Below are 132735 nucleotides of genomic sequence, written 5' to 3'. Positions count from 1 at the left end.
GTGTGTGACCGGCCCTGGGCTGCGCTTGCCCCGGGCTTGCCCTGTTGGGGCTCTGGATGCTCTGCTGGGTAACTGCGAGTAAAGTGTGAACAGCCTTGGCTCACGCGGGCTCCATCCTCTACCCAAGGTCTTGTTGCCTTTTGCCCGCGTTGAATTTCCTCAATCCTGGACGCAGGAAGGCTCTGGACGTTCCTGACGTGGCTGGAGCTCGGGCTGCCGGCGGCGCTTTGCTCACCTGGTGCCGCTTGTTCCCATCCCCTGCGAGGGAGCTGGGCTGCTCCTCTGCCCGCGGGGCTCAGGGAGCTCTCGGTGCTCCCAGTGTGGTTTGGACTGGTGCTGCTGGTTTCCCCAGGCAGCAAGAGGCAGCTGTGGGAGAAGGGCTTCCCTAGTCCCCTCTGAACACAACGCGCGCTGCTGTTGCCATCTGCTGGCTCCTCTTACTTGGGTCCTGCTTGACAGGGCTTCGTCTCTGGGTCCTTCCAGACTCTGGATCTCACGGCTGTGAAGGAGCCTGCGCTGCCCTCGGGGGTGTCGTGCTGCTGCCTCGGCATGTGCTGCTCCTCGGGGAGGGACGTGGGACTGGGGTGCAGCCGCCTTCCCCAGAGCCACCGGGCTGCCACGGGCAAGGGCTGTCCGAGCTCCGAGCAGCTTTGGCTCAAATAGGTGTGCCTGCCTGCATACCTGCTGCCTGCCTGGGCCTGAGCGGGGCTGGTTTTGTGGTTACACACAGTGCCTGGAGCTGGGCTTCACCCTCCTGCCTGCTGGGATCTCTGAGGGGCTCCAGCAGCCCCTTTCCAAGCTTTGTGGGGGACAAGTGTGGCTACAACAGGGGCAACCTGCACCCAGCCAGGCCGTTCAGCCTTCCACCTTCCCAGGCAGCAGCACTGGCCGGTAGCAAGGGGCTGTGGAGCTGGAGCAGATGCTGGCAGTAGCACAAGGAGGGAGTGAAGCAGCTGCCTGTTCCCTGGGAGAGCGGCCTCTGCTCTGGCACAGGTGAGGGGAGCTGCCTCCCCCCGCCCTGAGCAGCACCCTGCTCACAGATCCCTTCCCTACCTCTGGGTCTGCCGTCAGCCCCGTTTTGTGCTGCCCTGAGGCACCAAGAGAGGTTCTTCCCTCTCTGGGCATCCAGCTCCTCTGTCACCAAGAGCTGAGATCAGGGCCCAGCCTCCCCATCAATCAACACCAAGAGAACACAAGCAGATTCTATGCAAAAGTATTTTATTGGATACAAAAACATTCCAATATCATGAAAAAAGTGATATTGTCGTTGATGGAGCTTGTCTGGGCTAAAACCCGAGACTTGCTCTCTCTGTTCCGGTCCTGCCGTGGGCCATCGGTTCCCCTCCCGTCACACCTGGGCTTTGCTGGTGGCTCTGTCCTCAGAGGCTGCTCCGGGCTGTGGGGCTGCAGGGTTCACCTGGATGGGCACGTTCCTCTCGGGGGCGGCCGGCAGCGCCAGCCTGGGGGCCTCGATGCGGAGCTGCCCCTCCTTGGACAGGGAGCAGGTCAGCGCCTCGGCGTCCACCTCCTCGGGCACGTCCCACTCCCGCTTCAGCACCTCGTACTTGTAGGAGAAGGAGCCCTTCTCGTCGGTGCTCTGCGTCTCCTTCTGCCCCACCAGCACCACCTTCCTGCCCACCACCTTCACCGACAGCTGCTCGGGGGCAAAGTCCTTCACATTCTGGCAGACGGAGAAGCCCTCGCCGGAGCCCTGGGTCGGGGCTGTGCTGGTGCTCGGGGCTCGCTCCATGGTGGTGGCTCCTTGGCCGCTCAGAAGCTGCTCGAAGCTGTTCATGAACTCCCGAATTTTCTCCATCTGCGGCATCTCGGTGAAGATGGACTCTGAGTATGGCCAGAGGGTCCTCATGGTGCCCAGCCGGCTGGCCAGGGAGCTGGTGGCGGGGGGTGAGAGGTGCAATCGGCAAAGCATCGCTGCTGCTGCTGCTGCTGCTGCTGCTGGTGGCTCTCGGGCTGGGAGCGCTCTGCCCCGGTCCTGCTGCCCGCGGCTTTTATTCCCCTTCCCAGGAGGAGTGGCCTCATCCTGCACATCACGTCATCCTCAGGAGAAGAGCTCAGCTCTTTCCAGCCTGTTCTAGCTCATTCTTGTTACTCATCCATGAGGAGAGGCACCTCTTACGTTGTGCCCAGCATACCTTCGCCCTTAGTCTTGCAGCTCTGCTCTCCTGGCTTATAATTAGCAGCATCACCTCAGCCTCTGAACGGGATGCCTGAGCCGCCCCTGCCAAAAAGCTTTGGCCTTTCTCCTTCCCAGGCAGGGAGCGGGGCTGGGCTCCTCCCCTCCCTGCCTTTCCCCCCTCGCCTGTGGCCTGTTCCCCCGATGCCTGCAGGCAGGACCCCTGCCCCCTTTGCAGGACCCACAGCTGCCCGGGGAGGGGGGGGACGACCCCCAGGTGAGAACACAAACCAGCCCAAGGGCCCCCCCGGGCGGGGTGCACAGGCGGGGTGCTGAGGGGCCAGGACAGGACGATGGGCAGCCCCCGGGGAGGGAGCGGGGGCGCCTAGAAAGTGCGAGAGACGTCTGGCAGCGGGTGACGTCGGAACACGGTACTGTAGGGGTGGGACCAAGGTGACGCGCTCCTGGCACAGCGTAACCCGCGCTCCGCCGAGCCCCCCCCCCCCCCCCCCGGCGCGGGGGCCACGGGAAGGGCTTCGCTCGCCCCCTGGCCGGCGGTCCCACGGGCCTTGCTGCATCACGGTGCCTCTGCAGAAACCCGAGCTCCCCGCGCTGACTGCAGCTCCCTATTTGTGGTGTGTGACTCGTCCCCAGAAGCAGGCGCTGCTATTTCGGCTGGCAGATAATCAGCCTCTCAAAAATAGGCGATGGCTGCAGGAGGGTGCGTGGGGAGAGAGTGTTCTGGAAGGGGCACACCCCCGGGCAGGGAAGGATAAAACCCGCCGCTGCCCGGCCCCAGCCCAGCACCGCGCCAGCCGCCGCACAGAGCCGCGCCAGGAGCAGCACCGCCAGCAGAGATGCTTTGCCGCCTGCACTTCGCGCCGCCTGCGACCAGCTCGCTGTTCCCATGGCTGGGGCCCATCCGCACCCTCTGGCCGCACCCAGGGACCCTCTTCGCTGAGCTGGAGCGAGAGCTGCGGCTGGAGATGGAGAGGGCTCGGGAGTTCATGAGCAGCTTCGAGCAGTTCCTGAGCAGCGGGAGCAGCCCCGGCCGGGTCGGCATCGCCGCGGAGCGAGCCCCGAGCGCCAGCGCAGCCCTGACCCAGGGCTCGGGCGAGGGCTTCTCCGTCTGCCAGGACGTGAAGGACTTTGCCCCCGAGCAGCTGTCGGTGAAGGTGGTGGGCAGGAAGGTGGTGCTGGTGGGGCAGAAGGAGACGCAGAGCACCGACGAGAAGGGCTCCTTCTCCTACAAGTACGAGGTGCTGAAGCGGGAGTGGGACGTGCCCGAGGAGGTGGACGCCGAGGCGCTGACCTGCTCCCTGTCCAAGGAGGGGCAGCTCCGCATCGAGGCCCCCAGGCTGGCGCTGCCGGCCGCCCCCGAGAGGAACGTGCCCATCCAGCTGGGGCCGGCGGCGGCGCAGCCAACGGCCAGCAGTGATGACGGAGCCGAGCGGGCCAAGGCGTGACGGCGAGCGGCACGGGGCCGGGCTGAGCCCGGCTGCCAGGGCAGCCGCGGGCCGCAGAGCGGGACCCCGCCGGGGGCTGTGCAACGGCCGGGAGGTCGGTGGTCTCTGCCCAAAACATGCGGCTTTTTTGATATGTAATAAATATTCGTGACTTTTATTTGTGTGGTCTCTGTGTCTGCTGGCCCTGGGCTTTGCCCACGCAGCCGGACGGTTGCCCGGGGGGTGGGCACGGCCCTGGCACCTCTCCCCAGCCCCACCTCGGCTGGGGGGGGCGTTCGAGGGGCTCCAGCGCTGAGCATCCCCGCGGGGGGCCCTGAGCATCCCCTCCCCGGGCAGCCTTTGGGCACCCGACCCCCATCTTTGGGGTGGTTCTGGGCCACTCCCGGGCGGTGCCCGTCCGTGCCAGCACCCCCCGTCCCCCCCCCGCCGCCATTGCCGGCACCTTCCAGGCGCCGCTCGCTCCTTCCCCGCCTGCCGCCAAGCCACGCCCCTCCGCGACTCAATGGGCGTGGCCTCCCATAAATGGGCAAGCGGGGCGGGACCACACTCCATATTGGGCGGAAAGGGCGGGGCGATACGGCGTGGCCACACCCCCGTATTGAACGGAATGAGGGCGGGGCGCAGAAGGTGGAGGGCGGGGCGTGGAGGCGGGAGGGGCGTGATCTCACCCCATATTTGGTGCGGGAGGCGTGGCCTCGCTCCATATTTGGAGGGGATGCGGGACGCGCCGTGCAGCGCCGAGCGCCGCCGAACCGGTCGCGGTACCGGTTACCGGAGCGGGGGCTCCGGCGGGCAGCGATGGCTCCGCGCCGCCCGCACGGCTCCGGGAGGGGGGTTCGGGGGGGTTGGTCCCCGTCGGGCCCCGACCTCGATCCCCTGGGGCCAGTTGACGCCGCCCGCAGCCCCGGGTGGGAGCGGAGCGCCCGCCCGGGGCTGCGGGCGGCGTCAACCGGCCACGGGAACCCCGGTTCCCCCCTCCCCACCCCAGCGAACTACCGATCCCGGCGTGCCCGGCGCGCAGGCGCAGTGAGCGCAGAGCGCACGCCGGGCCCGGCATGGCGGAGCCGGAGGCCGCGCAGCCCGGGCGGCCCCCGCCGGGCCCGGGGGGGGCGGCGGGGAGCGGCGGACCAGCGGCGGGAGGAGGAGGAGGAGGAGGAGGAGGAGGAGGAGCGGGATCCAGCGACCCGGCGCGGCCCGGGCTGAGCCAGCAGCAGCGGGCGAGCCAGCGCAAGGCGCAGGTGCGGGGGTTCCCCCGCGGCAAGAAGCTGGAGAAGTTGGGGGTCTTCTCGGCCTGCAAGGTGGGCGGGAGCGGTAACGGAGGCGGGGAGGGGGGTGCTGAGCTGGGCAGGGAGTGCAGGAGGGGGGTGCAAGGACGTGTGTGGGCAGGGGGTGCAGGAGGGGGGTGGCTGAGCCGGGCAGGGGGTGCAGGAGGGGATGCAAGGGCATGTAGGGGTGGGGGACGCAGGAGGGGGGGTGTAAGGATGTGCATGGGCAGGGGGTGCGGGAGGGGGGTGTCTGAGCTGGGCAGGGGGTGCAGGAGGGGGATGGAAGGCCATGCACGGGTGGGGGATGCAGGAGGGGGGGGTGCAAGGACGTGCGTGGGCTGGGGGGTGCAGGAGGGGGGTGCTGAGGTGTGTAAGGGAGGTGCCAGGACATCCCCGGGCAGGGGCTGCACACAGGGGGGTGTCGGGGCGCTGGGCCGTGCAGGGTGGGTGCTGCGGGAAGCTGGGTGCACGAACAGGGACGGGTGGGACTGGTGGAGGCGGCTCCGCGGGGGGTTTGTTTGCCCAGGGAAGGTGGCGGGTTTCACCGCGTGACACGTCCCTCGTCCCAGGCCAACGACGCCTGCAAGTGCAACGGCTGGAAGAACCCCAACCCCCCCACCGCCCCCCGCATGGACCTGCAGCAGCCGGTGACCAACCTGAGCGAGCCTTGCCGGAGCTGCGGCCACGCACTGGGTAACCCCCCGTGGGGCGCCGGGGACCCCCCCGGGGAGAGGGAGCCGTGTTGACCCCCCGCCAGTCTCACTGTGGCTCTCTCCGCGCCGCAGCGGACCACGTGTCCCACCTGGAGAACGTCTCGGAGGAGGAGATCAACCGACTGCTGGGCATGGTGGTGGACGTGGAAAACCTCTTCATGTCGGTGCACAAGGAGGAGGACACGGACACCAAGCAGGTGTATTTCTACCTGTTCAAGGTGCGTCTGGGGCTGGGCACGTCTTGCCGCCCCACGGGTGGAGAGGGGGGCTCGCACAGGGTCCCTTGGCTTTGCTGGGAGCTGCGCTCTGTCCATGCCTGCCGGCCCCCTGCCAGCCCCGCTGAGACCCGAAACAGCGGCCCTGCCCCAGGAGCGAGCGCTCTCCCGGCCCGGAATTCCCCCCGGGAGGGAGGTTTCCCGGGAAGACACCCCGGCCCCTTCCTGGCTGCGGGAACCTGCGCAGCCCCGCGGCGGCGTTCTGCCGCTGCCCCCCGGCGCGGGCTGTGCCCGGTTCTCGGGTCAGCGCCTCCCCTGGTGTCTTCGCAGCTCCTGCGGAAGTGCATCCTGCAGATGAGCCAGCCGGTGGTCGAGGGCTCCCTGGGCAGCCCCCCCTTCGAGAAGCCAAACATTGAGCAGGTGAGGCTGCAGGCAGGCTCACCCCCCTGCGCTGGTGGCTTGTCCTGTGTTTTGCTGCGCCTGCACAGTCCCGTTCCTCTTCGGGGGCAGCACCCGCTGCCCCTCCACCGCCCCTTCCTCTCCCCAGGGGGTCCTGAACTTTGTCCAGTACAAGTTCAGCCACTTGCCGCCCAAGGAGCGACAGACCATGTACGAGCTCTCCAAGATGTTCCTGCTCTGCCTCAACTACTGGAAGCTGGAGACGCCGTCCCAGTTCCGGCAGCGCTCCCAGAACGATGATGTGGCCACCTACAAGGTCAACTACACGAGGTGAGGGCGGGAGGGGGGCTGAGCCAGCCAGCCCGGGGGTCTGCCCAGGTCTGAGCCTCCCCGCTGGCCCGTTGGCAGAGCAGGCGCCCCCAGGGGACACCGCTCCCCAGTAACGTCAGCTGCGGCCCCCCGGGCGCTGCTCCGCTCCTCCCGCTTCCAGCGGCGCTGTCCCAGGAGGGTGCGGGCGCTCTGGGGTCTCTGGTCACGGCCCCCTCGCTGCAGCCGCGTCCTTGTCTCCGAAGGTGGTTGTGCTACTGCCACGTGCCGCAGAGCTGCGACAGCCTCCCCCGCTACGAGACCACCCACGTCTTCGGGCGCAGCCTCCTCAAGTCCATCTTCACGGTCACCCGCCGGCAGCTGCTGGAGAAGTTCCGGGTGGAGAAGGACAAGCTGGTGCCGGAGAAGCGGACGCTGATCCTCACCCACTTCCCCAAGTAGGTGCCCAGCGCGGGGGGGTCTCGTCCCTTGGGGCGCTCACGCACCGCGCGTGGCCGACGTCCCGCTCCCGCCCAGGTTCCTGTCCATGCTGGAGGAGGAGATCTACGGCGAGAACTCCCCAATCTGGGAGGCCGATTTCACCGTGCCGGCCGCGGAGGGGGCCCAGCTGGTGTCTCGCCCAGGTATCTCGGGGAGCGGCCCCCCCAGCTTGGGGGCTGCAGGACGAAGGGCCGAGGTGCGGGTGAGCCGTGGTGGAGGCTGGGCTGCCGCGGCGTGACGAGCTGCTTCCTGGCAGTCGTGGGCATCACCGGTCTCTTGCAGCCGCGGTCAGCACCGTCGCCGTGCCCACCGCTCCGCTCTTCAGCAAGAAGCTCAGCAACAGCAGCTCTGCCGCCAGCATGGACGCCAGCACCCCGGAGCCGCTGCCAGGTAGGGCCGGCGCGGCGGGAGCTGGGACCTTCCTGGGTCCCTCCCGGTGCTGGATGTGCCGCTCCGCTCCCCAGGGGAGAAGCGGAAGCTCCCCGAGAGCCTGACGCTGGAAGATGCCAAGCGGATCCGCGTCATGGGAGACATCCCCATGGAGCTGGTGAACGAGGTCATGCTGACCATCACCGACCCCGCTGCCATGCTGGGCCCCGAGGTACGGCCTGGGGGTGCTGGGGCCGCGCCGCCGCTTTCCCGGCGTGCCAGGGCCGGTGAAACCCCCCGCGCCCCCTCCCCAGACCAGCCTGCTGTCGGCGAACGCGGCGCGGGACGAGACGGCTCGGCTGGAGGAGCGCCGCGGCATCATCGAGTTCCACGTCATCGGCAACTCGCTCTCGCAGAAATCCAACAAGAAGATCCTGATGTGGCTGGTGGGCTTGCAGAACGTCTTCTCGCACCAGCTGCCCCGTATGCCCAAGGAGTACATCACCCGCCTCGTCTTCGACCCGTGCGTGGCTCGGGGGGCGCGGGGAGGGGGGCTGGTGTGGGGGGCTCCCGTCTCACCCTGGCTGCCCGCAGGAAGCACAAGACCCTGGCGCTGATCAAGGACGGCCGCGTGATCGGGGGCATCTGCTTCCGCATGTTCCCCACCCAGGGCTTCACGGAGATCGTCTTCTGCGCCGTCACCTCCAACGAACAAGTCAAGGTGCGAGCGGGGAGGCGGGGGGTGGCCACGGCACGGGGGGCCCCAGCAGCCCAGGGCGGTGGCCGCGGTGGGGGGAGGAGCGGGGTGCTCTTGCTGTAGCTGGTAGAGCCCGGGGGGGTCCCAGCCCCTCGGGCCGCCGGACCCACTCAGCGCTGGCCGGCCCCGAGCAGCAGTGCTTGCCCTTGGCCCTCTTCCCGCTGCCCCTGTCTGGGGGTGGGAGGGGGCCGTGTGTCCCCGCTGACTTGGGGGGCACAGGGGGGGTCCCTGTCTCACGGTGGCTCCCCCAGGGCTATGGGACACACCTGATGAACCACCTGAAGGAGTATCACATCAAGCACAACATCCTCTACTTCCTCACCTACGCCGACGAATATGCCATCGGCTACTTCAAGAAGCAGGTGAGCTCCTTCCCCCGGGTCACCCCCCCCTTGTCCCCCCCTGCCCGCCAGCCCCCTCCCACCTGCCCGCTCCCCCCTAGGGCTTTTCCAAGGACATCAAGGTCCCCAAGAGCCGCTACCTGGGCTACATCAAGGACTATGAGGGGGCGACGCTGATGGAGTGTGAGCTGAACCCCCGCATCCCCTACACCGAGCTCTCACACATCATCAAGAAGCAGAAGGAGGTTCGTCCCGCGGGCGGGGCTGCCCGGGAGGGGACACTGCGGTGGCAGTGTGGCCTCCAACCCCCCTTCCCGCCGCAGATCATCAAGAAGCTGATTGAGAGGAAGCAGGCGCAGATCCGCAAGGTCTACCCTGGCCTGACCTGCTTCAAGGAGGGCGTGCGGCAGATCCCCATCGAGAGCGTCCCCGGCATCCGTGAGTCCCACAGGCAGGGGCTGTCGGGCTCTGCCCCCCCCCGCCCCCCCCCCCCCGCCCACAGGGCACTTGGTGACCTTGACACTTGTCTTCCAGGAGAAACGGGATGGAAACCCCTGGGGAAGGAGAAGGGGTGAGTGCTGCTCGGGGGGGTGGGGCTCCCACAGCAGCTCCTCGCTCCCGGCGCTGGGACGGGGCGGGGGGAGCGCTGGGACAGGGTGAGGCACCCCCCCGCTGACGGGCGCTGGCTTTGTCCCGCAGGAAGGAGCTGAAGGATCCAGACCAGCTCTACAACACCCTGAAGAACCTCCTGGCCCAGATCAAGGTGTGGGGTCCCTGCCCTGTCCGTCCCCCCCCTCCCCCAGCCCTTGGAGCTGCCTCCCCTGGGGGCTGGGCTCTGCCCTTGGGGCGTGGGGGGGGACCCTCGTGTGCTGGGGCGAGCAGGGGCTGTGTGTAACCTGCCCCCCGCCCTCTCCCCAGACCCACCCCAGCGCGTGGCCCTTCATGGAGCCGGTGAAGAAGTCGGAGGCGCCGGATTACTATGAAATCATCCGCTTCCCCATCGGTAGGTGGTTGGGCTGGGACCCCCCGGGGCAGGGACCCCCTGAGGCAGGCTGGGGCGGGGGGGTGTGGTTGTGCTGGGGGGTCGGGGTTGGGCTGCTGGGAGCCCTGGGACAGTCCAGAAGGGAGAGGGATGAGCCTGGATGCCGGGGTGGTGCGGAGGCCTGGGGGACCTGACCCCTCCCCACCCCCAGACCTGAAGACCATGACCGAGCGCCTGAAGAACCGCTACTACGTCACCAAGAAGCTCTTCATCGCCGACCTGCAGCGCATCATCACCAACTGCCGCGAGTACAACCCCCCCGACAGCGACTACTGCAAATGTGCCAACACCCTCGAGAAGTTCTTCTACTTCAAGCTCAAGGAGGGGGGGCTCATCGACAAGTAGGGGAGCTGGCCTGGACCCGCCTTGGCCACTGGCCCCCCGTAGGAGGGACCTGGCCCCCCCCCTCCCTGGGCAGGGGCTGCTGGAGGGTTTGCTGCTGCTACTGCGCAGCCAGGGGGAGCTGGGCCTTCCCTGGGGGGGTGATGGGGCAGGGGGTGCTTTTATCCCCCAACAGCTGCCTGCCTCTCCTGGGGGGGAGCAGTGAGGCTGGAGCTGCCTCATCAGGATCGGGCAAGGGCAGCGCTGAGTTTCTTGCCCCTCCTTGGGGGCTGGAAGCCCCCCCCCCGCTGCCGGCGCTTCCCTCCCTCCCAGGGTCGTGCCTTCTGCCCTGGCTCTGCGGCAGGGTGGGGGCACACAAGTGCTTTGGTTTTCTGCTTCCGTCCAGGCAGAGGCAGCCCCTGGCCCCTCTCATTGAATGTAGGGCAGGGCCTGGCCCTGCCCCCCCGGGGCTGCTGGTGCTCCAGGGTCCCGCTGGGAGGGGGGGCTCTGCCCCCGCACCCCCCAGCTCCTGCTGCCTCTGTCAGCTCTTCCCTCCCCGCTGGGGGCAGATTTGCCCCCCTCCTTGCCTGTACAGCCTTCCCTGCCTGCTCCTGCTGCCTGCCCTGCCTGCTGCTCCTCTGGCTCCCGGGGGCTGGGGGGGGCCCAGTGCTGCCCTGGCCTCTGCTCCCCCTGCTCTGCCCCAGCCGGGAGCCAGCCTCAGTCGCTGGGGGGGGGTCAGCTCCTGCTCGCCTCCCCCCTTTCTGCCCCCTCCCTGCACCCCAGGGGCGGTGCTGCCCCCCCCCCCCCCCGTGCCTCTTTGGGTGCTGGGCTGGCGAGTGCCTGACCCCCCAGCTCTGACCTTTCCCCCCACCTCGCTTGCCCACCCCCTGCTGCCTTGTGTCCCCCCCCCGCCGTGCTGTCACCGTTGGGTGGGTGCTGGTGCTGCTCTGCAGCTCGCTGGCCTCGCCGAGATGGGACCACCCCCCCCACTCCTCTCCTGCCACCGATTCCACTTGACTGTTGTTTTGTTTATTTGGATTTTTGGGGTTTTTTTGGTTTTTTTTTTAAATAAACGTCCTCGTGCAGACCCAGCTGCCTCCTTGAGTCTGGCCCGGCAGCACGACCGGGAGTGGGGGCTGCACCCTGGGGGGGGCCTTGGAGTTGGGGAGAGGGCCAGGAGCATCTCGGGGCTGGGGGGGGCTGATCTGGGGGGGCCCGGGCTGGCCGCGGAGCCGGGGCCGGTTGGGGTGCGGGGGGGGGGGGGGGGGGGGGCGGGGCGACTGCGGGAGCTCCACCCGGTTTCGGTTTCTGTTCGTGGCCGGGGCTCCCGGCAGGGGGGTCCGGGGCCGCTGCGGGACCGGGCAGGCACCGGGGGGCGTGGGGGGTGCGGGCAGCCCGGCTTGGCCCCGCTCGGTTCGGCTCGGCTCGGCCCAGCCCGGCCCCGCCGCCCGCACGGTCCCTCCCGGCAGCGCGGCCGGCGGGGCCCCCCCTCGCCGGGGCTCCGGCAGGACGCGCCGCCCCGAGTTTCGTTTCCCGGCTGGGGCCGGGATGGAGCTGCGGGGGTACCAGCGGGAGGTGGCGACCCCGGCGCTGCGCGGCCGCAACAGCATCATCTGGCTGCCCACGGGCGCCGGGAAGACCCGCGCTGCCGTCCACGTCTGCCGGCGGCACCTGGAGAGCCGGCGGGGCGGCCGGGTGGCCGTGCTGGTCAACAAGGTGCCCCTCGCCCCCCATCCCCTGCCCCGGGGCGAGCGGTGGTCCCGGGCCGGGGCTGAGCGGGCTCTGGTGGGCGCAGGTGCACCTGGTGGAGCAGCACGCCGGGAAGGAGTTCCACGCGCTGCAGGACGCGTTCAGGGTGAGGGCCGTCAGCGGCGACAGCAGCCACAAGTCCTTCTTCGCCAGCGTGATGAAGCAGAGCGACGTCGTCATCTGCACGGCCCAGATCCTGCAGAACGCGCTGGTCAGCGGGGACGAGGACACGCGCGTGGAGCTGACGGGTGGGCGCGGGACCCCCTGACGCCTCCCCGGCCGAGCCCCCGCCGCTGCCCGGCGGCTCCCGTGCGGCTCACCCCGCTCCTCTCCCTCGCCCGGCGCAGATTTCTCGCTGCTGGTGATAGACGAGTGCCACCACACGCACAAGGAAGCTGTCTACAACAAGATCATGCTGAATTACCTCCGGCGCAAGCTCAGCGGGCAGCGGGACCTGCCGCAGGTCCTGGGCCTGACGGCGTCCCCGGGCACCGGGGGGGCGACCTCCTTCGAGGGGGCCATGGAGCACATCCTGCAGGTGGGTCCCACGCCCCCCGTCCTGTGCCAAGGCGGGGTGCGACAGCCCCGGGTGTCCCTTGGGGTGGGCGTTGATAACGTGGTGGTGGGCGATGGGCGGCCCCGGGGAGACACCCCTCAAATGCGCCGTGTGGCCCCGGGCGGCCGGCTGAGGGCTGGAAGCGGGGTCCCGCCCTCTCAGATTTGTGCCAACCTGGACGCCGAGGAGATCGTGTCGGCACAGGAGGAGGCGCAGCAGCTGCAGAGCCACGTCCCCCAGCCCAGGAAGCAGTACGACCTGTGCCAGGAGAGGGCCCAGGTGAGGCCGGAGCCGCGGGGCTGGTGGGGCAGCGGGTGAGACCCCCCCGAGCCCTGCTGAGCCGGGGGGCTGTGCCCCCCCCAGCCGCTTCACTCTGGGAACCGGCTGACCCGGCGCTTCGGTGCAGGGGGTCCTGCGCCCTAGGCTGCGCCTCCGAGGCCGTGCACAAAGCGATGTCCCCGCTTCCTCGGGTCCTGAGCCCCTCTCTGCCCCCAGGACCCCTTTGGCGAGCGGCTGAAGAAGGTGATGGAGCAGATCCAGCAGCACATGGAGATGCCCGGCCTGCCGCAGGACTTCGGCACGCAGATTTACGAGCAGCGCGTCGTGGAGCTGGAGAAGAAGGGTGAGGCGGGGGGCGGTGCGGGGGGGCAGAGCTGGCGGCCGTGGGCCCAGGCTGTGACCATGACATGCCCCGTCCCTGGCCAGCGGCAGAGACGTTTTGTCGCAAGACGCGGGTGTGTGCGCTGCACCTGCGCAAGTACAACGACGCTTTGCTGATCAACGACACGGTGCGGATGGTCGACGCCTTCCAGTGCCTCCAGCAGTTCTACGCTGCCGAGCTGGACGAGAAGGACCCCACCGAGCGCTTCCTCGCCGCCACGTTTGAGGGTAACGGAGGGGCCTGGCGGGGGGTCGGCGCTGGCTGCGTTTGGGGGGTGGGGAGCCCCCCTGACACCCCGCTTGCCTGCGCAGAGAACAGGATGAGCCTGCAGGCGCTCGCCGGGGACCGGCGCTATGAGAACCCCAGGTTGGGCAAGCTGGAGGAGATCCTGCGGGAGCACTTCCAGCCCCTGGGAGCCTCTCGTGGCATCGTCTTCACCAAGACCCGGCAGAGCGCCCACGCGCTGCTCAGCTGGCTGCAGGACACGGCCACGCTCTGCGGGCAGCACGTCAGGGCTGCCGTCCTCACCGGCGCCGGCTACAGCAACCAGACCAGGCCCATGACGCAGGTGAGCGGAGGGTGGGAGGGAGCTGGACCTTCCCCCCTCCGCACGCTCGGTGGGTGCTGGCGGGTGCTGCCAGGGGCTCGGAGCCCCACGCCGCTGCATCAGCCACTCTCCCCCCAGAACGAGCAGCAGAACGTGATCAAGCTGTTCCGCGAGGGAGCCCTCAACCTGCTCTTCTCCACCAGCGTGGCCGAGGAGGGCCTGGATATCCCCGAGTGCAACATCGTGGTCCGCTACGGGCTGATGACCAACGAGATCGCCATGATGCAGGTAGCTGCCCGGGCTCCCCCCAGCCCCTTTGCCCGGTCCTGGGGCAGGGGCAGACTGCCAGGATGCCCCAAAGCCACGGGGGTGGGACACGGGGGCTCTTGCATCCTACGGCCTCTGGCAGCTCCCTGGGGATGAGCCCAGCCCCTGGCAGAGCATCTCCTTGGCGAGGTGCAGCAGGGCGCGGAGGGTGGGTCCGTCCTCGCAGGGTGGCCCGGGGAGGTGGGGGGTTGGCCACAACCCTCCTCTGCTGACCGCAGCATCTGGCCCTTCTGCTGCAGGCCCGGGGCCGTGCCCGTGCTGAAAACAGCGTCTACTCCGTCCTCGCCAAAGCCAACAGCAGAGAGGCCTCCCGCGAGCTGCTCAACGAGGACCTCGTGGAGCTGATGGAGAGGGCGGTCAGAGCAGTGCAGGCCCTGCCCGAGCAGGAGTACCGCCTCAGGGTGAGCGCTGCCCCGAGCGCCGGCGGGGTCAGGCAGCTCCTGCCTGCAGCTGCTGCCTGCGCACAGCCCTCTGCCCCCTGCTTTGTGCTGCCTGCTCTCCACTGGGGCGGCACCTGCCACCCCCTGCCCGTCCTGCCCTGCCCGCTCGCGCTCTCCGGGACGGTGCATCTCTCCGCGGCCGTGTGTCTTGCCACGTCTGCCGTCTGTCTGTGCTGTAGCCCTGCACTGACCCCTGCCCTGCCCCTGCCCTCTGCAGATCGAGGAGCTGCAGCGAGTCGCCGTGACCAGCTGGCTCATGAAGGAGGCCAGGATCAGCGAGAGGCGGCGTCTGCACGACCCGGACGCTGTTCTCCTCTACTGCGTCAACTGCAACACGGCGGTGTGCCGCGGCAGCGACCTCCGCACCGTGGAGGGCATGCACCACGTCAACATCAACCCCAACTTCGGGTAGGGGCTGCCGGGGGCGAGCGGGCAGAGCCTGGCTGCCAGCGGGAGCCGCTGCTTGGGACAGGCAGGGGGTGGCAGCAGCCTGCTGCCCGCTCTATCTTGGGGACACCGGCCCAGGGAGCTCGTGGGGGCTTGGTAGGACCCTGTGACTATGGTAGCACCCCCCCCGCCCCGTTTCTGTCCCCCGGACCATCGTCCTTAGTGTCTTTCGGGCTCTTCCTTGCAGGTTGTATTACAGAGTTTCCTCTGGGAAAATAGAGTTCCAGCGGACGTTCAGGGACTGGGAGCCCGGCTGCCGCATCGCGTGCAGCCAGTGCAGCCAGGTGAGCGCGGCGATGCCCCCGCGGCTGCAGCCCCCCCGGAGCTGGAGGGGCAGGAGGGGCCTCGTGCCCCAGCTCCTGGCTGAGGCGCGGAGCTGCAGCAGCCCGTGTCCCTGTGACGTCCGCGGGACACGGGCACGGGCCGCTGGCTCCAAAGGGGGACGTACCCTGGGAGCAAGGAGCTGCCTCCCTCCCAGGTGCGTGTGGCCCCGCAGCCGGGGACGCTGCATGACCGTCCCCTCCCTGCCCACACAGGACTGGGGAATGGAGATGATCTACCGGCAGGTGAAGCTGCCCATCCTCTGCATCAAAAACTTCGTGGTGGAGACGCCGGCTGAGAAGAGGAGGTACAAGAAGTGGAGCGCCGTCACGTTCCCCGTCGAGGAGTTTGACTACCTGGACTACTGCTCCAGCACCCACAGCCGGTCCTTCTAGCACAGGCTCTGCTCAGGAGAGGGCTGTTCCCAGGCCACCCCCTGGGGCAGTGGGACCCTTCCTGTCGCCCTCAGTGTGGGACCCTCCCTCCAGGCCCATGTGGCCAGAGCGCCACGGCTCGCTCCTCTCTTCCTCGCTGGCCCAGGCCACCGCAGCACATCCCTGGCTGGAGCCCGTCCCTGTGGGAGGCGGCGGCTGCGCCCACCCAAAAAGGACGAGGCTCGGGGATGGGAAAGGACCCGAACCCTTCCCTGCCCGCTGCTCCCCGTGCTGCTGCCTTCCCCTGCCGTCCCCCAGCGCTGCCGGGCCGCTGCCGTGCCAGGTGAATCTGCCATTTCCCGTGGCCCAGGACATGTCCCAGCGCTGGGGCAGCCTCCGCTCTGCTTTGCCAAGTCGCTTGTCCTCCATTAAACCCGGGCGTGTGCGCCGCGATCCAGGGACGCGCTGGCGGTTTCATTCACCGCGGGAACTCGCTGCCGTGGGATGTCGCAATCGATGGACGACCGGCCCGTCGCCTGCTGGGGAGCCAGACCCCTCCGGCCCCACGCTGGTATGTGTGGGGCTGCCAGTCCTACCCCTTGCTGCAGACACTGGCCAGAGGGACCCACCTCAGCCCCCCCTGATCCCCTCAAAACCCCCTGTGGCCCAACATGAGCCTCAGCCCCCCCGCGGCAGCACCGCTGGAGCTGCGGGTGGGTTTGACCTTCTGGCAGAAATTCAAGGGCTGCTGAGGCTGAACCGGGGCGCCCAGCACGGTGCGCTCGGGCTCGGGGAAGGGGTTGGGGGTCCCGCCCGGGAGCTCTGCGGGCTCAGCTGGGGCCCCCCCGGGCTCGCCAGGCTCCGTCCTCCCGAGCCGGGGAGGCTGAGGGAGTCGCAGGGCTCGGGCCGGCCTCGGGGGCGGGGGGGGGTGTCGGTGCCGGGGCTCGGGGTCCCCGCGGCCGGGCCGGGATGCGGCAGCCCCGGATCCCGCGTGTCCCCCCGCGACGTGCTTTCCCGCCGACGGTCGCTAGAGGGAAGCCCCGGCCCGGCCCGGCCGTGGGACGCGGGCGGTGCCCGGGGAGCCGGGGGGTGCCCGGGGCAGCGGGCCCGGCCCGGGGCTGCCGCTCAGCCGGTGCCCGGCGGGTGCCGGGGGGCTGCGGCGCTCGCTCCCGCCGCTCCGTGCGTGCCCCTTCCCCGCGGGATCCGGCCACGCGTGTCGGTGGCGGCCCCGGCCCCGCCCGCTCCGGTGAGCAGCGCGGTTCCTCGGCGGGTCACGGGTCGCCCCGGGGGCGGCGGGGGCCACCGTCTGTCCGTGCTCCCAGCCCGGTCCCGCGGGGCACCAGCGGCTCCCCCGGAGGGCGAGGGGCGGCTTTTCCGCCGGCCCCGGGTGGCTGTGGGGGCACCGCGCGTGATCGCCACCCCAAAGCTGTCCCCGCTCCAGGCAGCCCCCCCGGGGGCACCCCAGCACTGCCGCCGTCGGGGCTACTCGCCCCGGGCCGCTGCCGGCGGTTTCCTCCAGCGAGGACGCGGGGTGGGAGCGAGCGGGGGGCTCCTGCCCGACTTTGCTTGTGCCGTGCCGAGGCGTAGCCCAGTTTCAGGTGGAGTTGGCCCCGGGGGAAACCCGAAACCCAACTCTGCATCAGAAACTGGGTAATGAGGCCGTTTGAGTTATTTGTAGCTCTCTCTGGGCTGGGATGGCCTCTCCTACCTCTCCCCAGGCAGAGTCCCCCCTGCAGGGACCCCGATCGTTTTGCTACGCTCCAATTGCCCTGATTTGTGCTCAGAGAATCCAGGCTGTGAGTTAACCTGGTGGGTGCTGCAGCACCCGGTGGTACGAGCTCTCACCAGCCTGGATGGATCTGCTGGTCCACCTCGGTGCCAAAACCAGAATTTCTGCAACACTGATCCAAAATTACCCATTTTTGAGGGGGTCCACCTGACCCCATGGGATACAGGGCCAGGGCAGCTTCGCCCTGTGGGACTCTGTGGGTTTTGCAAGTGGGTTTGCACCCAGCCTCCGCTCGCTCCTCCCTGCACATTTCTGCTTTAACCCCATCTGGCTTCTCCTTCCCAGGGGCTCAGTCACCTTGGGCCCAGCAGCAGGGAGCAGCCGAGCTGCAGCAATCGGTGCTGTGACCTTGGCCGGTGTCCTTCAGAGCCAGTGTCCTTCAGAGCCAATGTCCCTCAGAGCCAGTGTCCCTCAGAGCTGGCCCCGCGTGGCTCAGTCCCCGGGCTGCCCATGGCCTGCGTGAGGCTGTGCGGTCGTGTGCCCCTGCAACCCCCGTTACCCCTCCGCAGCCTCCTCTGCGTGCGCTGCCGCTGCATCCCCCAGCCTGGAGCAGGGGCAGTGGCTGCTCCCCTCTGATCAGCCACCCAGGTCTCTGCCCATCGATCGGGGCTGCAGCGTGCTGATAAACTGGCTTCGGAGCTGCAGGGACTCGGGGAGGCTGCAAGTCCGTGTCTGAGCAGGTCTGTGTGTCGTGGGGCTGCCTGAGCGTGTCCCCAGCCTGCTCCCTGGGCACAGTGTCTTTGTACCACTCGTCCTCCCACCGCGGGTCAGACCCTGGCTGGGGGGTCCCTCTCCTCCCCCCCATCCCCAGCCCAGGGTGCTGCACCCTGCCCTGGGTCACCCTGCTCCCTCCTCCCATGGCACAGCGTGACCGTGCCCCCACCAAGAGTGACAAACATCCCTGGCCCTTTGGGCAGCGCCGGGCAGGTCCATCCTGTGATTAAACCAGCCTGAAGCCCCACTTCATCGCCCCAGCGGGCGTTGGGGAGGGCTGCTGGGCCGGTGCTGGCGCGCTGACACCTCCCCTGTCAATAACCTCTGGATTTAAGGCTGTGGCTTGGAGCATCTCTGCTTATCTCAGCTCCCCGAAGCTCTTATGTTCCTGGCCGTCGTAACTCCCCGCCTGTAAGTGGAGACAGGCACCATTAGCCCACAGCAAACAGCTGCTGCAGCGAGTTTTGCTGGCAGGAGTGCGGTGAAGGTGTTTTCCACCTGCTCTTTTGCAGGTGAGGGCCCCGCGGGCTGCCAGGCCAGGGCTTGGCGTGGGGACGGGCCCAGCCCCAGCGGCGCCCGCGTCCTCCTTCCCCAGCACCCCTCGTGCCTCCGGCAGCCGTCTGCTCGCGGACCAGAGCGAGGGCGATGCAGCAATTTATTTTTATACAGGCCATTTCATTTATCATCAGCACATCAGAAAGCAACAATTCACCTTTCAATGCACCAGCTGAAAAAACTCTGGCTCCGCTCTGCTTGGCAGCGCCTCAGAGCGGCCCTTTCCCGAGGCTGGGTGTTTAGCAGAGACTCGGTGCTCAAGCTGTTTAGCTTATCGAAAAGTAGCCTGAGATGTGACTTGATTACGGTGTGCAAGTACCTTCCCAGGGAGAAAACTGCCGGGTATTAAAGGGCTCTTTAACTTAGCTGAGAGAGGAATAATAAGAACTGAGGGCTTGAAGATAAAGCCAGACAAATTGAAACTCAAACTCGGGTGCCGCTGTGCAGCACGGAGGGCGCAGAGCGCCTGGAGCGGGATCCCCGGGCACCCTTCTCAAAGCGATGCCCTGGCTGGCCCACAGGTGCCCGGGGCCAGCGGTCCTGACCCGGGGATGGCTCCATCCTGCCCTACGGCTCTGGCCCCGCGCAGACCCGGGCTTGGGCAGCAGCAGGATGAGTCCGGTGGCAGCGTGGGCGAATTTTGCTTCCCAGGCGCATTTGAAAATCTCGCTGCCTCATGGTATCGCTGCTCGGGAGAGCATCAGCCCCCGAGGTGACCTTTCCCGGGACAGCTGGAGCCTCCCTTTCTGTACCAGGGGAAATTCCAGCCTGGTGAAAATTTCTCACTGTGGAGGAACTTGATCCTGAAAACAAAAAGCCCTCTCTCCACGCTGCTCGTACCCCCGCTCTGCTCCGCTGCCAAGAGCACGAGGGAGCCTGCAAAGCGCGGGGTCGTTCTCGTCGTGCTCTGCTCCGCCGTCCCCGCGACCAGCGGCTGCACGTCTGATTCCCCGCCGGGAGTTAATCTTGACTGTTAGCATGTCAGGTTGCTGGTGGATTAAACAAGGGGATTAGCATCAAACAATTTCCCTCCCGCCCCAAGCGGGGATGCAGGAAATATAATCACTGCAGTTTTATTCTGCTTCGGCTACAGACGCTCCCTGGCAAGTGGCCGGGTGGTGCCGGCGGCACAGGGAGCCACGTGCCCAGGGCGCTGTGCGGATGGTGCTGCCTCTGCGACAAGTGGGTCCCCACTGGCTCCACGACGGGATGCCGAGACCAGGGGCTGCCAGTGCCGGGGGGCTCAGGGAGGGGTCCCTGCTGGGTGTCACTGGTGTAACCACCGCGGCTGGATCAGCCCGAGCCGTGGCCCGGCTGCGCGGCGTGCAAGTGCCCAGGGGCTGAGCTGCCGGCTCAGGGGAGGGGCTGCAGCCGGTCATCAGATGCCCCTGAGGAGGGCACGAAAGCCGGGGCTGGGGTGGGGGGAAGCTCCCAGCCCCCAGGCAACGCCCAGGTCGCCCCAGCACCTTCCTCCCTGCTGCTCCTGCCAGCCTGGTCTCGGCTGTGGATGGCAGAGGATGGAACAGCCTTTGGGTGTGAAAGCAAATCTGTCCTCCCAGCAGCTCCCAGGTCCCAGAGCCAGGGGACTGACGCAGCTCTGACCCGGTGGGTGCCGTGCTGCAGACTTGCCAGCTCTCATCCCGAGCTTCCTCCCCAGCTGCCGTCCCAGGATCCACTGGCAGTGCCGGGGCACAGCGCTGCCCTCTCAGCCACTATATAAAAAGTAAAACAAATCCTCTAATCCAGGGAGCGTGTTTGATAAAAAGAACTCACGCAGCTCTGGCGGGGCAGGGGCAGAGCAGCCGGCCCCGTGCTCAGCGCAGAGACTCGATGTCTCTTTGGACCAAAGCGCCGCGGGGGAGCCGCCAGCCTCGCGTCCCCACATCCTCTTTGGCCCTTGTCCCCTCGGTCCCTGGAGGTTACTTGGCCACTTTCATCCGAAGAGCATTTCCAGGGCAGCCAAGTCCCTGTCAGCCAAGAGGAGGGGGGGCTCTGCCTGCAGAAGGTGCCCTGGGGAGGGGGGCTGGGCTGGCGTGGGGCTGTGAGTGGGGGGAGCACAGTCATTTGCTTCCTCATCAGAAAGCCAAGAAACCCCGCAGAGATCTTCCCCCCGCGGCGTCTGGGGTTCCAGGTCTGAGCAGTGCGGGGGCTCCTCCTGCCCTGGAGCGGGGATGCTGTGGGGAGTTATTCCCGAGGGGGATTTGCCCTGTGCCTCCTTCTTCTCCAGCAATGGGCTGCCTGCTTCTTCCCCGCTCGAGACGGGACCCCGTGAGCCCATGGGCAACTCCCCAGCAGCAGCGCTGATGAAACACAGCTCCTCTCCCTGCAGCTGCCTCCGTGGGGCCAAACCACCTCATCCCCTCTCCAGAGGGAAAGCTCTCCTGCTCCTCCTGCCCCTCCTGCCCTTCCTGTCCCTCCTGCCCCTCTGGGCTCGCTGCTTTTAGGGAAGCTCATGGGAACCTCCTCGGTCTAAGAGAGGTCAATGGGCTGAAAAGGGCTGAAAGGTCCTGGACAGGCACCAGTGCCCAGGCAGACGCTGCCCCGCACGTGCCCACCTCACTTTTCTAGGAAGTCGGGCTAAAAATACTGTCCTAGGGCTGTGCCACAAAAGACTGGGCAGATCCTCAGCTCCTGGAAGCCCGAGTGATTTACAGCCCGTAGCCTGTGCCTGGTCCCGGCCCCGCTGTCCCTGGGGCTGCACAGGGGCAGGGACGATCCCGGCACATGGCACCCGGGGCCGAGGCCAGGGCACGTCCACGTCGGGCGGAAGAGCAGGGAGGCTGCAGGTATCCCCCTTCTTCAGCTCTGCTGGGGGGGTTGCCTCTCTTGTTCTTGCTATTTTTGAGGTGATTCTGCATTTGGGCTGCGCATCGGCGGGACGCAAGGAAGGGAGGGGATGCAGCACGGTGGGGGCGAGGCCCAGGGACGGCTCGACGGGTGCTGGCACAGCCCGGGGCCTGCAGGGACCCGCAGCACAAGCTGCTATATCGGAAAATTCCCAAACAAAATTTCATGCGCTGTATCTCAGGGCTGGGATTCTGCTGAGACCTGGCTTTATAATTGGATCTGTCAGAAACCCGTCACACTTAATGTGCAGCTGCCGAGGCGCTGAGCAGCTCCTCGCCGTGCTCGGCGCCCAGCGCTGGCTCTGCCCCACTCCCTGCCCCTCGGCGGGCAGAGCCGTGTCCTGATGTGCCCGTGGCTCCAGCCCACTGCAGAAACATCCCAACTGCTGCTACCCACCCGTGCTGGGAGCGGCCGTGACGGGAGCGCAGCTCATCCCACCCAGTCCAGACACCGGCCCCTCGCATCCAGCCTGCCACGAGCTCTCCCCTCCCGCCCGGGAACAGCCGGACTCTGTCCCAGTGCGGCGCCGCCGGCTCCAGTTGCGGGTTCCTGTATGAAGAGGCCGCAGTTTTGCACCCAGGGGACATGGGACACGCTGTCGCCATCGGTCTGGCGGGTGCTCCCGGTCCATCCCGCCTCACGCGCTGCCCAGCTGCTTCTCCCGCTGCAGCCGAGGTTATTTTGGAGGATGGTTTTTGTCTGGTAGTTTGTTTCCCTCCTGCAATTTCTCCGCTATTACCTAACCCGGGGCACGGCGGGGCAGCGCCGGTGGGAGAGAGCAAGGAGCTGCTTTTCCTTCCTGCCCGTGCCGGCCCACACGCGTGTTCGTGGAAGTTCTTTGATTTACCCTCCCCGGCACGGTGCAGAGCCTTGGGCTGCTCAGTGGGATGTTGCAGCCCCTTGGTCAGGTCAGGCTGCGCCTCCCACCCGTCCCCAAACTCCCCGTGGAAGGGCTGGAGCATTCGGGCCTTCTGAGGAGATGTCCAGGGTTTTCCAGGAAAAGGCCAGGATTTCTGGTTTCCCTCTCTGCCCCAGGAAAAGATCCAGCTTGAGCCTGAACCTCCAGCCCTGGGACGGGGCGGTGTGGGCCAGCCCCTGCCTTGGCTTGGTGACTGCTGAGTTGTGCCTCGAGGTGCCTCAGGGGAGGTGGTGGGGCAGTGCTGGTGCCAGCGAGGCCACGGCGGTGTTGGCGAGGGCTGGGAGCCAAGGAGGAGTGTGCCTGTGTGTTCTTCACCTGAGTAATCAAACCCGTTATCCAGTGTTTGATTAAAGGCCACAGAACATATTATCTTTGATTCTTTCACTTCATTTTTGTTCCCTTCATTTGTCCCTTGGAGATGGGGGTTGCTCTGGTACTTATTAGTCACAAAGCCCTAACCTCGCACTGCGTTCCTGCTATCTGAGAAATGAATTATTAATGGTGCATTAAACAGAGACTGGAAAGGGGCCCTGGGACACTGATAATCAGGAGCTAATTGAGGAAGAAATGAGATACCGCTCCCGTTGCAGAACGAGGACTTGTGCAGCACTGTGATACCAAAGGTGACCCTGCTGCAACTCCTGGGCCGCCTGCGCCAGGCTCTGCTGGTCCAACCCTCGCTGGTGGGTCATTGCATGCACGTTCTGCGCTGGCTGGGATGCTCAGTCCTGGTTGGGATGCTCAGCCCTGGCTGGGATGCTCAGCCCTGGTTGGGATGCTCAGTCCTAGTTGGGATGCTCAGTCCTGGTTGGGATGCTCAGCCCTGGTTGGGATGCTCAGCCCTGCTCGGGATGCTCAGTCCTAGTTGGGATGCTCAGCCCTGCTCGGGATGCTCAGCCCTGGCCGGGATGCTCAGTCCTGGCCACGTGCAGTGGATGTTTCTGCTGCTCTGCACGTGGCCAACGTCAGGCTGGTGCAGCCCCAGCGTGTCCCGCTGCCTCCCCTTTCCAAACACGGGTGGGGTTTGGGTTTGAGAGGCGGCTGCCCCGCTCCCCGCTCGGCTCTGCTCCCCCCAGCACCCGGCCGGGGCTCCCCGCTCCGGCTCCGCTCCGACGTCACACCGAGGCAGCCGCAGTTCACCCAGACTCCTCATATAAATATTTATGTGCTGATGCAATGCTCTTCTAAATATAAAGCTTTATCTGGAATTTCATTTAAACATTAAGTGTAGATAATTTATTTATAATTAATGTAGACATCAAGTCCCATCTCTGGAATGCCTGTGAGCTTTCATTTATAATTGGGAGGTAAGTCAGATGCGAGAGGCTGGGCCTCTTATCAGTTTCATTTTAATTTTCCTCCTACAGCAAACGAAGCTGGTGCAATTCATCTCTCATTAGGGGGAAGCACAAAACTCCCCTAAAATAACAGTTTTATAGGGAACATGTAATAAACCCATCTTCGTTCCTCTTCTCGCCTTTGATAATGTTACCAGGGCTCACAGCTCCCTTCAAAGTGTTGTTCTTCCTTAAAAATAAGTCTATTAAAAATTAAAACCACTTTTCTATACAATAAAATTTACTCCCTGCAATTATGCAGAGGGAGTAGTTATCTTCCTTTTGTAGATTTTAATTAAAAGTTACCAAGGGAAGGAAAGAACAACAGCCATAAAATAATAGAAGTCTCTCTGCTAACGCTGGGTCACTGGTGCCTCTTTCACTCGCGCGGCTTTTCTGGGCGCTGGTGCTGCGGCCGAGGAAGAGCTGCCAGCGCCGGCACGGGGCTGCGAGGGCGAGCGGTGGGGGGTTTCCTGCACCCATGGGTGCCCACGGGGCGCTCAGCCTGGCAGAAAGCCCATCTCGTGCCGAGCCCTGGCAGTGCAGGCTCCAACCCATTTGTGCTCTCGCTTCTGCACCCTGGTTAGAAAACGGGGCCCGTTGTGCCCACAGCACCCATGGGTGCAGGGTGCTGGGGTCGGGGTGCTGGTGGCTGTGCAGATCCTGGGGTGCAGACCAGGCTGTCAGCACAGCCTGGCTGTGTTTAATCTCCTGAGGCTGGGGGTTCCCCGACCGCCCCAGACGCCGGGTCCCTCCCCACGGCGCAGCTGTACGACACGACGCGCCCACCTGGTCCGGGCGTTTTACAGAGCTGACGGAGGGACGGGCAAGCAGGAGGTGCCGGGGAACGGAGCGGGGCTGCCGGGGAGTGTGTGGGGCCTTGGGAACCTGCAAACACCGAACGTGGCCCACAGCAGCCTCACTGAGCCCCGACTGTCCCTGTTGGTTGTGCATGAAGCCACGCAGCAGCCCCTGCTCCTCTCCACTGCCACAGGGTGACAGGGCGGGTGCTGGACAGTGTGCAGGGCCACCAGCTCCAGCCTGCCGCGGGCTGGAGCATCCCTGCTGTGGGCTGGAGCATCCCTGCCGTGGCCTGGAGCATCCCTGCCACGGGCTGGAGCATCCCTGCCATGGGCTGGAGCATCCCTGCCACGGGCTGGAGCATCCCTGCCGTGGCCTGGAGCATCCCTGCCATGGCCTGGAGCATCCCTGCCACGGGCTGGAGCATCCCTGCCATGGGCTGGAGCATCCCTGCCACGGGCTGGAGCATCCCTGCCGTGGCCTGGAGCATCCCTGCCATGGGCTGGAGCATCCCTGCTGTGGGCTGGAGCATCCCTACCATGGGCTGGAGCATCCCTGCTGTGGGCTGGAGCATCCCTGCCGCAGGCTGGAGCATCCCTGCCGTGGGCTGGAGCATCCCTGCCGCAGGCTGGAGCATCCCTGCCGTGGGCTGGAGCATCCCTGCCGCGGGCTGGAGCATCCCTGCTGTGGGGCAGCCTCCGGACCGTGCTGCGGGACTGGGGCACCTGCACCCAGCACGGCTGCAGAGCGTCAGCTCCTGCGAACATTCAAAATTGACAAACCAGCTCCCCAGCACCGAGGGACGGACGCTGACTCCCCAGTGTTTCTGTGATGGGTAGCGCACTCCCCTTGTCGCCGTTTGGTTTCCAAAGCTTTTGCCAGCACACGCGTTTGTAGGCTCAAGGCAGGCACCTCTTGTGCCCAAGATTTTGACATGCCCTGAGATGACTTTGAGGTTTTCCTCCTCCCTTCGCTCCCAGCCAAGCCACCGCCGTGGGGCGAGGGCTGCGGAGGAAGGGGCACCCACCACGTGCGCTGCGGCAGCGGTGACGACGCGGGCGTTGGGGTGGCCGACACCCCCTGGCACCTTGTCCCGCTGCCCCGGTGACGTGCTGGTGCAGCCAGGGCTCGGTGGCGGAGGTGCAGCTGTCACCACGGAGAAGTGTCCGTTGGGTGTGGGGACAGACGCACGGACAGGTCACTGTCCCAGCGCTTTTGCCCTGTTCTTAAAAGCAAAAGGAAGGTGCTGCTGGACCACGGGTGGATCTTCAAACCGCAGCCCTGGAGTGCTGCTGGTAATGGCCTAACCTGGGAGAAGTGGGCTGAGATGTAATTAATGAGCTGTTTGCAAAGTGCTCGAGTGGAAAGGGCTGTATAAATGGAAAAGCTTATTCCATTTTTACATTACAGAGTGCAAACCCTTTCCCCTGAGGACACTGTGGGCTCCTCTGAATCCAAACGTGGGTGTTTGCCGGGCCGGGGCCCTCCCTGGCTGCACTGGCGGCGGGTCAGTCACCGCGCCTGGCCGGAGCCAGGGGAGCTGTTAATTCAGGTCGCGGACGCCGTGCAGGCGTGAGAGCCGCGGTGCTGCCGTCCCTCGGGCCCCCACTCACCCCGCGTTGGCTCCTGGCTCTCCAGGAGGCTGGTGGGGCTGCTGTGCCTGCGTCCCAGCACCCCACTGCCTGCATCAGCAGCATCCTCTGTGGAATTTAAGGTGAACAACCTGGAGCCCCCCAAAGATGGGCCCTGGCACCCGGGCTATCGACTGGGGCCAATCCTGCCCGGTGCTGGGGGTGGGCAGGGTCAGTGCGGCCTCGGCACAAAGGCAACGACACCGGCCCGTGGCTGGGGCTGCCCGTCGCTGTCGTTTCTTTCACTGGTTACGGCTGCTGAGACGTTGTGCTGCCCAGTCTCCCCATCTCCTGCCCCTTCTCCTGGCTGTAAAGACACTAACCCCCACTGACCTGGAGCCGAAACTTTTATGAAATCTTTATGGGCTTTTGAAAAGATTTTAATTCCCTGACAGTGCGGCTTTCACCAAAAAAAAAAAATAAATTATGACTCAATGAGCAATTATAGGCTTAACAGCTGCTGAACGGCCGCGGCAGCTGCTGGAGCAGCTTGGCAGGGCTCAGCGCGGCCGTGAGGAGCCAGCGAGGCTTCCTGGAAAGCGACGCCGGGGCCCAGCCGCCCCGCATCGCCCTTCGCGGGCTGCGGGACCCCGGGCTCAGCTCCTGCGGCACGGCCCCTCCTCTGCCCACCCGTCTCCCGCGGGCCTGGGCGCCCAGAAGCCCCTCAGGATCCCTCGGCAGCGATGCTGGGGAAGGGGACGAGCAGCTCTCGCGTTTCGGGGGGATCCATTTTGGGGCCCGTGCCCGGTGTTTGCTGACAGGCTCCGCGCGGGCTCCGGGGGCTCACGGCTCAGGGATGCTCCTGGCCGAGCCGGCCCGCGCAGGGAAGGGCTTTGCGATAATCGGCTACTTAAAATTGCTCTCAAAGCCTCTTGCTTGCTGCCTGTCCTGGCCGGTCGCTGGTGCCTGCAGTGGTGCCTCCAGGCTGAGGGTCTCGACTGGGGGTTTGGGGGGTGGGCTCCTCCTCGTCGTCCCCCCTCCTGCCCGCTGGTGCTCTGGGACCCCGGTGCTGCGCAGGAGCCTGGGGCTCTCTGGGCAGGACACAGGCAGGGCTCATGGGCCCGTGGCTCCACATTTGGGATCGGAAATGTCTCGGTGGCTTCGTGTCCGGGACGGCCTTCGGCTGCTCTGTCACCCCCCGTCAGTACCCGGTTCACCGGCACGGTGTCACCAAGGCGTCCCCGGGCAGCGCCAGCACCTCCCGGCACGGTGAGATGCTCGGAGCTGCGGGGGCCGACAGTGCAGCTCCCGCTGCCAGGAGGAGGTAGACCACTGGATTAATTATAAAACTCCTTATTTACTGAACGCGGAGCTGCGGAACTCCACAAACAAAAGGTGAAGCTTCAGCCCTGACGAGGGCCCGTTCCCTCGTAGGCTCCTTTCTTCTCTTTGAATGCAAAAAGCTGCTGTAAAGAAATGAGCACGGGGGCGGGAGAAACTTTGTGAGCAACTGCAGCGAGATGGAGGATTCGGATGTGCTGTTCCTCCCGCTAATCTGTCCCAGAGCATTTCAGCGTGGTGCAGCTGGAGATGACCTTCTCTTTGTTTAGAGATTTGTCATCATTTTCAGAAATATCTGCAGCAGACTAAGAGGTTTAAGGGCGATGAGTCTCCATTGGCCTCGACACAAACCGTATCTCTGGGAGAAGCTGAACTAAACACAAGCAAAGAGGTGTCTCCGGGAGGATCAGCCAGCATTGCCGAGATGCATATCGCATTGATTGCCTTGCCCTGTCTTTGTGCGCGTTTCTGGAAGGGAAAACAAGTTACTTGCAGCCTGAGAGTTTGTTCTGAGCCAGCTGAGGCTGGGTCCGTGTGGGAAGATGGGAGCAGACAGGGCTGGGCAAGGTTGTATGGGAAATAAAGAGCAGATTGTGAAGTCAGCATCACTGAAAGCATTTTCCTGAGGAATTTGATCAGCAAAGCGTGTTTGCGCGGTGCAGACCCGGGGGGTCCCGCTGAGGACAGTTTGCGAGAGCCGATGGGATCTGACCCTCCGGCTGGGACCGCTCCCTCCTCCCCCCCCGCACCCTCACTCATCTTTTTGACACAGCAAAGTGTCACCGGCTCGGTCCCTTCACAGGGACAGGCTCGGATGGGCATGAAAGTTTAGTTTAATTTAAAAAATCCCTGCATGCGGGCTTGCTAAATATACCATGAAAACTTCAGGAGATGGGAAAGACGGCCAGAGGAATATTGCATTAGACTGAGCGATGTGAGCGGCTGCCTGGGGCGGGGGGGAGCCAGCAGTTGCCGTGGAGTGGGAGCGACTCGTCCGCGCTCCCCAGGGCTGGAACGCCGGGAGATGTGGGGTGGGCGAGAGGCCTCATCCCAGTGCTTCCCTGGTCCCACGCCACGGGGCTGTAAGGGTTAACGTGAAGGAAAAAAATCCGTGGAGGAGCTGCAGCCCCGTCTCTGCTCCTTGGAGAGGGAGGCTACACCATAATCGTCGAGCTCCTGACAGCTAAGGTAATGCGAGGTTTGAGATCCATTAGAGTGCCTGTAATTATTTATAGGGAGGAAAAAAAACACGCTACGTTGTGAAAATCAGATGGCACAGCAAATAGATGCACCGAGCTTTGGAGAAAGGATCCTTAAAAACCAAAGTAATTCGTAACGAGCTCCGTGCCAAGGCTCAGCGGTGCCGCGCTGCTGCTCCCCGGGACCGACCCCGGCTCCGGTGGCAGCGGGGAAAGGGGCTCTGGGCGTGGGCAGGCGCAAGCCCACGCTGCTGGGCCGCCCGCTTGTGTTCCGAGAGCTACAGAGCTGGAGGATGCTGCTGGAGAGGAGCTCAGAGCTCCGTCCCCCTGCTCCTGGCGTCCGCCGGCCCCTCGAGCCCTCCCGCAGCCGCGTATCCCCGCGGGCTTGGGGAGCTCAGAGCAGCGCGGGGTCTGTCCTCGCTCCCAGCGGCCTCCACCCCTGTGCCAGCGCCTTCGCGGGGCTGGTCCCACCTTCTTCATCTTGGCAGCAATTCCACATTTTAGCGGAGCAAAGCAGCAAGTGGGCGAGCGCTGCCGGAGACGGAGCCCCGGAGTGCTCCTGGCCCGAGAGCCCACGAGCGCAGGGCAGGTCCCTCCCAGCCGCGCTGCGAAGCTTCATCAGCAGTTTGCGAAGTGCTTTGAGATCCTCGGCGAGATGTCCTGGAGGAGGGCAAAGTGTGATTATATAACGTGTCTAGACAGAATATTCCTCGGGGTGGGGAGCAGGTCTTTTCTATATCTGCTCTTCCATGTCAAACACTGTGTGGTCCCGCTTAAAGGTTCTGGGAGCTGATAAAATATTAATAACGATGGCAACGATAGGACAACACATGCTTTTGCACTCAAAAAAAAGGTTGATTTTCGCACAAGCCAGCTGTATGTCAGCAAAGAAACCTTTGCCTGGTGGGTGCCCTGTGCTCCAGCATCTCCCTGCAGGCCCCCCCCGTCCCCTCCCGCCGCCCCGATTCGCCCTCCCAGAGCCACTGGGCTCCTCCAGCTCCTTCGAGCGGCCGGGAGGGCACGAGGTGTTACCGGCCACGCTGCCACGCTGCTGCTCTCCGGGCCAGGCCGGGGCTCTGCCACCAGCGAGGCCACCGCGGCCACCCCCTTTGTCCCCCCCCAGAGCTCCTGGGGAGCTGGGCCTGCCTGACCCTGCCTGACCCTGCCTGACCCTGCCTGACCCTGCCTGCTGCCGCTCGGGGTAGGGGACGGGACCCTCGTCGTGGCAGGACTGGGACCTGACCCCGCCATGTCCCGGGGTGCTGGTGGCACCGGGCACCTAATGCCCTGACATTGGGGTGCCTTCCCCGCTGCATCACCCCCCCCCCCTCCCGCATGACCGTCCACGCACCCCACGGACCCCACATGCCCTGGAAGGGGCCCGGGGAACCACCGCACGCCCCCGGGGGTGAGGGGGGGCTGTGGCAGCACAGCCGGGGAGGGGGCCCCGGGGATCCCGCCGCCCCCGCGGGCCCCGCTGCGGGATGCAGCACCGGGATGCGCCGCTGCGGTTCCCCCCTCCCACCCCGTACGGGCTCACGGCGCCGGGGGTTGCGGGGGGGGGGAACGGGGGGACGGACGGCGGCGGCGCGCGCGCTGCCTTCATCCCCCCCTTTCCTCCTCCTCCTCCTCCTCCTCCTCCTCCTCCTCTTCCTCCTCCTCCTCCTCCGGGAGCGCGCTCGCCCAGCCGGGAGCGAGCAGCCGGCGGGAGGATGCTGCAAACGGCGGCGGAGCCGGGCGGCTGGGCAGGTAGGGTGGGCGGGGGGCGGGGGGGGGGCCCGGGCGCCCCCGGCACCGCCGGTCCGCGGGCCCCGGAGAGTTGAGGCCGTAGGAAAGTTGTCGGGGAGGGGGGATGCGGTGGGGAGGCACCGCGGGGCCGGGATGGGTGGATGGATGGAGGGATGGAGGGAGGGAGGGATGGAGGGTTGGAGGGATGGAGGGATGGAGGGTTGTCCGCCCGGGGGGATGCTCCGCTCTCCGCGCTCCCACCGGCGGCACAGGGAAGCGGGAAGCCCGACTGCGCAGCGCCGTGCACCGGGGGGGCGGCAGAGCCCCCGGTCCCGCTGACCTTCCCCGCGGGAGGTGTCAGGTCAGGAGGGAAACTTCCTCAGAGGAACTTTGCCGAGACCCCGTTGCAGCCCCTTGTCCCCTCGCGGGACCGTGGGACCCGTGTGGGTGTGCGGGGGGGGGGGGTGGTGGTGATGGTGGTGCCCCCCGAGCTCGTCTCTGCCAAGGCGTCCGTGCCATTGGGGTGTCCGGCGTGTGACCCCCCCGGGCCTGCGGTGGGCTCGGCTCTGCCGGCAGCGCCTGGGCCCGGGCAGGTTTGTCAGGGTGCCCACGCGCAGCCGGGGTGGGTGGTGGGGCCGTGGCCGTGTTGGTGTCTGTGTCCGTGGGTGGGTGACAGGGCCATGTCCGTGTCCGTGTCTGTGTCTGTGGGTGGGCAGCAGGGCCGTGTCCGTGGGCCCCCCCGTGCTGGTGGGGGTGTCGGGGTGCGCAGCACACCCAGCACACCCCACGGCTCGGCTGCGGGTGGAGGCACGGAGAGGTTTGTGTGGGAAATGGAGCTGTGGCTTCCCCGCCGTCCCCACAAGGGGTTCTCAGCTTTTAAAGAAAAGGACTTTTGCTGAAGCCTGACAAAAGCGCTTTCTCTGAGCGAGGTGGGCAGCGAGCGCAGGGTCTCGGGGCGGCTGGGCCTGGGGCAGAGCGGGGTCCCCTCCCCGGCCGCACAGGAGTGAAGTCGGGAACAGGAGCAGCACCCTCGCCCAGAAGGTCGCCCGCCTGCTCCTCAGCTTTGCCATTGCCTCGGACCAGCAGCGGGTTATTGCCGGAGCCGCGTGTCGGGGGGGTAGGGCTGGAGCTCTGCTCTGCCCCAGAGCAAACCCCGCGGATCCCGGGGCGCGGGACGTGCCTGTGCCTGCCCTCGGCAGCGCGGCGGCGGGGCTGTGGGCGCCGGCACGTGGGATGTGCGTGTGGGAAAACAACTTCTTGTACAGAATGGGAACTCCCAGCTCTCCTTGGTACACGGGGCCACTTTTTGTTGTCAGAGCAAAGCTCGAAAGTGCATCTTAAATACAGGAGATGATTCTGCCTGAAGGTAAGGGGGCTAGGGCCCAGCTCTGCACTCCGGGAGGCTGTAAGGGGTTTCTGGGTTAATTCACTGGCGTGAAGAGGATCAGCACCAGTTCTGTTGCCACCTCGCTGCTCAAGCTGCCCTATCCTGTGAGGGCTGGATGTGTCCCCAGGTCCTGTGCGAGCTGGCAGCACCCTGCCCTGAGAGGAGCGTGGCCGCAGTTTTCAGTGCAAGGGTGAGGCCGGAGCTGGCCTGGTGCTGCTCAGCGCTGCGCAAAGGTCGTCTCCATCCCTGTGATTATCTGGGGCGTCTGAGCGGGGAGCGGAGAGGTTTTGTGTGAGCTGCTGTGTCTGCGTGTGGGGCACGGTGCCTGAAAACAGCCTCAATGGGCAGCGCCGCTCTGTGTGACGGTCTGCGAATAAATGAGGCTCTGTCCCCGGCTGCCAGCCTGGCCAGGAGTTTCTGCAGCCAACACAAGTCAAATCCACCATCATTGGCTTTTTTTTTTTTTTTTAAGTGGCTGCAGGTGTTTTCCAATGGAGCCTCCAGCCCAGTGTCGGCTTCTCCAAGTGGTGTTTGTCACTTGGCTGAAACGGCTCCGTGGGGATGGGAGGGACCGTGCTGGTCCCTCGGTAGCCACCGCTGACGAGAAACTCTCCTGACATATGTAGAGTTCAGAGTCGGGCGGGTGATAACGTGTGCTGTGGGGCTTCTGCAGTCTCCTGTGTGCATTAAAAAATCGACTTGTATAACCTGGATGTGTCTCTTTGTATGTAAAAGTACAGAGCTCTGCCGCGTGTTATCGGGGTGGTGACATCACACCGAGCTGTGACTTCCTACTGCGCGTCTTGTGCACGAGCATCCCCGAGCTCTTGCACCGGTGCTCGGCTCGGCTCGGCTCTGGAGCGGGCTGGCCCTGCTGTCCCACTGTCCCGCTGTCCTGCTGTCCCGCTGTCCCGCTGTCCCGCCGTCCCGCTGTCCCGCTGTCCTGCTGTCCCGCTGTCCCGCTGTCCTGCTGTCCCGCTGTCCTGCTGTCCCGCTGTCCCGCTGTCCCGCTGTCCTGCTGTCCCGCTGTCCCGCTGTCCCGCTGTCCCACTGTCCCGCTGCTGCCGCTCAAGCGGTCGTTGGCTTTGGCAAAACCACCAGCCCCTGGTATGAATCGTTCCAGAGGTTGGTTTAATAGTCCCGAGACTGGTGGCTGGTGTCTTGCTGGCCTGGGGGCCTCATCCCCATCACTGAACCCTGCAGGGACACGTGTCCTGGCCACCACGGGTGAGGGTTGGTGGCTCGGCCACTCGGCAAAGCCCGATGGCGAACCCGTGTGAGGAGATGCCGTCCTGTGCGCTCGGGGCTGCCTCGCCGTCCCCCCCCTCCTGCCTGGCTTCTCCCATCTCCTTCCGCACAGAGGGGAGACACCCGGCTCGGAGGTGCTGAGTCTATTTTTGCTGGCAGGAAGGAGCATGAACACCGCAGAACCTGGGGCGCAAAACTGAACCGGCTGCGCAGCGCCATCGCACCCCGGGCTGCGGGGTCTCCCCTCCCGCCCGCGGCGCTCCCCGCCGGCTTGTGTCTGGGTACACCCGGGACGAGGGTCCCAGCAACGTGCTGCCGGGGCCGGGGCTGGGGCTGGCCGGGGCAGAGCTGCCCCAGCCCGTCCCGCTGCACCCTCCTGCTGCCTGTCCCCACGCGGAGGCCGGTGTCCCAGAGCGGAGCCTGGAGCGATGCTATTTCTGGAGATCTTCCCCTTGCTTTGGCTTTTATCTGGCATTTTTGGGGGGATCTACGTATTTCTACAAGTGCACAGTATAAGTCTGCTATCGAATAAACAAGGACCTTTGCACAGATACGCTCGATCGAGTGCTGAACGTGTTCATCGAGCTGCTTCACACCGCTGGGTTTCCAGGACTGGAAGCAAACCCGTCCTGGGAGCACGGGGCGCTCCCCAAAGCGCCATCGGAACAGAGAGCCCCTCTCGGAGCTCCGCGTCCCTCCAAGCTACTTTTCTTGTTTCTCAGCTCGATCGGGGCTGGTGTTTGAATTTTCCAAACCCAGAGCCCACGGTTCTGCAGCCCTTTAATCATTCCTAGGGAAAATAAAAATGCAAACATGTGCGCCCGGAGCAGAGTAATGAAGCCCATGAGGGTCTATTTGTCAATTTAGAAACAATATTGTGATGTACAAAGGCTGTTTCTTAGTCTGATGTTCTGAGATTGCCTCCAAAATAGTGTCATAATTTATGTGTCAGGAAGCCCCCATCAAGAATTATATCTGTGCTCTCAAGGAAATCCAGTCTGCGGCTGCATGGTAACAAGTGCTCGTTTTTTATTAGAACCACAACAATTTACTTGCAGGTTGTAAAAGGGAACTCGCTCTGCGGGCGAGCTGCCGGCGCCGGACACACCCAGGGAGGGTCCCGGTTCCTCGTGGGACGCTCGCCCGTGGGGAAAACCCCACAGATGCTGGTTTTTGACTTTGGGCAGCATTTCAATGTTCTCCCGTGGCCAAACTGCCGGGTGCCCGCCTGCCCCGAGCACCCCTGGCTTCGCAGGGTCGGAAGGCAGGGAAGGGTCCCCCCGCTGTCACAGGGCCCTTTATGGTTGGTTGGGTTTTTTAAAAAAACCACTACTTTTTTCCCCCTGCAATGTAAACAGGCTTTTCCCCAGAATGAATCCCCGGCGGAGTGCCAGGGAGAGGGGCCGGCGGTCTGAAGCTCTCGGGGCTGCAGGGCCCGGACGGGGCGACTCTGGGCTGAGCCCCCGTGCTGATGGGGGGGGGCAGCCGGGCTCTGGTGGGGGCTCCGAGCCCTCAGCACAGAACAGATCTGTGCTGCCTTGAAATGGGAACGTTCCTGAGTCGTGATTTTCCCTGACCTAATTATGGAAAATTTTTAATTAGTTGATAAGAAAGATCACTTGGAAATTGCAAGGGAAACATTTTGAGGTTAAGTCCTAATCCGTGCCCGTATCTGCCCGAAGACGGGAGCGGCTCCGGCTGCGCGAAACTGCCGCCGCGGGGTGCTGGGGGCCGGGGAGGCCGCGAGGCTCCTTCGGCCAACGGGCCCGATCCTGGGGGATGGAACCAGTCTGGGGGATGCTCGGTTTGGCTCCGAGGCCGGGCTGTCACATCACGCTCCCCAGGCTCCAGGCTCAGCTCAGAGATGCTTTTCCTCCGCAGAGGGGAGGCACCGGCAGGATGGGGGCTGCGGGGCTCCACTCGGCGCGGCCGCGGGCAGAGGAGGGTCTTTTGCCAATGTCCTTCTCGGCTCCCGCTGCCGGCCCAAGCCCCGTCTTGCTCCAGGACTCTGCTCCGTCTGAACGGATCCCCTGCACCTGCGGGTTTTCCTCCCCTCCCAGACCACGCGGACCCGGTGGTCCTGTGGTAGCCTGGGTGGCACGCACGCCCCGCTGACCCCCCAGCCCCGCTCCCAGCCCAGCGCGATGCATCTCTGAGGACGTGGGAGTCACCCGCTATCAGGGGGTCGAGGAGCCCCGGGGACCAGGAAGGATGAGGGGGGGGAGCTGTGGGGTTTATTGGCGACTCCTCCGCCCGCGAGCAGGACCCACCTCGGACCTGCCGTGCAGGGGACGAGCTGGGGCGTCTCGGGGGGACCGGGGGTGACGCAGCGCGGGGGACATGCCCCCGGCCGCCCGCCTGGCAGGGCTGAGCCCGGCGCTTTATTCCCAGTTTGGGTATTTCTGGCTCTGACGTCTGGTCGCTGGCTCTCGCTCCGCACTGGCGGGGGGTGAAGGAGCTGTTGAACGTGGGGTGGGTTCTGCCAGTGTAAGATCAGAGGCTGCTTCTCACCTTCCTTTCACCTCCCAGTTCTTTGAGACCTCTGCTGCCTTTGAACTGGGAAAAGTGCCGCAGCCCGCTGCAGCGGGGAGCAGCAGGTCACGTCTCTGTAAAACTGCGTGGCAAAGGGCCAAGAGCTTTTTGGGGTTATATTTTTCCTTTATCTGTTGGAGCAGGAGAGCGTGGCACCGGTGAGCAGGGCCTTGCAGGTGCCGCGGTGCTGCTGCCCCGGCCGAGCTGTGCCAGAGGGGCCGACGGCCACCAGCATCCAGCACCACCTCATCCAGCACCAGCACCGTCCCCTGCGCCCTCCGCTTTTAATCTGCGAGTCACAGCGATATAAAAAAGAGGATTGGTGGCTGAGAATGAGTATTTTCAAAACCAAGAACTGTGCTCTGGGACAGACAGAGGCCACAGGGCTGGCCCGGAGGACGTGATGTCGTGTCCCGGCCAGGGTCAAGGCCTCGGGCAGGGCCCCCAGCCCAAGTGCTGCTCAGCGCCGAGGCAGGTTTCACCCCTCGACCCGCAGCGGGATCTCACTCACCTCTGGAAGGGAATCGGTTCTCCAGGACCTTCCTGGCTCTTCATCCCTGTGCCGAGCCTGGCAGAGGAGACGCTGATGGGGGCCGGGACGGTCCTGCTGGGGGGAACCTGGTGTCACGTTCCTGGAGAGCGAAGCGGAGCAGCCAGGACCCTCCAGCCTGTCGCTGTGCTCCCACCCCACGCACCCCCGGCCCTCGGGGGGGTTTGCCTGTTTATTGGGAAGATCAACAACCGCAGCCCAGGTGGGGCTGGGCTCCTCCATTTTGGGGGTTTTGGTTTTGAAGTGTCACTTTTGCCGTTCCCGTTTGTCTCTGCTCCCCCGCGCCTGCCCTCGCGCTCCCGGGGAACACGTGCTGCCGCGGCCGCTGTTTGTCTTGGTCCGAGCGCCGCTGCTTTGCATTCGTTTGAAGTGCTGAAGGCGTCTCAGCACAGAGCCCGTCTGTGCGCCGGGGCTGGAGTTTCTTCTGAGGAGCCCTGAAATGTTTTTAGGAAAAAAAAAAAAATCCCAAACAAGGGAAGCTTGTTACCGAGCCGGCGGGAGACGGGGGAGCGGCACCGAGCGGGCTCCCGGCAGGGCTGGGGGGCGAGACCCTGGGGGCCCGGCAGCGGGTCCCCCCCAGCAGCAGAGCCCTCCCGCCCATCGCCGGGTGAGCTTCATCGCACGCAAGGGCAGAGCCTATAAATATCCCAACTCCAAATTTTCAAGAAGTATTAGGAACTCTCCAGGCTTATTTTTGAGCGCTGTTACGAAAGGGCTTTAGCGGATTAAAGGGCACCCAGATTAATCTGTGCTCCGGCAGGCGCGGGGTGCGGGATGGGCAGCTCTGATGCCCCAGGGACGTGGTGTGGGGGGTTCATGGGGCTCCGGGGCCCCCCACTCCCCCGTGGGGCCGCGGCTGGTGGGACAGGGAGGAACACAGCAGCAGCCGCCACCTTTCCAGGCCCCTGCTCGCCCTCCAGCCCAGCTGAGCACCCCAGACCCAGCCGGCATCCGTAGCGTTGCAGATTTTCACAGCTCAATGTCAAATTTCTGTCCTCTCTGGTTTCCAGAGGAGGTAATTAGCCAACAGGCATAATAGCAATTTAATAAGTGTGTCAAATTAGCGAGCCAGTTGTAGTGTAGGACATGCTGTGCCTTCGGAGGAGCCTTCCCCGGGGCGGCGGGCTGTCGGAGGGGAGCGCAGCGATCCCCCGGGCCAGGCTGGGGCTGGGGCTGTTCATCCTGCGGCTGCGCTCCCGGCCGGGAGCTGCTCTGGAGCTCGGGGAGGCACCTGGGACGGGCACCCCGGCGTTTTAATCCGTGCCAGTATTTCACCTCCTCGGCCAGACGTGGCGGGGAAGTGGCTCCGTTAGCACGGGAGGGCACGGGGTGTCGCAGGGCAGGATGAGTGCCAGCTGGGCAGCCGGTGGGTCGAAGGGATTTACCGAAGCCTGGCAGCCACCTGCACCTCTGGGCGCTGCGAGCGCAGCCCAGGGATGGGCTCTGGCTGCAGGAGATCCGGCTCCAGGCGGGTTTGGCCTCTGCTTAGCGGTGGGAAAGCTTTTCAGTTGGTCCTTGGGAGCATTTCCCCTCCTAAGGGCTTGGGCAGATCCCTCCTCGGCGAGGCAGGCGGTGGCACGCACTGGTCAGATGCAGGCAGCAGATCCCCCCAAGTGCCCCGGGGGGGCATTTCCCCCCTGTCCACCCACCCCCAGCTGTCGAAGGAGCTGCTTCTTCTCCTGCCAGTTGCGGGGAACCCGACCCCGCTGCACCGCGGCCGGAGCTAACGCTGGCTGGGACGTGAGAGAGAACAGCAGGCAGGGGAGGACGGAGGCAGCTGCCTGCGCCGAGCCCTGGGGGCTGAGGGCCGGTGTGAAGCCGCGGTCCTGAGCGGGGTCCCCGCTTGGCGTGTCCCCTCCGTGGGGGCGGCGATGGGGAGAGGCGCCGGCTCGTGGCGAAGCGCCGGCTGCATCGCTAATAAACAGCCAGCCCGTTGGAATACTAATGAGCACGCGGCCCGTGAGGCCCGTTCTGGCTGCGGATGGGGCGAAGGGCGGCCGGTCCCGGGGGGCTTGTGGGGCCGAGGGGGACGTGGCCGCGGGACGGTGGTTGCCAGTCCCGGGGGTGCAGAGGGTCGTGCGTGGGGCCGGGCAGCGGCGGTGCCGAGGCAGGCGGGGTGCTGGGCTCTGCCCAGTGCTGAGGCGGCTGCCAAAATTCCTGCCTTTCTTCACCTGCTGACAGGGCGTCGGAAAAGGGAGGATTTTTTAAAACATAAAACAAATAAAATTTGGTCTTCTGGTAAGGGATTAAATCGGGGCCCTCAGCTGTATTTATAGAAGGTTCAAAAGTAAATCTGTTCTCAGACTGAATAAATATTTTGCTCAGGCAGGAGCGATCTTCAGTTCATCTGTCTTGGAAAGACTTGAGTGAGAGGGGAATTGATTTTCTTCAGCTTGAACAAGGCAAGCAACTCTCCAACCCAGACAGATAGTGAAGTCCCATTATCAGCTAAAATGGGGAAGCAGCTGGGAAATCATTAAAGAGAAAGTGAGAACGAAGCCGCTTTTAGGGCAGCAGCAATTGCCGTCCCCCACCCCGCCATGGCTGGGGCTGACACCCCGGGGTGCTGCTCTGGGACCATGAGAGCGTTTGGTGACACCGAGCAACCGTCTGCCGCCAACACCAGCAGCTCCCCAGGGGAGAAGGGAGCAGCTGGCACTGGTTGCACTGGTCGCACTGGTCACACTGGTGCAGGGTCCACCTGCCAATGGCCCTGTGCCAGGGCGGTGGCACTGGGGCCCTGTGGGTGGCTGAGCCAGGATGGAGGGGGATCGGTGCAGGTGCAGTGGCAGCGCCAAGGACACGGACCTCAGCCTCTGCTCCAGCACTGATCACCTGGAGGCCTGGAAACGCCGGCAGCCGGCTCAGCACCGCCGGGCACAGAGCTGCATTGGGCTCCAGCACTTGAGCTGTTCTGCCGCGCTGCGGCTGCCCTGGCTGTAGAGATGAGAAGAAACTCGTGACACGTCCCCGTCACCGTCCGCAGCCTGCCGGGACGCGGCCGTTCGCGCGCTCCTTGGGCCGCCCGCGCAGTCAGGGCAGGTCCGGTGCCCCCGCGCTGCTGCTGCAGATGCCACGGGCAGAGGTTTTCCCCGGCAGCGTTCACCCTGGCGTGGGCTTGTTTTGCAGCAGAATTCCAACTCAAAGAGCTTGTTAATTCAAGCCAGCACCTGGTGTTTCAGACATCGGTCACCGCTAAGACAAGAGCTGAGTGCTTTGCTCTTGACAAAAGCTGCTGCCGGGTCAGCTCCAGCGCGGCGCGAACGGCGCAGCGAGCGCTGCCAGGGCTGCCCGCGCCGCCTGGCTAACCAGGGCTGTAGCGCTCCCCTTCCCTTTTCCTGGGTCATAAAGGAAAAAATAAAAGGGAGAGTTAAGAAAAAGCCAAAGCCCTTGACAGCCTTGTCTGATTTCTTCTCTTTTCCAGAGGAGAACCGCGTCGAGCGGACTCTCGCCTGCAAATGCTCCCCAGCCCCCGGCGGGCAGCGCGGCGCTGGGGCACCGGGGCCGGGGGGTGGGAGCGGTGGCGGTGCCAGGCCGGGGTTTGCTGTGCGAGCTCTGTCCTCCCCGTGCTAAAAAAAGCCACAAGATGAGCAAAATTATCTGCTGAGTCACTAATCATTCACCCGCTGCTTTAGTCACCAGCTTTCCCACGCTGGGGGGACGTTGGCTGCTGGGGGGGCATAAACTGCACTGGAATTGTGTTGAATAGATGTGGCCGAAGGAAATAAAGAGCTGCTGCTGCTCATGGGTGGCTTCTGGCACCAGATGGATCATCAGGTTCTACAGCCACCAGAGATGCTCAATTAATGACGACTCCCTAATGAAGCCACTGATTAGTAGTGCCCGCGTGCTGCAGCCCGAGGTTTGCTCCCGCTACCCCTGTCCTGTGACAGCACAGGTCACCCTGTCCTGGTCCTGCCTGCCCAGCCCCTCCCCGGGCACCGCAGCTCCCGCTTGGGGCCACGAGCCGCTTTCCCACGGGGTGCTGGTGCGATGGGAACACCCCCTGCTTGGGAGGGGTGCTGGGCCTTGGAACCCTGGTTGGGTGACCGCGGTGGAGGCACCTCCGAGGTCCCGGGACTCGGGAGGGCAAAGCTGCCTCCTGCCCCCATCACCTGAGCCGGGCGCTCTTGTCCTTCAAGCAGAAACTCTCGCTGGAGAGCCGGGATCTGCCACGCTGCTTTCTCGTGTGTGACCTGGAAACCCTGAGGAAGGACGGAGTCAGGGCTGCAGAGCTGCTCGCGAAGGCGCACGGGCCGCGGGCTCCCCCCATAACACAGTGACTCCTCCGGCCTGGGCAAGCCCCGCTCCCCTCCTGCTTGCCCCCTACCTGGGTGCCAGCTGACACCTTCCGGGGAACTGCAGCGCTTTGCTCTGCCATTTGCCCCAAAGCATCTCAGATGAGGAAAGAGAGATTATTGCCCAGGTGTCAACACATTTGCAGCTGCAAACGGATGCTGGCAGGGCTGCCACCCCGCGCTGCTGCGGGGGCCGGGGGGTGTCACGTTGCTGGAGCCTCCAGACAGAAATAGCTCCTTGCACAGCCCCATTTCCCGGGAGCCTGCGGGGCCGGGGAGCAGGAGGCAGTGGAGCACGGTGCCGGCACATGGAGCCCGCGGGGAGCTCGGCATCGGCTGCTCCGGCCCTGGAAGAGGCTCGGTCTCACGGGGGGGTGATTGCTGCTGGGGAGAAAGGAGCGGGGTAGCCCTGAGTCTGTGTGCATGGAGCAGGGGCCTCTCCAGGTTTGGTGCAGAACGGTGTGGGATTGGGCTACGGGTGGGCCCTTCATCCGCTGGTGCTGTGCCGCTTGGGCTAGAGGGGACCGGCTGGTGCAGGGGGGGGCCTGTCCCAGAGCCCGTCCTGGCCACGGGTGATGCCGCATGGTGGCAAAGGCGGCTCCTGGCCGGGCACCGCGTGGTGGCCCTGATGCCGTCCCCATGGCTGGGGGGGCTCCAACGTGCCCCAGACCAGCTTTGCCCCTGTCCCGGGCGGGTGCTGGTGTGGGGGGGCTGGGCTGGGCAGTTCTGCTGCGCTGCAGCTCTTGGGCTCCCGGCTGCGGGTGCCTCCCCGTCCCCCCCACGCCCAGCACGAAGAGCTCTTTTAGCAGAGTAACCCCGCCGTGCCAGAGCCAGGCGCGCGTGAAAGGGCCTGTCTCAGAGCAGGAAAGAGCCATAAAGGGCCTATTTATGTAGCTGGCTCCTTGCAATGTTTTCAGACACAGCCCTCGCATGTTTTCATAACAGCAACGCCTCCACCTCTCGCCAGCTGCCAGCAGAGATGAGCCTTTCGCCGCTGTCCTCCGCTCGCGTCCCCCAGGGCCCTGGGTGGCCGCGGTCGGTGCCGGGGTGGTGCTGGGCTCGGTGGGGCAGTTGCAGGATTTGCTGCCCGCTGTGGGGCCGACACGCTGCGCCCCGGCCGCTTGGCGATGCTCCAGCCGCCCTCCCCCGAGAGAAGCGTCGGGGCGAGGCGCCGGGCTGCGGCCAGCGTGGGGGCACGTGTGCTGGGGCCGGAACGAGGAGCCCCTCTCCCGCGCTCCGGCACGTCCCTGGTCGGGGCTCTCCCACCTGCCCAGGAGCGACGCTCGCCCCGGGGAGCCGTGAGCTGCGGCGGCGGGCTGGCCGGCTACTGGGGTTCCCGTCGGGACGCCGGCCCCAGAGGCAGGACCGTGCCTTGGCTGCCTCCCCCGATCCCGTCTGTGCGGGTGGCACCGTGCCCGCTCAGGGACACGCTGGGGCCCTTGGCACGGATGGGCTGCCTCATCGGGAGCTGAACTTGCCAGCACCCCTGCCCGGGCCACCTCGCCACTGTGTTTCCCGTCACCTGGAATTCTCTGGCGGGCGGTGCTGAGCACAGGCTGCGTCCCGCGCCTGGCAGCAGGAACGGCAGCTCCCCACTCCCATCGGCCGGGCGTGGGGCTCGGTGGGAGCTGCCCCCTCTGCGCCCAGCCCTGCCACCCCCCCGCGTCGGGCACCATCCGGTGACAGCGCAGCAGCAATCGTGGCGTCACGCGTGCTGGGGTGTGGGAGGCAGGTGAGCGGCAGAGGAGGGAGGAGGGAGATCTCTCCTGTGGCGTGCCGATGCGTGGGAGGGAGGTGGGCACCCATGGCCTTGGCTTGCACGGGGCTGAGCGAAGCTCCTGCGGGCACCCCAGCACCCTGCGGGGACCCTGTAACAGCCCCCGTGGGGTGACAACAGGCTCCTTGTCCCCTTTGGTGCTGCAGCTCCAGAGCACCCGGGGCTGGAGCAAGAAAGGAAACGGGCAAAATCTTCCTGAGCACGGGGGGTGAGTCCCAGTGCCATCGCCGTCCCTCCCCTGCACCAGCCGAGCCCGAGGAGGGCCCTGGGCGTTGTGCTGGCACAAACCGGCCCGAAGCCCCCCCCTGCCCCACCCCGCAGTGAGCCTGTGGCACGTACCCTGCATGGCTCTGCGCATCCGGGCCGGCTGCTCGCAGCCCCTGTCCACGTGTTTTCCATGGCAGGGAGACAAGTAACTTTTCATGAGTCCATTTACGAATTCCTTTCCAACAGGAAAGCTGACCCACTAGAGCTCATTAAATAACGTTAATGGTGCTGCCCAAATAAATATTAGAGCTGCCACCTGCGCTGCCAGCCAACACTTGCTGCCTTCTGGCCTTCTCGGAGCAAAGGTTTCTCAGTTTAATTGGACACACGTGCTGCTCTCCTGACACCAGCAACCTCTGCTGCAGCAAAGGATGCTCACACGGCAGCGATTGGGTTCCTGCAACTTTATCCTGGTGCTGCAAAAGCGGGGGAGCGAGTCCGGCCGGCTCGCGGGAGCCGTGGGCTGCTGAGCGTGGAGATAACCGAGGGAACGGAAACAGCGTGCGGAGAGCAGGTGACTAATTCAGGCCACGCTTATCACTGAACTGATTAAACCCGAGCTCTAAAAATCTTTTCCTCTTCCTTCTGTCCTCTAGCCAGCGAGTAATGTATAACTTCATTAGTCCATATCCAGGAGACACTGAAAGACATGGACAATTAATTATCATCTGTCCCGTTTAATTTCCCTGCCTGTCAGTGATGGCTTCCCGGCGGCTCACGGACAAGTCGGCGTTTCGAGATGTGAGCTGGGGCTGAAAGCCAGCGCTCCCGCAGCGCAGCTCCTGCTCGTGATGGGACTCTTGTACCCCCATCGCTCCTGGGGGACCCCTCAGTGGCACCTCCTGGTCCTCGGGGGGCTCGGGCCGCTGTGCTGGCCCCAGGCCGTGGGACCACTGCGATCAGGCTTGGGGCTTCAGGGGCCGGAGGGTCCTGAGTGCTCCCACGTACCCGCCTGTGCCCGTCTCTCCCGGCAGCCCAGGAAGGTCCCCACGTTTCTCCCCAGCCCCCGCCGAGGCAGAGCCCTTCCGACACCTGCGAGATTTTGTCACGGTCTGGAGGGTTTAATAATTCTGCCAGATCCGCACAGACACCCCCATCACCTGGCTGAGGCGAATCCCGGGGGGGGGCTGGCTGCTCGCCGGCGCCTTTGCCGTGGGGCTGGGGCTACCTGAGCTGTCTCGAACTGGTCCCCAGCCTCGGCTGGCTGAAAGGAGCACTGGGAGGGGTTGTGGTAAACACCACAAAATTTCTATAAGCAAATAAAAGGTTGCAAAAATAATCTGCAGGTGGAGGGACTGCCGTGGCAAGCGCTGGCTGCGTGGTCCCTCTCTAGCCCAGGCCGCAGACCGGGGTGATGCAGCCCCGTGGGGGGGTTTCAGACCCTGGTTTCTGGCTCCTCTCCTCCCCGCGGCCCCGGTGCCGTCGCGCTTTGCCTTCCTCAGACCCATCCTTCCCGCCGGCTCGGCCGGTCCCCTCCGCGCTGCCCGTGCCAGGGCCGAGGGCCCGTGTGGGGGCCGATGCTCCCGCAGCCCCAAGGACGAGGACGGCGGCCGCATCCCGTGGGGTCCTGCCCGCTCGGCGCGTGCCTCAGCTCCTGGCTGCTAATTGCCTTCAGAAAGCATTGCTCACAAGTTTCTTTCATAAGAAGTGGTAAGCACAGGCTTTGATTTAGCTCTCCTTTTCCTTTCTTCCTTTCTTTTTTTCATTCCCTTCCTACCCCGAATGAAGAAACCCTTTTGATCGTGCCGGGTTCAGGCTCTGTAACAAGCAGCTCTGTTTGTATTGTGGGGTTGTCAGCGTGAGAACATGACAACACGTCTCCTCGTCGTCTCACACACAATGAATTATTTCTTCCACTCTTTCTCTGTACCATCTCTGGGATAAATTACCGCTTCCAGTATTAGCAGATGGGCTTGTCAGCCAGTGAAGCATCCTTAAACTCTTAGATTATACACTGCCCAGCACGGAGCGCCGGCCACTGCAGCTCAGCTAAGGCTGCAGTAGAGTGTTTGTGTGGGGAATTGTCAGGCTGGCTTGAAAGCAAATTGCTTTGCCAATTTATTTTCTTTCCTGTGTATGAACATATTTCTCTTAAAGGGATGCTGTCACATTAAATATGGAACTGCCAACTGCAGGCATTAAAAAATCATGGGTCGTCCCATTTTCCTTCCTCCCACTCTAAATTCTAAGAAAACAATAAATTCCAGGTTCTTTTTACTTGTCATCTGCCTTTCAGCTGGAGACACATTATCAAGCTCTTCCCGGCAGTCGGGAGGTTTGGGAACTTCAGCGCCATGACAAGAGCTGCGGATCTGGGGCAGATCGTGCCAGGGTGGGGCGGGGGGGCGGCCCCTTGGCCGCGTTACCGGCGGGGTCGGGGTTTCTCTCCCGGCTCCTTCCCTCCACAGCGGTCGGGGCAGGCCCTGGGCAGGCCCCTGACAAAGCCCTCGGGGAGCCTTTCGCTCCCACTGGAGCTGGTGGGACTGAACTGTCGCTGCTGAGCGGATCTTTCCCAAATTTGGCCTTGAACACACGTTCACCATCAACCCGATCCTGCTGCCGGGACTCTGTGCCACATCTGCTGCGCCTGATGCAGAAAACCCCTCTCCAGCCTGGATCTTTCCAAGCACTTTTTTAGGGAAGTTAATGAAAGTAGTTTTGCTGTATTTTGACAAACCTTCATTTTTAGGGTGTGTTTTTATGCAGCGACTGTATTACTTAACTGGGGAAGTAAATCAGGCATTTGTCAGAGCAAACAACCTCATGGCAATTCCTGTAACACACATTTGAGAGATCTGTTTGAAAACAGGTTCCATTTCTGGCCAGGAGCCGGGGTTTTTCCTTCTCTCTGCTGCGGTGAAGCTCCGCCAGCAGCTGGGGGTGGTGGGTTATCCCGGGCCAGGGCCGGCCCAGCTGGGCTGAGTTTGGGAGGGGTGTAAGAAGGGGAGGGATGCAGCCTGGGGGGGTTGGGGATCAGGTGGGGGTTCTGCTCTGCACCGCTGCTCTGCACCCCGGGCATCCTCTGCCAGCCTGGACCCCTGTGATGCGCTGGTAGGTCCTGCTGCCCCGGCTTGTCTGGGGGTCCTGGCCTGGGAGGGGATTGCTTTTGGCTTTGGCTTTGGCTTTGGCTTTGGCGGTGTTTGGTGCAGCTCTGGCTTGAGTTTAAGCTCTTCTGAGCGTGATCCTGAGATGTAGGGAGAGTCTCTGTGGGGACACGGGTGTTTCAATCTTGGTGGTTAAACTACATGCAACATACGGTTGTGGAAGGTTCAGAAGGCAGAAGTAACGCACAGTCTCTTGCCAGTCTTAAGTTTTTAATGAAAATAGCTTTCAAAGCTACACTCTAATAGTGGGCTCATGGGTCAGCAGGGTTCAGCTTATTTACTCCCCCCCCTGAACCACTGAGCTGCACCTCGTGGGCTCCAGAGCCTCCTCTGGGAAGTCAGGTGTTTGATAACTTTTATTTTAATAAAGCACTGGGCTTGTTTTGATGGATGGATCCAAAGCACTACATGGATTTAAACAGATCTCGTTGCAAATATCTGTATTTGATACCCCTGCAATGTCTGGATTTCAAATGTCACTTGCTTAGCACTATGAAATATTTAATTTAGGCTGTAATACAGTAGCCTGCAAGAGCTCCAGGTTAAAGTGGAGGTCTCCTGCGTTAGCCAGCAGCTATCCATGCTGGAAACATGCTTAAAAGCCAGTTTCCACCCAGTTCCTGACCCAGCTGTGGGAGTGGGGGGAGCCGGGAGGGCAGACCCTGCCCACCTTCGCCGTGCTGGGACCCCGACTCGTTGCTGACAGCTGTGGTGGTGGGTGTCCCCCGCTCTGCCCTCCCGGGGGACATGTAGCAGGGGAACGCGGCTGCCACCGCGATGCTGGGGGGATGCTGGGGGCTCCGTGCTGCCGGTGCTCGCCGGGAGCTGGCAGCCCCTTGCCCGGTGCCGGGGTTCGGGCCGTGCTGTGTGGCCATGGCAGAGCTGCCTCGGGCACGGCGCCTGCGTGGGCCGGGCGGGCAGAGCCGGGGGCTGGTGGGCACGGGGGGTCACATCCTGCCCGGGGGGGCTGGCCGGGATGCTGGCCCCGGGGAAAGGGGCTTTGGGAACAAAAGCTTTGAGCAGCGCGTGCCTGGCGAGGCCTCCGGGCTTTGCTTTCTCGCCTTGCGTAGCTCCAGCACGGGCCCAGCTGTAAGGAAATTTGGCTCCGCAGAGGGAGCAGCACTGGCCGGCGCTCTCTGAATTGGGGCTTTAACGTTTAACGCGATAATCTCGTTCTGAGTCCGGCACGTGTGGTAAATCATCTCCTCCGGGAACTTGCAGCGGCAGCTTCAGCGAGCGGCGAGAGGGGCACGAGGCGCTGCCAGGGCTCGGACCCCTCCCTGCGGCACAACGCGTGTCTCTGGGGTTTATTTTCCGAGAGAAAATAGTTGCAGCAAGTTCAGTGAGGAGAGGGGTGAGGGCCGGGGGCAGGGCAGGGGTTACCTCGAGCAGCACAGGAGGGACGGGGCCTTCGGGGAGCTCCGGCACCCGCCGAGCCGCGCCATGGGCAGCGTCACCTCGGGGTTTAGGGGTCTGTGCGAGTCGTCACGAGGGTCGGGGCTCCGCGGGGCTGAGGGGAGCCAGCCCCGTGCCCAGAGGGGACGCTGCCATCTCACAAGGCGTGTCTGGATTCGATTTCAGGGGGATTTGAAAAAAACCACCCTGTTTGTAGCGACTAGGAAGAGGCAGCTCGGAGCAGCTCGGCCAAGACTTGCCCCACGGTTTGCTCCTCGGGTTTATTTTAAGAGGCGAGCGGCACGGAGGTGGGGGAGCAGCCAGAGCCCTCATCTGCCAGATGCCGTGGGCTGGGCCGCGCTCGGCTGGCAGCCGCCCCGTGATGAACGGTGTGACGGGGTGACAGCCCCGCTTTCTCCCCACAGCTCGGCTAAGCCGCCTGGCTTATCCCTCTCCTGCCGTGACGCCTCAGATCCCACCTCACCACCTCCTCCCTGCCCGGGGTGATGCCAGCTCAGCCCCGGGGCTCTGCCCACCCGCACCCTGCGGCCTCCGCACCCTCCTTGTGTTTTAGCACCACACGAGGTCTTAGTGGTGCGGGAGAGAGGGCTCGGTGCTGGGGGACTGCACCCAGGTTTGTGGTGGGTGGCTCTGCCCTAATCTTTGTGCCGATCACAGGAAACCTGAAGGGTTTTGTGATCTCGCAAGGCCGGCGCCAGGCGTTGCTCGGCCTCAGTCTCTCCTCTCCCGCCGCTCCCTTACGCTGCGCTCACATTTACAGCAGAACCCCCGGGGACGAGATGTCAGGCTCCCTGCCTGCGTTTGCTTTGCTTTCTTCCCCTCTGGTGCAAGAGCGGGTGGGTCACTGCTGGGGGCTGTGGGGAGGCCACCCGGCCCACCCTCACCCACTGGCACCCAGCTGTGGCACGTGCCCCGGATGGCACACTGGCCAGCCCCAGCCCCACCTCATTTATCACTCTAAAAAAGCCACAGCCCGTGCACCCTGGCTGCCTGGCCAGCACCACCTTCCCTCTCTCATTACCGCCCCTCTGCCCGTTTGGTCCCCGCCAAAGGTGATTAATCAACTTGTTACCGACGCGGCGTTAGAAGCTGAGGGGTTGTGGGACCCTGGGGTGGGAGCTGAGAGGCGCGTCCCAGGTTTTGGCTCCCGGGGCACACAGCCACGTTCTCTGCGCCGCCGCAGAAATGCAGCGTTGTCCCCTCCGTGGCATCTCCTTCAGCTCGGGTCTGCGCTGTCCTCGCTGCTCGGGAGCAGGGCTGAGATCTGCTGATTCAGGGGACACGCAGCCCTGCGGTGTTAATGATCTCTGATGTGCAAACGAGAGGACACGGCAGCACCAGTGTGCCCGTGTGATGCCCTCTGCGTTCCCCGGGGCGCTGCAGGATGTCCTGCTGCCCTTCAGAGTGTGGGAGCAGGGCTGAGGGGGGCCCTGGGCAGCATCCGAGGGTAAGAGCCAGCCTGGGCGTTGGCAGGGCTCAGACCTGAGGGCTGAGGATGCTCTGAGCCCCCTGCACACCCTGGTCCCTGTGCCGGGAGCCAGCCTGCAGCCCTGAGCGTGCCGGGAGGGCTGGCTCACACTAATCCTCGCCCTGACAACGGGTGGTTTATGGACTGATCCTAAAACACGCCTTGCTCTGGCGTTAGCAGAGCATATGTTGGGCTGGGGGGGGGGGCAGAAGGGGGCTGTTTTGACACTGTCTTATGAAAGGCTGAAGGTGAGGCGGGCATGGCCGGGGGCCTCTGAAATCTGTGGTCTGCCTGCACCTGCTTAGCCCTCAGCCTGGGACATCGGAGCATCTCCGGGTGCCGTAGCAGGTCTCCCAGGCCCCCTCTGTCCCGGGGGGCAGAGGCCAGTCGCCTTCGCATCCCTCTACCAGTGCAGGTGCCTCTTTGTGAAGCCGCACGGGGAGTTTTCTGGGTCCGACCTTGGAGGCAGCCTGGGAAGCTGCCCCGTCCCCCCGACCCCCACCGAGCCGATGTCGGGTGCCTTCGCCAGCGCCTGGCTCGAGGTGGCTCCTCGGTGCAGCCTCTGCCAGCTGGCACCCGCTCCCCCGCGTGACGCTCGGGGCTTTTTGGAAACTCGCTGAGCTGCAGGCACCCAGCTCCTCCTCAGCCCGGCTCTCGTCGGAGGCTGCTGCTGAGGGCTGATTTAGTGGCGATCGAAACGCTTTTGAAGCGCTTCTTGAAATATGAGTCAAGTGTCGGAAACTCTCCGGGCGTAGGGGTGTCTGCGGTGCCCGGCGGCCGCGGCACACGGGCAGGAGCTCGGCGGCTGCCACGGGGAGGGCTCAGCGTCCCCTTTGCCGGCGCCCAGGTAAGAGTCTGGGGGCACCAGGCGCTGCCTCCGCAGCCTCCCTGTGCCCCGAACCCAGAGGGGTGGGTGGGCTGGAACTCGCCGGCGGCAGCGACGAGGGGTCTGTGTGACGGCAGGACGGTGTGGCTGCCGCCCCCCAGTCGGGGTCCTCTGCGCCCCGGGGGGGTCTGGGGCTCCCCGGGGGCTCGGGAGGGTGGAGGCAGCCGGGGTCCCCGGGGCAAATACCTGGCTGGCCTCTGCCTGTGGCAGCGACAAAATCACAGAGCTGCTCCGAGACTCGAACTGCCCCTCTGCTGAGATTTACCCCCCCAAGCACGGGATAACTTGGCTGATTTGCACATTCAAGCCAATTTTAACGGGGACGCGCTGTCAGCTCTGACAGCAAATTTCAGTAGAAAAGCGCAAACTGAGCCAGCAATGAGATGCTGTGATTTGCGTCGCACTCGGGTGAGGGTTTGTGGCATTTTCTGGCTTTCCTGGGCATCCTGCAAATGCAAACAGGGCCACTGCAAATAAGGTCATTGCTCGAGGGGTTTAAATGAGTTTTGTGACAGCTGTTGGTGGCGACTTTCATACTAATTCTTATATTTCCATTGCTTTTATTTACTATTACATGCACTCAGCCAGAGATAAGGAAAGTGGATTCAGTGTTACGGAATCGTGAACTAAAACCGGATTTTATTTTTTTAGATTTCGTGCTCTCTTAGCAAGTTCACCCGAACTTTAGGTTAAGGTGGTGGTTTCCCTGACTCCACATTGCTGAGTGGGACAGATCTTCAGATCAGCAATTTTGATGCCACTTCAGCTCCCTGTCGAAGGCAGTTTTACTTGGGCGGAGGTTCTGGCCCCTCGTGTTTGGGTCCGTTGTGTTCAGGCCCAGTAAAAGACCAGTGGGACACAAGTTGGTGCCGATGGCAGGAGGGAACCCGGGGGTCCCTGCCAGGGTGGCACCGGGAGAGTGACCCCAGGCAGACACTCAGGCTGCATCAGCACGGAAACCTCTGGCTGGGCTGCGTTTAACTGCGCTCCCCGCGCCCCGGGACAGCCCCGCTGGGTCTGTCCTCGGGTTGTCTGGAGGATCAGAGGCAAAGGACCCAACATGCATCGAACCTGCTTCTTCATCAGGATTTTGTAGCTTGGCCAGAACCCTACCGTGCCAGTGACCTAGATCATGCCCAGCAGTTGCTTTTCAAGGTGCCAGCCCTGCTAAAAAGCAGCTATTTGGAGATTTGGGGGGCCCCGGCGTGGAGGGTGGGCAGCTGCAAGACCTCTGCCACGTGCCCTGAGCTCCAGCTCCTCGTCTGCAGGCTGAGGGTGCGTAAATGTGTCAGCAGGCTGCAGATGTCTGCTGGCATCGCCTCCGCTAATCCCCCTCGCTCCTCCCCGCCGGTGTCAGGGGCTGCTGTCGCCCGCGAGCTCCCGGCAAAGTCACCCAGCAGAAGGTGGCCAACTGTGGCTCAGGGCGCTGTTCCTTCGGCCTGTGCAGCCCCGGGGCTCACCGAGGCGAGGGATGCTGCGTCGGCTCCAGTGCCCGCAGCCTGCGCGGGCAGTTACGGTGTCTGAAGAGTGTGGTTTGTGTTTAAGAGCTGAAGGAAAGGCTGTTCCCAGCGTGGGGCTGCTGCTAAGGCTCAGCTGGTGACCAGAGCAGCCCTGGGGATGTCCCCTGCGAGGGGACCCCAGGGCCGGGCCAGCCTGGCTCCCGCAAAGGGATCCCGGAGGCGCCGGGCTCTCGGGAAATGGGATCTGGCTGCTGTGCGCGCGCCAAGGTCGGGGCAAGGCCAGGGCCCGCTGCTCGGGCGACCAGTCAGGGTCTTCCAGGGGCTGAAATTAATTTGGGCTGCGGCATCAGCTGAGCCGTTACCCCGGCACCCAGGGATGCGGCGTCCCTGGGGCCAGTGCCAGCGCTGGGACAGCGTCCTGCTGCCCGGGCCCCCGGTGCAAATGCATCTGGTCTGGCTCCTGGGGGAACAAATCGCTGCTGGTGGGGCCGGGTGGTCCGTGGGGGCTGCACTGGAGCAGCTGGGGAACGGAGCGGCCGCTGCAAAGGTCCTGGAGCAGCTGGAGCAGTGTGTCCTCGCCCAGCAGAGCCTCGCTCCGCTGCTTCCCTTCCACCCGCACGGATGCTCTCTGGAACAGACGTGAGCTGGGCTGTCCTGTACCCTCTATAAACCACTGTTCCTTATTTCAGATATTTAATGCCTGGATTTTAAATTCTCTCTAACATTTGTCAGCACTTTACAGCCTTTTGCAACATGTTTATGGTGTTATTAAAAAAAAGAAAGAGAGGGAGAGACCTGAGGTTATGGGCTACTGTACAAGAGTATAAAACTGACCTTAAAATTATGAACTAAGCGTGCAGAGCCGCCTGCCCGACAGCCTGCTGCGCTGCGCGGCCACGGAGACCCGGCTGGGGGCTGGGAGGGACAGGGGACGAGGCGATGGCAATCCCAGAGTCAGTTTGTTATTCCAAGCGATCGCAAACAATAAAAGCAGCGAGGACTCGAGGGGAAAATCTCCCCTGGACTCGAGGATGCGAGTGCTGCAGCCCTGGGCTGGGGCTGGGTGTGTCTGTGGGTGGCCAGGGCTTGGGGACGGGGGCTGAGGACCTTGGGGACGGGATGGGGGTCAGCGTGTCCTGGAGACGCCGTGCCGTGGGAGGACGGGGGCTCTGACGCAGCGCTCGCCGCTGCGGTGACACCCAAGCCGCTCTGACCTTCTTTTATTTCAGAGAGATTTGGACATCTGTCAGGGAGCTTTTCGCCGGCACAAACCTCGGTGGCTCCGAGCAAAGGGCAGCAAAGTGCAGACAGCAGGGGGGCAACGCGGGTCTGGGGAGGTGTCGCTGGTGCCGATCAGCCAGGTGAAATCTGGGCAGAGGTGGGGGGGTGGCAGCTCAGCCCCCCCATCCCAGCGGAGCCCCGCGCCCTTGGCAAGACCACCCGAAAGACGGGGTTGCTCCTGGCCCCCCCATCGGCCCCGGGTGGGCTGGGGCGGCGGAGCTGGGACGTGGTGACCCTGGGCTTGGTGCTGGGCTTGGCTCAGAGCCCCTGAGTCACCGTGGGGGTGTGGGGGGTGTCACTTAACCCTCATTGTACCTCAGTTTCCCTCCTGTGAAAGGGGGTAACAGCCCTCCCCCAAAAGGTCATCAGTGCTTTGCTGAAAAGGCAAAGTCTGCCCCAAAGTAGCCGTCAGTCAGGGAGCCGCGGGCCCTCACACCCGCAGCAACGTGTCCCAGCCACAGATTTCCAAATTTATGGTCCTGGCACCTGCGAAGCAGAACAGGGGCAGCAGAAATGAAGTGAATGAGGCAAGCGGGGTGCAGGTAGGACAGACCCTTTAAACACCGCAGCGAGAGCGGGGACAGGGAGCCGCCGTCTAATCAAAGCAGCAGCAGTTCCTTTTTTTAAGACAAGGGGGACTTTTGGGATACTTTGTCCACATAATGTTCCGATTTTAGCTCTGTGTCCGGAGATGTAATCGCATTAAAAATACCCGGGGAGGGGGAGGATGCCAAGGGCACCCAGGGACCTGCCTCCGCTGGCGCGTCCCCACCAGTGCTCTGCCTGTCCCGCTGCGTCCCCGGGGCCCCGTTTCACATTCCCGGTGCTGATCGGCTCCCAGATCTGCTTTCCGGCGGCTCCGCTAATGGTTATTCTGGTAAAGGCCCTCTCCCCGGGGCGCCGCGGGGCCATCAGGCATCGATCACGGCGAGTTTTGGGGAATGACCACAAACGATGCGGCAGCCTTCGCTCCCGGGGCGGCTCCGTCCCGCCGCTGTGTCGGCCCCGAGTGCGCCAAGTCCGCGAGGTTTCGTTTGAAAAACATCAGCTATTTTTTTATAAATAGAATTTAGGGGGGTTTTGGGTTTGTCAGGGCTAGGCCATGCTTTTTTCACTTATCTCAAGCACAGGGACTGTGTGTTTTCTTTCATTTTGATTGAAAGGTGAAGCTGGAGCTTCAGGAAAATTCCTGAGGTCTCCAGAGAGAGTCCAGAGTTACCAGGTACCAGAGGGCTGCGTGCGAACTTCAGGCTCCTAAATCCTTCTCCCAAAAAGTAGATTTACCTCTTTTTTAATGCAAAGCTTCTTTTAGTTACGCTGTTTAGTATTTTGACCGGTGGAGCAGGAGTTTAAGGATCTCATTGCCAACATTTTGGGCTAGTCGGGGAGCAAGTCAGGCTGGAAGGGACGGCGGGTGGTTGGTCCCAGCCGCCTGACGCACCGCTGACTGCGCAGGTCCCGCTCCATCCCCGCGTGCAGACACCCCCCCCGAGCAGAAATGCCCTTAAATCCTGCCAGAGATGGGGGCGAGCGCTGCGGTGGGCGCGGGGCCGTGAGGTCCCCTGGGGTGACACCGCGCTGGCTCCGCTTGCAGGGTCGGGGGGGGCAGACGGGGCCCCCCCCATCCCCGCTGGTCCCGGCTTTTGCCTTCGATTTCATTAACAACTCGTGGAAAAACCGTCCGTTACTTTCTGCTAAATATCACTATTAGAGGAGATAAAATATCGCTTCTGGTCACCTCCGGGAGCTGGAGGGAGCGAGATGGGTCTGGCGCCGGGAAAATGCCAAAACCCGCTGAGGCCGGGGGCATTCGCCACATGGGTGATGGGGGGGGAGGTGTAGCGCACCCACGCATCGCGGCGGGGGGGTCCCCGCTGCCCCCCTGTCCCGCAGATCTGCTCCCCCCGCACCCCTCCCTCGCCCCCCCCCCCCCCCCCCCACTTTGCCGCGGGGACCGGCGCGGAGCGTCTGCGCCACCGCGGGGCCGTGGCTGGGGCTGCACCGCCCCCCCCCACCCCCCGCTTTATTTGTGGGGCTGCGGGCGCTGCCCCCGCCGCGTGGGTGCTGGGTGGGTGCGCAGCACCCCCCGAACCCACCCACGCGGCTCCCGGGGCTGCCCGGGGTTCAGGGAACCGGGGGCGCTTTTTGGGGTGCTCATGCTCAATGGGGTGACTCTGGGGAGAAATGCCTCGTCCCCGAGGGGAGCCGGCGGCAGCTCGGCCGGTGCCTCCAGCAGCAAACGCGGGCAGGGGGGGACGGAGCCGGCGGTGGGTGCGGGACGGGGAAACACCGGCCGTGTCGGTGGGGATGCCCGGGGCCCCCCGGGCTGAGGGCGAGGGTCTCCAAGATGCTGCTGCGCCGTGTCCGGCCGGGACGGCGGCAGAACCCAGAGTCCCTGGGCTGGTCCCCAGCGCCCCAGGAGTGCAGAGAGGAACCCCCGAGCAGGGGCTGCGCGGCCCTTCCCGAGGGTGGCGGGGGCATCGCTGCAGCGCACCCCCAGACACCCTGGTCCCCCGCTCTCGGCCCCCCGGGGTGTCTGGGCGCAGCGTGCCTGTGTGTATTTGTAACCGGCAGCTGCCAGCTCCAGGGTGGTAACCGGATCGCAGGGCTCGGGTGACCTTCGCGCCTCTCCGGGGCTCTGGATGCCCCCCCAGCTCCCGGTCCGGGGTCGGGCAGTGCGGAGGCGAAGGCCGCGGGAGGGCCGTCCCTGGGTGACCCCGAGCCCTCGGTGGGCCGCTCCTCCCGGTGCTGTCCCTGCGCGGGTCGGGGGCTCGAGCTGCCGTCCCAGCTGCTCCCGCCGAGCCCCGCGTTCAGGACGGGCATCCTCAACGTGGGCGAGCCGGCGCTTGAGGGGCGGGTGCCCGTCCTCCCCCCGCTGCGGTGGGGATGGGCTCAGGACCCCCGAGCAGCACCCAAGCCCTTCCAGTTGAGTTTCTTGCCTGCAGAGCTCGTTGCCATCCCAGCTCCGCCCCGGGCCAGCCAACGGTGCTGCCCGGGAGCCAACAGAGAGACTTTCGCTGGCACGAGGAGAGTTGTCTGGTGCTAGAAGCTTGGAAGTGGGTTATTCCCTGCTGCAGCACCAGCCTCCCAGGAATGCTGCTGCTCCTCTTGCCTAAAGCAACTCCCTGCAGAGCTGCACCCGCTGCTGCTCTCGCTCGGGGAGCCACCCCCGATCCCGGCAGCCCGGGCACCCCGCAGCCGCGGGACCTGTGCTGGGCTCTCCTGCCTCACCTGCCCCCCCGTTCCCGTCCCTCCGTCCTCACGGCGGGTCTGTCCTTCCTCCCACAGGCATGAAGCGACCCCTGAGCCCATCCCAGAGCCCCGAGAGCGGGGTGCGGCTGGTGGAGGCGGCCAGCAGCCCGCCCGGCCAGCCCGAGCAGCGCATGAAGCGGGAGAAGAAGCACCAGTCGTTCACGCTCTGCGAGGTCTGCAACATCCAGCTGAACTCGGCCGCGCAGGCGCAGATCCACTACAACGGCAAGTCCCACCAGAAGCGCCTCAAGCAGCTCAACAAGGGGAAGATGCCGCCAGGCCAAGGTAGGACCCGTCCCTCAGGCCCAGGGGGCCCAAAGGCTGCCCCTGCTCCGGGCTCGGCGCGCCGGACCCGTGGGATGTTCGGGAACGCTCTGCCGTGTCCTCGGCGTCCGTCACTTGTGTCTTCGTGAGCATCTGCCTGGTTTTCCGTAGCTGACTCGTGCGGCTGGGACGAGCGCATGCGAGGGGGGTGGCTGGTGGTTCTGGGTTACTGGCTACCTGCTTCCAGGGGCCATCTTGACCACATCCCTCCTGCCGCGCACATCCTGTGACTACCGAGTTTGGCTGCCCTTGTCTCAAAATGCTGCTTCGATTTTGGTGCTGAGAGTTAAGGATGGACTGCTCAAAAGCTCAAAACATGCAAACCGTAATTTCAAATGTGGTTGGAGGTTTTGTTGGAAACTCCAATCTTCTGAAACTTCACCTCCATTTTTCTGGTGGGGTGCTCTGCGCTGGCAACCCCTGTTAACCCCCCCTGGATCCCACTGGCCCTGTGACTCGTAACGTCCTTGGCAAACTCTCCCGTTGTGCTGGTCTGTGGTGGGGGATCTTGCTTCTTCCCCACAGTCCCAGGAGAGGCTGCCCGGGGAGGGGTCCCATGGGGTGTGTGCCCCGGGGGGGTCCCTGCCCCGCGTCCCTCGTGCCTGTCAGCGCTGCCGTATCGTCTGCTGCGACACCGGCCCTTGATGGGCCGCACACGGACCCGGACAAGCAGAGGCGTCGGGTCGCTGTGTCTAACGGCCTCGATCTGTTCCAGTGAGACAGGAAGCACCAGCACTGCAACAAGGGCAGGTTTTGTTTTCCATTTAGAGACCGATGCTTATCATAAAAGCCACTTAGCAGAAGTGGCAGCCACGGCAGCTCCGTGCTTGCCCTTGACAGGATGTTTTAAGGTCCACAGGTTTGTTTCGCCGAGTGTTTAGGTGCTGGGCTCAGCGATGGGACCTTGGGCATTGCAGCAGAAGCGTCTTTTGTGATGTCCCCGAGCACCTGTACCCGAGCTCCCGGGGGGGGACGTGCTCCTGTTCCACTTGCTGGTCGCCCCTGCGATGCGATGCTGGGGCGTAGCGCTCCGAGGTTGCTGTGAGCTGGGGACAGCTTCTCTTTTTGGCAGTGGAGCTGCTGTTAATTCCCTAATTCTTATAAAACACCTCCGCTGTGTTAGGGCTGGCAGGAGCGCAGTCCAGCGTCATCCCTCCAGGCAGGCCCGACGTCCACTCGATGTTGTCAGCGGCTCCAGGAGGTGCAGCCGCATGTTAACGAGCTGCCAGCTGCCGCTCGGGATGGAGCACGTCTGCTGGTGGCTGCACAAAGCCTCTGCTGAAGAGCAATGAGGTGATCCCCGTCACGCCGAGCCCAACTAACCCAACCTATGGCTTCCTGCCTGTTTTTTTCCAAAATGCCACCCTGGTGACAGCAGTGCCCTCTCAGCCCCTCTCTGGGGGCTCTTTCTGAGCACACGAGAAGGGCTGGTGCTTGTCCCTGGCGGCTGCGTGGGTGGGTGGGTGATTCCAGCCCCTCGCCCATCAGCCATGGCAGGGGTGCTGGTTCCCGGCAGGGGTGCTGGTTCCCGGCAGGGATGCTGTGCCGCCAGGCAGGAGCTCGTGTGAGGGCAGGGACTCGCCTGCCCTCTGTGCCATCTGTTGGCATTTGCCCGCCCTGGGCCCGTGCCGCTGACTGCTGCAGATTTTCTCCTGCATCAAAGCAGGGAAACAGCAAATGTCACCCTACAGCACCGACTGCCCAGCTCTGCCTGAGCCTTGCGGCTCTGGGGGTTTACCTGGCATTAAGCAGCAGACCAAGGGAATTTGTCCTTCCCGGGGCTGGTGCGGACGCCTCTGCCCAGGGCAGCACCTGGCCGGGGCTGGGGCTGGGGCTTCCCCGGGACCCCGCTGCGGGCGGGGGGGTGGCGCTGGCTGTGCTGGCTGTCTGGGTGCAGCCCCCTTCGAGCCGCGCTGGGTGACTGACCTGGCACCTGCCCTCCTTTCCGTACAGACCAATTAACGAGTTGGATTAATGAGCTGAGGTCTCCAAAGCACTTTGTAGCTAATTGATGCTTTTATCTGGTGTGAGGGTGAGGAGAAGTTGCGGGGCTGGGGAAAGGGCAGGAATAAGCTGGAATCCTGTAAAGCGGCGTGTTCAGTGCCGGCCCCCCGCTCCCGGGCACCCTGCGCCCCAGCTGCTGCCCTGCAGGGACTCTGCTGCGGAGCAAAGGGCTTGGAGTCCAGGCCCAGTTCGGTCAGGGAATGTTTGTTTAATAACATCTGAGGGATTGGCAAACAAACCCGCAAAGCTTTTGCAAACAGCAAAGCAGTAGCAGGTTGCAGGATGGTAAAACCTGTCCTGTCTGCCCCCCCCAGCCCCGGTCAGCGGGACGGGAGGTCACGGCAGCGTGTCCCACACACGCACGATGCTCCCCGGGTCCCGGGGTGGCCGTGCTCAGGGGTGGCCCATCTGCGTGGGGGGATCCTGGATGCAATCCTGGACCTGTGCTGCCTGCCAGCACTTTGCATCCTGCTGAGCACCGAGTGTCCTCAAAGTGCTGATGGGACCCGGCTCGCAGCCGGCTCGGGAGGATGCTGGTCCCCAGCAAACCGAGAGGGTGGGCAGCCGGGCGCTGCGGTCGGTGCCAGGGCCCTGGCTGAGCTGGCCTGGCCTTGGCAGACCCCTGGGGATGGGTCTGTATAAGTACCTGCTCCTGCTCTCGCTGGAGACCCGGCCGGCTGGATTTATATCCATAAATTCCTAACGTGGCAATGGCTGTCTCTGTGCCAAATCCTGCCCTTCCTGTGCTGGTTTTGTCTGAGCAAGGCCTGGGATATGCAAAGGAGCTGCTCTGTTCATCATCGTTTACTGACAGATGGAAATATTGCCTGCTATTTTAATGGGATCAGGGCTCATAAATTCCCGCCTGTAGTTTCCAGATTCTCCCCCTGGACCCGGCTGTGGCTCGACGGGAGACTCTCCAGGGACGCGTTTCCTACCGAGCCAAAGAATCTCGGAGCGTGCAAGAACGCGCCGTGTACTCCTGCGTCGGCCCTGACCTCCAGCACAGTCGCAGCCTCGCGCTTTGCTCTGGCCCCGAGGTGAAGTCGGCTTCTGCTGGCGCAGGGCTGCGATTTGCTTATGCTGGGAAATTGCAGACGGCATCTGCTCCCCCCGGCCCCGTCCCGCTGCCCCCCCCGCGGCGCCGGGGAAGCGGTGCCCATGCAGGACGCTGCTCCCGCCGCAGCCTGCTCCGCTCATCCGGGGCTGACCTTCCCCCTACGCTTTTGGTTAAAAATGTCCTTGCCAGCTTTGTCATGGACAACGCGGCGTGAGCACGGGGGGGGGGGGCGTGTGGCTGCGAAGCACAGATTAGGGCTGGGAACAGGCTGTCGTGACGCCCGTGTCCTCTCCACGCTGGCGCTGTGGGTGCTCGGGGTCACCCAGCCTCACCTGTGCAGGGAGAGGGGCTGATTCCCCCCAAACCCCCCGCCCACCGCTGCCAATAAGCGGGGCTCAGCCCCTCCTGCCTTGCCCAGCTGAGCTGAGGACAAGCGCTGGACGAACTCCGGGTCTGTGCTCCTGCCTGGGCCGCCGTGCGGGCAGGAAGGTGCAGGCAGGGCTGGGCAGAGGTGGTGGTTGCTTGGGCCCCATCACACTCCTCTTGGAGCCCTTCATCGGCCAAACCAGCACCTTTGGGTGCTGAGGAAACGCACCTGCCTGCGGGCATGGGAGCAGTCGCCCCTTCTCGGGCAGCTCCCGGCCCCGCTGCCCGCTCCGGCGATGGGCTCAGCCCGGCACAACCCCGGAGAGGGCAGGCTCACGCGCCTCTGATAACGTGTCGGCACGGGGGGAGCCTCGGGAGGGGAGGGGGTGTTTTTAAAGACAATGGCTTAAATGAAATAATTGAGTTAGACAAAGACGGGATATTCCTCTGAGCTGGAATCTCTGTCTCACACTGACATCTACAGCTACATCAAAGGCGGCTTTCACAGACGCTGCTCGAGCTTCTCCCCTCTGGCTTCTCTCATCAGTTATTTCTGCAAAGGCTGTAGTCGCCTGCATTTCGTGGAGCAAAGCTGCGGAGGAGCTTAGCTGGCAAGCAGATGTGATAATCAGTATCATTACAATTTATTAGCTCTATGCCAGAAAGACCCCCAACTTAAAAACAAATTATTGTTCATTAGGCATTTTCTTGCAAGGCAAATCATAGATTTCTGTTGTCTCGTGTTGAACTGCAGCGCAGGCAGCAATTAGATACAGGATGTCCACAGATGAAAGACGTTTTCATGTCGCAGATGCCAGTTCAAATCCAACTGGGTCAAGAGTGATTTAATTACTGCCTGTGATTTTCAAGGGTGCCCAAGTGAGCTCGGTTTGCTCTTGGTGCCATTGTGCTCTGGCAGCCAGGAGCCAGACCCCCTGTTCTGGTGCCGAATGAGCAGAAAGAGCTGTGCTACCCCAAAATGGGGAGCGGTGGCTGCAGACACAGCTCTGGTGTGGCTTTTGGGCCAGTGTGAGCTGCTGGGTGAGGGCAGGGGACCAGGGGTTGCCGCCTGCCCTTTTTATTCCTGGATGATCTCAGGAGCTGCCCATCACAGGATGGGCTGAGCTGGAGCATTTCAGGAATCTACCCCCTCGCTGTCCACTGCTCCCAAAAAAGGCTCTTCCACCAGTGTCCCCAAAAAGTCACGGGATGTAAAGAGCAGCTCCGCTGACACAGAGCCGGTGTCCCCGGGCCCTGTCAGCTCGCATCTCGCTGAGCCGCGGCGGGGACACGCTCGCCTGCGGAGCAGGAGTCTCCCGGCTTCCCGGGCAGATCCGAGCTGACAGCGGCTCTCACCCCCCTTGCCCGGGGGCGGGGGGTGCTGGGGGCGGTGGCACGGGCACCCTGTCCAGGCGTCGTCTGTGCGAGCCCCGAGCCCACAGCCCTGGGGGCTGCCGGGCACCTCCCCCAAAGCCAGCGCTGAGGCCCGGTTGGGCCAGAACACACGGAGCCAACCGTGCCCCGGTGCCAACCCAGGTCGCCCCACGTGTCCCCGTGGGGTCACGTACCCAAACCCTCTCTGGGGCTGCCCGCTGCTGTCCGTCCCCACAGCGGCACTGCACGCAAAGAACGGCTCCTTGCAAAGGGGAAGATTCCGGTTTCCCCAATTAGCTGCTGAAATGTCTGTCTGGGTGCGTCTGCAGAGCAGAAAGGTTTGAGATGAGCAGGGAAATCGGTGTGACAGCTTCAGCATCGCTGGGTCTGCAGCAGAGGGGGTGGGCCCCCGAGAGGGGACGTGGGGACCCCGTGGGAGCCTGTGCTGCTCTGGGAGCCGGGGAGGGGCTGGCGGCTGCCGGGGGGAGATATCCTGTGCTGCACGGGGGGCGCCAGCCGAACCCCCCGGTGGTGGCAGCAGGCAGGGCTGGTTCTGGGTGCTGGGGGGAAGCTGCTCCCCTCGAATGGCTCCTCCGTCACAGCCCACGGTGCAGACCCGGGGCCGCGGTGTGCGAAGGCTGGTTTATCCAGATGAAAGCGATGGGCTCTGGTGTGAAACCGCGCGAGAGCCCAGAAGGGTCCCGGGGTGCTGCGCTGCCGAGCAGAGCCTGGTGTCCCCGGGCGTCCCCCGGCCCGTCACTGGCCTGGGCGAGCTGTTCCCAGCCAACAAATGGAGGGTCCCCACAGCCGGTTGTGCTGAGCAGGGCAGGTCCATGCTCGTGTTCTGGGCTGGGATAACCCTGATGATAAACGAGTCCTGAAAACCACCCCGAGCATCGCCAGGGAAAGCAGCGCCCTGGCGTGGGGAGCAGCGGAGGGAGGGGAGCTGGGGGTCTGGCCGGGAACAGGCTGGTGGCTCCGTGGTCCCGCTCCGTGTGCTCTGGCACTCGCCATCGCGGAGGTCGGCCCCAGCCAGTGTTTCCTCCTGCCTTCCCCCTGCTGCTCTCTGCTGTCCGAGCTCTTCAGCTGTTCATTACCAAGAAAACACGTGCCAATCTAGTTTTTTTTCAATTTCATGTTGCGCACAGAATCCTTTAATTGTCTTTAATAAACAGGGCGATGCTTAGTGGCGCTTTCTCTGGAATAAAAGCCAATGTGTTGATTTAAACAATATGCAAACATGCAGGATTAGGGTCTAATTGGGGACTAATTGGGGTACAACGACCACATCGCCAGCTTGGCTGGGGCCAGGACGTCCTCGAAGCCGGGGCAGGGGCGGTGGGAAGGTGCCCGGCTCCTCCGGCCGTGCGGCCCTCACTGGGAGCCCCAACCCGTGACCAGCCTCGGCAGCCTGCAGGGACCTGCACCGGTGATGCCACGGGGGGAGAGTCGGCTTTTCTGGCTTTCTCCTTAACTCCTGCAGGGGTTTGCTGCTCTCCTGCTTTTGGGAGTTTTTGGAGAAATTCGGCAGGGAAAGCAGCGGGTCCAGCTGCCCCGGGAGCCGCGTTCGCGGCGCTGCCTCGCCTGGCACGGCCGAGCGGGCCCCTGGGCGTGAGGTCGGCTGACGGGATCAGTTATAGATATGGGGAAAAGAGCCGCTGGGAACGTAAAGGAGCAGCAGGTGTGTGGTAAGGGCAGTGGGGAAGGGCAGGCGCGGGTCTCACGGGGGCTGGCGGGGGAATGCTCCCACTCGACCCCAGCCGGGAGCTGGGGACGTTGATGCAGCGCGTGAGGGTCTCCCGGGCTCCACCACAGCAGATCCGCGCCCTCCCTTGTGTTAAAGGGTTTTTAATGTTCCGCTGCGCCAGACGCTGCATCTCCCCATGTGCCGATCGATGACCTCGTGGCCAGACGGTAGCGGGGTTCGTATTTTAAGCTGCTGTAAATTCAGCGAAGGACAAGCATACGGAGTCCTCCTGCTCTGTTGGCCTCGGCTGCTCCCTTCTGCTGCGAGCAAAGATGATTAAAAATAGCTTTTCAGATCAGATTTGAATAACCTGGAATCTCAGTGGGGGAAATCTAATGTTTTTTTCACATCTTAAAGATGCCGTTTGAAGGTGTTGTTTGAAGAAGTGCAGTTGTGTAATTGGACATTTTCCTTCTCAGGCTTCTCCCCTCCCCGTCGGGGTGGGGGAGGTCCCCGAGGCTCCCGGGGGGGTCAGGTGCTGTGCAGAGCTGGGGGGAGCAGCCGCCCGGCCCCAGCCCAGCTGCCAAGGGGAGAGAAGGGGAGAGATTCACCCCGTCAGCAGGATCTGGCAGAAAAATCTCTGTTCCACTAAATGGTTTTGGTGTACCAAAAAAGCCATTTTGCGTGGAGAAAAAGGCCTGTGGGCTCCATGCGAGAGGCACCGTGGGAGCCCGAACCCTCCCCGTGGCACGTTAGCCTCGTGCCAGCCCATTCATCTGGAGAAAACAGCTCCCTTTTTAAATCCTCTGAAAATACCCCATTAACTTGCTCTCCCTCTGAACAGCCCAGCTATTCATTTTATCGTGGATTAATAACTGTATCATAATTAATCTCTGATTTTATTGAGTCGGTAACTTCAAATAAAAAATAAATTGATTAGCTGTTAACTTGCTAGAAGGGTTTTCTTGATGCCCATCAGGGCACTGCCCCTCTGCTCTGCACCCCGATTTCTGGCCAGGGGCTTCGGGGATTTTTTTCCCTGATACATTATTCTAAAAAGATCCTTAAAATTTAAACTCTCAGCCAAAAAATGACGAAGAGAAGCTGCTGGGTTTCGCTTGTGCAAGCGCAGCCCGGCACAGGCTGCTGTGTGATGCTCGGAGGAGGTCGGAGCCCGCTGCGGTGGGGTCTCAGGGGCTGGGGTGGATGCTCCAGCTGCATCCGTGGGAGGGATTTGCCTTAAAAAAAATAAAATAGAGACCAAATGAGAAGAAAAGCAACTAAGATAATATATATCAAGTATAATCTTCAGGTGGGCCGGCAGGCTGGTGCCTGGGCCATGGGGGTCAGCGACCACGGGGGTGTTTGGGGGGGCAGCGGAGCAAGCTGCGGTTTCCCAGAGCAGTGAGGGGACACGGGGGGGTCTCACGGGAGCTGGACCCGTGTCTGAGAGGGCGAGGGGTGTCATGGCAGAGGGTGGGGAGGGTGCAAACACCGGCGGGGTGAACGGGTGGCGGAAGAGACGGGGTCATTTTGAAAGGGAGACCTGGGCAGCCACTGCCGGCTGCACACACATATTGGACACCGGCTTTTGGCCCCGCGCCCGCCCCCAGTTTGTCTCCCGAGTGTGAAATGGGTCTGACCTTCACAAGGTGCTGCTCGGGGGGAGGGCACCGGCCGCGTCCGGCCGCGGGGGAGCGGAGAGCCTGGATGCAGACCCCCGGTCCTGTGCTCGGCCGCGCAGCCCGTTCCTCCCCTGATAACGGGCCAAATTTTTAGTGCTGCTTCCCCCCCGCCACCTTTCTCGTAAAATCAGCCCCATCAAAAGGCCGCGACCGTTTCTGGCTGCTGGGACAAAGGGGTTTAGTGCTTTGAGTCCTGGGGAGACGCAGTGGCCAGCGCCGCGTTCCCGCGTGTCCGGCTGCCGGAGCCGCTGGTACCAGGGCTGGGCTGGGCTCAGGGCTGGGCTTTGGGAAACCATCGGCTTAAATCAGAGCTCGGGCTGCCCGGGGGCTCTGAACCTTCCCAGGGGGGTTGGTTTGGTCCCGGTGGGACCGTGCGTGGGGGCTGAGCTGTGGCCGTGGGGTCGCGGCGGGGCTGTGGCGGCGGGATGGCAGAGCCGGGCCCACACCGGCCCCCGCGCCCGGCGCTGCCGAGGGGCCTCGTCCCCAGAGCCGGGGCGGCAGAGGCCGAGCTGTGCGTGCACAGAGGATGCTGCTGGCGGTGACGATTTTTCCCAAAATCAGGAGGAAATTGCCTGATGTTATTTTTAAGCACTGTATTTTGTGAGCCAGTTATCCTTAATCTTGGATTTTGCTGTAATTTTCTTCCATTTGGTTTGCTATTAAGTTGCAACAATAGCATTTTATGGCCACTTAGCTCAGGCATGCGTCACACGTGATCTTAATTAGAAGTGGATTAAGAGCAACGGGGAACATGCAGCCATGGAATATTTCAGTTTCCCATGTAGCATCAGCTCAGCAGATTTGGAAGAGGAAAGCCTGGGATTTATTTTAACTGGGGAAAAAATGGTAAAAGCGGCAGCAAACCATGAGCGTGCCTCGCTCTGCCCGCCGGCGCCCCGGCACAAAGGTACGTTTTGCTCCCTCAGTGTCCCCAGGGAGAGGGGAGGACACGGGACCTCGGTGGTCCCAGGGGACGTGACCACAGGATGGGGGCGGCTGCTGTCCTGCTCTGGCATGGGAGGGAGGCAAAGTGAAGTGTCCCACTGCATCCTACTGCATCCCACCGCATCCCACTGCATCCCACTGCATCCCACTGCATCCCACGGCATCCCACGGCATCCCACTGCATCCCACTGCATCCCACGGCATCCCACTGCATCCCACCGCATCCTACTGCATCCCACCGCATCCCACTGCATCCCACTGCATCCTACTGCATCCCACCGCATCCCACGGCATCCCACTGCATCCCACCACATCCCACGGCATCCCACTGCATCCCACTGCATCCTACTGCATCCCACGGCATCCCACGGCATCCCACGGCATCCCACTGCATCCCACTGCATCCTACTGCATCCCACAGCATCCCACGGCATCCCACTGCATCCTACTGCATCCCACCGCATCCCACGGCATCCCACTGCATCCCACTGCATCCCACGGCATCCCACTCCCACGCTGGCTGCTGTCACCAGGGATTAGAGGTGCCAATAACCAAGTCACATCAGGCTGCAGGGCCACCCTGGACCGAGGCACCATCCTGGGGCTGAACGGGCTGGGGGGGCCGGTGTGGGGTGACAGCGATGGGCAAGTGACTTGTTGGGGGTCTCGATGGACAGCGAGGCCGGGAATGCAGCTCGTCCCTCCCAGCCTCCAGCCCTGGGCCCCTCTCACTGTGCCTCGGGCTCGGCTGCTTCTCTGCATGTGTGTGCACACGCGTGTGCTGCTCTCCCGGGGGAAAGGGGGGGAGCAAGTGTTTAAAAAAAAGAAGGAAAACGGGGAGGGGAGGTAGGTAGGACTGAGCTGGATGAGGGCGAGCAGAGGTTTGTGGGTAGTGTAAAGCTGTCACTGTGATTTAGGGTCGGCTGGTTAAACTGTTTTATGTTCGCAGACAGTAAGTCGTAAGCAATATAAAATTTTCTATGAAGAGATGATCTTCCCTGGTCATGCTTTATGCCGTCTTTCCCAGAGTGATCTCTCCTTTTTATAACCCCATGGTGTTGTGGCACGGTTGGGCGGAGGGAGAAAACTGGATTCCAGCCACATGAGACAGCCCGAGCGGCGGAGGGTGGGTCTGTGCCCGGGAGGGGAGCGAGGAGCCGGGGGCTGAGCCGCGGTGGGGGTGCTCGGTCCCTCAGCCTGACCCGGCTGCACCCGCGCTTCGGCTGTGCAAGGCCGGGCAGTGCCGCTCCGGCCCGGGGGGTCTGCGATGCTCCTGGCTGGGCACCGCTCTGCCCCGCGGCGGGGACCTGCCCGTGTGTGCCGGGGGGTGCCGGGGGGTGCCCCTGCGCCTCCGTGTTTCCCACCAGCACAAGGACCTTCCCCTGCGGCGGCCCCGGGGCTCCGCTCTTAGCGCAGGGAGGCGGTTGGCGTCCGCTGGAGCAGGACGGCGTTTCGCTGCGGGCGTTGCACAGTCGCCTTCAATTAGGTTTCCTTCCCTCTTCTTGCCTCCGAGTTGTTGCTGCTTGTTGCAAACTCGCACACAATGCTGCTCCGGTTCACCTTTGATATTTTCTACAGCCGTGGATTTATGAGTAATAGTTTCATCTATTTCGCTGTTGCCGTGCCAGCGGGAGCGTCTGCGCCGTGGCCTGTGCCCGTCCCTCGGTGCCGCCGGACGCGGTCCCGGGCAGCGGCAGGTCCCCGGGACCCCCCGAGGGGCACGGAGCTGAGCAGGGACCTCATGGCCAAGACCAGACCCAGCAGCATCACCCCCCGGCTAATTAAGCATCATGAAGATTTTGGGTAGCTGGTTGCCATGCCAACCTCCAGCTGAGCCGATATGGGGGCTCAGGAGCGCTGCGACCCCCCCGGGAATCTGCACGAGGATGAGGAGGGAGGAGGAAGGCAGCTGCCCCAGGTGCCGTGGGGGGCTGCCCCCAGCCACGGGAAGGGGACAATGACACTGGGCCGTGACGGCTGCTGCGTGGCCGGAGCTGGGGGTCTGGGGCTGGAGACCCAGCAAAGGGGGGGCAGCAGCGGACGTGCTGGCGAACACAGTGCCCAGCTGCGGGGGTCGAGGCCCCAGGAGCCAATGGGGGCTTCTGGAAGGTGGGGGGGGGGGTTGTCCACGTGGCTCCAGAGCCGCTCCCAGCTCGTACCCCTCATGTCACAAAACCCCTTCCACAGATTTGCAAGCCGTTGTGCTGCTCTTGATGCCGATTGTCAGAGGTCAGGTGCCGGGTGGGCTCCGCGCTGGCAGCCCTGGGCACCTTCGTGCTGGGGTGGGCTCCGGGCGTCCTTCCCGGGAGCGCTGGGCGAGCTCGGGATTTCAGACAAAGCCCCGGGTTTGTGGCCCGTGCATGCGTGCCCAGGGCTCGGCGCTGTGCGAGGGGTTTCTTCGTGCGCTGAAGTGTGGTGGCAGGTGACATCCTCTGCCCTGCTTCTTCCAGAAGGGCCCTCCTAAATTAGATGGAAAATATTACACTCTCTCTCTGAAACTATTTACAGGTGTAATTCCCATCCCTTTTCCTGATAATTAAATATTTTTAGGTCATCCAGTTTCTCCACCCTATTTGCAGACCTGTCCTGGATGCCTTTGTAATTAGACATCTCCCTGTGAAAGATAATTACCGCGAGCGCGGCCCCGGCTCTCGTCCTGCCGCCCTGCCCGCGGCGGTTCCCGCATTCAAGTGGTTGCTCGTCCTTGGGGCTCCTCGCGGGCACCCTGGGGCACGCCAGAGCCCCGTCCCCTCGGGGGGTGACAATGGGTGGAGGAGCCCCCCCAGACCTGGGGACACGGTGACCGTCCTCCACAGTGACACCCAGGCAGCAGTTACCTTGGTAAAGAGTGAGAATGGTGAGTGTACACATTCAAGCACTTTTAAGCTGCTTTTTGAGGCGGATCCTTACTAAAATGAGGGGAAAATAATGTTTTAATGCTTTGCCCTGCAACAAAAAGGCCCTTAATGGGGTAGTTTCCATCGCGGTTTAAAGCTGAGACTTCGCGCAGGAGCTGGGATTAATGAAAGGGCAATATTGTTCTCTGCTCCTGAAACGGGGAAGATTAAAGCAGCACAGAGAGGAAAAGCCGAGGCTTTGGCTGTTATCCTGGTTCTTCACAACACGATGAGACCAGACCTGCCCTTCGTGGGGAAAATTGAAGTTAAACCCCAGCCCCCCCACTGCAGGGGCTCCTGGCCGTGGCGGATGCGTCCCCCCCGGGGACAGCCAGCCAGGGCCACGGGTCACCCCTCCACACAGATGCATCAAAGCAGAAATCTCCAGGAAGAATTAATTAAAAAGTCAGGGTGCCCTGAGCTGATTGGGGTGGGCACCCGTGGACTCAGCGGTTTGACCGGGTCCCTGTTTATTGCGGGGGGGGTTGCGGTGGGGTCGTGGGGGAACGCGAGCCACAAACCCCATCCTCTTTGTGTGGGAACCCCCCGGGGGGCGGATTCAGCCCTTCAAATATGTTATCTTAATCCCAAGCAAACTCGGGAGCAGGAAAGGTCAGCGCCCGCCTTCCTGGCCTGGCGGGGATGAACCGCCAGCGGCTGCTCCGCGCCTGAGCCTTCTGCTTCTGAGGGGGCTCAAGTTACAGAGCAGAAGAAAACTGATACACGTCCTCCAGGTGTATCGGTCTTGATGCTATCTGACATCTTTCACCCCCAAATTATACCTTAAATCCTCAGTGAACAAAGTCAGCCAGAAAGGCTCTGGAAGGCTCAGCAGACCTGGGGCGGGGGGAGCTTCCTGCTGGGTTTTTTATCCCTCTGTTTCCCTTCTCGTTTATTGACGTGTTCGTTGCCCAATTCTGGCCACTGTTTGCCAGGCTGCTTTTGGAGTGTAAACTCGAGGGGAGCCTGTCCTGGTCACCTCTCAGCCAGTGAGGAGTTTAACACTGCCCTCAGTAGGTTTCAGAGTACTCGCTCTGTTGTGGTTCCTGGAGTCTGTCCTCACAAGGAACCCAGTGAATTGGTGGCGTCAGGGACAGCCCGATGGGTCACAGCCAGACCCATTCTGCTTCCCGAGCACCCACCCCGTTCCCCCACCCGCCCTTTCCCTCTGAGCCGCTGCAGGCACGGCTTGAGCAGACCTGCCCGAGCAAGCCCGGCTCTGCGGCGGGTGCAGGCGAACGCCCCCCCTCTGAGTGCAGGTTTGGGATTTGCCTCCAGCGGGACACGCACGACGAGCTGCAGGCTGAGGAGTGCTGGGGGGCTGCGGCCGCGCCGGGCAGGGGGGCTGGTTCCATCCCCGCGCTGCCGACGCTCTGCCTTTGGTTAACAACCTGTGTGGAAGAGTAGTGCCCGCGGTGGGGGGGGCAGCATCTGACGCAGCGATGCCCGTTGGCTTTGATTTTTCCTGAGTGCCACCCACGGGGTTACGCGGGGATGGGGAAGCCGGTTGTCACGGCCCCGGTGCTCGTCGCGGCTCCGGTGAGGACACTCGGCAGCGGCAGCTCCGTGCACAGAGGACGTGGTGGGAAGAAGCGGCCGCGGGCTTTGCTCCCGGGGGTGCGGGGCGGCTGGCGATGCCCCGGGAGGGTGACACGCGTCTGGGCCCAGTGGGAGGGTTTGTGCTGCTGCCGTGTGCCAGCACCGGGGTCCACGTACAAATATAGCAAGTTATGCAGCGGCCGGACCCACGCTGCGCCACTGGGGAATTCCAGCGATCCGCCGCGGCCGGGCAGGGGAGGGCAGGAGGCGTTAATGGCAGGGGTCTGTAATCAGCACCGGCAATTAGCCTCTGCTCCAGCTGGCCTCAAAGCCTCGGCCATAAAACGCGCCGTCCCACGCTGCCGTTCCTCGCCCCCACCCCTCCATGTCACGCCAGCTCGGTGGTGCCAGCCAGGACCTGCCTGCCCGGCGGGGCCAAACTCGGCGTTTATCGATGAAATCGCTGTGTGGAACTCGAGGGGCTGCTCAGGGCCGCGGGTGAGGGGGGGCGGAGGGTGGAGTGTGGGGGTTCAGGGCTGTACGTCGCTCTGGCCGGGCCCTGCCAGTGGGGCTGGAGGTCGGGAGATGCCAAACTTGCCTGTGGCTCGTGGTCGCCCTGGGGATAAGGAGAACAGCCCCCGGATGGTTGTCAGCCCCCCCCGGTCTTTACACCTCCTTACACCTCCACCCTCCTTACACCTCCACGCTCCCCTCCGCTTGACACTTCTGGCAGTAACACCAAACTGCTGATGACATTAAACAAATTAATACCAGGTTTAAATAGCCGGCCGGGAGGCTGGTAACAGGCGGCGCGGGCCCAGCTGTCAATCCCAGATTAGCGAGTGCTGGGGCTAAACTTACTGCTGCTGCTAACGACCCCGAAAGCAGACACCCTGCGCGGGGGTACGTGAGCCCGGTGCACTGGCCCTGCCCGGGGCCTTGCCCGGTGCCAGCCGAGCCCAGGTGGGTGCTGGGGAAGGACCCACCGGCTGCCTCTGACGGCTTTGGGTGCTTTTCAGAGCACCAAAATGCGAGAATTTAGCCTGAAAGTGCCTGGCGCAGCTGCAGCGCCTGGGAAGGGAATTGGGCATCTCGTGGTTTACATCTTTGCTCTGCTCGTGGCTGAAGGAGAGGGGTTCCTGCCCGACTCGGAATTGTTGGACTCGAGGGAAGTGTTTAAATCCCTCCCTGTTCTCGTCTCCCTTTTGGAAGGGGGGGGGGAAGATGGTTGTTTCCTCTTTTCACAAGCAGGTTTTTCATCGTTTCCCTCTCTAAAAGGCACCACGCAATCAAGTCGTGAACCTCCAGCTCTGGAGGCCAAAAATTCAGCACAGAGAAGGTGCCGCCGTCAGGGAGTTCCACCGCCCCAACCTTTGCCAACAAAAGTGCCGGGGAGGGCAACACAGCCGGGGCTCCAGGGGTGGTGCAAAGCCCCAGTCACGGGGGGCTGGGGGGAGTCCCCCACCCGGGGCAGGCTGCCCACGTCCCCCCGTGTCACCCCATGTGGCGACGCTGCGGCTGGATCAGACCCTGCGTGTTTCCAGTGCTCGAGGCTGGGGCTGAGCCGGGCAGGGACACGTGGCCACTGAGCAGGGACGTGTGGCTACCAGGCAGCGTAGCCCCTGCTGCCCCTTTCCCCGGGGGGGCTGCGGGTTGTCTGGCACCCACTGGGTGCTCTGGGGCTGGCCGGGGGGCTCGGGGCTCCCTCGCCTGGGTGCCGGAGGAGGGGGGGTGAGTTCGTGCTGCTGCTCCTGGGCAAGTGCCCGTGTCTCGATCGTGAACCCTGAAAAGCGGGGGCCACGCTGGTGGCTGGGGAGGGTGTCCCACAGTTCGGGGGGGTGGCCGGTTCACCCCACACCCCACCAGCGCCTGCGGGCAGCCCTGCCCACGACAGGGGGTTCGGGGGCCCTGAGACCCCCCGGGGGGGTTCGGTTCCCCCTGAGCGAACCCCGCGGTGCAGACCCGGCGCGGTGCAGGGTGCCTGCCCGACCCCCCTAAACCAGCTCTCTCCGAGGGGGGTCCTGGGCACTCGGGGTGCAGCCGAAGCCGGTTGCGGGGTCCCTCCTCCCCCTCCAAGTTTCTTTGCTCCGGCAGCCCCGGCGCGGAGCGATCGGGGGGGGCTCCCCCCGGCCCCCCATTACCGGCACCTCCGGAGGCTTTTCCCCCCCGCGGGGCCGGGGGCGGGGGTCGAGGGGCTCGCACCGCCCGGCGGCACGGAGCTGTTAATTAGGAGGGGGGGCGCGGCTGAGCGGGGGCTGCGAGCCCGCCCTGCCCGCCCCTGCCCGCCCCTGCCTGCCCTGCCCGCCCCTGCCTGCCCTGCCCGCCCCTGCCCGCCCCTGCCCGCAGCCCAGCCGGGCGAGCGGGAGGCACCAGCAGCGCCGAGCCGAGGCAGCCGCATCCAAAATGCTTCTAGGTGGGTGAAACGCAACTTCCCCCCCCCGCCGCGGGAGCAGCCGGCCGGGGGCTGCTCAGCCCCATCGCACCCCCATCCCTGCCCCCCCATCTCCCCCCCCAGTCCTCGGGAACGCCGCCGGCGGAGCTTCGCTGCCCGGGCTGGGCGCGGGGGGGTCGGCAGGAGCCTCCCACCGAGCCCCCGGCAGCGAGCAGGGCTCTGGGGCTCGGCCGGCGCGGCGGGGGCGGTGGGACGGGGTCCGGGGGGGTCCGGGGGGCTCCCGGGGATGCTCCTGCCCGCACGGACCCGACTCGAGCGTTCCTGCGGGCAACGGCTTTTGCCAAGTTGCTTGAGCTTGAGAAAATGGAAATAAATCAAGGTACGAGTTGTTCTTGAAAGGAAAAAGCGATCTATCGAATTGTTCCTCGTTTTCTGGGTAGCTCTGCTGAGGTTGTGGCGAGGGGGTGTCTCTTCTTCCCTTTGCAATTTTGACCACAGCCTCAACTCTTCAGAGTGAAGAATTGCGGTGGGTCATTTCCTGCCGGGAAAGGGCTCGAGAAATCCGCGGTGCTGGAGAGTCCGGGCTGGGGAGCGGGGGGCTGGTAACGGACTCAGCATCAAACACAAATACTGATTCACCTGTGGGGTCCCATCCTGCTCCCATCGGGGCTTCGGCACGTTGAATTGCCCTCGTGAGATTTGCTGCTTTCCAAGCAAATCAGGCCGTTACCTCTCCCTGCTGCCCGCAAGCCCGTTAAAGAGCAGCTCTTCCCGCTGGCATCGGCCGGGCTGTGCCCCGTGCACCCCCAGAATGGTCCCTCCCAGCCCAGCACACCCGCAGCCGCTGCTGCTCCGGCTCCCAGCCCGCTAATCCTAATTACTTACGGGATTCAAGCTGAGTTTGACTCACTGCATCTTATTGATTTTTCCCAGGGCTGCAAAAAGAGGAAGAAAAAGGTCGTGCGCTGACACGGCTTTATTCTGCCCTTGCTCTTCGTTTGGGGGTCAGCTCCAACTTGCGTTTCTGCTGCGCCCGTGACACAAACGTTTGATGCTTTTTGTGTGAAATGAGTCGGGGGGGGGGGGCGGCGAGCGACCAGCAGCGCCTTTGCTGAAAAGGCAGGGACAGGCTGGGGGGGTTTGCTGCCGCCTCGGGCGGGTGGAGCGGAGCTGCGGCGGCAAATGGAGCGTAACGCTGCTCTCGGGCCCGTTTCACGTGCGGATTCGGGACTGATGATTTCGTCGGTTTTGTTAGTACCGGTATTAACTTTGCAGCAGGCTGCTGGGGAAGGAGCGTCGCCCCCGGCCGCTGCCTGCGAAGGGCTCCTGCGGGCAGCGGTGCTGGCGCTCCCCGTGCACGGACACACGCGTGTGCTGTGCGTGTCCGTGGGAGCGTGTGCGTGTCTCGGTGCCTCCCTGCGCTCCTCTTCCTCTGCCCGTGGGCCACCGGCACGTGCCTGTCGGTGCCTGTGGCTGCGGAGGGCGGCCAGGCCGGGGCACGGCGGCTCTTCGTGCACCAGCACGTCTGAGCGGGCTCCTCCGAGGTGTAACGCAGCCTCGGCTGCCTCCTGGGGATCACTTTAATTTTTCTAATAGTTTGGAACAGTCTTTTCTCCGCGAGCTGCCTTTTCCTGTATCTCTGGAACGTGTAACGCTACTCGGGATATTTATCTGGAATACTTGTCGGGCAAAGCAGGCTTAAAAAAAACCCAACCCAAACGCCCCCACCCCAAAGCTTGCTTTTAGCCTTCTGCCCTCAAATATGTAGGAAATGTTGTAAAGCCACTAACACTTCGCTTTTGAACCCGTGGTGCTGGGGCCTCGCTGGCATCTCCGTGCCGGGGCGGGGGACGCGGGGCCGTGGTGCTCCGGGCGCAGAAGCGTGTGGTCGTGAGGTGCGTGTGCGGCGGCTGCTCCCCGCCACGGCGAAACGTGTCCCCCCCCCCCGCTCTGTTTTAAACATTTCTTTGAAAAAAAGGGGGAGCTCGGAGTGACCCGTCTTCGCGCCGTGCCACAGCGCAAACCCGTGGTGGGCGGCGCAGGGTGGGACCGGGGGTCCGACGCTGCTGGCAGTTTGCTGTTGTTAATTGGCTGCTTAATGAGGCTTCTTGTCCCCCCTGTCGCTGTCGGGGCTAACAGAGAAGGGAGCCTGTCCCCGCTCAGATGCTGGGTTTGGCTCTGGGGCTCCTTCATCAGATGGTGGGACTGAGCTTTCCCTGAGGTGGTTTTGGGTGAATTTCCCTATAATTGCAGCAGTTGTTTTTGTTGCCAGGGGCTTGCTCCAAGAAGTGTCCTGGGGAAAACATCTGGCCCCTGGTTTCAACCACAAGCAACACCCCGGGGGGGCACTGGAGGCTCCAGGCTCCTCCGACAGCCTCAGCCTCCTCTTCGGAGTATTTTTAGACCAAGCTGTCATCTAATCTTGACCTCCAGTATGATGTGGGCTAGAAAATATCACTGCATTTCCAGCATCAAGCCAAGGGTATAATTCACAAATTCTTTTAGACTGTTTTTAATTCTACCTCACCTTGCTGGAATAATGAGTTGCTGACAAGTATTTTGAGCAAATGTGAACTTTTTTGAAGTTTCTGCAGCGAGGATGCTCCCAGCAGCTGCTGGGGCCGAGGCTTTGATGGTGGGTGCCGGCCCCCGCCCGGTGGCCCGGAGCTGGGCATGGCCGCAGGGGCTGGGATTTCACAGGTTGCTTTTCTGTCCCTTTTCTGAGCGGGTCGGCAGCGCGAGGAGGCTGCCTGTTCCCACTCTTCTCTGAAGTGATTATATTAGTGTGGCCTGGGTAGGAGTGGCGGAAATTACAGTGAAATACTAGCGGTAGGAAATAAAAATCTAATTAAAAAATAATGACAGATGCGTGTCATCCTCCAAACCCTGGGTATGACCAGCCTGGCCCCAGGGCAGCCGTGGGGGGCAGTTCCGTGCTTTGGCAGCTGCCAGCACAACTGTGCGGGGGGGTCCCCAAAAATAACGCTGTGAGCAGAAAGCACATGGGGGGGGAAAGGGGCTTTGACCTTTATAAAACCTGGGGGGGATATGTAAGTGGATTAGGGTTTGAGAGTCCTCTCAGTGCCCTGGGACTTGCACCCCTGAAGTCTGAGCTGGTGGAACCCCCTGTAAGGGGGGCGATTCCCCTTTCAGCCCCCCAAGAGCAAAGCTGGGAGGGGCTGGCCGAAGCCCACGTGGTTTCACTGCTGGGGGGGTCAGGGACAGCCGTCACGCCATCACACACAGTGGTTTGGGCGGTTTGGGCCTCACCACGGTGGTCTGTGTGCATCGCTCCAGCCCATCTGGGATGGGGACGGCCACTGGCCCAGAGCCTGGCTCTGCTACCGACCTGCCAGGTGGCCCCGGTCATGTCACTTGTCCTCTCTGAGCCCGTCTGTCTCCTCATGGCTCTGCTCTCCCGGGGCTCGGTGCCCTGGGGAAGGGCCAGCCCAGGCCTGGCTGTGCGAGGGAGGCACCAGCCTTGAGGTGCTTCAATAATAGAAATCATTAATTTTCACTGCTAATGGAGGAAACGCTGCGCCATGACAAATGTGTGTTGGTTTAGAGGCAATTCAAAAGGCTGGTACAGACGGGAGCCCCTTAATTTGTTCCAAATTGGTTATTTCACTGGAATGGTGAGAGAGCATCAATTTGAGTATCTTTTTTCCCTTTTCATTTCTGTCAGTTGTTCTGTGGCTGTAATAAATTGGACTCGGCTGTAATTTTTATGATTTAAACGATGCCCAGAATAAAGGCAGAACTAATCTACGGCTCCGGTCTCCCCGCTGAGCTCTCCGTGTTTCGAAAGGACCCTGACCTCTCCCCCCACCACCCTAGGGGAGAAGGCGATGATGGGGAGGGGCGGGCAGGGCTTTGGGGCGCGGGGCCTGGATCAGTGTTTAATGCTGGCTGCCGCCTTTCTGCCGCCCCCCCGGGTCAGGATTAGACCAGCTCCTTCCCCAGCTCCTTCCCCAGCTCCTTCCCCAGCTCCTTCCCCAGCTCCTCGGTGCCTGTCGGGGAGATCAGCCAGGTCTCGGCCAGGCTGTGGTGGCCCCGGTGCGGGGGACACTGGCCACGGCACGGGGGGGTGCTGAGCTGGTCGGGGGCTCTGCGAGGCGGAGATTGCTAAATGTGTATTTTCAGATAATTAGCTGACGCACGGGGGGAGTTGAGAATTTAAATCCAAGGGGAGGTGGCTCGGTGCTTGTGGACGTGGGGAGGAAAAGCAGCTTGAGCAAGGTCTGTGTCCAGCTCTGCTCCTCAGGAATCATTTATTTATCAGCTGTGCAGGGTTATCGCTCCCGGCAGCTCCTGGGGTGCTGGGTGCCGCCGAGGTGCGTCGCTGGGAGGGAGCCCAGGGTGGGCGATCGCCTTGGCTCTGCCCTGCCCTTGCTCCTCCACACAAGGGCTTTGCCCTTCGCGGCTGCTGCGTGGGGGAGAGCGAACGGGCAGCGTCTCTGATCGGAGGAGCGTTAGCCCCGAGCCAGGATCGCTGGTGGGGGAGGGATGAGCACTGTCCCCCCTCCGCAGCCCAGACAAATAATCCTGTGTGTGGCCGTGCCCTGGAGTTTGCAGGGATGTCATCTGAGTTTATTTCAAGGCTTGTTCCCTGCCAGCTCAAGTCACGCAGCGAAAGGTTGTGACAAGGCTGTGCAGGGGAAGGAGGCGTGAGGCAGCGTCCTGCAAGCTGGTAGTGGCTGGGGGGCGGGGGGGGGCCGTGTCAGCAGCGTGGGGGGGGCTTCCTCCTCCAGTAGCACCCCACGGTCCTCTCTCCATGCCCCGCTGCCCACCCAGGACCCTCTGGAAGGACCTGAGTGTGCCTCAGCCAGAGCCCCTGTGCCCCCAGCGGTGCTGGAGGGGCCCCCCCGGCAGACGAGGAGCCCCCGAGCACCCTGGAGATGTGCAGGAGAGCTGGGACACGGCAGGGAAATATCGGGGTCCCCCAGTGTGTGCCCCATCCCCGTCCCTGAGCCAAGGCAGCCGCTCCTGCCCGCGACACTCCGGTCTCTTCGCAGCGATGCTGCAAAACAGCAGATCCCGCCGGAGGAGGCAGCCCTGCCAGATCTGCCTGGCCAGGCAACAGCCCCGGGGGGGGCTGCAGAAGTATTTTTAATTTGTCTGAGCTGACGCCGTGCCGAGCGCTGTCTCCCTCGCAGAGGGACGACTCTCTCCTACACGAGGCAGCGGCTCCTCGCACCCGCCTCCCTCCGCTGTGCACAGCAGAGATTAAATTGAGCTGTCGGCACCTGCGGGTGTGAGGGATGCTGCGCCGTGGGACTGGGGGCGAGGCCGTGGGGCTGGGGGGGCTCCTGGGCATCCTCCTGTCTGTCCTCCCCTCCGTTCTCCCGCACATCCCTCCTCCATGTGCCCCTGCTGCTCCCGGCCCCCGCCTGGCTCTGGGCCCTGGCGCAGTCGGGGCTTTGGGTGGGGGGGGAGTGGGGACCCGCAGGGCAGCGGGGGCCTTCTCTCCCCCCAGGATCCTCCCCGTGCAGAGCCAGCACCTTCCGAGCCCCTCGGGCAGTGGGGAAGGGGCTCCCCTCATCCCTGTGCGACGGGTGGGGAGCGGAGGGGGGCAGCTGGTGGAGCCGGGGGGCTGCGAGGGGACGGGGCTCTCCGGGGTGAGCAGCTCTGGGGGCACCAGCAGCTCCACTCCCCGGCTGGAAAAGGGTCTTGGAGACCGAGACTGGCTTAAAGCGGAGAAGGAAAACAAAATCTCATCAACATGCTCAGGGATTTCATGTCTTTTGGGGTAATACGGCTGGGTTTTCAGTCTCTCGTGCTCAGCCTCTTACAGATGCAGTGAAAAACCCCCAGGGAGACGCAGCTCCCAGGTGTGGGGTTGAAGTGCTGGGGGGGGCCGGGCTCTGGCCCCCCGCATCCCGACGGGGCACTGGGGTTTGGTTCGGCTGTCGAAGGCACCAGGGCTCAAATGGAAACTGTGGCTCATCGGGCAGCGGCCGCCCTCGTGCCACGCGGATGATGAATGTGCTCGTGCAGGCAGGGCACCTGCCCACCGAGCGCTCTGGGCACGTCACCGGGGAGAAAAATAGCGATGATCGAATCAAAGCGAGACTGCCGCTGCAGAGGAGCAAACAGAAATATTTCCATTTCGGTTCCTTTAGGAAGGAGCTCTGCTGTCCTGCAGGGACACAAGGGCAGGGCTGCCCGTCAGGGTCGGGGGCATCCTTCATCCCGACCTTGCATCCACCTTGAAGCCAGAGGCTTCCAGCAGAAATGTGAATTTATGGAGGAAAAAAACCCAAAAAGGCAATTGAAAGACTATTTCACAGGAGGGATTTCAGCTGTTTCCTGTAGCCGCCCCCCCGCAGGACCCCAGGCAGAGGCACACAGGGCAGAAGAGACCAGCGGGTTCAGCCGTGCCCCTGGCATGGAGCAGGCAGAGCCTCCCCTTACCCCGGAGCCCGCGGGGTTCGCCCAGCACACCCCGCTTTCCCAGCCGTCTCCCCCCAGGCTCAGTGTGCCTCGGCAGGCACCCGCGCTCTCTGCTCGGCCCCTGGCAGGTGTCCCTGTGTCTGTCCCCGTCCCCCCCTCGCTCCCACCAGGCCGCCCCGGGTTGGCATCAGGAAGGGCGGCCCCGTGCCTGGGCCGCTATGCCCCAGCGTCTCAGGGGACCCCCCTCAGTGGGTGACAGGCGCCTTGTCCCCGTGTCTGTCAGCGAAACGCCCCACGGGGCACCGACCTGCCCCGTCTCCCATCTCGCCCAGGTTGGAGCCCGCTGCGGAGCCACGTGCTGCCTCGGCTGGTTTTCCCAGCGGGGTTTTGGGTTCCTGCCTGGTCCCGGTTGTTCCTCCCCTGACGCGGTTTTGTTTCCCCGCTGCAGATTTTCCCTGCCTGGTTCCCTTCGGCTCCTGCTATTGCAAGTGGCTGCGTTTGTATCTGGTGCTGGTGGAAGCAGGGGGGGGGCACTGGGGGCTTTTGCCAAATCCACCTGTTTTCCCGGACTCTGCGGGGGGCCCCCGGGCGCTCCCCGTCCCTCTGCTCCGCGTTGGGGCACCCGCCCCGGCGGGGTCGGACCCGGCCGCTGCCTTTGGGAATGGGGGGAAAAACAAGAGCGTTCCCGGCTGGAGCCCCCCCGGGTCCTGCCGGTGGATCCCGGTGCCGGGGCTCGGCGGGGGCCAAGCGCTGCAGGGGCCGTGGGAAAGGGGGTTGTCCCCAGCCGCCCCCCGGGACCGCTGACCTCTGCGATCCCGCTCCGGATGCTGGAACCGGGCGGTGCGATGCGGCAGCCTCCTTCCTGAAAACTGATTAAAAAGGCTAAGTCCTCTTTTCTCGCTGGCATTAGCACAAGAATAAATAGTGCATATTTTCACCCCTGGAGCCCCGTCTCTGGTTTCACCCAGCTCCTGTTAGCATTAACCCTGGGCTGAGGTGGCCGGGCAGGAATGTCCCGAGAGCAGGAAGAGCCTCTTGCCCCGGGACATGTGGAGGAGCCTAAGGAGGGGGATTCACTGGGGGGCCGCCGTCCCCTCCCGTGCGGAGCCAGGTACAATGCTGCCCCTAATCCAGGCACGTACCGCGGGGCCCAGGCCCTCGCCAAGGCCTGACTCTGCCTTGGAGCCGGGAGCATCCCCCGGGGCCCCGCGGCCGTGCGGGGGGCTGGGGAACGGGCGGGGTGTCCCCCTCGGGGGCTCCTGCGGGACACCGGTGCTCTTTGGGATTTTTGCATCCTCAGGAACCTTGTTTGGGGGAAAGCAAAGTTGGCGTAAAATTCTATTTTTGGAAGAAGTTGGGGGGGCTCTCGATTTCAGCTGCTTTTAATGCTAAAAGCCGTTTTTTTGGCATGAGTGGAGCCTTTAGGGAGCCCCAGCAGGAGGCGGTGGGTGCTGGGGCCAGAGCCAGCGCCAGTCCCGCAGCTGCGGCCCGGGAGCGCAGTGAAACGGGGCTGGAACGGGAGCTCGGTCCCCGTCCCGCCGCTGCGTCGGCTGAGGGGCTCGGACCTGGATCTGCCACAGCTGGGGGCCTGGGGGCAGGGCTGGGGGGCAGCCCTGGCTGGATGCAAATGCTTTTACTGCTCGTCCTGCTGCGCCCTCAGCCCTCGGCCGAGGGACCTGGGGGTCCTGGGGGGCCACAAGCCGCGTGCCCCATGCCCATCCCTTTGGCCCTCCTTGTATCTTGGGGGAAGGTGTCCGGGGGGGGAGCAGCGTGCACGGGGGCGCAGCTCCACGTGCTCCCCTTCCCCAGGGACTGGAGGCCATCGCCCAACCACCGTGTCCACCATCCCCACCGGCCCGGTGGCCACGGCCACGCGGCCTTCCCCGTTCCTGGCCACCGCTAGTGGCCACTGCCGCCGTTGGCTGCCGGGAGCATCCGCGGAGCCAGACAGTCCTCGCAGCAAGATGGCTGCTCCCACGCTCCCATGAGCGCAGGGCGGCAGCCGCAGGCTTTGTTCCCGCAGCCGCCGCGCTCGGGGCCGCGGCAGCCGGCGGGCACCGGCCCCCATGTGCTGAGCGGGGCTGCCGGGGCGGGGGGTTGCTGCTGCTCCCTGCCTCCCGGCAAGCTTTATTTTTTTTTTTTTTTTTTTTTTGGCTTTGCATTGTTTGGCTGGGTTTGGTTTTTTAATTAGATTTTTTTTTATTTTTTTCTTTCCTATTTAAAAACCAAAATCTGGGAAGTTTGCAAGCCCCCTCACCCCAAAGCTTATGGCAGCCTTTCAATGGTACGTATGTAGGGGGAGGGCGGGCGTGCGGGTCGGGCACGCAGGGCTGGGTGCTGGGGTCACATCCTGCTCTGCTCTCCGCACCCGGGCGGGCGTTAGGTGACAGCAGCCAGGGCTGATGCCCCTGAGCGTGAGGGCCGGAGCAGCCGCTCATCCTCTTGCAAGTAAATCCCGATCCTGCCCAAACTTCCCCCCGCACGGCGCCCCTGCCCCGGCTGGGGGGAGCCACAGGCTGGTGGGGTACCGCAGTGTCACCCCACTCCCTGCACGCTGCCGGGTCCCCGGGGGAACGCGGCGCTGCTTTTCCCCATGGCCAGGGAGCGACCCGCACGGCGGCGGCACAGGGTGCCCGGGGCTGGTGCCGGCGCTGCGGGACGCGGTGCTGCGGTGCTCAGCTCCAGCCCCAGCTCTCCCCAGCCCCGTGTGCCCCAGACACTAATTGCTGCTTTTTTTTTTTTTCCCTTTCCAAGGTAGCAGTTTGTGCTGGAGCGAGCGCTGGGGGCTCTGTGTAGGTGGGGACGGGTTTGGGAGCAAATGGGGTCGGTGACAGGGAGGGAATGAAGGAAACTGTCCCCCGGGGCCGGGCACCGTCCCAGCCACAGCCAGGGCACACTGAGCTCGACGCCTGCCCGGCGCGGGGGTCGGGGCGGTGGGACCGGGGCAGGCCGGGACCATGAACTGTCAGCGAGGCTGTGGAAGGTGACAGAGCCATCCCCGCTTCGGGGGCGAGCCCCGAGCCTCACCGGGACACGGCACGATCCCAACGCTGGCAGAGCCTGCGTCCCCGGGGAGCGTCTGACGGGTGCTGGCAACTGCAGAGGAAACGTTCAACAAGACAGGTCTGGGCTTTGACTCTCACGTGGCAAGTCCGTCACTGTTTCCTAATTAACGTGCTTCTGAGGAGACACGGCTCTGGCTGGCGCTCGGCCGCTGCGGTGCGGCTCTTGGACTGGCCTGAGGAAGTGGCTGCAGCTTTGTCGGGACGCCCTGGCTCCGGGAATCGTTCCCTGGGTGCCCTCCGCTGCCCCGAGCCGAGGTGTGGGCCCAGGCGGGAGGCCCGGCTCTGGGAAGTGAATCAAACCACGTTAAACAGGCGAAGAGGAAGATGCGGAGGGGATCCGCGCGCCCGCTGCAAACCTTGAAAGCTTTGTGCTCCCTGCGGGCGGGAAGAAACTCCCCGCGGGGCTGTGTCCTGGGGTTTCTCTCTGCTTCCTTGGAAGCATTTGATGCTGACTGTGGTTAGAGTCGAGTTAGGGACTAGCAAAGCCCTGCTCTGACCTGGGCTGGCTGCTCTGGTGCCCCTGCCCTGGCAGAGCTGGCTCCCAGCTCCCGCTTTGCCGGAAGCGCACGGGGTGAGGGCTCCGGGCTGGGAGCAGGAGGGTGACGCTCTCACGTCGCCCACGGGCTGAGGGCCGGGGGCCGGGGCTGCTCAGGGCGCCGGGGCCGTGACGCACCCGGAGGGCAGCAATGGGAAACCCGGGCCCCAAGGCTCGGCACCGCGCCGAGGGTCCGCAGCACCCGGCTCTGCAGGGTGAGGTGCCTGGGGCCTGGCTGGCCCGCGGGCTGCGGCCGGGCTGGGCGATGCCGGTGCTGCCGCCTCCTCTGCCGGCTCCTGCCCGGGGCTGGCGTGTTTGCTCTCAGGACGGAGAGGCGTTTCGTGGCCTCCGATGCTTTTTCACCAGGTTTCTCTGGTTTCCGTGGTGCAGGAGTGCTGCTCCCGTCCGGCGTGGCAGGAGGCTTTGGCACGTCACCGTCCTTCAGGACGGGAAGAGGAGGCGTCCCGGGAAAGCCGGGCACAGCCAGAAGAAGCCGCCAGAGCTGGGGGAAGACTCACGGCTCGGGCTGGACCTGGAGGGACCAGCAAGGTGGCGAGTGAGGACGGGCGGCTGCTCCTGGGCACCCTGGGAAAGCGCAGGGGCTGAGGATGGTCACCCCTTCCCCTCCCGCTAACACTAAAGGATGTTCCCCGGCCCTGGGGGGGTGGCTGGGTGACGGCAGCTCCCCCATCACCCCGCCAGCATCACCCAGGGCACCCCGAGGGGAACCCCTGCTCCCCGGGAGTGGGTGTCTGCAGCGCTGGGACTCGGGGTGTTGCTCTAACACCTAAATCACGAGGCTCCTCCTGAGCGCTGTGATAACGACTCTGGTGCTTGGGGGTTTGTTCTTTTGAAAAACCTCTCAGCAAGTTGCACTGACTGACGATATTCCCTCGCTTGTGCTGCTGCTGAATCTCCGTTTTCTTTCCTTTTCCCTTTGCGTTTTGGTTCCCCCCCTTCCCCACCCTGCGCTGGGTTCCTCCTCGCCCCACTTTTACAAGGCTCAGTTTGGTTTTTCAGTCCAGCTCAGGGAAGATTTCGGACTGAGCTGGGCTCAAGTATAGGGAGGGAATTGAGTGGGTGCTTAAATACTTCAGCTGCCTGGTCTAAACACATGCCTGCGTGAGTGCTTTGCAGCCTCGGGCTCCAGTAGACACCGGGGAGCCCTGGCTGGAGCGGGTCCTGCGCCCCAGCCGGCCCTGGGAGGGTGCTGGGCTGGGGTGGTGCCGGCAGAGCTCGGCCCCGCCGCCGTGGGACGCAGCGTGACTTTGGCGGTGTCCGGGGATAGACGAGCGAGGGAGGAATGGAACCACGTGTGCGCGCGAGCACGTGTTTCTGAGCTGCCCTCCAAGTCATCCCCGCTCAGCTCCGGGTCGCCAGCGGGTGCGGATCCTCGTGGGGCTGAACGCTCGTTTTGAGACGTTTGGTCCAAAGCCAGCGCTGAACCTTCCCTACCTTCCCAGCAGCAGCCGCAGCACGGAGCTCTGGTGTGATGGGAGGCGCGTTTGGGTGTCCCTGGGATCACGAGGACAGACCCTGCGCGTGTGCCGGTCCCACCGCTGACCTCCGGAGCTGCCGGTGACACCAGCGAGGCGCTCGGTGGGATCCCCCCGCGCGGGGCCGGGGCTGCCGCCGCCGCCGTGTCACCGCAGCTCTTCGTTAGCAGCCGAGAATAACGCTGAGCGCAGGCTGAGGTTTGCAGGGCCCTAATCCCTTTCCCTTGTGTCTCTTTCATCTCCAGTCGGACCAGGAGAGTTGTAATAGACCTTCTTACTAAATTAAATGTAGAGGCTGCTCCTCCAAGGCACGTTTCAGTTCAACCGTAGTGTTTGATTTCCCAGCCACAGCAATATGGTGCCTCCAGGGAAAAAGCCAGCTGGGGAAACTTCCAATTCCAATAAAAAGTGTAAGCGCTATTTCAATGAGCACTGGAAGGAAGAATTTACCTGGCTGGAGTTTGACTATGAGAGGAAACTCATGTTTTGCATAGAGTGTCGGCAGGCGCTGGTGAAGAACAAGCACGGTAAAGCGGAGAACGCCTTTACCGTGGGCACGGACAACTTCCAGCGCCACGCCCTGCTGCGGCACGTCACCTCGGGCGCGCACCGCCAGGCGCTGGCCGTGAACCGGGAGCAGCTGGCGTTCGAGACGCGCGTCCACGGCCACCCGGAGCTGCGCTCGGTCATCAAGGTGGAGGTGAACCCGGCGAAGGTGGCCGTCCTCACCACCGTCTACTGGATGGCGAAGGAGGAGATCCCGGCCGAGAAGTGCTCCTCCCTGCTCGACTTCCAGAAGTTCAACCTGTGCCAGGCGCTGCTGGCCTCCGAGCACAGCGAGTACTACCACCCCGGCAGCGTCCGCGAGATGCAGGTGGGTAGGCCAGGCTGGGGGCTCTGCGCCCGCGTTGCCGGGGGGGAAGGGGTGTGCTCAGCCTCACCGGGGCCGGTCGTCCCTGCAGCGAGGATCACTGGGTCCTGCTGGCAACCGGAGCCCGGCGGGGCCCGAGCCGGGTGCCACGGCGGCGGGTGGGCAGGGAGCTGCTGCCCCTGACTCGCAGGCAGAGCCGGGGCTGGGGCCGTTGGCCGCCCAGGAGCACCGGCAGCCTCTGCGCCAGCGTTTGCTGATGGGCAGAGCACGGGCAGAGCTCCACCCCCGCCCTCGGACAGGCGAACACGCCCCATGGCACCAGGGCACGTCACGGTGTGTTTGGGACCACCGGCCCGGCCCCCAAAACCCGGCTGCTCCAGGACGTGCCCTAGTCCCATGGGGAGCCGGTGGAGCCAGCGATGCTCCTGTCCTGACAGTTCCTCCACGTTAAGCATCAACGTGGCACTTCCGTGGTTCATTCCCTGATTTGACCCGCCAGGAGAAGGCGATCGGCTCCATCAAAGGAGCGTCGGGCTGGTGGCCAGGCTGGTGGCCAGACGCGTGTTTCCAGACAGGCGGGGAGCCCAGGAGCATCCTCTGCCGCCGGAGCCCGCCAGGCTGCTCGAGCAATGAAAGCTCAGGAGTTGAATTAGCACACGAGCACTGTGGGTTTTTCCTCTTTTGCCCTAAACTGAGTGATCAGAAAGATCAAGTAGCCGGAGAGTTTAGAAAGGATTTTCTTAATTTTACAAATGCTTCATGCCTGTTAAAATCAAATTAAATTTTTAGTGAGTCTTGGCCATTTGCCATGCTTTTTAGATCTCTAAAGAGCCTTATTTTGCTGCAGATAGACTAAAACCACTAATTAGATTTCTCAGCCTGAAGTGCTACTTGGAGTGTTCACACACACCGAGGAAGTTTTCCTTTCAAACTGGGGCATTTGCCTGAATTGGGGAAAAACAAGTAAAGAAGGAAAAGGTGCTGCAGAGTTTTCCTGCTGCTCCTACCCGTGCTGGGCTTGTAAAGCACGAATGTAACTGCTGAAGTTTGAACCGAGGCGGCGGGTGGTCGGTGTCTCGCCTCGCTCCCGGCACAGGCAGGGTCTCGGTGACGGGGAGGTCGCAGCTCAGGGCAGGGACCCCCACTTCTCTCTGCAGCTTCGCCTGGTGCCTGGGCTGCAGGCGGGGCGCGGGAGGAGGCAGTAGTTTAGAAGAAAAGAAGGTGATTTCCATCTTGTATATGTCCTCGCATACACAACTTGTTTAAGGGCTTTTCTCTGGCTTGGGACCTTGTGCCGCTTTGGGGAGCCCCGAGGGCAGGAGCCCTGCCGCTCGCTTTGCGCCGGGTGCTGTGTGTCTCCCGCCTGCTTCGGAAGTTCACTTGTGTTTCTCTTTCCCTCCCCGCCTGCCCTGCGCGACTCCTGCAACCGGCTCAGGCAGCGATCGCCAAAGTCCTGCACAACGAGGACAGGCACAGGATAAAAGCTTCGCCGTTCGTGGGGCTGGTGGTGGACGAGACGGTGGACGTCCTGGAGCACCGCAGCCTCGCCATGTTCACCACCACCGTCTCGCCCTGCAACGGGCAGACCTCCTCCACCTTCCTGGGGAGCTTCGAGCTGCCCGCCGGGGAGGCCTCCACGGTGGCGGGCAAGGTGGGCGAGGTGATGCGCTCCTTCGGCATCCCCACCATGAAGATCACCTGGCTCAGCGCCGACAGCGCCTCGCTGGTGGCCGAGCGGCTGAGCGGGGTGGGGACGGCGCTGACCTCCCTCTGCCCGCTCCTCACGGAGATGCACTGCCTGTCCCACGGGAGCTCCCTGCTGCCGGCCCAGGGCATCGTCAGCATCGAGTACCTCCAGAAATATGAGACCACCGTGGACGCTGTGTACCGGCTCTACTCCAGCTTCAGGGGGGAAAGCAACGGCCTGCAGGAGCTGCGGAGCGTCCTGGACCTCTGTGAGATAGACCTGGGGAGCCCCAGAGCCATCCACTGGACTTCTATTTTCCCAGCTGTGGAAGCCATCGATTCCTCGTGGCCCACGCTGGTGCTGCTGCTGGAGAGCGAGGCGGAGCGGTCGCCCGTGGCCCATGGCCTCTGCGAAGAGCTCAAGAAGTTCCAGTTTGTGGCCTTCACCAAAATCCTCCTGGACGTCCTCCCCATCTTCCAGAAACTCAGCCGCTTCTTCCAGATCGAGGACTTCGACCTCTCCATCCTGAAGCCCATCGTCTCCACCACGGCCACCACCCTGCAGGCCCAGAAGAGCGCCAGCGGCCAGAACCTCCAGGAGTTCCTCAACGAGATGAACGAGCACCCACGGGACGACCGGGAGGGCGAGAGCCGCCTCTACTACAAGGGCGTTGAGCTGGCCAACTGCTCCAAGGTGCACCTGAAGCACTTTGAGCGCCTGAAGGAGAGCTACCTGGAGAGTGTGCGGGGCAACCTGCTGGACAGGTTCCCCAGCAGCGTCCTGGAGGCCATCAGCTCCTTCTCGGCCATCTTCAATCCCAAGTGCTACCCTCAATCTTTGGAGGACATCGGCAGCTACGGGGTGAGTGAGCTCAATTTCCTCCTGCAGGCGTACTCCCGGGTGGTGGTGAGCGAGAGGGCCCTGAGCGATTTCCCCCTCTTCAAGCGGATCGTCTTCAGCCTCAGCCAGCTCTCCTTCAAGGACCTCTGCGTCAAGCTGGTCTACAGCAACTCCGAGATGCACGAGCTCTTCCCGGACTTCGCCGTCCTCGCGGCCATCGCCCTGGCCTTGCCACTGGGCTCGGTCCTTGCCGAGAAGATCAGCCGGGGCCGGGAGCTGCTGAAGCGTGGCCGGTCGCGCCGTGCGAAGGACGAGGGGCTCTCCGACCTCATGAAGATCGCCATCGATGGGCCGGCCATCAATGAGTTTGACTTTGCGTTGGCCATTGAGTACTACGAGAGCATGAAGGAGTCCGGCTTCATCATGGCGCAGGTGAAGTGAGCGGCAGGCGGCGAAGGCAGAGCCCTGCGGGCAGGGAGCCGGGTCCTGCGGGCAGCCCCAAGCGCCGGCTCGATGCCGCCTTTCCCCATCGCTGGTCACCGCTGGGGCCACGTGGCCACCGGTGGGTGGTGACCTGCTCCGTGCTGGGAAGAGGAAACAGGATCCTTCACAAAGCCACGCCGGTCCCATGACCACCCCTCCCTCATCCCCCCAACATCCATCTGAATTGGCCAGAATTTAAAATCTCGGGGCCACCTGAAATCCCAAACTGGATGAGGTTTTTTTCCAGGGTTTGTTATTTTGTTTCAGGGAGATGAAGGCAAATCTTCTCTTGAGCTCAAATGTCACATGGCCTTTGCACAATGATACCCAGCAGCTTTCACTTAATACTCCGCAAAAATATCCAATTTCTGTTGTTTTGGAGCCTCGAGAATGAATGCAGAAAAGGCAGCACATCTTTCTAGCTCTGTGGCAAACCCCAAAATGCCTGGCAGTGTCTTGTTGGTATTCCTTGCGCACAGCACAAAATATTTTTAGCAGTGGCATCAAGTCATGATCATTTCAAGAGCAAGAGATTTTGAGAATGATATTGTAATCACCAAGGAAATAGTAACTTCTAAATGCATCACTGTGTATATATGTGTATGTGTATATATAAAAAGGTATATATATAAATATATATATATTAAAAAGGTCTATCTTAATTTTCCTAGTGTTTAAAGTACAAAGATATCTAAAAGGACTTTTTTTGCAATGACAGAATAAATTATAAGCCGGGGTCCAAAAATAATAAATAGCAAATTCCTGGTCTTTTCCAAATGGCATCACGTACCTACGTTCCCTTTGCACTCTGAGCTCTCTGTACCTTGCAACCAAAGAAAGAGTCTTTTAACACCTACTTTTGGGACAAACCTGAGTTCTTTAGCTTGTGTTTTTCCTTTCAAACATTCCCTTTACTGAGAAGCGAGCGAAGCCGTCGGGAGCCGGCAGAGGTGCTGCCCGGCACAGCCGCTGTCACGGGGCTTCTCTGCTCTTAACCCGGAGGGACGCTCTCGCCCGTCCTGTCGCGGGGGGTCGGACGACTCTTCTGACTGGCTTTGATCCGCGATAAAGCCAACGCAGCAGCCTGAAGCGTCACGTGGGTTCGATGCTGAGCGCCGGGTCCTGCCGCGGGATTCGGCTCCGCTCCATCCCTGGGTAAGTTGACGCCGTCCCGCAGGTGCAGGGTCTGTGTCCAGCAGGATTTGACCCCCGTGTCCATGACCCTGGCGGTCCCCGTTGGTCCCGTGCGGTTGCCTCCGGCTGGGACTTGTGCTGCAGCAAGACGGAAAGGCCGGGAGGGGCTCGAGCTCGCTGCCCCCCACCTCCCTGCCCCTCGCCCGCCCCAGCCCTGGTGAGCAGCCTGGATGGCCCAAGGGGTCGCAGCCCATTGCTCTGAGGGGCGGTTGGCCACTTGCCTGACCCAGCGGGCACCGGGCCCCGTGTCGGACGTGCAGACGGGGTGTTGGGGGGTGCCTGCGGTGTCCGTGCCTGGTGCTCTGCCCTGTGTCTGTGGTGGTGGCAGGGAAAGCTGGATTTCTGACCTCGGGGGTGGTGGTGGGTGACCGCTGTCGGCCCAGAGTCAGTGTGTCCTTCCGGCTGATCCGAACGGCGGCGACGCTGGTGTGGTGGCACGTGTGTTTGGGTGAAGGCTGCTCACTCACGATCACCCCCCGCTCGGGTTGGGGGTTCTCGCTGTGCCCTTGTCCTGCGAGCTGGGCTTCGCTGCCAGCCGCGTTCTGTCCAAACGGCGCGTGTGGAGGTGGCGGCTGTGGCTGTCGAAAGCTGGAAAGATGGGGATTTAGCAGGGTGGTGCTGACACCGTCCCCACGTTCCCAGGGAGGCTGGGAATTGCCAGCTCTGCGGCCCCCAGACACGGGGGGCCTTGGCCCTTCCTTCCTGGGGGGCTCCACTGGCACCGGGTGGGATGGAGGGGCTGCGCTCGGCCGGGGCTGGTCCTGCCGCGGGGGCTGCCGGGGCCCGGAGTGTCCCCACCGCGTCACTGCCGCCCGGATCTGCTGCGCTGCCGTCGGGTCGGGTTTGCTGGGGCCGGTTGCTCTGGGAGCCCAGCGCGGTGCGATCTGTGCGTTACTGGTGCGGACCCCGAGCGGCGCTGGGGCTGCTCCGGTGCTGCGGCCGTGGTCCAGTGTTGCTCTGCCGGTGGCCTTTGGCCGTTGGGAGCACACACGCGTTTCCCAGAGACTCTCCTGGAAGGAGCTGGAGTGAATTCAGCCGATGCTTGGCCAGAGACAAAAGCTTTAAAGCCCTGGGTAAGGAATCTGAGACGCCACCAAGATTTGCTGAGAACACCTACCAAATGGGAGGGAGCCAGACTGCCTCCGTGCGAATAAACAGCTCCCGTCTCCATCTGTCCTGTGCAGACTCTGCGCCAGATGCTCTTGCGAGGCAGCCGGCGTCTGCGGAGACGGGTCCTTGGCAGATTCTCGTGTCGGTATGAAAACCCACAGCGTTGTCCCTGCCGCTTTCAAAGGTGTTTCCTGGAGGTTCACACAGACGTAGCGTTAGAGCACAACAGTTGCTCTGATCTGCCTGGTGGGGGGACCTGAGGGAGAACCCGCTGCCGATGGGTATTGTGGTCGCTGTGCGCGGCACGGAGCAAAGAGGTGGTGGGGACGGGCTGGGGACATGGCTGGGCACGGTCCCGGGTGGGCTTGGTGAAACAGAGGCCTGAGACACATCTTTAAATTCCCAGGGACCCCTCCGAGAGTCGCGCGCCTGCGGGACAGGAGCTGGGCTGGGAGGACGCTGTGCTGGTGGCTCCGGGCTGAGCCGCAGGCAGAGGATGCGCAGCACCGCAGCGCTGACGCCAGGTGATTCGGCGTCTTTCAGTCAGGCCTGGATGCTCAGTTAAGAACATCCATGCACCCTCCCTGCGGGGCTGGGGGGGCAAAGGGGCCCCCCCAGGCTGCAGCAGGTGCTCGTGCCGGGGGCTCCTGTGCTCCCCTTGTCGCACCAGCCCTGCAAAATGCTCCGTGGAGCCGCGAGCGCGTCCCAGCCCGGCGGGACCTGCAGTGCCGGGGCAGTGGGGATTGCGGGGGGGGTGGGGGCTCCTCTGCCAAAATGGGGTCACAGACAAGGGCAGCGCCGTGGCAGAGGACGGCCCCACTCCGGAGCTGCGGGCTGAGCATCCAGGGATGCCCTTCACCAGCAGAGCCCACCCCGCTGAGGCCGTGCCAGTCATCGTGGGCAAGGTCGTGTCATTCTATACAGACCTGGGGCCCTGCCGCTCTCCCCAATGCAAATCTCCTTAATTGAGTGTCTAATTAACACCTAAAAATACAGCCTGCAGCTGCTGCCGGAATCTGGCTTGCAGAAAAAGTAAGGCAGGACCCGCAGTGTGGCCCCGTGACCTTGGGAAGTGCCCCGGGAGCATCGTGGGGTGCCCCGTGTGCGGGTGGGGTGCTGCGGGGTGTTGGGGCCGCTCGCTCCTCGCCGGGGAGCGCCGCTGGTGCTGGGGCCTGTCCCCTCCGCGGGGTCCCGTCTCGGTTGGGGTTTCTGGGCTCTCTCCTCACGCCTGTTCCCCCCCGGACTGCAGACCCAGCCCAGAAACACGTTTCATCTGCAGATTTGGGCTCAAGGACGTGCCAGAGCAGCTTGGCACATCGCATCCGTACTGTGTCGGTGGGCAGCACCTGCCGCGGGCCGTGGCCGTCCCGGGGAGCCCACGTGTCCCCCAGCACCCCCGGGCCACACGCCCGCCCGGGAGGGAGCTGCGCCCCGGGAAGGGAACCCCTCGGCCACGGGGCCGGACAGCAGCAGCCGCGTTGCGCCGGTGCAGCGGCGTTGGCTGAGCTGCAACCTCCCCTCGTTCGGTTACTGATGGTGGGGGCGCAGGCTTCACCCCCTCTTGTTCCTCCCAGTGGTAAATATTATATATACGTACATATAGATATGGTTTTTTTGAGGCCAGTGCAGTCAGTGCAAACCATCCCGACAAAGGCAAGTGGAAGCCCTGGCCGTGCAGCCCCGAGTGCCTTTGCTGCGACGGCTGCGGTCCGCAGGGCCGCGGCTGCACGTGCGGGCTGGGGGGTCTCCAGGGGCCGCTCCCCGGGTGCTGGCCCTGCCGTATCGGATGATTTGATGCAGAAATACTGTTTCACGCCTCAGAAGGTTAATTATGCATTGTTCACCCATTTCTGCTTGCTTTTGCTCCCTCCCTCATCGCTGTTGCTATAATTTTATTTATTTATTTTTAAACAGTTTCCCAGATTTCCCTTCTGGGCGACTCTGGAATTAACTCGATCAATGCACGCCTGATGAAGCAAAATGTAATTTTTCCCCCGAGTCAGGCCTGACTCAGGGATGGCTCCGGTGCCGCTGAAGAGCTGCCCGTGTGCGCTCGCCCAGAAAGAGGTCATTGCTGCCTGCAGGGCCCGCGCGGCGAGCGCTCACTGCTCAAATTCAGAAAATCCTTCAAACTTTGAATTCCAGATTTGTATCTCGGCTCCTGGTTTCTGCCAGCAGAGGGTCGGGTGGGGAGCAAAAAGCAAAGCGCAGCGGGAGAGCAGAACCCCCCCACTGCCAGACCAGGGTCCTCATCCTGTGCCGCCGGTGTCGGGGTGCAGGGGGGGGCTGGAGGGGGGCGAGGGCCTCGGCGCTGTCCCAGGGCGGCCGCAGTGACGGGGGGTCCCAGTCGGTGCGTCTGCTGCGGGAGCACCCGCCCCCCCCCGGGCACCGGCCGCTCTCGTCCCCCCGCGAGGGACTGCTGCTGCCTCTGGCACGGGGCCGTGGGCTGGGGTAGTGCCATGCTGGGCTAGCCCGGCTCCGCAACCACCTTTTTGCTGAAAACCCAGAAATCAAAAGAATAAAAGGAACATTGGCCTTGTCCAGGCGGAGGGATGGGGCTGCTGAGGCGGCTGCAGGAGGGAGAAGGCATGAAGCTGCGAGATGCGGATGGGCTCTGGCACATCCATCTCTCACAGACTCTTCTGGCTCCCACCATTTCAAAACCTTTTCTTATTTATTGTATATTATTCCTTCATTTGTTTTTTTTAACTTTACCCCCTTCTCACACTCGGAGCTGTGCGCGGGCGCAGGAGCCCAGCCCAGGCCCTCCGTGGGTCAGGGGATGTTTTCCCAGCGGGAGGACAGGGGAGTCCGAGTGGAAAACAGCTGGGACGGGGAACGGGCTGGAGCGTTCGGCCTCCCCTCCTTCCCAGGGGTGTTTTCTTTTCAAACAGAAAATTATTAATAACTCCAGGCTATTTTTATATCACACGCTGCAGCTCGTGGTTAGTCTGCGGGGGATGATGCAAGGCAGGCAGCAGTGCCTGGCTGGGGAGCGGACAGGTTGGGAGGGGAGCCCGTTCCTGGGGGGTTTCACCCAAAATACACGTGGAGGGGCAGAGCTGGGGCACCCACGTGGCTTGGAGGGCCCCGGGGGCACCCAAAATTCAACACCTTTGCAAAGCTGTGGCAGGGGCTGCTCAGCCCTCTGCCCCCCACCCGGCGCTCACGGGGGTGCTTGGGGCCGGGGAGCTCCTTCAGCTGCTGCCACAAACAAAAAACCACCGGCCCCGGTAAGGAGGAGCCCCCATGGGAGAGCCCGGGGAAGGGGCTGTTTCTCCGCGGGAGGTTTTGACGCCTTTTGGAGGGTTCAGAGCAAACTCCTGCACGTGTCGATGCGAGGACGCGAGGATGCTGCACTCGGCTTTGAACCGGGACACTGGTTTTGAGCCCGAAGGGCCGCGGGGTGCCCAGGGCCACCCTGGGCTGGGACCTTTCGCTGAGGAGGGTCCGGAGCCCACAGCAAACGGCCTCGTGTGCCATGTCCCCATGTGCCGTGTCCCCCCGGGCCGTGTCCCCCTGCTGCGAGCAGGGGCCACCCACGCTAACGCTGCTCTCTCCCCTCTGCCCAGGTCCCTCCGGACACAGCAGCCCCCTCTTAGCGTCGTTGCCGATCCCCGGCCGCCCCCTTCACCCCCCCTTGGACATCAAGCACTTTCTGACCTTCAGGCTCAACGGGACGTCACCGCTCAACCTCTTCCCCAACTTCAACACGGTGAGTCCCCGGGGGCGGGTGGGCATTGGCCGCCGGACCCCTCCTCTGTCTTCTATGCAGCACCACTCCTCAAACCCCGCCAGATAATTTCTGGCTTAATTACCGTGGTCTCTGGCTGCTGGACACTAGTGCAACGCGCCCGCCCTGCCCTGAGCTCCGAGCGGTTCCTGCCCAGCCGTCGCCCCTATATACCAGAATTAAAAAGATGGTTCATTTTATCCAAGATCAATTGGATTTTGCTCCTGGAATCGATAGTAATAAAGTAGCTCTGGAGAACAGTTCATTAGTTGCAAAATAAATAAAGAAAAGGAAAGAAAGAGAGAGAAAGCGTATAAAGATACAAGGACTGTGGCTGGTGCTGGGTGGCTGCGGTGTCGGACGAGCCTGGGCGCTGCGGGAATTCTCCCACCGCCCGGTTGGGCTCAAAGTCCCCAACCTTGAACCCCCAGCCCGAGCGCTTGGGTCCTGCGCTGCAGCGTCTCTCGAGCTGTTCTGTTGTAGGTCTAAACTGACCTGGATGTGGCCCAAAACTGCTGCCGGGGCTTCCCCTGTGCCCCAGCTCCTGGCCTCGCCAAGGGGCCGCGGGACCCGGGGCCGCTCCCCCCTCTCCCCCCACAGAGGCAGGGTGGACATTTCTGGATTTGGTAAATGCCATTTTTTTTTCCCTCGTGAGCCTGGAAACAGAACTTCCCTGAGCTCCCTCCCCACCTGCTCAGTGGCCTTTTGTAAGTGGGTTTGAGATTAAACACGCTCGGAAGGTGCAAATTATCGCTGAGATCTTCAAAGGCAGCCATAGAAATTAGGTCCAGGATTCCTGTTGTGCTGAATGGGATTCAGACGTCTGACTCCTTTAAGCTCTTTTGAAATCCCAGCTCTAGCCTGTCTCTCCCCTGTGCTAACAAGCAGAAACACACGAGAGGAGGATTTTTTTGATGCCATTAAGGTTGCTGCTCTTTGTCTGGCCTCCTTTTTTTAGTTGCCGGAGTCAGTAGCTAACCTGAGCCAGACCCTGTTGTTTGTTCTGCTTGGCTCCCACGTGCCCCTGCCTTGGCACACGTTCTCCAGAGTTGTGTTGCTTTAAAAAAATAATAATAATTTGAGAAATGAATCTCTTGCACTCGCTGGAGCCGCACAGCCCCGTCGCGCTGCGTCTGTGCTCGGTGGGGACTCCTCAGCCCGCAGAGTGGGACAGGCTCCCCCGGCACCTTGAATTAATTGCTGTGAGCTCTGACCCGAGTCTGGTGTGTGATCTCAGCTGAGCAAAGCCAGGCCTGATCGTCCGGGGCTGGGAGCTGCCCCCTGGGGCTGCGCCAGGGCTGGGGAGGCGGCTGGGGGTGCGAGGGCTTTGCAGGGAGCAGGGGCAGAGGCCCCGTCCCCACCACACGCAGGGCTTGAGTGTCGCTGCGCCCCGTTTCCCTGCCCGGGTGATGCCAGATCGGGGACCCCACCGGGCAGCTGAGCCCCAGGCGTGGTTCGGGAGGGTGGGAGTGGGCATCAGTCAAGGTATTTCACTTCCTGAGAGAGCTGCCGGCGGGCTCTGAGCTGCTGTAAAAAGGAACCGGAGGGTCTGCCTCTGCTTCCGCAGCGTGGCTGGTGGTGCTGAGCAGGGCCCGGGGGTGCTGAGCAGGGCTCGGGGGTGCTGAGCAGGGCTTGGGGGTGCTGAGCAGGGCCCGGGGGTGCTGAGCAGGGCTCGGGGGTGCTGAGCAGGGCTTGGGGGTGCTGAGCAGGGCCCGGGGGTGCTGAGCAGGGCTTGGGGGTGCTGAGCAGGGCCCGGGGGTGCTGAGCAGGGCCTGGTGGTGCTGAGCAGGGCCCGGGGGTGCTGAGCAGGGCTCGGGGGTGCTGAGCAGGGCTTGGGGGTGCTGAGCAGGGCTCGGGGGTGCTGAGCAGGGCCCAGTGCTGCCCCGCGGAGCAGGAGCTGTTTGCAAGTGCTCGCAGAACACTTTGGGCAGGTCACCAGGCTCTCATGAACCCAGCAGATGTTTTACTCTGGAACAAGCAAAATCTTTTCCACGCTGAGCTCTCCTGCCACTTAAAGCAACAACAACAGGGAAAAAAATTTCCTAACGCAACACAGAAGGTGCATTTCGTGCTTGAAAGGCCCTTTCCAGCTCCTGAGATGTTGCAGAGCCCCAGGACCCAGCAGCACCCCGCAAAGCCACGGCAGGAGACGCAGAAGAGCCGATGCTGCGTCCCTGGGAGTTCCCGTGTCTGACCCTGGTGGCCCGCAGGGAGCTCAGCGCAGGGAGCTCTGTTTATGTCACTAGGAACATCCAGGGACAAATAAAGGGATGTGAGTCAATCAGAATTGACTATAAAGCCAAGATCTTTATTCTCCAAGTGTGCGGTGCCCAAAGCTGTCAGGCCAGTTCCGCTGCGGCAGGAGCCTCCCCAGCCCGGGGCAGAGCTGGGGGCGTCTTCACACCTGAGCTGGCAGCCGGACGCTGACGTTTGTATTTTCATTCGGAGAGAGCACGAGGGCTCTCAGGTGGATTCTCGGCTTCAGGTGTGCTCAGCACCGCGCTGGATGGGGCTGGGCTGGGCTTCCAGCAAAGTGCCCTGCACGCTGCTGGGGCTGCTCAGTGCCGGTGCCCAACCGCGGCCCCGCTGCCGCTGCCTGCGCCGGCAGGTTCAGGTTCAGGTTCAGGTTCAGGTTCAGGTTCAGGCCAGGCCAGTCCCCAACCGCCTTTGCATCGTGGTGCTGGCGTCTCCCTTCCCCGGGGTGTCAGCGGGGTTCAGTGGGAGCCACCAGCCAGGCCCCGGCAGCTGATGCTGCTGCGAAGGTTAGAGCTGTTTTGCTTTCCTTTGTGTGGAAAAGGTGGGTGTTTCTCTTGAAAACACGTGCCGGCCCCGTTCTGCCCGCAGACTGGCAGCGCAGGGATGCTGCCTGGAGCACGCTGCAGTGTTTGTCGTCAGGGGTGGGGCAGCATCTTTGCCATCTGTAGCTTCCTCCAGGTCTCTGCCGAACCCCAAATGCCTCTTCATTTATATGCCAGATAAGTGAGTGAAATTTCATAGCAAACAGGCACTTCATTAATCACCTGCTTTTACCATTCTGCTCACTCCTGGAAAGGAATTTGGGGTCTTGATAATGGCTCCGTTGTCCAGGCATGTGCCTCGAAGACTGATGCACCTGTCTCGGCAACGAAATAGCTTTGCAGAGAAATACGATCGCCTGAAAACCCAGGGCTCTACTGACAGCAGGACTCAGATAAGATAATCTGCCTATGCCACAGGGTAGGGGAACAATACTTGCATTATAGATTATAGCCACGCTCAGACAAAGAGGTTATTCTTATCCCCCCCCCCCCCCAAATAAATGCATTTTGTTTAAAACAATTATGGCTTTTCGAACAAGTTTGCTGCCTGGGCTGAGGAATGACACCGAGCCCTGGGGAGAGCCCGAAGCGCCAGGGGCTGTCATCAGGCCGCAGGGCTCTGCCTCTGCCGCGCCGGGAAGGGGCTCCGGGAAGGACGCGGCTCCCTGCGGATAACGGGAGCTGCTCTGGCTCCGTGCACGCGCCCGGTGAGATACCAGGGGCTGCGCAGGCTTCCGAGGCGTCAGCCGTGGGACGCGCCTGCAGCGCGCGAAGGGCCCGCCGGAGCGGGAGCGGGGCAGCCCGGGGCGGCTCCGCACGGGCAGCGTGCGGGGGGCGAGCTGGGCCCACGGCTGCGGGCACCGCGGTCCCTCCTGCCCCCAGCCCTGCCTGGGCCCGGCAGCGTCCCGCGGGCAGGCAGCAGGCACGCCTGGCTCCGCTCACCCTTCGGCTTTGCACAGGGACGTCTCAGCTCCCTGGTGAAGAGCACGTGGAGGATTAACGGCCGGTTGCTTGTTTTGTTCGCCTCTGCCCCTGTTTTGATGGTTTTTGCTCCTGCTGAGTGTCTCAGAAAGCTGCCCTGGTGTTGGGAGGTCGCGGGCAGCAGCTGGGAGCTCAAACAGAAACCGATAATTTGCCACCCGTGACACCGATGTCTGTGGTGGGGGGAGAGGGGACACGCAGGGGAGCACAGTGGGGCTGGGGAGGACGGGGCCCACAGTCTGTGCCCCCACCGTGGCCTTGTCCCCTCTGCCAGCCCACAGCAGGCGCTTGGACCCTGCAGGTTGGTTTTTTTCAGGGATGGTTTAGAGAGGACGAGCGCGGGCATTGACACAGCACGTGTTGCCCCATGTCGGGGGCTCCTCTGCTGCCCCAGCCGCTCGCTCCGTCCAGGCACCGGGCGCGAGCCCTGCGGCGTTTGCGGCGGCTCCTCGGGGGGTGTACGGGCGCAGGGGCTCGCCGGGCCGCGGTGCTGTGCCGGCCGTCGTGGCGTGGCACCCAGCCGGCCTCTGCCTTCCCTCCCCTGCCAGATGGACCCGGTGCAGAAGGCGGTGATCAGCCACACCTTCGGCGTGCCCACCCCGCTCAAGAAGAAGCAGTTCATCTCCTGCAACATCTGCCACCTGCGCTTCAACTCTGCGGTAAGCGGGGCCGGCGAGCGCGGGGCTGGGCGGGAGCGTCCCACGCCGGGGGCACACGGACGCCCATCGCGCAGGCGGCATCCCCGGGGCTCTGCCCGCCCTCGCTCTGCGCCTGCCCCGGCTGACGATTCCGCCGGCACCTCCCTGCCCGTGGGCCAGGCGCTCGCGGGGCGGCCGTGTCCCGTTTGCCACGCTGGCTCTTTCTGCTCCTCGTTCAGTTCAGCTCTGCTCCCTGCTGCCTTGGTCCCGGGGTTTGCGCTTAAGCTGCTTTATCAGCCTGTGCAATTCATCTCTGGTCCTTGGGAGCTGAATATAATCTTCCCTGCCCTGGCTTCCAGAGCGCTGCTGTGGCAGGTGGGTTTTTTCCCTGCCTTTTATTCTGAGTAAATCAACCACCTTGTAGAGGGGAGGAAGGAAGCATTCATCGATCCCCACGGTAATGACTTGCACACAGTTGATCTTTTGTGGGGGAAAACTGATTAAAAGGCGTGAAAGGGAATTCTTGCTCGAAGCCGGCAGGAGGGGGACGGGGGTTTGCAGGCAGCCTGGGCTGGCCTCCGCTCCTCCGTGCCGCGGCTGCGTGGCGGAGGTGAGGGCAGGAGCCCCCCGCGCTCAGCCCGGGCACAGGCGTTACCTGCAGAGCTGCCACCCTGGGAGCATCCCCCGGGCTCGGCTGTCCCTTCCCTGCCTGCGGGTGGACGGCCCCGAGCCCGGTCTGGTCTGCCGGAGCTGCCGGCACTCGGTGTCCACCAGCGCGGGCTGCCGGGAGCTGCTCTGGCTCCCCGGGACTCTGCGCCCTGGCCAGGCTGGCTCTGCCTCCCGCCCCAGCCTGGCCCAGCTGCCTCAGCAGAGCCCGGGGCTGGGCGCTGCTCTGCCAGCAAAAGTCAGCGTTTCTGGGCTTCATTATTCCGCTCTGCAACCAAGCGGCTCAGGGAGAAGCACCGCTTCGCCGTTCCGAGCTGCAGCCCGGCTGGAAGAGCGGTGCCGGGAGAGTTGGTCCCACCACGTGCTCCCGCCGCCCTCCTGGGCGCCCTGTGCTGCTCTGCCTGTCCCTGCCTGTCCCTGCCCGTCCCTGCCCGTGTCCCCCCCCGAGGTCACGTCTGTGGGGGAGCACGTCCCGGCACAGACCCTCGCATGCCGCGTGTGTTTGTGCGCAGAGCGGCGGCGGCGCCGGGTGACCTACTTAGGCTGCAGCCCCAACCCCGTTATCTGGTGGAAGTTTATTGTATTTGCTAATGAGGCCCCGCGCTCGGCTGGGCCTTTCGCTTTCCCACGTGCCCGGCTGCCGCTGCACCCCCGGACACCATTCCCAGCCCTTGGAAAGCCGGGGGGAGGGAAGGGATGCTTCTTCCTACCGGGAAGCCGAGAACGCCGTGCAAATTAATCGGTGCTGCTCAGTGGTACAGTGTCTTAATTCACATTGGATTTACTTCCCATAAATTGGTAAACTGTGGTTGTTTTTGGGGACAATGCGGCATTGTCCCCGGCTGCGGAGTACACAAGTGTTTGGGTGATTTTCTTTTGTGTGCGTTTTTATCAGTTTGGTGCAGGCATGAACCCATCGACGTGCACTTCATTATTCAGCGTTCGCTGGGAGAAAGGAGCCCGTGAATGTAAATTGCGTGTTAGACACCCGTTAGGTTACAATGGGAGACGTGTCCTCCCCACCAATGTACTTTTTTATTTTATTTTTACAGCGAGCAATTCATTGTATGTTTCTGAAGTCATAAATTTTGCCTGAAAGCTTCTTTTAAAAGTGACTTGATGCATTTAATCAGAGCAGGGTCCTTATCTCGCCGTGCAATGCGGCCGTATCTTAGCAAAGTGATACCTCGGCCTGAATACATTTGTGTGCGGAGCAATCTGGCGGGAGGAGGAGAGCAGCTTTGTGCTGCACCCAGCTAAAAATACCACCTCCGAGGCGGTGAATGGCACCACGGGAGGTGGCCGCACCGGAAACGTGTCCGAGTGGCCACAGCCCGGGGCTGAGCCTCCACCCATCCTCCCCATGTCCGTCCATCTGTCCGGCCACAGCACCAACGCGGCCGTCCCCGTCTCTCCCTCCCCAGAACCAGGCAGAAGCCCACTACAAGGGCCACAAGCACGCGCGGAGGCTGAAGGCCATCGAGGCCATGAAGAACAAGCAGAAAGCGGCGGGGGCTGCGGCGGTGGCCTCCAGCCGGGACGGCACAGCCGACTTCACCCCCAGCCCCGAGGGCAGCGCGGAGCCCGGCAGCACAGGTAGGTGGGCAGGGGGTGCGGAGGGGGCACGACCCCGCAGTGAGTGGCCTGGCCGGTTCCCGGGAGCGCGGCGGCGTTTGTGTGCCCAGCCCTGCCCTGGCTGCAGCACCCTGGGGCGCCCGGTTAAATCCTGAACCGCAGCAGCCTCGTGGCTGAGCATCCCACCGCGGTCGGGCCGAGCAGGGCTGCGGTTAGCACGGCGTGGACGCCACCACGAGCGCTAATAAATGAGCTTCTGTACTCCGCTGGCGTCCCCAGCGTGCCTGGCTGGGGGCAGCGTCACGGGGAGGGGGTGGAAATCCAGCCCAGGAGCCGGGACAGCTCTCGGCCCTGGGGGGAACCGGGCCCCTCTGCGTCCCGTAGCAGCGTGGGGGGAATGGCGGCTGCTTCCCCTGGGGTTTGGTCTCTGGGAGATGATTTGGGTGGCTGCAGGAGCCGCAGCGGTCCCTGCCCGTTCCCTCGTCATCCCCCGGGCTCTGCTGCCGTGCAGGGATGGGGCTGGCAGGAGCCAGCTCCCCCCGAGCCGAGGCAGCACCGGAGCTCAGCCGGGCTTTTGTGCTGAGCTCGGCTGCCACCGGCCACAGAGAAAAGCGGCAACGGGAGAGACCTCGGCAAGAGCCGCCCTCAGCTGGGATGAGCCTGAGCAGACGGTGCCTGAGATGGTCTTGGGGAGGACGGGGGTGCTCTCTGAAACCCAGAAAACCCATTCAAGCACGGAGAACTTTCCCTTTCTGCCCTTTCTTTCTTTTTTCCCATTTTCCCCTTCCCTTTCCCTCCCGCCAGCTCCAGCCGAGGGCCTGCAGGAGCCAGAGGGTGAGTGCAGCAGCCTGGGGCTGACACCAGGCCCTGAGGAGTCACCGGCGGAGCTGCCGGGCAGCATCGCCCCGCTCGGCTCCCCGCCGGCCTCGGAGCTCTCGGAGGGCACCTCGGATGCCGCCAGCGTGGGCTCCTCGGCCGCGCAGGCAGCAGAGGCGCAGGCAGCCGAGTCGGGCAGCAGCGTCAGCTCGGCCCCCGAGAGCGAGAAGGAGGGGAAGAAGAGCAAACAGCACCTGTACTGTCCCACCTGCAAAGTGACCGTCAACTCCCTGTCCCAGCTGGAGGCTCACAACACGGGTAAGGGCAGCGCCGGGGCGGGGACGGCCCCGCCAGCTCCGTCCTGGGCTCCCCGCAGAGCCCCGCCGGGCCCGTCACCAAACAGCCGTGCAGGGAAACCACGAGCGCTCATGCATATTGCTTTAATTAAAAAGGGTTAATTAAGGTGGCTTTCAAAGATAAGTGGTGGTGTTTTACCTGTGCTGCAGCTTATGGAGTGAATTTTAGCAAGGTCAAAAGCTCGCTTACTGTTCATGTCTCTTAATTAAAGACATTTTCAGATACATTTAATTAAGTGATTGAAGGCTACTTTATATTCGGTTGCGGTTTGGCTTTAAGCTGATAGCAACCTGAGCGCAGAGCCTCTCTCAGACCCGGGATAATCCTCCCGAGAGCAGCTCGGTGCTTCGGGCTCCCGGACATTTGGAGAAGCCCCTTGGGAATCTGACGGAGCGCAGCAGCCAGCGCTGGCTCCTGGGCTGTGCTCGGCAGCCCCCTCAGGGCAGGCCAGTGCCTGGGGCTGGGGGGGGTCCCCTGCGGCCTGGGGGTGGCTGGAGGGGAGGAGGGGGCAGCTGGACCCCCCGGGACAGGGGACCCCCACTGGGGTCTGCGGGCCCTGCAGCACCAGCTCCCGGCTCCCCCCTTTCTCTAGAGGATGCTAAACAAGGGTGGACACCCCAGTTATACAGGGAAGGGCCTTCTCTCCCCCAGTTCAGCAAGAACTGGGAACCAGTTCCCCCAGCCCTGCCCGCCCGCTGGGGCAGCAGCAGCAGCTGCGCGCAGGGGTCGGCTCAGGACGCTGCTGCGCTTTAGCTGCAAACGTGTCCTTTTGCTTTTGTCAGCTCCGGTTACAAATTTAGGAGCTGATTTGGGGAAAAAGAACAAACAAACAAAATGTTTGCAGGCTTGCGCTCCTCCGTGGCTGTCACATGGGCTTGGGCTCCTTGCTTAACGCCTTAAAAAATAGAATGAATTAGTGGTGGCTTAAATTACTCGCCCGCCCCCCCGCCACCAGCCCAGCGCTGGCAGGGCAGGACGGAGCGCCCTGTGCCCAGGTGCGCGGGGATTTCGGGTTCCTCCTTCCCCGCCTCCTGTAACCCCGCTGAGCTATTCCTGGCTCTGCGGCCAGATCCTCTCTGACCTTGGGCACAGCTCAGATGCTGCAGCACGGCGGGCGACGCGTGCCCGGCTCTGCAGACTGCGCTCACGCCCGGGGACAGGCGACAGGCTCCGGCACACACTTAAAATAGCAGTTTCTCCGAAGGTCTGGCACATGGCGGGGGGGGGGTCTCCAGGAGGCCGAGCATTTCTGCTCTGCCTGCGAAGAGCAGCTGCCCCCGAGAGCCTGGCAGGGTTTGGGAGCGGGCTGCCGCATCCCCGGCGAGAGTCTGGACTCGCAGGCAGCTGCCTGTTCCCTCAGCCTGCGGGCGCTGCCGGGCACAGTCTGGCGGGGCACAGGGGTCCCACGGGAGGGGGGATGCACAGCAGTCGGGTGGGTTCCTTGGAGGGCGCCCGTCCCCCTGCCGCAGCGCTCGGCACTGTGCCGGGTGTGTTTGCAGAGTCGGCGTGTGGTGAGTGTCCCCTCTGCCCCCCCAGGCGCCAAGCACAAGTCGATGCTGGAAGGTCACAGCACCCAGGTGCGGCGAGGCCGAGGCAAGCTCCTCTCCCGGGCAGGGCACAAGGCCAAGCGGATCGGCAACAAGGGCAGCATCAACATCCAGAACAAGGCGTTTCACTGCCAAGTGTGCGAGATCTACGTGAACTCGGAGACCCAGCTCAAACAGGTGACGATGCCGGGCCTGGGGGCGCAGGGGGCCTGCAGACCCCCCTGCACAGCCGCCGGGGGCTGGGGGGGGTCCCTGATGGGCGTCCCCCCTGGACACAAGCTGTGTGGTGCCGTGGGGCTGCCCTCGCTGCCCTGGCTCCGGGTGATCCGGCCGTTTTCCTCTCCCAGCACATGAGCAGCCGGAGGCACAAAGACAGGCTGGCGGGGAAGCCGCCCAAGCCCAAGTACAGCCCCTATAACAAGCTGCAGAAGAACGCTGCCCTCGCAGTGAGTATTCTCAAGGTATCTGTCTCCCTGCAAATTACCCACCTGGTCTGCTCCCCAAAACTGCGTTTGCCATCTTAGCCATCCCTTGCCATAAGAGACACAGGGGCTGCTTTTCTTAAAGCCTCAGTTCCCACGGTCAGATCGAAGCTGCTGCCCTTGGCGAGGGCAGGCTGGAGCCGTGAGAGGAGCTTCGAGTCTTTATTCACGGGAAGGAAAGCACGGGAAGAGGACGTGAGTCCCCTGGCAGCAGCGTTCACAACTGCAGCTCTTGTGATCCTTCCACCCGTTTCACGGTTTCTGAACAGGAGAGCTGTGATGGTTGGGTGCTCAGGCGAGCAGGGCTCAGTTAAACCAAGCCTAAGTGTTTGCTTGCAGAGGCGCGTAGCTTAGCAGAGAGTTTGGCAGCAAAAATCATCGCAGGGCTCCAGAGGAGAGCACTGCTGCAGGGAACAGCCCGGCCGTTGCAAAAGCCGGGGCAGGTCTCCGGGCCGGTGCGATGGGGCTGAGGACCTGCCTGGGGAGGTTGTCACGGCTGGGCCACCCCTGCGTGCCCGACACGGAGCCGCCGAGCCAAGGGGCCAGGGTTGCGGGATGGAGCGTGCGGGGGGCCGGGGCCAGGGGCTGCGTTTACCACAGAGACGTGCCCAGAGCTCAGCTGAGAGCGAACGTGGGCAGGGGCTGCCGCGGGGCCGCCTGTCTGCCCGGGGCTGGGGGCTCTCCTGCAGCCGGGTGCCTCATGGTGTCTCCTCCTCCCCCCCCGCAGTCCAAGCTGGCTTTGCAGAAGCATCTCACCAAAACGCTGGCGACCCGCTTCCTGCCGAGCCCGCTCACCGCGGCCGCCGTCTGCGCCATGCCTGGGCCCCTCGCCCTCAGACCAGCCGCCGCCACCACCCTCTTCCAGGCCCCGATCCTCGGACCAGCCCTTTTCCGAACGCCACCAGCCCACGTCCGCACCACGCCGGGCCCCATCGTCTTCGCGCCCTACTAGAGCCGCTGTGCCGCGGGGGCTGCACGGCGTGGGGCGGCGCTCCCGGGCAGGCTGCTCTTCTGCTGGTGGGAAACCGTAGTCGTAGACATCAACCCCGGCTTCTCCTTCGCTTTGAGCGGGCTCCAGCTGGAGCCAGATGCCCCAGCAGAGCCCAGCCAGCCCCCGTGCCGGCCCCGCGCTCAGCAGAGGAGCCCCTCACACAGCGGCACACGGGAGAGGGCAGTGCCTGAGCCACCAGGACCATCTCGTGGCCAGCGGCCTCCTGTCCTGGGCCCGCTGGCTTCTTGTTCATCACCCTCCCAGTTACCAGACTGGAAGAAGAGGAGCTGGCTGGTCCCTAGGGAAGGAGCATCCCCCTGGCCAGCCGGTCCCTGCCAGCCCCGCGGGAAGGGAACTGCAAGAGGAGTCTCAGCCCGGCGCTTACTGGAGGAACGACCCCAGCGCAGGCGGGAGGTTGGCAGTTCCCCTCTCGGGCCGGGCTGGCTGGGCCATCGCCAGCCCCACACTTGCCTGCACTGGCCGGGGGTCTCCATGCTGCCCACCAGCCCCCTGCACCCCACAACCCCCCTACGTCCCACCAGCCAAAGAGCCCCACCGCGGCGGGCACCGGCCGCCCCGACCGTATCTTCACTCCGAGAGCAATAGCCGAAGCGCAGGGCCGGCGCCTCGCCCCTCCGAAAGCGCAGCCCCTGCGCTGGCCCCCCAGAAGCACACGGCCGGGCCTGCGGCGGGGACGGGGCAGCCGGGCCGCCCGGTGCGGACTCCCCGAGGAGGTGACCCTGTGCTCAGCGCCCGGCGTTTGCCTCCGTCCCCGCGGCGGGGGCCAGCCCTGCCCCTACCTCCCGGGAGATGCTGTGAGGCTGCGTGAATGTCCCTAAAGCACTTTCGGTTCCCCAGTGAAAGGCAACGCTGCTGCCGCCCGCCAGCCAGCCGTGCCCGGCCCTCCGACCCCGTCCCCTTAGGAGCTTCCAGGGAGTTACCGACGATTCCCGAGAGCAGAGATGTCCCCGGCAGCCCGGGCAATCAGGTACGAAGGAGCCGGCGGCACCCGCAGCCTACGCCCGGCGCTCACCTGGGACGTTCCCGCTGTAGCCTGCAGGCCGCTGCGCTCCCGGGGGACCCCGAAGCCGTAGCTCTGCTTTTCACTGTGCTCAGAAAGCCCAGCCACGACCTGGTCTGAAAACTGTAACCACGGCGCTGCGGGTTCCCAGCGCGCTGCTGTAAATAGGAATATGCAGGAAAGTTGCAACCCAAACGGACCTTACGCTGGAGTGACGACCCACCCCGATCTATGCAATCCAGGGGAGCAGCTCGCCCGCCGCGGTCTGTCTGCGACTGGTGCTCACGCTGCGGCCAGCGGCGTGGTCAGAGCAGAAGAAACCCGACACAACGCTTGGTTCTGTGCAGGCGATTCCCTCCCCGCCCCTGGCCCAGGGCGCCGGCTCTGAGGCCTCGGCTGTGGCCCACGGTCCCTCCCCGCCCTCGGGAAGCCGCAGGTGGGTTTGTGCCCCGGGAAGCCACACGCACAAGCACACAGGTCCGACGTCTTGGCCACGAGCAGCGCCTGGATTTCAGGATTTTGCCCGGCGCGCTGCACCGATGCTCAGGACGGGGCCCTGGCAGTGGGACCCGCCGACGGGGAACACACGGCTGAGACGCCGGCGGGAAGAGCTGGAGCCTGGGCCGAGGGCAGGAGGGAGCCTGCGCCGAGGGAGCGGGGGGGCACCGAGCCCCACGCCTGCGGCTGGAGGGCCCCATTCTGGCGCTATGGGCAGCGCTGGCCCGCGGTGCCACCGCCGCGCTCCTGCCGCAGGGGACGGGGGTGCGAGGGAGCCCCGGGGCACGGATTCGTCTGCTCGGGGTATCTCCTCTGCACCCCGGGGAGGAGAGAGGTGGGGAGAGGGCTCCGGGAGAAGCACCAGGAGGGCAGCGAGCGGAAGGCTGGGGGTAGCGACAGCGGGGAGGTCTGACAGAGGTGGTGGGAGACGTGGCCGGAGAGCAGCCGCGGGAAGGCTCCCAGCAGCGGCTCTGACAGGGACGGGGCGATGGTCCCACAGCCCAGGGGACACCCCGTGTCCCGCAGAACACGAGCCTGCGCTGGCCGGGGCCCAGTGGCCGGCCTGGTGCCAGCCCTCCCCCTGCTCATCTCACTGTGCCCCTCCCCAGGCCGCCTCGCGGCCGGTAGCAGCACTGGTGGCAGCACTGGTGGGTCGTTCCCCTGCAGTTTGGTTGAAAAAATCTTCGCAGGGGCCGACATCGGCTGCTCCCACCACCCGTGGAGTCCTCCTACACTTGGCACTTTAACCCCTCGAAAGCCATTTCCTTCTGATAACAATAATTCTGCAACGAGCTGCGTAAGAACACGCTCCCCCTCCCACCGCCCCCCGCCTCCAGCCCCCCGCTCCTGCGCTGTCCAAAGCATTTACTGCCTTTGACTTGGCGTACGCTGTACTAGGTAGTAGGGCATAGTCCGTAGCGCTCAATAACGTGTGCCCCTCTGTAAATAACCTTGGAGTGATGTGAACAGTTTGATTCAAAAAAAAAAAACCACAAAAATGGAATAAACAGACTCTAGGGACTTGGCCAGTACCCCTCCTGTAATGTCCATTGTATATTTTTTTGATGTACTATAGCTGTTGGGGAAAACAAAAAAAAAAAAAAGGAAAATATTTTGATAATCGAATCTCATCGCTTTATTGTGTTACTCAGTAAATAAAAGGAACAAGTATAAACAAGCCAGGGCTTTCTCATCACTTTTTTTTCCCAGATCCAGGCTAGCCAAGGGAACACGTGCTGCTGGGCAGGGCTGGGACCCCCCTCCCTGTCTTGGGGTGGTTCTGAGAGGAGAGTCAGCACCGCGAGAGGGGCAGCGGCGCCCCGAGCATTGGGGTGTGCAGGCGCGTCCCCGCTTCTCCAAGGTCAGGACTGAGCCTGCAACCAGGAAGAGGGGGGCTGCAGCGGGGTGGACGTGGGCCCCCTGCCCTCAGCACCAGCATCCTGCCCCGCTCCACACTGTGTGTTCCCCGGAGCGGAGAGCAGTGCCAGGCCAGGGGCAACCTGCCGGGGCAACCTGCCGGGGAACGCTGCAGCCCTGCAGAGCCAGCTGGGGCACGGGAGAGCTGTCCCGACAGCGGCTGGGCCAGCACCCGGCTTTTTGCACCCGGTACCAGTAAATACAGACCAGGGCAGCTCCAGGGAGAGGGAACCGTTTCCTGCAGCCGGGCCATGCTCGGCCACGGAGCCAATCCCCACCTGCTGCCACCCCTCGCTGCGCCACCCCTCCAGCACCCTGGGGTATGCCAGCCTGCGGCTCGAGAGCGGAGGGGCCTCATTCGGGGATTCCTGGCTTTCCTGCAGCACCTCCGGCGTCTGCAGGGGCCGGGCAGGGAGAAGAGCGGTCCCTGTCCCAGTGCAGGAGATGGCTCGCCTCTCGCATCCTGAGAGACCACCCCCAGCCCCGGGACACCTGTTCCTCGTACCACCGTGCTTCCCGCAGGCTCAGCAGGAGGTATGTGCAAGGGAAACAGGGAGGTGAGGAAGAGGAGGTGGCAATGGAAGGGAAAGCAAGGCTCAGCCATCCATGGATCCGCTGCCCTTGTTCTTGCGGCTCAGGGGGAACGCAGACTTGCTCTGCGGCTGCGTCATCTTGCTGGCCAGGTAGATGAACGGCTCGATCAGCGTGTGCCGGTCGGCCACAGACACCTCCCACAGCTTCACCTTCTCACCCTTGGCCCAGTGCTGGGCTGCGTCGTGGTCCACCCGGCGCTGCTCCTGCAGGTCACACTTGTTGCCCAGAACCACAATGGTGACCTGTTCAAAAAAGGGTGAGAAGAAGCCCTGAAGGTACCAAATGCAGAGCTGAACGGTGCTGCCTGGCTCTGCCTTGAAGATCCTCGGTGGCCGGCCCAGTCCTGCAGCTAATTCCCTCTCCGTGCCAAGGTCTTTTAAGCCACCCCATTTCCCAGTGCTGCCGTCTGGCAGATTCCCCTCTGTGTGGTCTGTGGGCCTCAAATCAGCCCCAAAATGGAAGGGCCTCTTGAGCACTTGTACACTCAGAACATATCCCAGGATAGCAGCCAGCTCCAATTGAGAGTCTTGCAGAGCAGGGACTCGGCCACATTCTCATGACAAGCTGGAGAAAAGGAGAGTCTCTGGGCGCAAACTTGAAGAAGGGGAGCTGATCCCACTCTGCAGCCCCTCTCCCCTGGGCTACTCACCTCTTTCTTGTCTTTGGACTTGTCAATCTCCTTCTTGAGGAGCTCCACTCGCTTGAAGGACTCCTTGCTGTCGGTGCTATAGACCAGCACGTAGCCGTCCGTGCAGGAGAAGCAGTGCTTGGGAAGCTCCAGGCCGTCCCGCAGGCCCCGCGTGTCGTAGAAGCGCACCTGCTCGCGCACCCCCCGGTCTGTCTCGATGGAGCCCACGTAAATGTCCTCCTGGGTCTCGATCATCTCGGAGCCTGCAGAGAGGTGGCCAGGGGGGACGTGGGGACCCTGGCCAGGACGCTGCCCCGCGCACAACCCGGCCAGCGAGCCTTCCCCCCCCCACCGCCGGCGTGTTGAGGGGGTGCAGCCTCGCCCCCTGCTCCCCACCTTCCCCGCCTGGCACCCAGCGGAGCGGCCGGGCAGCCCCCAGCCCCGCTGCCTCCCCGTCCCCCGCAGACTCACCCACCACATGGTTCCCGTACAGAAGCTGCTCCAGGATCGAGGTTTTCCCGACGGAGGCCTGGCCGCACACCACCACCTTGCAGCTCTTGCCCATGCTGCCTCACCGGGGCCGCTGCGGGAACCCGCCCGCGAAACACCGGCGGCTCTCAGGGGAGGGCCGGGGGGGCGGCCAGCGCCGCTCGGGGCTCGCCGGCCGGGCGGGGACGGGGACAAGGGCCTGAGGGGCCGCCGGAGGCCCCAGCCCGCAGCTGCCGGGCGGAGGACGCGGCCCTGCCCACACCCGGCCCAGGCCTCAGGGGCGAAGCCTGCGGGACCGCCCGGGGCAGCGCTGCGGCCGGGCCGGGCCGAGGGGCCGCCGGGGCCTCACCGGAGCGACAGCAGAAGGGCGCGGCAAGGCCTGGCGGGCCCACAGCGCCCTCTAGCGGGAGGGAGGACCGGGACCTGCCGGGACTCGCTGGGCCGCGGTGACGGCGGGTGAGGGGAGGGGAAGGGCCCCGCCCCGGTGCCCGGTGCCGTCTCCGGCTGCGCGGGCGCGTCCCGGCCTGCCCATGGCGGGCGGACCCCGAGGGCGGCCCCGCGCCGGCCCCGCCCCGCCCGAGCGCCCTCCCGCCGGCCCGCGCGCCGCCGCCGTTGTCAGCGGAAGCCCCGCCCCTTCCGGCGCCCGCCCCCGCCCCGCCGCCAGTCCCCAGCCCGGCCCGGCGGTAAGATGGCGGCGGCGGCCGAGTGCGATGTGATCATGGCGGCGCCCGAGGGACCCGGCGAGCCTGAGAGCGAGGAGGAGACGCGGAGGTAGAGCGGCTGCCGCGGGCGGGGGAGGGGGCGGCCGGTGTCCCTGCCGGCGGGCGGGGCCGGGGCCGGGGCCGGGCTCCCCGGGCCGGGGCCCGGCGGGCGGGTAGGGCTGGGGGGGCCGGGGCGGCCCTGGGCTGCGGGGAGCGGGAGGGGGCCGGGGCGGCAGGTGCCGGGGCCTCGGTGCGGGGCAGCCGCAGGTGCTGGGCCGGCTCTTCCCGCGCGGGGCAGCCCCGGCGGGCGGGCAGGGCCCCTCCGGCCTCCTCGGCGGGAGCTCTGCGGGGGCAGCGCCGCGGGCCGCCCGCAGCCGGGCTGGGCTGCGCGCCGGGGTCCGGCAGCTCCCGGCCTGGGGGGCGCCGCGCAGGGCGGGGAGCGCTCCCGGGGCTGCGGCCGGTCCCCGCCCGGGGCGGGCCCTGAGGGCCGAGGCCTTTCTCCGAGCCTCCACCCGCCGGGAAGCGCCGGCTGCTCCCGCCCGCGGCGCCGCAGCGAGGGCCCGCAGGCCCGCCCGGGGCTCTGACATGCCACCGGCGGGGCAGGGCTGCGCTTGCTGCCGGGCGACGCTTTATTTTGGGATGTCTTGGCCGCACGTCCCGTGTGAGATCTCATGGCCTCCGTGTGTACCAGGATTAGAACATACACCCTGTGGTGGAGTCGGGCTGCCTTCAGTCAACGAGAGTTTAAGTGTCCTAGAAATATAATTAATGTCCTTTCTGTCTCAAGGCCATGTGGGCTGGTGTCTGAAGAGAGCTTCCTCCCATCGCTGAGGACAAGGAGGAGAGTATTAAACTGTGGTGTAGAACGGAAGCTTCAGACTCGTAGATTAGAGTGCTGCTCTCCGCTTCTTCATTAAACCCAATTCCCTTGTCCCTGGTACCATTTGAAATCTACACCCAGCAATTTTTACTCTTGCTGTGGATATTGGGAAGAGTGTCAGCTCAAGGCGAATGTTTGGGCAGAGTCCTGCTCTGGAAACGTTACCCTAATTAAAGAGCTTCTTCAGGTTCCAGTAACTGGTTTATTTCTAAAGTGATCTGGTGCACCTCGCCCAGGGGAGCGGACGGTGCCGTCGGAGGCCGGGGGTGGTGGGAATCCCAACCTTTCTTGCACGTTTTCTTCTCAAGAGCGAGCGAGTGGTTCCCCGCAGCAGCGGAGCGTTGCAGTCTCTGCAGGCAGTGAGGTGGGAAGGTCCGATGTCTAGGAAACTCCACTGGTTCTGCAGCATCAACGCTGGCGGTTGGTTATCTCCTGGGGAACTGGGGAGGAGGGAACTATTTCTGTAGAAGGTGAGGCAATTGCTCTAGAAAATTATTCGGTGGATGGAATTAAAAGGAGGAAACAAAATTGAAAGTGGCCTCTGAGGAATAGTATTTTCAAAATAATATTGATGGCCTGAGGTGTTTTGTGCTGCTTGTTTACTGTCAGAAATTGAAGGCTTAAGGAGCTGTGCTGGGAAGGAGCTGGCTTCCTGGTGATGTCATTCTAAGGAGTTAAATTAGATGTTGCTGAAGAGGCACTTGGATTTGTGCATAGAATGCTGACAAATTGCATGGCCTGTGGAGTTGGGAAAGCCCTGTCTGTGGGTAAGTCATTCCTTCCCCCAGGCTAATTAAATATGGTGTTTTGAAACGTGAACAATATCCAAATGTAGAAGCCGTGCTGAAGGTGCGGTCATCTTCTGCTGCTGACCCTGGCATTGCCCTTCCTTCCTCCTTCCCAAGTTTCATTGCAGAAGTGATGGGTGCAGGAAACCAGTCGTGGATAGGATGATCTTGGGAAAGGCTGAGCTGGTACAGAAATAGAAGAACTTGTGAGCAGTGTTCGGTCCTCGCCCTGCTCTGAGGGAGGTTCAGCTGTGAAGAACAGAGGCAGTCTCGTGCATCTGGGTTTTTCTGGGTGTCATAAGGCCAGTGCCATGGTTTGTGGTTATTACCATGCAGTGCTTTTGCTGGGTGCTTTCACGATGCTTCCTTTTTTGTTGTTGTTGGGATATTACTCCTTTATCTTGCTAAAAGAGAAATGTGTGGGTAGGAGATGATTATTCTACTTCCAGTTATTCTTTCTGGTTGCTCAGAAAGCACAGGCCTTACACAGAATCACAGAATCGTCTAGGTTGGAAAAGACCTTGAAGACCATCCAGTCCAACAATTAACCTCACACTGACAGTTCCCAACTCCACACTCAGGCCTTTCTGCCAGCCGAGACAGGTTTTGTTGGGGTCCTGTGCATTAACCTCTTCTCTACTTTGGCCCTTCCTGGCTTACATTAGTTATTTAACTTCTGTGGCTCAATTGATCTAATGTAAATTAGGGTGATAGTCGCTGTATTAGGGAGGCTTAATTAGGTGTCTAATGTTTGTAAAACATCTTGAACCGTCTGTGTAAGGGCTGTGCAGACACTCCACATTAGTAGGCATGTGCAGGCATATACCTGAATCTGATCTAGTTCAGCCTTTATGATGTGTCTGTGCTAGTTTCTATCAAAAAACAGCAACAGTAAGTGAAAACCTTTTCTGAATCATGGCTGTAAGTCAGCATCAAGGCTTTCCACGTTCTGTACTTCTGTTTAGGAATTACAATACGACCACATACACAGACTTTGCTTAAGGGCTCACCTTTGTCTGAATGCACGATTCTGTTCTCTGGGGCTTCATAAAAATTAGGAAATTAGCAGAAGTAGAGATCTCGAATTCAGAATGATTGTAACTAATACAGTGAAACAGCTAAAACATGCCAAACAGCTCACTCAGAGGTTGTTTAAGGGACAGGAATAGAGTGTGGTCACAGGATAATTATTGTCTGCTGCTGCATAATTTGTGGGGGTCCTTATGGAAAAGGGTTGATGTAATTGCATTAATTTTATCTGCTGGGTGGTGGTGCTGTTCGTGCCAGCTCCTCTGCTGGGGAGCAGCTGATGACCAGGGGTTGAGCTGTGGTGCAGTCAGGGAGTGGTCTGCCCCAAAAAGTAATTGTGAAGGTTTCTAACCCGTGGGGACAGTTTTTCCCCGGGCCCAGCTGGTCTGTGAGCTTGGGGTCACTGGAGTTTTGCCAGGGAGAATTTTCTTGTCATCTTCCTGGCAGCTCTAGACTCTGATGCGTGTACTTAAGGCTGGATCTCTCTCCTCGTTCTTCAGCACTGGAGGATGTGGAAGCCTCTTGAAGTATCTCAAATTGTTTGGAAAGTATCATTATGAAATGAGCTGCCCAGACTGCTGCTTTTACAGGGCTTTTGCTGCAGACTTCAGGTGTGTTGATGCCTCTGGAGCAAATCATAGTTAACCTCAGCAAAGCAGTGAACGTGAAATTTGCCACACAAAGGAAATTGTGCAGAAGTCCAGAAGGTTCTGCCTGACTTTGGGTCACTAATTAGTTGGACAGATGTTGCCTGGAGGTTGCCAGGTGTTGGTGAGCAGCAAGAACCTTTCAGCTGCTGTTCTGCGAGGAGTGAGCTGCATCTTGGTCAGGCTCCTGGTGAATCTTGGCTGTTACTTGGCCGCTTTCGCGGGGAGTGCTGGCAGGAGGGGGGGTGAGCCGCTCTAGGGGCACCGTTGGTGGGTAAGTGTCGCCACGGGATAGCCTGAAGAAGATTCCACTATTCCTTTTCTGCTTGTAAATGGGCACTTGAGTTTTCCAGGCTGTAAATCTGGCCTATTTTACTAATATGTAATTACTTTATGATCTTATGATAATACAAGGAGCAGCAGAAGATGCTCACAGAGTTGTTTGATCTCCCATAAATTTGCAGAGTATTTCAATGCTCTGAATGAGGTGGTCGCTTTATACAGTATGAAAAGATGGTCAGTACCTGCAATTCCAGCCATTTTCTTTTACACAAAACATGCTTTTTTAGGGCAAATCATGTTGTAGATGCAGTTGTTTTACCACGTAATTCTTACAGCTGGCTGGCTTCCTTCATTTAGGCCTCAGTGGAAAAAAGCCATCTCTAGCTGATTCTAGACCCTTCCGTGGGTTTTCACAACAGCAGCGCTGTGACCCTGCCAGCAGTGATCGGGCCATTGCTCTGAATTGGGTTAACACGGAGCTCTGCGAGCGAGGTGTGTTACATAACGGCGCAATTAAAGTTCGGGGCTCGTCTGGCTGTTTCTACTTAGAGCTGCAGGGAGAGCTTTGGTTCATTTCTTTGATTTCTTGTGGCGTATTTTGGTTCTTGCAGCTTTTGGTCTTCCATGTTTGAGTCTGTCCTCGGGTACCGGGAATGTTCTGGGCTGTGTGTAGAGGTTAGCGCGGGGTTTTTTCTGCTCCTTCGGGATTAAATGTCAGTTATGTTGCTGTCGTCTGCTCTTGTGAGAGACTTGAGGCAGACCTTTGCTTTTGTGTTTCAGCTGGTGAGTCTTTAGACTATCCACGTGGATATTTGCATGTACAGACTCAGGATTCCCCTGGTTTGGGGCATGCTGTGAGTAAATGTCATCATTTTCATTTCTGTGTTGCAGCTGGTAGTAAACCCGCTCCTCGTTCGGTGGGGGGTGCTGATGCGCAGAGCAATGCGTGCTGAGGCTCGCGCTCTGCTGCAGTCGGGTCGGTGTGATGCTGCCTGGCTGCAGAGGGTGATCACAGTGGATGTGCTGTATGATCTGGTGGTGGTTTCTGCACCAGAGACAGAAAACACAAACACTGGGAGATGAGAGAGATTCCCTTCGCTCTAAATCCTCACTCGGGGTATAAAACTGAACCTGGAGGAAGGGTCTCTGCAGTGTCCAGGGAAGTACACCCTGTGTATCTCTGTGGCCCATGTAGTGTTTGGCTTCTCTTCGGAGCCCTGAAAGGAGGGAGGGGAGAGTATCGGATGTCCAGTGGCAAATATGACAGCTAATTTTAAGCTCTAGACATCTGCCCGCTGTAAACTGTATTGAGATCACCAAACTTATTTTACCCCAGCAGCTGAGTAACATCTGACAGCTGAGAATTTGGACTGGGTTTCACCCAAAAAAATGCCAGATAAAGGCACTGTATCCTATTAAAGAAAAAAATCTCTTCAGGAATTGCTTGGAAAAGGCAGGTATGTTCCTTTTGTCAGAGCATCCTAAAAAAGATTGCTTGGCCAGGACAGGATTTTGGAGCCTTCGTTAAATCCTAGATATTTTAGGGTTTTTGTCACTGTTTCATAATGGAGGCAGGAAACGAAGTAGGAGTGAGGGTCAGGAGAGCTGAGAGAGCGCGAGTCTGCCGCCTGCTTCGGTGCTGAACTGCTGTAGCTGGGCCATGGGCTTTGGGTGCCTGTACCCGCGTGTGCAGGGGCCGTGCCAGCACACCGAGACCTGGGGCTGCGGTTTGGACAGATGCCCAGAGTTTCCGACAACTTAGAAAATCAGGTGTGTTGCGAGGTGGGGCTGCATATGTCTCGTTGGGAGCTGGAGGAGGAGGGGTGGAAGCCCCGATCGGCACTCGAGCGGGGGCAGCATGTGGAAGCTCTGAGGAGGAGGCAGAAGTTGTTAGGCAAATGTGGGCTCGTGTCAGTGTGCGCGGGATGGCTGCTTCTCATAGCTCTTCTGTTCTGGGAAGGAGCGGGGCTGAGCTTTCAGCCAGGCACAGGGAATAGAAGGAGCCTTGTGATGGCAGCGAGCTCCTCGCGCTGCGTCCCCTCAGCCCCCGGGTGTGCGAGGGGAGCGCCAGCACCCGCGGCTGCCGCTTCTCTTGGTGGCAGGTCCTCTAGGGTGAGAAGGGCCGGAGCACTTGAAGCATTAGGGGTCCTGACAAATGTTGTAAAAGAGAAAAAAATTGTCTGGCTTGCAGGGAGAGTTACTCCAAACAGTTCCCTCCTTGTGAGCCCGTGGTACACGCAAGCAATGAAAGAGAAGCTTCTTCCTGAGATCCTTGGTGCAACTCTTCCCCGTCTTCTGTGTCCGGCGTGGAGAGGCCCTGAGAAGACACCAACCTCCCCTCACAAAGCGATCCATTCAGCCTGGATTGTATTTTTAGCAAAGCACGATTCTTCTTCAGTTTCAAAAGTAGCAAGTGGGGAATGCAGCCTACATCAGTGCGCGATGCAGAATGATCTCATTCAGGCTGCAGCATCTGTTTGGATTAAAACAATTACCAGTGATATCAGGAGATCTGCATTTTTTCTTGTCATAGCCAGAGACCGTGGTAAACAAGAACTGTTTTCTCTGTGTGCTTTCTATGTCAGTGGAGCGCAACTGGGGAGAGATGCTCCTGTTCTGTGTCTGGGATCTCAGACCACGAGCCTTGCACTTCCAGCAACTGGCTTTGCCTTTGTGCTTTGGGGGCAATTTGCTCTCCTTTTCACAAACTCTTTCCATCATTAAGTTTAAGCTGTGTAAGCAGTAGAAATACCTGTGTACTTCCTTTCTGCTAGTGTTCCCTGAGGTGGTGTGACTTGTTGACGTGTCAATCTGTGTTAAATGCTTACAAAGAAAATAGACCAATAAAATAGAATAGAAAACAGTAATTCTTGTGTTTGTGTGTTTTCTCTAACGTCTCAGAATACCGGTGCTTTGTGAAAGTTGGTTTTGCCATGTATCCGTCCTCTTTCTCCCGTTTTCCCAGCCCTTGCTGGCAGTTGCTGGCACACAGATGCTCTGGCACCCAGCCCTTCAGCTGTAGCTATTAGACGAGGCTTCCTCCTAACACGACAGGTAAAATTGCCAAAAGGCTTGTGGGTCGGGGACTGGTATGCCAAGCAGGTTACAGTGGTGGCTCAGATGAGTTCTGCCATTAGTAGTTCACCTTTTCTTTATATACAGCAGAGAGCTCCTGAGGGAAAGAACTTCAGTCGGATCTGTGGTTTTCTTTTTATGATGGCAGAAACAATAGAGTTTTGGTTAAACTGCTTACTGCCACGGTTCTAGAAGTGCAGAATTGCCGATTCGTTTTTCCACTGCCTTTGGAATGTTTGATCTGTGATATTAAAAAAAGGGGGTTGTGTTTGGACACATTTTTAATCATGCAAAGTATGAGTCCTGCCACTTGTGATACAGATCCAGCCAGCGCGCACACAGTTGTTTCTAGATCTTGTGGCCCTGGGGAGGGAGGAGCCCGGGGGGTGCTGTACCGCTGTCGGGGGCTGGCAGCGTGCTGGCTTCAGGAACAAGCACCTGCCTGGGGCGTGGTGGTGGCAAGGCTGGGGCAGAGGAGCTGCAGCAGGTTCCCGTCTCAGATGGGCTGGAGCGGGTGTGGCGGGGAAGAGCCGGACCCGGGAGCCACGACCAGACCCTTCCGAGGCAGTGGGGTGTGTGCGCTAACCCGTTTCTTTGCCACCCTGTTACTTGTTCATCTTATTTCAACTCAATACGGCAGCGTGGTTGGGTGCTCTTTGACTTCAGCAGTTACAGCAGGGGGGCATCTGGTCCGTTGCCGGGGTGTCGCTGTGGCAAAAGTTAAAACTGAAAGTGAGGAGCGCGCCCATCAGCCGCGGCCCGCGCGCCCTCGGCGTGGCAGCTCCCTGTGTCTATTGTTTTGCCAGCTGGCAAAACTGTGATGGTTCAGTGAAAACAACCCTTTGCATGAGGCGGTTGTGTGGGAATGGCCAATGGCAAGCCCGAATGAGGTTAGAAACATGTGAACTTGTTTCAACACAATTCCCTTTGTTCTTTCTCTAGTAGGCTTGCTGAACATTGCTCTCGTTCACTGGGGGGCTCCTCCCCGCTCCGGCTCCTGCGCTGCCTTTGCCGAGATGTGCTCTGGCAGCGCTCCCCCCGCGGCGAGGACGCTGCGGCTCGAGCTCGGGCTGTCCTGGGAGGGCAGCTGCCAGGAGATAAAGCTCTCTGATCTCTAGATACATCCAAAATAAAAATGCAAAGTGGTGGTCAACTCTTACCAGGTCTGCTCTGCACGCTCAGGTCTTGGATTTGGCAGTTACTAAAATGCAGAGCTAGTCAGCAGTCTTCCCTTCAGTTTTTCTTTTATATACTGAAAGAGGTTTCTCACTACGGTACCTTCTAACAGTACGTCCCCTGTAGTAAGAGCACCTTTTCCAAGCTTTGAATGTGTCGTAGCTACAGCCCTCAGTGAAGACGGTCAACGTCTGTCCTGTGAGGTTTATTAAGAACGTGATTCGTGAAAGACAAAGTCTTTCCTTCCTCTGGGCAAACCCCAGTCCTGTAACATGCTCAAAGCTGATTTTTGAGAATTTTGTAAAGGTGTAGATCTTTACAGAGGTGGATACAGAAGTGGATCACTTGCATTATACTTTCTGCGATAGACGAGCCTCAATGTTTAAAGGCAGAGATTATCTCTGTGTTTATAGTCCCTGATAGACTGAAGACTGGCTCTGACTCAGGCCTTTGACTGTTACTGTAGCGTTGCCAGTTACAGAAGTGAAGCTCCTCAGCCCAAGAGCAGTTGAACAGCTCGTCATTACTGTGGAGTTGGATGTAAAAAGTCCTGTGACTCTTCACTCTCTGGTCCTGCGGTCTCTGGCTTGGCTTGCTTTTGTTCACCTTGGCTTTCCCTTTCCTGCAGCAAGTGGTGCAAAGCGACACCTTCACTTCTGGATCCTTCTTTCAAGAAATGCTGAAGCCCAACGTTTCGGCACAGCCTGGGAGTGACCCGTGTTTGGGCCCACAAGTGCAGCTCCGCTTGGGCAGACTGGGGGGTCACCCAGCTATTTTAGCTTCTTTGACTTCTGCTTCATTGCTCCAGCAGAGGCTCTCTTCAGAGCACTTGGTAGTCATCCAGGAGGAATACGATGACCTGTAATAATCAACTTCATCTGTACTGCTTGTGACAGGGTGACCTCCCTGTGCAGGCTGGGCTGCTCTAGCAGGAGCTTGCTGGTTGTCGAAGGAGAGAGCAGCTGGGGCTGGTGGATACGCTGGCCGTGTCCCCGGTGGGACGTGAAGGATGGCGTCTGAGCTGGTCTTTGTTCTGACAGTTAGAATTTGTCTTTGTCTGGGGCCAGAGTTCTGGCTGCGCGAATGCTTTGGAGAGTGGACAAACAGTGTCTGTCTCTGGCTACAGCAGTGAAGTCCCGCAAGCACGATGCGAGTCTTGACTGCTGTATCTTGGAGTGGGGTGATGCTGCTTTTGGGTTGGCCTCATAGCTTTTACGTGAGAAGCAGTCTAGGAGGGGAAGCAAGTGAACTAAATCTGAATTAAATTCAGTGAAGTTGAATTAAACTTCAGCACCATGGTGCAAGTTCCCTCTCAGACTGCTTATCTAAAATGGTGAAGATAGATGGGAGAAGAGAGAGGAGGGTTTAATTTCTTTCGGGGGAAACTTTGCTTTCAGGAGTTTAAGGGATGCTGCTTTAAACCATATGTTGTGTCTTTCTAAATGTCCTAAAGTGTCTCTGCAAATGCTTGCTCTTGGGTGTGAGGACTATTTCTGGACCTGTTGCCAAGGCAGTGCCAAGCTTCTACTTGAGGCTTGCACCCTTATTTCTCTTTGATTTAGCTGTCTTTTGAATGTAGAAATTGTTCTTGGCCCTGTTTCTTAAGTATGTGGGACTACTTCTGAAAGATAGACAGCACTGTTCCTTGACTTCGGTGCCTGCTGAGGTTATGCAGCACCTCGCAGGAGTAGGCTGGTTTGATTAACCACGTACAGTGGAGTTTTGCTGGGCTCTAAGCCAGTGCTTCTGAGACTGAAGGGAGGGTGCTCAAAGGTGGCTTCAGTCTGCTCCTGCATCCCTGCAGTATTCAGCTAAGTACCATCCCTGAGTATCCCTGTTCACGGCCCTGGTAGAGGGATGAAGTATCGGAGAGCCAGCAGGACGCGGCGTGTGCCGTTTTCTCACGGACAGTGTCTGCAGGGAGATCTCACAGCAACCAGGTTCCACTGCAGAGTTACACCAAGGTTGCTTAGGGCTCAAATGCTCAGTCATGGTCAGAATCTGTTCTGGTGTCAATTCCTCTTAAAATGTGGTGTTTTGCTTCCTTTCAGAGAAGCAGAGTCGTTCAAGGAACAAGGAAACGCATATTATGCCAAGAAAGATTACAATGAAGCGTACAACTATTATACAAAAGCCATAGGTGAGAACAGTTTACAATAATATTAATCCTTGCTGAATACCATGTCTGAAAATAAAAGTTGGTATTTGATTTAAAATATACCAGCAGGGTTTCTAACAGCACATGCTGGATGAAAACTTTTTCCCTGCTTTAATCACCTTGCGAAATTTCACCAGACTGATAATGCGAGTCAGTGCCAGCGTGGGTGAGAGCAGCAGTTCTTTGTTTCTCCTCCAGCCAAGATTCTTTTAACGCGAAGCCAGCCCAGCGTTCCCGCTAGCGCAGGGTCAGCGGTGCTGCCGGCTTCTGTGGGAGTTCATCCCCGTGTAGAGCGTGGGCAGCAGCAGTTTTATGACTGGCTGTTCCAAGCCGCTGCTTGACCATCATGTGTCATCTTAAGCCACTCAGGTGACCTTATAAATTGGGAATGTGAGTTTTTGATCCGAGCACGGCTTTTTTAATGTGTTGTCCGAGTTGTGTAGCTGCCTGCGTTACCCTGACACGGGTGCTCTTGCCTCTTCCCAGATACCTGTCCTAACAACGCCAGTTACTATGGCAACAGGGCCGCCACGCTCATGATGTTGGGGAGGTTCCGAGAGGCGCTGGGAGACGCTCAGCAGTCTGTCAGGTTGGACGACAGCTTTGTACGGGTACGTGGAGCACTTCGTACTTCTTACTGGTGGCTCGTACCCTCCTCTCCACCTATTGCAGCTCCTTTTAACTGTCTCCTCAGGGCCATCTACGGGAAGGGAAGTGCCACCTTTCCCTAGGGAATGCCATGGCTGCCAGCCGCTGCTTTCAACGAGTTTTAGAACTGGATCATAAGAATACCCAGGCACAGCAAGAGGTAAGAGGTTCTTGAAACTTAAATATTCCCAGTAGATGGGGCTGTCAGAGGGGGTGGATTGAACTGGTAAGCCTTTGGCTTCAGATTTGCGAGGTGGAGTCAGAGTCATTGTTAGTGATGACTGTTTGTGTACTGGGAGGTAATGGGAAGAAATGAGATGCTGTCAAAGTCTGTGCTTGTTTCTCAGCAGACCGCCAGGTTGCACAGTTACTTTTGTGTGTGATTGTCTCTTCTTAGCGGAGAGGCGTGGAGGCTAAGCTGGTCCTTCACCCAGCACTCCAGGGGAGGAATGGTGAATGGTGGTAAGGCAGCACAGAAAGGGGTGATGCAGCGTGTAGAAGGCTGCTGCCTCTTCTCTATCTCGTTCACAGGGGCACATTTTCCTGGGCTACCAGTTAGGTCACTTGATTTCAAACTGATTTTAAATGCTGACAAAATTATTCATGTAACCTGCATTACTGTTTCATGGTCTGCAACAGTTTTTGCTCTGACACTTTAGGGATTAACTGCTTAAATGCTGCTCGGTGGGGTTTCAGAGCAGTGACTGTCCTGCCACACTTGCTGTGTTTCCTGTCTTGCAGCTGAAGAACGCCAGTACTGTGCTTGAGTATGAAAAAATAGCTGAAGTGGATTTTGAGAAGCGGGATTTCAGGAAGGTGAGATTAACCGGATGGTCTCCTGTAGCATTGTGAAGCTGTCCAGCTCAGCCAGAGGCATGTCTGCTTTCCCTGTCCGGCGTTAGCCGGGTCCCCACGGGAGGTGCTGGCCACCAGGCGCTGGCTGTGGAAGCAGGGCTGTCTGCTGAGCCCGGGGTGGTTGTGCGAGTGGCAGAGCTCGTGCTCTCAGCACTGAGCGGATGAAAAGTGAAGAGGGTGACTGGCTCAGGCTGAGTATCCTCTGTTACTGTTGGCTTTGCAGGGTGAGCGGAACCATGAATGAGCTGTTTGATACAGATTTTGTCAGCAGCAGCATTTGATCACGCTTTGCTCCTTAGCGCATATCCTGGATTCTTCTTTCTCAACTCTTTATATTAAAAAAAAAAAAAGGCAGTCTGTCTGCCAGTAATACAGTGAGGGTCATTGAAGGAGGAATGTAGATCTGCGTGGGGCATTCTCCGTTACTGTTTCCAAATCTTTCTTCCCAAGGGCTGTAACAGGATGCAGCTGGTACTGACCTGATACAACAAGAAATGACAGCATGACATCTGAAAGGCACCAAACACTTCTCATGCAACTGGTTCTGTTCAGTGGATGCATGTAAGGCCCAAGTTTGGCCCAGAAAGGAGATTGTCCAGCACATTAAGCACATTGTTCAGGTCGCTGACTCTTAGACTAAGCTTAAGATTTTGGAAGGGTGAATCCCTGTGTCACCTGGTTATGAGGAGCAAATGGGGTGCATGGTCAGTCTGGATTTCACGTGCAGGAATTGCCCTGCCTGTGTTGCATGTTCTGGGCTTTTGCATCTGTCCCTTCACTTCTTGCGTCTCACTTCACTGGGCAGCGTTGCATGAGATGTGACCTTTGTTTCTGGAGAGCTGCTCCTGCTCCTTCCCCACCCAGAAGCCATTGGCTTCTCAGTCTGGAGCAGAGCGCTTCCCACAGCGGGCAATCGTGATGTCACGGGCCGGGGAAGCAGATGAACCTCGGTGGAACAATGACCCGTTCTGGTGCAGATGGCCCCACCAGAGAGGCCGAGATGGAAAAGACCTATTAGATCACCCTGCCCATTGCAGTCAGACCAGTGCAAGATCAGTCCCTGCACTGTACTTTTTTGGGTTTTGTCCAGGCCGAACTGTCTCAATCTATGGAATTTTTGTCCTTCCCACATGTCTTTATAATACAGGAAACAGGGGCAGAATTGTCTTCCTTGACTTTTTCTTTAGGGCCTACAGTTTCAGGAGAGTTAAAGGGATGGACCTTCTACAGGTGTCCCTTGAATTTCCTGTGTAGTGCTAGTTACAGTGACATAGCAGATGCACAGACCTTTGAACACAAGGCCTTTTAAAAGACAGGACAAAAAACCTGCAGATGAGGACGGTTTTCTACCGGAACGTGCCTCCAGCAGCAGAGGAAACGGGTGTCTGCACGCTCACCTTCTTGTTCAAAGACGAATAGGAAATCTCAGGTGTGGTAATGGTGCAGCCTTTGGCTGTTTGCTTTGCTCACATCTGTGTTTTTTCTCACACCAGGTTGTATTTTGCATGGATCGTGCTTTGGAGTTTGCTCCTGCTTGTCACCGATTCAAAATCCTCAAGGCTGAGTGTTTAGCGTTACTGGGTCGCTACCCCGAGGCACAGTCCGTAGCAAGGTGAGTGTCTTAGGGTCTAGAGTTTGAGTAACAGCGGGTGGTGCCTCCTGGCCGCCGCTCGTTTTCCACAGCCCAAAATGAATGAGGGAATATAAAAACAGGAAGAGTCCTTAATGCAAGTTGTGGGGAGGAAGCGTGCGTGGATTTATCCCCTTTAAAGTTAATCTTACTGGGAAACTGTCTCTCGACTCAGTTAATAACCAGCAGTCCTGCTTCAGCCAGTTCCCACGCTCCTGCACATCTGTACCACGGGCTTGGTGAAATAACTAAATATCTCAGTGGAGGAAGAGTGCTTTTGGAGACCAGAAGGAAACTGGAATAGGGAACCATTTCGTTTTTTAATGTCTGTTACAGTGACATCCTGCGAATGGACTCAACAAACGCAGACGCTCTGTACGTCCGTGGTCTCTGCCTTTATTACGAGGACTGTATCGAGAAGGCCGTGCAGTTCTTTGTCCAAGCGCTCAGGATGGCTCCTGATCACGAGAAAGCATGTCTTGCCTGCCGTGTAAGTTGTGGGTACTGGGATGGGACTGCACAATTACCAGGATTTCTTTTTTTAACCAGACACCTAATTTGGTTCTGCTGCATCAATCCCTTCTCCCTCCCTCAACACCACCGTCCCCCAGCAGCCAGCAGTGTCGGGCCCTTCCCAAAGACAACCAGCTGCTGCTTTAGGTAAAACTGCCTTGCTAGAAGCTCTTTCTCAGGAGGCTGTGGTGCTTTGAAGGTTGCCTCCCTTTCATTCTTCTGTGTTCCCTGATCAGATGTAGGAGCAATAAAACGAGGTCTGTCGGTTCTAGAACTTCTGACTTTCTGATTCAATATTAGTGCCTGCAGGTTGTCTTGCGTTTGAACACTCTTCCTTTCAGGTTGCTCCTTCCCTCGTTTCCACTCTGTTGTAGTTCTTTAACTGACTTTCTAGATCTTTTTTTCACTTGTATAAGCTCTCAAAAAGTGACATCCCATTCCTATTTATTTTGAATACATAGATTTACTTCACTGTCATGTTCTCATCTCAAACATTAGACACCCTTTGTTCCCATGGAGAACGCCTGTAACTAGCACTGCCTGTTCCTTAGCGCTTCTCCTGGGGGAAAGGCAAAACGCTTACAGCCCGTTTCAGCTGCTGCAGCAAGGCTGTGACTTTTGGATCCTGTAATGTATCTGAAACCAAATTAGAACAGTTATGTTGGAGGGCCTGCACCCAGCGAAATAAGGTGCTTCCTGCCCCTGAACCGCTTCCTAATGTCCTTATCCAGGGTATATTTTCTTTCAGAATGCCAAAGCACTTAAAGCAAAGAAAGAAGATGGGAATAAAGCATTCAAAGAAGGAAACTACAAACTAGCATATGAACTATATACAGAGGCACTAGGAATAGATCCAAATAACATAAAAACAAATGCCAAACTCTACTGCAACCGGGGGACAGTTAATTCAAAGGTAAGAAATCGTCACCTGGCAGGTAGTCCTTCAGCATGCTCCTCACCACGGAGTTTATAAACTACAAATGAGTCCTTTTGGAAGGCACAGTCTGGCTGCTGGGGCAGCTGGATCTTTCTAGTGCTGTAGGCAGTGTTTCAGGTTTTTGTACTTGCACAATGACTGGATCTGTTCCAAACAGCCAACGAAGTTGACTCCTGAAGAAACAAAACTCAAATACTTGGGCTGCACAGAGTGGGAGGGAGAGGAGGAATGTAATTTAGCCTTATCTTCATCAGCATAAAGGCATCCTTATTTGTTTCCTTCCTGGTAATGAGGAGATTTATTTTGTTATTATTCTTGTAGATCATCTGTCTCACTTTGGGTTTTTTTGATCTAAAAAATAGGACCTAATCTAAAAACCCTGGACGCTTTTTCCAGGTTTGCTGTTCCATTTTGGTCATGCACTATCCAGAGAGACAGTCAGCCATGTGATAGCGCTTCCAGTTTCCACCCTGCACTACTTCTGGGCATGTTCCCTCCTCAGCTGTCTCTGTCGATGCCTGCGCTGCCAGCGCCGAGGCTTCAGCACCCCCCGGGTCAAGAGACAGAGGCTGTTCTCAAAACCTAGGAAATGGGATGTGCTGAAGGCAACAATAATGGATATTTTACATGGCTGTTTGTGTCTGAAAACAAACAATGCTTTTTAAAAAAAAAAAAAATCTTTTAAATCTTTTTATTTTCCTGTCTGGAAATTAGTTAGGATACAGAATAACTTGGTTTCCAGATCATTCTCAGGAAGACCCTTGTTTCCAAGTGCGTTTCTTAAAGAGAAGCACTACATAGTTCTACTGCTTCACTAGCCAAGCTTCTCGTTTTTTCCTAGGGTTAAAAAACTCTGTGTTTTGGGGGGCATTGGGAAAAATATCCTAGACACAGACATACAAACCAGTGAGATTTTCCAAGATACTTTACGCCTTTCCTTTGCCTAAAATCGTAACGCTGCTTAGCAGAACTTGTTCTCTGATTGGGATTCAGTTAACTTCTGTCTGGTGTTGTAGCTTAGGAAACTTGAAGAAGCAATAGATGACTGCACGAATGCAGTAAAACTGGATGACACGTATATCAAAGCCTACTTGAGGAGAGCACAGTGGTAAGTAAACCTTTGTAATGGGCATGTCGGGCAGGTTTGTGGGTAGGAACCTCCTCCCTACAGCACTGAGTGACAGGGATAACAAATCTGAAGCTTAACTGAATGAAAGGTTCTGTCTTGAGGGCTCCTGACTTTATTCCTCTCCCTTATGCTGACGAGGAGACAGGGAAAGCTCTGTGTAGTGAGTCCTGCCAGTGTGGATCTGGGACTGCCTATTGATGTTGTATTTAGGCAGGATTTGTTCTAAAGCTTGACTTACAATGTTTACAGACTAACGTAAGATGTTCTGTCCCAGAGAGCCTCTCTCGAGCTCTTTCAGAAGGGCTGCTGTGGGTAAGAGATCTCACCCTGGCAGGGCTGTTCATGCTTCCAACAAGCCAGATTTTGAAATGGGGTGCTGGGCTTCCCACGAGGGAGGAACCCGCTGGCGCTGTCCGTGTCAGCCCTGGGTAAACGGCAGCTCGGGTGGGGCTGAGCGAGTGTCCAGAGGATCTTTGGGTCTGTCTCCTTTAGAACTTGGCACCAACCAGGGAAGTAGTCAAAGCTCTGCTCTGACCATGGGTTTATTTGCTACTTCCCTCAGTAGTGATTATTCCCCAGTTTGTGGCAAAGCTGCCTGGCTTATTGAACCAGACCCATTACTGCAGCCCTCCCGTGGTGCATTCATTTCAGTTTACACCCCTCAGTGCTGTTCTCAAGCTCCAGCTCCATAACTGCTAAATTTCAGTGTCCTGGGTCTGGCTGAGATGGCGTTGGTCTTCCCGCCGCAGCCCTCGTAGCGCTGTGCTGTGGTGGGAGCCACAGAGGTGCTGAGCCCCGCCGGGGTTGGGGTGACCCAAGGGGTGTCCCAGACCGTATGAGGGCTGCTCAGCACGAAGAGCTGAGAGAGAGGAGGAGGAAGGGGGGGACACTTGTTATTTGTGCTTCTCTTCTGGATTAACCACTGCCCGTACTGCGGCCCTGCTTCCGGGAGGTGGCTGGACGTCTCCTGCTGATGAGAAACAGAATAAAATCTTCTGCTTTCCTTTGCTCTCGTGCACAACCTTTGCTTTTGCTTTGTTAAACTGTCCTTATCTCGACCCGTGAGTCATTCGTGATGTCCCCCCTCCCCAGCCCAGTTGAGGAGGGGAGCGACCGAGCGGCTTTGGTGGGTGCCCGGCGCAGGCAGCGCTGGTCAGTGCGGACACACGTCCCCCCGCGCTGCCAGCACTGTCACTTGTGACCAGCATCGCTGGGGCACAGCTCTGCACCAGCTGCAGCTCCGCACCAGCTTCCTTGAAATCTGGCTGGTGTTAGTTCCTGCAGCTGGATAAAGGAATTATCAGATCGTTAAAGTAGAATTTGTGCTGGCAAGTGAGATTGCAGTCCCCACTTGGAGCCTAAAGTACGGGTTCCCGTGCCAGGATTTCCCACAAATAGCAGGTGTCTGGGCTTCCAGGCGGCCTGGCCGAGACCCTTTGTGGGTTCCTCTAACGATGGCTCTTCCTGCAGCCCCGTGTGCATCTTTTCCTTAGTTCATACCCATCCAGTAAGCTCGTACCTGAACCCCCTCTTGCTATTTCCCATGAAGTACACTTGGGCCACCAGTGTTTCTTTCCACAGTTACATGGACACAGAACAATATGAAGATGCTGTAAGAGACTATGAAAAGGTTTATCAGACAGAAAAAACGAAAGGTGAGCATATTGCCATTCTTTCTGTGCGCATAAGTTTCCCTTAACTGGCATTTTTTTGTTGTTTTTTCTTTTGTTTGCTTTCTTCCCCCACAATACGCTGGGACTTGTAGCCTTTTACCCCAGCAGGACAATGCTGGAGAAGCCCTCCGAACCACTCTGAAATACCCATCTCAGAATCTTGTTTCTCTCCCAGCACTGATGCTGAGAAGATAATTTAGTGTGTAGCCGAGGCAGTGCACTAGATTCAGAATATTTGGTTGTGGTTCTCATTCTTAACTGTTGTCTTGCTGGTTTCAGTAGCCTGAAATGTAACAGACAGAGCAGCCTTAGTCCTTGTGGTTCAGTGCCTAGTGCTGGTTTAAGAGCACTGAGACCTTTACCTACATTTGGAAGCAGCCTGAGGTGGGCAGTGAGGCTTCAATCAGCCACCTGACTGTAAACCCAGGTGGGCTGGTCACTTGTGGCTCTTCAGCCCTTCAGCCCAGGTCACCTCAACACATTGGTCTCCGGCCCCTTTTAAAGCAGGAGATTGTGCCTGACACTGACGCCGCTTTCCTTCGGCATTGCTCGTCTTTCCAGAACACAAGCAGCTTCTAAAGAACGCACAGGTGGAACTGAAAAAGAGCAAACGGAAAGACTACTATAAAATCCTTGGGGTTGACAAAAATGCCTCTGAAGATGAGATCAAGAAGGCTTACAGGAAAAGAGCACTAATGCATCATCCAGGTATCCACAGACTCTGTTATTAGAGCGTGTGGTGTTCTTTGGTCCCCTTGCTCCGCGCGTGCCCTGCGCAGCCGTCGCTCAGAGGCAGGAATAAACGTGAGCGGGGGGATTTCTGGACAAACAGTGTTTCTGAGCCCCTGGATCTCAAATACGTCCTGTGAGGGTAACTGGGAATGTGAAGCCTTTTCCATTCACGCTAGAAACTGAAGGCTGCTTTCCTGCTTGGTTTTGTACCTCTAGACCGACACAGCGGGGCAAGTGCAGAAGTACAGAAAGAGGAGGAGAAGAAATTTAAGGAGGTTGGTGAAGCCTTTACCATCCTGTCAGATCCCAAGAAGAAGGCTCGCTACGACAGCGGCCAGGATCTAGAAGAGGATGGATTGAACATGGGAGGTAAGTGTTCCTTATGATACTCTACCATGGCAGCCTTTAAAAGATTGGACCATTTAGAGTCTGCCTGCTCCTCTAAAGCAAACCTCCCATTTGTACTAATTCTATGAATTGACTGGGTTGGGGCTCAGGAAGCATTTGAATGGCAGATCTGCACCGAGCGTTTCGAGTTGTGAACAGTCGGGGTCATGTGGTGGCTGTTACCCCTGGCTGAGCCGGTACGTAGTGGCTGCTGTTAGGCACGAGTGTAAAATAGCGTGATAGGAAGGTTGTGGGTCCCCAAATGCTGCTTATCCAAGATTTTGAGGTTGCCCTGGTGACTGAAATTGTCTGCTTTGAGCTGCTTCCCGCTCCTGTCAGCGGCCCTGCGCTCGGCTGCTGCGTCGCGGTGCTCGGACAGAGCCAGCTGTTTGCTTGTAGCTTTTTGTCCGTTTGTAAAATGCTTTATGGGCCCTCAAGTGACAATTTCTAAATTGCAGAAACTGTAACTGTTTCACTTCAGCTCACAACTTCCTTTTCTTCCCTGTAGACTTTGATGCAAATAATATCTTCAAGGCCTTCTTTGGCGGGCCAGGTGGCTTCAGTTTTGAAGGTAGGTGGAAGTGTTCTCCTGTCAGCTTTGGAAATGTAAGTACACAGATCGCGTGAGAGGCCAGCGGGGTTTGCGGTGGATGTGCTGTTTGGGAAGGGTATTGGACTTCTCCACATAAAAGTACCTCAGAGCTTTTGGATCGTTCAGTCCACCACATCCCAGGTGATGGTGGGTTCTGGTTCTCTCGTGTTCTGGAGCAAGAGCCCCCGGGGTGCCCTGTCCTGGCAGCGCCCGCGGGCTGTGCCGGGAGTGTGTGTTGTGTCAGGGTGGTTACCCATAACGTGGGTGCAGCGGCGGGTGCTAAAGCAGCAGGAGGCAGTTCCCAGTCAGCTCCTGCTGCTTCCCTGCCCACTGAACCCTCCCGAGGGCCTCTGCTGCAGACCCTGAGGTGACGGGGGCCATGAAGAAGCTGTTGCTCGGTGTCCTGCTGTCCTCGCGCCTCGGAGCAGGACGTGCGGCGCTGAGCGGGCGCTCGGCTGGGATCGGCACGCCCGGGGGGAGGTGTGCGTTCCTGAGGGCTTTGGTTGAGTGAATTTTGAGAAGCCTTGCACGCTTCCTGTACTGTTCACCTTCCTCCTTGTAAATCTGCCTCCTTTACCCGTGCTGCCAGCAGTCCACTCTTCTGCTTGGTGGAAATCAGCTGCTGGAAGCGCACAGCAAAGATCTCACCTCCTGCTTGGTCAGATGGTTTTGTTTGAGTTAAGTACTGCCTGGGCATCGCGCCGCTGCAGGATAGTAGGTAACGCTATTGCCTTTGCATTTTGAAAGTGCTAATGTCTGTCATTTTCTTTTTCAGCTTCTGGGCCTGGAAATTTCTTTTTCCAGTTTGGCTAAAAAAAAACAAAAAACAAAACAAAAAAACAAAAACAAATCAACCAACCACACATACCTGATCTGCTTATTTTAACCTTGAATACGGACATACTTAGACTCCTTCCTTCATCATGTCTCATTGTACTTAGAGCAGTTTCATTTTTCTCGGTTGGAGACCTCTGTTTTGTGTGCTTTTGTGTGTGAAGAGGAAACCAGCTCGGGGAGGGGAAGGCTTGTGAATTTTGTTTTACTGTTAACTTTATTAAAAAAAAAAAAAATAAAGCTTTGAATCTTTTGGTCCCTCCATGCTGGCCCATACTTTCAGACTGTTCCTGCTCCTCAGCAGAGAGGATTTCCCTGAAGTCCTCCCAGAATCTCAACTTGTAAGAGAGTGAAGTAAATCTCCTGTTTGTTCTGGTTGGCTCCAAAGCGCAGTGTGGCAGCATGGCTGGGGTTTGTAGTGACTTGTAAGTTATCTCCATCTTCTGACAATATTGCCAAGATTCAATCAAGTTTGATACAATCGCATTTTACCTGCCAGCTGTCTTTTATTTTTTCTTTTTTTTTTTCTTTTGCCATGGTTCTACCAGAACAGTACACTTGGGCATTAACTGAAATGATAACATGTGAGCTTAACAATTTTGTATCGGAGAAATGCTTCTTTGGATTTGAAAGAGCAGCTTATGTGAGAGTTCCCTGTGATGCAGCTCGAAGTAAGGGCTCTGTGTTTCCACTCTGACAATTGTCCTGTTTAAGGGAATATTGAATTTGCTCTGGGCTGAATTTCTTCACCGTACTCTTTTTAATTAATCCACTTAAGCATTTAATATTTGTGCTAAAACTTGATTTTGTTGAGCTTGATGTTTGATTTCGTGTTACTGATCCATAACGCGGATGAGCTCTTTCTTGCTCTGAAGAAATGCAAAGTAAAATTCAGGTGAATGATTGAAAACGGTTACTGTGTGCGTGCAGCAGTGTGCTCTCAATGTTTACAGGAACTGTACAAAGATGTTAAACTAGTCAAGTAGTTTTCAACTAGAAGTAATTTACTAGTCCAAAGAAGCAAGAAAATGCAAAGTCAAACTGAACTGACGGTCTGTCGCTTGCTTCTCTCGCACGGTGTCAGGACAAGTGCTGGAGGATGAGCTCAGCCCGGGGCTGCTGCCGCCGTCTGGAACTGGGACTGGGCTGGGCTTGGGGGTCCTGCCCGTTAACGGGAACGCTCTTTTACTTTTCACCCTAAATGTAGTGTTGCAGCACGATCTCAGCTGGGAGAGGACTCTGCTTCCAGAATTCTTCCCTTTTCTTTAGAGAGCGGAGCACCTTTCGGAGGAGGTGCCTTGTTCCGGCTCAGCGCTGTCTGTGGCGGGTGCTGGAGCGCAGCGCGTGGCGCGGGCTGGCTCCGAGCTGGGCGAGCGCGTTGGCTTTGGGAGAAAGCACCAGCGAGGAGCCGAGTCTGGGCAGCGCCGTGTGTGCGGAGCGTGCGGAGCTGCCCCCGGTAGCGTAGTGGCGTTTGGAGGCTGAGTTGGGCTTGGCTGAGACAATGGGTGTTCATAGAAATACGTGCAAGACTCTGTCCTAGAGAAGCCTGACGCTAACTTTTATATAATATCGGATTTAACTTCTTACTGCAGGAACAAAAATTGCAATGAATCCATCGCATGAAGCGATTACTTTGAACGCTGACATCTTTGTCTTCCTTCCTTCCGAGGGCTGTCCCAGGCCCGCGCGGCGCGTCGGCCCGGCGGCGGCTGCAATAGTGTCGTGGTGCCGCCGAGCGCTACGGCCCCGCGGGTGCGTTTGTCAGAACTTTTGACAATCTGCTTTCGTAGAGGGAAGATTTAAGGGCTTAAATTCTAGTACTGCAGAATAAAGAAAGTATTTTGTAACTTGCTCAAAAGTCAGCTTTTAAAATGAGCCAATGTTGAGTGATATTTCCAAAAATAGACTCTACAACGTTTATTCAAACTTCCTTCGCACCAGTGTAACGTGATGGACTTACCCGGATTGCACTGCGAGCAAACTGAGGTCCTTGCGTCTTTCAGACTCTGAAATGGTAATTCTGGGGAACTGAAATACTGGTCTATGCATACTGATACTTCTGCAGTTCTCCCGGCACTTGTACATCAGAGTTTACAGGACTTGTTTTAGTGTGGCATTCGGGATTCATCATGTCTTGTCCTGTGTGTATTGATATTACTGTACAGTTTGGACTTTTCTCAGTCTTTTATCACCATGCAGAGACACGTCCCGCATCTGTCAGTGGTTTTTATTATTATTTCCCCCTCCCGCAGTGAAGTGCGACAGGCTTCCTTCTCTCCAAACTTCGAATGAGACCATTCCTCGGAGGACAGGAGGGGAATGGCTTTTCTTCCGAGAGAATGTACACAGCAGATATTTATAAAACTGTACATGAATGCATGATTTAATGTAGTTAAATATTAATATGGTGAGTGCCAAGACTTTTCTAAGGAGCGTGTTACGTGACTCGAAGCGAAGGCGAACGTGGGTTCCCTTCGGCAGAGCGCTGGGCTTGGGGCGACTCCGCTCCCCCGGGACAGCGGCCGTGGCGCCGCAGGGCGGGGGACGGTGGCTTTGGAACCTCCGTCGTGTCCTGGCGCGGCTCGGAGACGCGGGGCTCTTGTTTCTTTGAGAAAACTCTGCTTAGCTGTGCGTTGCTTGAACCGTTGCCTTTCACACGTGGTGGTTACGGAACGTTATTCACGGGTCGTGTTTGGCGCGTGGCCGCGGGGAACTTTGGTGCCGTTTGTGCGGCGGCTGCCGCTGCGCAGACCCCCCGGCCCCCCTCGGCGCCAGAGTTGCCCAGAGATAACGAACGAGGGGCTCGAAGCGGGGTCAGGGCTCCGCTTCCTCTGGGTGGTGGAAAGCTCCTGGGGGTGAGGAGGCGGCTGCCGTGGGTGACACCCTGGAGCACCCTTGAGCCTCACGCGGACGCGTGTTCGTCCCGTCACTGTCACCGCAGGAACTCGGCACGATGGGAAAGCCCTTCCCTTTAACCAAGTCAGTCTTTGTCATTACTGAAAGGTTTCTTTTTTGGCATAACAGCAAGAGCCTTAATGCTTTACCCCGAAACGTGCCCCCAGACAGGCCCGTGAGCAGAACTCCCCGTGCGGCCCCGTCACCGGCCTTGGCTGCGCGTCTGCCCCGCAGCTCCTGCCCGGGCTCTGCGGAGGGGAACGGTCGGTGCTGTGAGAAGGTGCCCAGGGGTGGCAGAGCCAGAGCGGGTCGGCGTGTGAGGGAGGGATCTCGCAGCGGCCGCAGTCGCTGTGGGGCAGGTCGGTGCCTGGTGGAGCTGCTGTCGGCTTCCTTGGTGAGCTCTGAACTGCGGGGGGCAGCGGGGGCAGCGCGGCTCTCGCAGGCCGAGCGTGGGAAGTGGAGCTCCTGGTCGGGGCTTGTGGCCGTCACAGGGAGATGAGGAGTCGTGGGGCTGTGAGGAGTCGTGGGGCTGTCGCGCTTTCCCTCTGGTGTTTTTTTGCCGGATGATACTTGTGGTGTCTGAGCTGCTGTAGGGGTAGTTTCAAACAGTGACATTTGCAGTTGCATTTGAATGAAAACAGAAGCAGTTTCGTGCTTTACAAACGAGAACAGGCGTCGGTAACGCTGGCGTGGGGAGATCCTGGCGCGTACGATGGTCCGACCTCCAGACCACGACGCCGCGTGCGGATTTGCTTTACAAATCTGATGCTGTGTCAGCTCCACCTTCTGCGGGGGGTGCTGAGAGTCCTTCCCAGCTGTGCTGAACCTGGACTTGGAATCAGCTGTAAAGACCATTAAGGTGCCTCTGGCTGCCCCCTTTGACAGGCTCTTCGGTGTTTTGGCTGCACAGGGAAGCGCCCGGTTCCGCTGGGGAGCGTTGCTGAAAGCTGGATCCTTAGTGCTAAAGGCGTCTGACTGTTTTGTAAATATGTTGATGCAAATTGGGAAAAAAAAGGAGG

General features: G+C 61.2%; 8 protein-coding genes and 1 long non-coding RNA gene across 20 annotated transcripts; 7 read left to right on the top strand and 2 right to left on the bottom strand.

Annotated features, from left to right (window-relative positions):
• Window positions 1–1201: 1201 nt before the first annotated feature.
• On the bottom strand, window positions 1202–2264 carry LOC141933942 (heat shock protein 30C-like). The gene has a single exon (XM_074849086.1). It carries the CDS (start codon window positions 1928–1930, stop codon window positions 1349–1351), a length of 582 nt encoding a protein of 193 aa, XP_074705187.1. The 5' UTR covers window positions 1931–2264; the 3' UTR covers window positions 1202–1348.
• A 571-nt stretch (window positions 2265–2835) lies between these two features.
• LOC141933941 (heat shock protein 30C-like) lies at window positions 2836–3757 on the top strand. Its single transcript, XM_074849085.1, has one exon. It carries the CDS (start codon window positions 2992–2994, stop codon window positions 3598–3600), a length of 609 nt encoding a protein of 202 aa, XP_074705186.1. The 5' UTR covers window positions 2836–2991; the 3' UTR covers window positions 3601–3757.
• Window positions 3758–4655: 898 nt separating this feature from the next.
• KAT2A (lysine acetyltransferase 2A) lies at window positions 4656–10910 on the top strand. The gene is made up of 18 exons (XM_074849691.1): window positions 4656–4898; window positions 5435–5558; window positions 5651–5796; window positions 6124–6213; window positions 6341–6522; window positions 6765–6956; window positions 7036–7142; window positions 7282–7389; window positions 7464–7600; window positions 7683–7891; window positions 7963–8089; window positions 8377–8487; window positions 8568–8711; window positions 8790–8904; window positions 9001–9037; window positions 9166–9229; window positions 9385–9469; window positions 9660–10910. The coding sequence occupies exons 1-18, from the start codon at window positions 4656–4658 to the stop codon at window positions 9851–9853; spliced, it is 2415 nt and encodes an 804-aa protein (XP_074705792.1). The 3' UTR covers window positions 9854–10910.
• A 333-nt stretch (window positions 10911–11243) lies between these two features.
• DHX58 (DExH-box helicase 58) lies at window positions 11244–15708 on the top strand. 2 transcript variants are annotated; one of them, XM_074849692.1, is made up of 12 exons: window positions 11245–11545; window positions 11625–11826; window positions 11926–12116; window positions 12297–12413; window positions 12630–12756; window positions 12840–13022; window positions 13107–13363; window positions 13481–13630; window positions 13909–14070; window positions 14327–14517; window positions 14744–14840; window positions 15093–15708. In XM_074849692.1, exons 1-12 carry the CDS (start codon window positions 11378–11380, stop codon window positions 15270–15272), a joined length of 2025 nt encoding a protein of 674 aa, XP_074705793.1. In that variant the 5' UTR covers window positions 11245–11377; the 3' UTR covers window positions 15273–15708. The 2 variants fall into 2 exon arrangements, with proteins under 2 accessions (XP_074705794.1, XP_074705793.1); XM_074849693.1 differs by lacking the exon at window positions 12297–12413 and having other exon boundaries at window positions 11244–11545.
• Window positions 15709–29957: 14249 nt separating this feature from the next.
• Window positions 29958–106204, top strand: ZNF385C (zinc finger protein 385C). Of its 7 annotated transcripts, none has more exons than XM_074849292.1 (9): window positions 29958–30073; window positions 55015–55263; window positions 92498–92640; window positions 96986–97096; window positions 99166–99337; window positions 100121–100450; window positions 102026–102213; window positions 102384–102482; window positions 103246–106204. In XM_074849292.1, the coding sequence occupies exons 1-9, from the start codon at window positions 30037–30039 to the stop codon at window positions 103468–103470; spliced, it is 1554 nt and encodes a 517-aa protein (XP_074705393.1). In that variant the 5' UTR covers window positions 29958–30036; the 3' UTR covers window positions 103471–106204. The 7 variants fall into 7 exon arrangements, with proteins under 7 accessions (XP_074705393.1, XP_074705392.1, XP_074705394.1 ...); XM_074849291.1 differs by having other exon boundaries at window positions 102384–102497; XM_074849293.1 differs by lacking the exon at window positions 29958–30073 and adding an exon at window positions 31282–31418 and having other exon boundaries at window positions 102384–102497.
• C24H17orf113 (chromosome 24 C17orf113 homolog) lies at window positions 79507–87272 on the top strand. Of its 3 annotated transcripts, none has more exons than XM_074849288.1 (3): window positions 79507–79928; window positions 83086–83614; window positions 85047–87272. In XM_074849288.1, the coding sequence occupies exons 1-3, from the start codon at window positions 79912–79914 to the stop codon at window positions 86577–86579; spliced, it is 2079 nt and encodes a 692-aa protein (XP_074705389.1). In that variant the 5' UTR covers window positions 79507–79911; the 3' UTR covers window positions 86580–87272. The 3 variants fall into 3 exon arrangements, with proteins under 3 accessions (XP_074705389.1, XP_074705390.1, XP_074705391.1); XM_074849289.1 differs by having other exon boundaries at window positions 82986–83614; XM_074849290.1 differs by having other exon boundaries at window positions 82711–83614.
• On the bottom strand, window positions 106140–108722 carry NKIRAS2 (NFKB inhibitor interacting Ras like 2). Of its 3 annotated transcripts, XM_074849301.1 has the most exons (4): window positions 108138–108722; window positions 107852–107929; window positions 107688–107754; window positions 106140–107280 (listed from the first exon to the last, which is right to left on the bottom strand). In XM_074849301.1, the coding sequence occupies exons 1-4, from the start codon at window positions 108229–108231 to the stop codon at window positions 107184–107186; spliced, it is 336 nt and encodes a 111-aa protein (XP_074705402.1). In that variant the 5' UTR covers window positions 108232–108722; the 3' UTR covers window positions 106140–107183. The 3 variants fall into 3 exon arrangements, with proteins under 3 accessions (XP_074705402.1, XP_074705401.1, XP_074705400.1); XM_074849300.1 differs by having other exon boundaries at window positions 107688–107929; window positions 108142–108695; XM_074849299.1 differs by having other exon boundaries at window positions 107688–107929; window positions 108138–108692.
• Window positions 108723–108801: 79 nt separating this feature from the next.
• Window positions 108802–129085, top strand: DNAJC7 (DnaJ heat shock protein family (Hsp40) member C7). Its single transcript, XM_074849482.1, has 14 exons — window positions 108802–108926; window positions 118785–118873; window positions 119378–119502; window positions 119586–119699; window positions 120281–120355; window positions 121888–122006; window positions 122361–122514; window positions 123286–123450; window positions 124491–124582; window positions 126185–126258; window positions 126838–126984; window positions 127225–127377; window positions 127904–127966; window positions 128763–129085. Exons 1-14 carry the CDS (start codon window positions 108844–108846, stop codon window positions 128798–128800), a joined length of 1491 nt encoding a protein of 496 aa, XP_074705583.1. The 5' UTR covers window positions 108802–108843; the 3' UTR covers window positions 128801–129085.
• Window positions 113347–115349, top strand: LOC141934154 (uncharacterized). The gene is made up of 2 exons (XR_012626282.1): window positions 113347–114252; window positions 114674–115349. It is a non-coding gene; the product is annotated as an uncharacterized LOC141934154 (long non-coding RNA).
• Window positions 129086–132735: the final 3650 nt, after the last annotated feature.

Source organism: Strix aluco, chromosome 24 (genome assembly GCF_031877795.1).
Source record: "Strix aluco isolate bStrAlu1 chromosome 24, bStrAlu1.hap1, whole genome shotgun sequence".
NCBI lineage: Eukaryota > Metazoa > Chordata > Aves > Strigiformes > Strigidae > Strix > Strix aluco.
Note: the sequence above shows the minus strand (reverse complement) of the source record. Positions and strands in the feature narration are given on the sequence as shown.

Excerpts from the sequence above, each read along its gene's own strand:
- KAT2A (XM_074849691.1), top strand. The coding sequence starts at position 4,656 with ATGGCGGAGCCGGAGGCCGCGCAGCCCGGGCGGCCCCCGCCGGGCCCG. Across the intron at positions 5,559-5,650 it reads GAGCTGCGGCCACGCACTGG|CGGACCACGTGTCCCACCTG; the intron begins GTAACCCCCCGT and ends TCCGCGCCGCAG. Across the intron at positions 7,892-7,962 it reads ACCCGCCTCGTCTTCGACCC|GAAGCACAAGACCCTGGCGC; the intron begins GTGCGTGGCTCG and ends GGCTGCCCGCAG.
- NKIRAS2 (XM_074849299.1), bottom strand. The coding sequence starts at position 108,231 with ATGGGCAAGAGCTGCAAGGTGGTGGTGTGCGGCCAGGCCTCCGTCGGG. Across the intron at positions 107,930-108,137 it reads GTACGGGAACCATGTGGTGG|GCTCCGAGATGATCGAGACC; the intron begins GTGAGTCTGCGG and ends ACCTCTCTGCAG. Across the intron at positions 107,281-107,687 it reads AGTCCAAAGACAAGAAAGAG|GTCACCATTGTGGTTCTGGG; the intron begins GTGAGTAGCCCA and ends TTTTTTGAACAG.
- ZNF385C (XM_074849291.1), top strand. The coding sequence starts at position 30,037 with ATGCTGCAAACGGCGGCGGAGCCGGGCGGCTGGGCAG. Across the intron at positions 102,214-102,383 it reads CGGAGACCCAGCTCAAACAG|CACATGAGCAGCCGGAGGCA; the intron begins GTGACGATGCCG and ends TTCCTCTCCCAG. Across the intron at positions 102,498-103,245 it reads TCGCAGTGAGTATTCTCAAG|TCCAAGCTGGCTTTGCAGAA; the intron begins GTATCTGTCTCC and ends CCCCCCCCGCAG.
- LOC141933941 (XM_074849085.1), top strand. The coding sequence starts at position 2,992 with ATGCTTTGCCGCCTGCACTTCGCGCCGCCTGCGACCAGCTCGCTGTTC.
- DHX58 (XM_074849692.1), top strand. The coding sequence starts at position 11,378 with ATGGAGCTGCGGGGGTACCAGCGGGAGGTGGCGACCCCGGCGCTGCGC. Across the intron at positions 12,117-12,296 it reads CCATGGAGCACATCCTGCAG|ATTTGTGCCAACCTGGACGC; the intron begins GTGGGTCCCACG and ends CCGCCCTCTCAG. Across the intron at positions 13,364-13,480 it reads AGACCAGGCCCATGACGCAG|AACGAGCAGCAGAACGTGAT; the intron begins GTGAGCGGAGGG and ends CTCTCCCCCCAG.
- DNAJC7 (XM_074849482.1), top strand. The coding sequence starts at position 108,844 with ATGGCGGCGGCGGCCGAGTGCGATGTGATCATGGCGGCGCCCGAGGGA. Across the intron at positions 118,874-119,377 it reads CTATTATACAAAAGCCATAG|ATACCTGTCCTAACAACGCC; the intron begins GTGAGAACAGTT and ends GCCTCTTCCCAG. Across the intron at positions 124,583-126,184 it reads TACTTGAGGAGAGCACAGTG|TTACATGGACACAGAACAAT; the intron begins GTAAGTAAACCT and ends TTCTTTCCACAG.
- LOC141933942 (XM_074849086.1), bottom strand. The coding sequence starts at position 1,930 with ATGCTTTGCCGATTGCACCTCTCACCCCCCGCCACCAGCTCCCTGGCC.
- C24H17orf113 (XM_074849288.1), top strand. Across the intron at positions 83,615-85,046 it reads GCAGCGTCCGCGAGATGCAG|GCAGCGATCGCCAAAGTCCT; the intron begins GTGGGTAGGCCA and ends CAACCGGCTCAG.